Source organism: Oryctolagus cuniculus, chromosome 5 (genome assembly GCF_964237555.1).
Source record: "Oryctolagus cuniculus chromosome 5, mOryCun1.1, whole genome shotgun sequence".
Classification (NCBI taxonomy): Eukaryota; Metazoa; Chordata; class Mammalia; order Lagomorpha; family Leporidae; genus Oryctolagus; species Oryctolagus cuniculus.
Genome location: NC_091436.1, coordinates 72,795,101 through 72,939,279, shown reverse-complemented (window position 1 = coordinate 72,939,279; position 144,179 = coordinate 72,795,101). Strand labels below are relative to the sequence as shown.

General features: G+C 39.8%; 1 protein-coding gene, 1 long non-coding RNA gene and 1 pseudogene across 3 annotated transcripts; 1 reads left to right on the top strand and 2 right to left on the bottom strand.

Annotated features, from left to right (window-relative positions):
* Positions 1 to 20,964: 20,964 nt before the first annotated feature.
* On the bottom strand, positions 20,965 to 31,594 carry LOC138849630 (uncharacterized). Its single transcript, XR_011388607.1, has 2 exons — positions 31,482 to 31,594; positions 20,965 to 21,364 (listed from the first exon to the last, which is right to left on the bottom strand). It is a non-coding gene; the product is annotated as an uncharacterized lncRNA (long non-coding RNA).
* A 6,169-nt stretch (positions 31,595 to 37,763) lies between these two features.
* Positions 37,764 to 123,387, bottom strand: FBXL4 (F-box and leucine rich repeat protein 4). 2 transcript variants are annotated; one of them, XM_051854472.2, is made up of 9 exons: positions 123,218 to 123,387; positions 106,075 to 106,192; positions 104,853 to 105,437; positions 97,711 to 98,056; positions 90,288 to 90,532; positions 79,815 to 80,028; positions 50,295 to 50,366; positions 42,996 to 43,308; positions 37,764 to 38,310 (listed from the first exon to the last, which is right to left on the bottom strand). In XM_051854472.2, exons 3-9 carry the CDS (start codon positions 105,362 to 105,364, stop codon positions 38,147 to 38,149), a joined length of 1,866 nt encoding a protein of 621 aa, XP_051710432.1. In that variant the 5' UTR covers positions 105,365 to 105,437; positions 106,075 to 106,192; positions 123,218 to 123,387; the 3' UTR covers positions 37,764 to 38,146. The 2 variants fall into 2 exon arrangements, with proteins under 2 accessions (XP_051710432.1, XP_069929859.1); XM_070073758.1 differs by lacking the exon at positions 123,218 to 123,387 and adding an exon at positions 113,641 to 113,707.
* On the top strand, positions 80,848 to 81,010 carry LOC127493389 (U2 spliceosomal RNA; annotated as a pseudogene).
* Positions 123,388 to 144,179: the final 20,792 nt, after the last annotated feature.

Genomic DNA, 144,179 nt, shown 5'->3' with positions numbered 1-144,179 from the left:
CATCTTTTAAAAAAACAAAAAGCAAAAATAGACAAATGGGATTGCATCAAGCAATTCACAGGAAAGAAAACAATTCTGAGAGTGAAGAGACAACATACAGAGTAGAAGAAAATACAAGGTGACTTCAGGAAGTTTGTGAAAAATGTATATCACAGAAAATCTTGTATGGATTTCAAAAATTTTTACATCAAAATCAACTTATTTTTAAGTAGTTTTTCCATGATCTTTTTAAAGAATTGTCATGTTTTCAAAAAACCATATATTTGATAAGGGATTAACATTGAAAATATAAATAGCAAGAAAAACATCCAATTAAAATTTGGAAAATTTCTCAAAAAGACATGCAAACTATCATGAAAACACTCAACATCATTAATCACCAGGGAAATACTATATCATCCAGCAAACCATTTTGGGGTATTTATGAAAAGGAAATGAAATTGGTAAGTCAAAGATACTTCCTTGCACTCCCATGTTCATTGCAGCATTATCCAGAATAGCCAACATGGGCAACCAACTTAATTGTCAATCAATGAATAGTTGGATAAGGATAAATATGGATACGCACAATGGAATACAATTCAGCTTTCAAAAAAGAAGGAAATCCTGTCATATGTGCCAATGTGAATGAATCTGGAGGACTTTATGCTAAGTAAAATAAGCCAGGCACAAAAAGACAAATACTGCACGGTCTCAGTTACATGTGGAAGCTAAAAACATATGAAGTCACAGAACAGAGAGCAGAATGCTGCTTGCCAGGGGTTGGAATGTGACATAAGATTGAGAAGTGATAGTTGAAGAGTACACAACTTTAGTTGGACAGGGTGAATACATTCTGGAATCCATCTACTGTACAGTACGATGACCAGTTAGTAACAAGGTTTTGCATATTTAAAATTTGCTAAGAGATTGTGTCTGAAATATTGTCACCACAAAAAAGTATGTGAAGTGATGGATATATTAACAAGATTTAGTCACATGCACAACACTACATGTATGTATTTTACACACACACACACACACTATATATATATATATAAGCATCATTTCTGTACACCATAAATACATACAATTTTTATTTCCCAATTATATCTTAATAAAATTGAGGAGGAAATGAAGGCAGAGCATGAACTGACTTCCATATAATTCCTCCTTCTCTTATCTGTTCACCAGATAGTTAACCTAAATTGGTTCTATTATCCACTTCTTATCTTTAAAAAAAAATAATCAGGCCGGTGCCATGGCTCACTAGGATAATCCTCTGCCTGCGGTGCCGGCACCCAGGTTCTAGTCCCGGTTGGGGCGCTGGTTCTGTCCCAGTTGCTCCTCTTCCAGTCCAGCTCTCTGCTGTGGCCCGGGAAGGCAGTGGAGGATGGCCCAAGTGCTTGAAAGTCAGAGATACACAGAGAAAGGAGAGGTAGAGAGAGAGAGAGAGAGATCTTTCATCTGCTGGTTCACTCCCCAACTGGCCACAATGACTGGAGCTGCGCAGATCAGAAGCCAGGAGCCAGGAGCTTCTTCCAGGTCTCCCACATGGGTGTGGGTGCCCAAGAACTTGAACCATCTTCTACTGCTATCCCAGGCCATAGCAGAGAGCTGTATCAGAAGTAAAGCAGCTGGGACTGAAACCAGCGCCCATATGGGACGACAGCACTGCAGGCGTTGGCTTTACCTGCTATGCCACAGTGCCGGCCTCTGGAGTCATTTTGCAAGCATTTTTTTAAACCGTATTAAAACTACTCCCACACATACTCCTGCAAGTTTCACAAACTGTGCCATATTTAAAAAGGCCTCTCAGGTGCAACTAAATGAACTGGAGAGGCCATGGCTGTGAGCCAGGAGGTGTATGGGCACGGTGGAGGAACTGCTGCTGCCCACCTCTGTGCCGTTAACATACTCTCCCATTTTGTTTCTTTTTCTTTTTTTTTTTTAACTTTTATTTAATGAATATAGATTTCCAAAGTACAGCTTATGGATTACAATGGCTTCCCCCCACCCCATGACTTCCCTCCCACCCGCAACCCTCCCCTTTCCCGCTCCCTCTCCCCTTCCATTCACATAAAGATTCATTTTCAATTTTCTATATATACAGAAGATCAGTTTAGTATACATTAAGTAAAGATTTCAACAGTTTGCACCCACATAGAAACACAAAGTGAAAAATACTGTTTGAGTACTCGTTATAGCATTAAATCTCCATGTACAGCACATTAAGGACAGAGATCCTACATGAGGAGTAAGTGCACAGTGACTCCTGTTGTTAACTTTACAAATTGACACTCCTGTTTATGGCATCAGTAATCTCTGTATGCTCCAGTCATGAGTTTCCAAGGCTATGGAAGCCCTTTGAGTTCTCCGACTCTTATCTTATTTAGAGAAGGTCATAGTCAAAGTGGAAGTTCTCTTCTCCCTTCAGAGAAAGGTACCTCCTTCTTTGAAGACCTGTTCTTTCCACTGGGATCTCACTCACAGAGATCTTTCATTTAGGTTGTTGGTTTTTTTGTTTGTTTGTTTGTTTGTTTGTTTGTTTTTTGCCAGAGTGTCTTGGCTTTCCATGCCTGAAATACTCTCATGGGCTTTTCAGCCAGATTGGAATGCCTTTAGGGCTGATTCTGAGGCCAGAGTGCTGTTTAGGACATCTGCCATTCTATGATACTCTCCCATTTTGAACAACAAGAAAACAATGAGTGGCACTGCACTGAGGGCTGAACTATCAGAATTACCTGCATAATGAGGACACATTTCAGAAATCAATAAACAAGTTTGTTTCTGAAAGAGTTTCAAGTATCATAGATATGAATAATATCTTAATCAGATAGCAAATATAAAATATAACATTCTCTTTATGGTTTGGACACTTTGGACTTGGGAAGAGAAGGACAAAGAAAACAATCGTCTGCACCCTTCCCACACAGTTTAGGAAGGAAAATGTTGCCCACCTGGTATTGCCCTGCACTGCAGCTCCCTGACCACCATCTTCCTTTCTTCCCACCATCTTGAATGTGATATTTAACATTTTTGTGAATTGCTTATACTTTAGCCACTTACTTGTACTCTTTTTTGAAAATTTTTCATTTACTGAGGCCAACATTGTGGTGTAGGAGGTAAAGGCACTGCCTGTGATGCTGGCATCCCTTATGGGTGCCAGTACACATCCTGTCTGCTCTACTTCTGGTACAGCTGCCTGCTAATGGCCTAGAAAAAGCAGTGTAAGATGGGCCAAGTGCTTGGGCCCCTGCACATATGTGGGAGACCCATATGAAACTCCTGGTTCCTGGCTTTGGCTAGGCCATGCCCCCAGCTGTTGTGGCCATTTGCAGAATGAATCAGTGGATGGAAGAACTCTTTCTCTCTGTCTCTCCCTCTCTGTAATTCTGTAATAATTAAGTAGATCTTAAAAAAATAATTTATTTATGCCATTGAAAGGTAGAGTGACAGAGAGGGACACAAAGACAGAGATCTTCCATCCACTGGTGACCTCAGATGCTCTCAACAGCAGAAGCTGGGCCATGCCAAAGCCAGGAGTAAGTAACTCCATGAAGGCCTCCTATGTAGGTGGTGAAGACTCCAGTACTTGATTCATCATCTGCTGCCTTCCCAGGTACAGTAGCTGGAGTGAACACAAAGGAACTGAGACTCAGACAGGCGCTCCAACATGGGATGCTGCTGCACCAGAATGCCTGCACCACACATATTTGTAGTTTTAAAAAGAGATTAATTTATTTACTTACTTGAAATGTAGAGGGAGAGATAGAGGGCTTTGGATCTGTTGGTTCATTCCCTAAATGACCACAACAGCCAGGGCTGGGCCAAGAGGGAGCCAGGACCCAGTAACTTCATCTGAGTCTCCCACATGGGTGCCAGGTACTCAAGTACTTGACTGTCATTTGCTGTTTCCCAAGTGCATTAGCAGGGAACCGAACTGGACACAGAGCTGCCCAACCAGTACTCAAAATGGCAGTCTGTTATTGGAGCTGGACGCTCCAAGGGCTGATCTGATTCACTGCACCACAATACCTGCCCTCATATTTGTATTCTTAAGGCATATTTTTCCCCCACAGGGCAAGCATCGTGGAACAATGGGGTAAGCTTTTGCATGGGATGCCTGCATCCCATATTGGAGTACCTGGTTTAAGTCCTGGCCATTCCCATCCTGCTCCCTGCTAATGTACCTGGAGGCAGCCCATGATGGCCCAAGTACTTGAGTTCCTGCCACCCATGTAGGAGACCCAGATGGAGTTCTTGGATCCTGGCTTCAGCCTGACTGAGCCTGGGGTGTTGTAGACATTGAAGAATCTGACTCTTCCTCTTGGTCTATCATTCTGCCTTTCAATAAAATAAATATTTTTTATTAAAAAAGTTTTTCACATTTTAAAACTTTAAATAAATGATACAAAACTATTGAATAAGTCACATTTCATAGAAATATTTAAAATTCTCAATGAAAAAGACAGGCATCTTGGGTATACTGTTTCACTCTTCAAACTTACATAATGCAATATTTTGGCTCAAGGCCTTCCAAACCAGTTATCAAAACATTGAAACTGTACAGAGTAGAGCTCAAGGCAAAATGGATAACAATATTTATGTTTTGACTTTTTCAATAAGAGCAAAGCCTATGTATTTTACAAATTATCAGCTTAGATTTAAATATATATTTGCCAAAGAAAACAGACTAGCATATGCGTGTACTTAGAAATAGCTTCATGTCCTAATAGTTGCCACTTCAGAAATACTTATTTCCCAAAGGAAAGTATTATTTTTTATTCTGAGTACTTTTATGAGTATCAAATGGTTTGGGAAGAATTCTACCGCATGCTCAAAGGAATTTGGAAATAAAAACATGAACTACTTTCTCCAATAATGAATAACAACAGGGTGCTAGGTTGTTCCAATGATGCTTACATAAAATTCCCCATCCTGCTTGGTTTCTGCTATGAGACTTTGTTACCTCTCTCATCAAATGGTAAAATTATGCCCATCACCAACAACCTTATTTAACTTGGGCTGGTAGTTTTTATTTGTTTTGAGGGAGAGTTGTTTTGTATATTTTTCTTCCAACCTATGGCTTTTTTTTTTTTTTTTTTTTTTTGACAGGCAGAGTTAGACAGTGAGAGACAGAGAGAAAGGTCTTCCTTCCATTGGTTCACCCCTAGATGGCTGTTACGGCCGGCGCGCCACACTGATCTGAAGCCAGGAGCCAGGTGCTTCCTCCTGGTCTTCCATGCGGGTGCAGGACCCAAGCACTTGGGCCATCCTCCTCTGCTCTCCTGGGCCACGACAGAGAGCTGAACTGGAAGAGGAGCAACCGGGACAGAATTCAGTGCCCCAACCAGGACTAGAACCTGGGGTACCGGCGCCGCAGGCAGATGATTAGCCTAGTGAGCCACGGCGCCAGCCAACCTATGGCTTTTCTTCTCATTCTTCTGAATATTCCCTTGTTTTTTTTTTTTTTTAAATTTGTTTATTTTTACTTATTTGAAAGAGAGAGAGATAGAGGGAAAATCTTCCAATACTGGTTCACTATCCAGTTGCCAGCAACAGAAACTAAGGCTGGGCTAAGCCAAAGTCAGGAGCCTGCGAGTCAAGCCAGGTAGGTCTGCCATTTGGATAGCAGGGGCCCAACCACTTGGGTTGCTGCTTCCCAGGGTGCATATTAGCAGGAAGCTAGAATCAGAGGTAGAGCCAGGACTGAACCAGGCACCCTGATTTGGCTGCAGTAATCTCAAGTACTATCTTATCTGCTTCGCCAAATGGCTGACCCTGGTTTTTTATTTTATTAAAAAAAAAGCAGTCATTAAATTGATTTCATGTTGTTCAAAGGGCTAAGATTCAAAAGATCATTTAACTCTTATTTTTTAATTCTTGGAAGCCCTAAGAGGAGAAAGAAATGGCGTGCCCACCAATAGTCTAGCTGAACCCAAGATTAGTCAATCACTTAGCTAATGCAGTCATAAATAAGCTTAGGCAAGAACAGAATTACCTATGGAGGGCAGAGCTGTGGTGTAGAGGGTAAAGCTGCTGCCTGCAGTGCCTGCATCCTGTATGGGTGCCAGGTCGAGTCCTGGCTGCTCCACTTCTGATACAGCTCTCTTCTAGGGCCTGGGAAAGCAGTACCCACATGGGAGATATGAAAGAAACTCCTGGCTCCTGGCTTCAGATCAGTGTGGCTCCAGCCGTTGCAGCCAATTAGGAAGTGAACCAGCAGATGGAAGACCTCTTTCTCTCTCTCTCTCTCTCCCCCTCCCTCCCTCCCTCCCTCCCTCTCTGTCTGTCCTTCTCTCTGTGTAACTCTTTCAAATAAATAAATAAAAATGTTTAAAAAAAGAATTACCTATGGAACCCATAGAATGATTAAAGACAACAAATTATTACAGGCCGGTGCCGCGGCTCACTAGGCTAATCCTCCGCCTAGTGGCACTGGCACACCAGGTTCTAGTCCTGGTCAGGGCGCCAGATTCTGTCCCGGTTGCCCCTCTTCCAGGCCAGCTCTCTGCTGTGGCCCGGGAAGGCAGTGGAGGATGGCCCAAGTACTTGGGCCCTGCACCCCATGAGAGACCAGGATAAGTACCTGGCTCCTGCCATCGGATCAGCGCGGTGCGCTGGCCACAGCGCGCCGGCCGCGGTGGCCATTGGAGGGAGGGTGAACCAACAGCAAAGGAAGACCTTTCTCTCTGTCTCTCTCACTGTCCACTCTGCCTGTCAAAAAAAAAAAAAAAAAAAGACAACAAATTATTACTACTTTAAGTTCCACATTTTGAGGTGGTTATCATGCAGTAATAAATAACTAGAAGAAAGAGTAAGAATGGGTTTGTGCTATAGGTTTGTCATATTTATATTAGTGATACTAAAATTGACAAAAGGACATCTTATCAGTTCTGTATCGTAGTAAAACTCAACATTTAAATGGAAAGCAGTAGAAGATGGCCCAAGCCATTGGGTCCCTGCACCCATGTGGGAGACCCAAAAAAGCTCCTGGCTCCTGGCTTAGGAATGGCCCAGCTCCAGCCATTGTGGCCATTTGGGGAGTGAACCAGTGGACAGAAGACCTCTCTCTCTCTCTCTCTCTCTCTCTGTTACTCCACCTTTCAAATAAACAAAATAAAGCAAAAAGAAAAAAGCTGATGTTCAGAAGATGTTAAAAAAAAAATGTTCTAGGGCAGGTGCTGTGGCGCAGCAGGTTAAAGTGCTAGCCTGAAGCACCGGCATCCTATATGGGTGCCAGTTCTAGTCTCTGCTGCTCCTATTCCGATCCAGCTCTCTGCTGTGGCCTGGGAAAGCAGTGCAGGATGGCCCAAGTCCTTGGGCCCCTGCACCCATGTGAGAGACCCAGAAGAAGCTCCTGGCTCCTGGCTTCGGATTGGCGCAACTCCGACCGTTGCAGCCATCTGGGGAGTGAACCAGCAGATGGAAGACCTCTCTCTCAGTCTCTATTTATCTCTGTAACTCTGTCTTTCAAATAAATAAAATAAAGCTTAAAAAATAAAAGTTTTTTAGGGTGCTATTCCTAGCCAACTCATAGTCCTCTGAGATATGTTAAAAGAGAATGAAATGGGTTAAGCTACCACTTGCGTCACTGGCATCCCATATACAGGTGTTGGTTCAAGCTCTGGTTGCACTGCTGTGGATCCAGCTTCCTGACAATGCACCCGGTAAGGCAGGGGAAGATGGCGCAAGTCCTTGGGCCCCTGCCACCAATGTGGGAGGCCCAGGTGAGGTTCCTAACTCCTGGCTCTTGGCTTTGGTTTGGCCCAGCCCCAAATGTTGAGTCCATTGGAGAGCGAAGCAGCAGGTAGATGATCTCTCTGTCTCTCTCCCTCTGTAACTCTGCTTTTCAAATAAATAAATAATTTTTTTTTAACAGGCAGAATTAGACAGTGTGAGAGAGAGAGAGAGACAGAGAGAATGGTCTTCCTTTCCGTTGGTTCACCCCCCCCCCCCCAAATGGCCACTACGGCTGGCGCGCTGCGCCAATCCGAAGCCAGAAGCCAGGTGCTTCCTCCTAGTCTCCCATGCAGGTGCAGGGCCCAAGCACTTGGGCCATCCTCCACTGCCTTCCCGGGCCACAGCAGTGGACTGGAAGAGGAGCAACCGGGACAGCATCTCATGCCCCAACCAGGACTAGAACCTGGGGTGCCGACACCGCAGGCAGAGGATTAGCCAAGTGAGTCATGGTGCCGGCCAATAAATACATTTTTAAAAAAGAATTAAAATCAATGTAGTCTTTACATGAGATGAAAAATTTCAAACACCCAGTCTAAATGACATTGTTTGACACTTACTGCTTGGTGTGTGGGAAAATCTTAATTACTCTGATATTGATAGCATTAGTCATCACCACAAGGAGTTTTTAATCCAAAAACACAAATTCATACCAATTTCCAGAACAGAAGCATATGAAAGTTATGTGTAAGCTGATTCAGTTACAATTCTTTTTTGGAGGAGAATTCAAAGCTAGGACTAATATAAGAACATGATTTAGTAGTGTTTAATAAAATGAAAAGGTGTGATCTGGCAAGAAGTGGAATGGTACTTTGTGTAGGGAAAAGCAGGAAAGTACAGTGGAAGCTTGTCCTTTATAGAAAATGCATGGAAGCAAGAGATTCTTTTGTTTCCTTTTCTTTTTTTTTTTTTTTAGTATGTGCAATTTTATTTTTTTGAAGGTTTTTAAAAATTTTGTTATAAAAGTTTCATGTATTTCATATATACAGATTTAGGAACATAGTGATATGTCCCTCCCTCCTGCCCACACTCCACCCCTTCTTTCTCCTCCCTCTCCCATTTCCACTCAACACAGATTTCTTTCCAGTTTACTTAATGATAGTAAAGTTAAGCCAACACTAAGTAAAAGAGTTCAACAAATAGTATGAAGAAAAAAACACACTGTTCCTCAACAGAAGAGACAAGGGCTGTAAACAATCATTAAACCTCAAAATGTCAATTTCACTCCAATACGTTACATTTTAAGTATGCAAGAGTTTATTAAAATGTATTTTCATCAAAATAGTAATGAATGACAATTAGGGCCCTTACCATTTGCAAGTAGCTGAAACTAAATCAACCAGGCTCGCTCGCTCGCGCTCTCTCTCTCTCTCTCTCTCTCACACACACACACACACACACACACACACACACACGGTAGGGAGAGAGAGAGAGAGAATTTATTGGCTCATGCAGTATAGAACTCCTGAAGTGACTTGAGCCATGGGGACTAATGGGACCACCAGAACTGAGACTGCCCTCATCATCTCCTGGTAAGTGAGCTCATTCTCATGACTAGAATGCTTGATGATATGATAGGCTGATATTCTGGACACTCAAGGTAGTTTATTAACTAGCCTCAAAAGATTTTATGTGTACTAATGTCCATGACATACAGTCACTAAAAGCTAACCGAGGTTGCATTCCGTATAGTTTATCTGAAAGATCTACTCATTACTTGAGCTGTAAATGTGTAGATTTTTTATATCATCATTCTCTTTTCTATCATCCAGAAACTCCACATTGAAGAGCTCCACCTGAGGCCTATAATGATCTTACTCACTGCTCATCCCTTTAAATAATTACTGAGAGTGCATGTGTCTATTTGTGTGTGGCATGCACATGCTAAGACTCTAGGTGGTCAGTTCACACTGCCACCCTCTAAAACCAAGGAATCAGCCTTGTTCCAAAGGGCTGAGGGGTGTATTTTGCCAAAGAAAATAAAAGTGTTTCAAGCAGAATTAAAAGGTGCTGAACAGGGAATTTAAAAGGGGGAAAAACTATACTATAGTGACTGTACTTTCAATTTGAACCTCTAGGCTAAGATTTAAAAGTAAAGGAATTTGGAGATTTCTTTTCTGTCTTAACCTAGCAACTTAAAGAAATTGATTGTACCAATATGTAACTGAGTTACAAAGCTACAGCTCCCTCTGTTTTACTGTAGAGGTAATAGACCATTCTAGGAAACTCTCTTATAGACAATTAAAAGATCCTGTCTTAAAATGTACTTATTTGAAATTCCACAACATTCTTAATGAAAAAAATATTATCTGCATAATTACATTAAATGGGTTCTGGAATACATTACCACTAATGATGCCAATAGCATTAGTCCAGATGCAAACTATAAAACATCCATTATCTTTTGTCCTTGAAGTAACTTCAAAAATTGCTTTTTTTCTTGTAGAAAGCCTATTAATATTATAATATATTATATTTTTTGTTTTGTAAACTGCTCCACAATATCTTACAAAGTTTCTCAAATGATTCTAAAAATATATCCTGTAATTTTGTAATTTTTCCTATGGCCCAATTTCATATATGATTGATCAACGAATATGGTAGTCAAGACATTTAAATTTGATTTTTATTTTTTCCTACTTTATTCAGTCCCCAGATATTAGGTAATACCATATGCAACAACAATATTTTCTTTAAAAAATTGTTACTTATTGGAAATACATAAAAATGAAAACAGATTTAATTGTTCATCCATGTTATGTTACCTTATAGTATTTTCAATAATCTAAAAAAAAGAATTTTAAAAAATCTGCAGCAATAAAGTATTTAGTTGAAATAGTCTGGGTCTCAACTTAAGGAAATAGTCCTACAAAAGTGATACTTATAAAGCAGCTATTTGTAAGGTAGGAGAGAGCAGGATGTTAGAAAAATCCACACATTCACAACTCAAGTAATGAGTATATCTCTCAGAAAAAAGTACATATATTATATATTTATACAAACATACATATATATAATGCAAACTGCTGTTAGATTTGAGTTACTGTATGTTTTGAATCCAGTTAATAAAATACCTTTATTATCCTGTGTATAATTTGTATATCCCAAGCTGTTCTGTATATAATTTGTATATATAAGCTGTTTTGAAGAGCGTATTGGGTGAGGTTCTCCAGAGAAACAGAACCAATAGGATGTGTATATGTAAAGAAAGAGGTTTGTTATAAGGAACTGGCTCATGGTTATGGAGGTGGACACGTCCAAAACCTGCAAGGTAGACTGACAGACTGGAGATCCAAGAGAGCTGACATAGCAATTCAGCTTGGAGATCTGGAGTTCTGAGTCCTAAGGCCATCTGCTTACCATGAGTCCATGTTGACATGAAGCCCCAACGCTGCATGATGGAGTTCTGTTTTGTGCTGGGGAGGCCAGTATATTTATTCCCTATAGGTCCACAAATAATTGTATGAGGCTCACCCACAATATGGAGGGCAATTGCTTTTACTCAATGTCCACAAATTTAGATGTTAATCTCATCACCATCCTTGGAAATAGGCATCCAGAAAAATGGTTAACCAAATATCTGAGCATCATGTGATCCAGCCAACATGACACATGAAATTCACCATCACAAGTCTACTTCTTGTCAAGCTGGCATCCATCCTCATCTTTTTAAACCTTGCTTTTTTAAAAAAGAAGATTCGTTTTATTAGAAAGGCAGAATTACAGAGAAGGAGGGAGCCAGAGAGAGGGAGAGATATCTTCCATCTTCTTGTTCACTCTCCAAATGATCCTCCTGACCGGGGCTGATCCAGGCCAAACCCAGGAGCATGGAATTCCATTCAGGTCTCCCAGATGGGTGTCAGGGGCCCAAGCATTTGTGCCATCTTCTTTTTTTAAAAAAAATCTTTTATTAAATGAATACAAATTTCATGGATACAACTTTAGGAATACAATGGTTTTTCCCCTCATACCCACCCTCCCACCTGCACTTCTATCCCACCTCCTCCTCCCTCTCCCATCCCATTCTTCATTAAGATTCATTTTTTTGTTTTATTTTTTGACAGGCAGAGTTAGACAGTTTGAGAGAGAGACAGAGAGAAAGGTCTTCCTTTTTCCGTTGGTTCACCCCCCAAGTGGCCGCTACGGCCGGCGTGCTGTGCGAATCCAAAGCCAGGAGCCAGGTGTTTCCTCCTGGTCTCCCATGCGGGTGTGGGCCCAAGGACCTGGGCCATCCTCCACTGCACTCCCGGGCCACAGCAGGGAGCTGGACTGGAAGAGGAGCAACCAGGACAGAATCTGGCACCCCGAACGGGACTAGAAAGTGGGGTGTCAGTGCTGCAGGCGGAGGATTAGCCTAGTGAGCCACGGCTCCGGCCAAGATTCATTTTTAATTTAACTTTATATACAGAAGACCAACTGTACACTAAGTAAAGATTTCAACAGTTTTCACCCACATACACATGCACACTGTATAAAGTAATGCTTGAGAACAAAAATTGCAGTCATTTCTTGTAATACAACTCAATAAGGACTGAGGTCCTACATTGGGAGTAACTGCATAGTGGCTTCTGTTGTTAATTTAATGGTTAACACTCTTATTTATGACATCAGTGATCAACCGAGGCTCTTGTCATGAGCTGCCAAGACTATGGAAGCATTTTGTGACCACAAAGTCTGTCAGTATTTGGAAAAGGCCATAATCAAAGTGGAAGTTCTCTCCTCCCTTTAAAAAAAGATTACATCCTTTTTTGATGGCCACTTCTTTCTGCTGGGGTGTCACTCACAGAGATCCTTCATGTAGAATATTTTTTTTGCTGCAGTGTCTTGGCTTTCCATGCCTGAAATGCTCTCATGGGCTTTTTAGTCACATTCGAATGCCTTAAGAGCTGATTCTGAGGTCAGAGTGTTACTTAAAGTGATTGTCATTCTATAAGTCTGCTGTGTGGACTGATTCTATTGTTGGACATTCCCTCCTTTTTAATTCTGTCTATTATTATTACCAGTGGGCCATCTTCTTCTGGCTTCCCAGGCACATTAGCAGGATGCTGGATTGGAAGTGGAGCAGCCAGGACATCAACCAGTGCTCATATGGGATGTTGTCATCACAGTCAAGCTGCTTAACCTGATGCAACACAATGCTGGCCCCTAAAACCATACTTAAGTGCCATATAAAGATAATAGCAAGGTTATACGTCCATTTAACCTGATACAACCAAAAACTCTCTTTCCTCATAAAAGGGTGTAAAGCCCTTGCATGGTATCCTTTCCTTGATATTGCATAACTTAAGTATTAGGATGTAAAGTTGATATTTAAATACTATGATGTAAAGTTAAAATATCTCATGTTACATGATAAGGGAATGAGAGAGGGAAGGAAACAAACATATTTGCTACACACACACACACACACACACACAATCATAACAAAATAAGGAGGAATTATTGATGACAATCACAGTCTTCATTTGTGTAACTTGTCACCTGGGTAGAGGTGGTCTTCACGACTGCCTTCCTCCACAAGCCAGTCTGTATTCCTGTTGCCTTCACCAAGCACCTCAGGTGGTCATAGTTCTTTTCTTACTAAGTGCTCCAAACCTTCCCTCTTGAAAGGTTTGGGCTACTAGCAGAACTTCCAACATTGAGTTATATCCATTGACTTAATTACAAGTGTGGTAATAACAAGAGATGTCCACTCTAAGATATCTTTCATATTCCAGATATTCCCTTCCTTTCCTCCACTGCAAAGTAAGAGTCTAATTTCCTCTTGTAGTCAGGATCAATCATTGTAGCCAGCACAATAAATTCCTTTCTTTGCTTGTTCATTCAGAATCATGAGAAGCACAAAGTTCCTGGGTGGCAGGCAGTCTAAAGTTCTTTTTCAATGTAATTAGTTTTGTGTATCCTGGTGAAAGCCTCTTTACAGGCCTAAGGCCTTTAGGCCAGCAGAACACAAAGTTGCAGGAATAAGAAGCAAAAATTTTGTCAGTGGATTACCAGGGATAATGGCTAGTGGTTCCACTCTTGTGCCCACCCTTTGATTCTTAGATCTGTGAGTCCTGGCTATGGGAGAAATAATACCATACATTGGATGGGGACTCAGAGCATATATTTACCTTGGAGATCCTTGTCCCAAGTCCTTCAATGTACTTTCACCAAGTTGGCACTGGAATTTAGTCTTCAAAAAGCTACATCATCATTCTATGAAGCCAGCAGCTTCGGAACAGCGGGGAACATGGTAAGATGAGGGAGTTTCATGAACCTGGCTTCATTTTCTATGAAGTGAGTTTCTTGATGAGGAGCAATGCCAAGAAAAAAACTAAGATGGTGAGTAAAAAGGCCCTTCTGTAAGTCCACAGATGGTGGTTTTGGTAGATGCATTCCATGCAGGGAAGGCAAATCAGTGTCCACAGTAAATGCTATTTCAGAAGGAACAAAATGCTGTCTCTTCCATGGTGGAAGTAGCCTGATGCAAGCAACCTCCAGCAACTACGGTTGCATACCAACTGGGATGTATGATAATTTAGGATATGTCTACTGTAAAAGAACCAATCAGATTTTGGGGGTAATTGACTTTTCTATTTTCTAAATACAGGATATTCCAATTTTTGGCTTCATTTGATTCTAAAGTTACATATCATTCGGAGAAACTTTTAAGTCCACTACCCAAGTGTTTGGTGGTTAGCTTAAGGTTTTAGGACAGGTATAACTTGAGTGTACCAGTCTCCTCACCACTCCAGCTCTTACTTCTTCATGTCTCTGCTCAAATATGCCTATGCTGGTAATATCTGTAGGTCATCAAACAATTACTGGTACATGGGGCCCTTTCAGGCAGTAGAGCAGGCTATAAGAAATAAGCAGGGAAGTCTAACTCGGGTCAGTGGGGAGGCAGGATGTCCAAAGGATTGAACTGTTTTAATGTGACTCAATCTTATTTTTAAAAAAATATTTTATACATTGCAATACCTGTTTTTTTGTCTACAACTTTCAAAGTGTTTTGGACTGATTGCCTAAATAACCTCAGTTGTATTTCATGCAGGCATATTTTTGTGGCATGAAAACCTGTACCAGTACATAGTACATGTGTTGGTTTTAAAGAACATGTATCAGAGAACACAGAGGAATAAATTATCCTCTTAGTTTAAAATAATTACTTGTTTACTTATTTATTTATTAAAAAGTCAGGGAGACAAACACACACACACACACACACACACACACACACGGCTCCCATCCACTGGTTCATTTCCCAAATGCCCACCAACAGCTGGGAAGAGGCCACCACCAAAACTGGGAGCTGGGAACACAACCAGGATCTGCCTTGTGAATGGCTGGAACATAGTTAATTAAGGCATCACCACGGTCTCCCAGGGACTACATGGACAGGAAGGTTAAGTCAGGTGCTGGAGCTAGGGCATCAAATCCAGGTACTCTGATGTGGCACACAGGTGTCTTAACCAGAGGCTAAGCTGCTAGGTCAAACACCTGCCACCAGCTTGTTTTAATCACAAATATTTCTAGATTTCAGAGGAAATTTGGAATATGTGTGTATGTATGTGAAAATCTGGTGCCTTTCACTAACATTGAATTCATAGTAGAAATTTCCTGCTTCATTAAATAATTAAAACATGTTGAAATAAAGTATCGACTTTAAATTGCCATAACTCCAAATAAAGTATCAAACACAACTGAAAAGCAAAGACAGAACAGATTTTGCAAAATGGATGATAAATCTGAAAGCAATAAATCAAAATGACTTTAAAAACAGATGAGACATAAAGAAGAAACCACCTTTAAAAACATTGCCTTCCTAGGGCAGGCATTTGGCCAGAGGTTAAACTGCCAGTTTCCCATATCGGAGTACCTGGGTTTGATTCTTAGCTCCATTTCTTGATTCCTACTTCCTGAGAATGTGGACCCTGGGAGACAGTGGTGATGGCTCAAGTAGTTGACTTCCTGTCACCCGTGTGGAGACTTGGTTAAGTTCGTGCCGTGGCCTGGCATTTGGGGAATGAACTAGCAGATGGGAGCCCTCTGTGTCTCCGCCTCTCAAAAAAGAAAGGTGGGGGGGAGGAGGGATGAAAGAAATGAAAAAAGACCATATCATCTACATTATAAAAAAAGGACCTTAATAGGTTTACCTGATGCAGGAGACAGACCAATATATAAATACTCTCAACAAATATTGATTGAGAATCTTATATATGCTAGGTACTATTCTAGGCCCTGGTAATGTAACAGTGAACAAACAAAAACCTTTGTGCTTAACATTATAGAGGAGTAGATAGAAAAGAATACATATCTAATAGTCGTAAGTGACATAAATAAAAATATAGCAGCTTATGAGTGATCGGTAGAATGGAATATGCTATTTTATTTTGGATGGCCAATGAAGGTCTCTCTGCATAGGCAGTCTTTGAGCAGAGACGTGAAGAAAGTGAGAGCTTGGCGAGGACGGTAGTACATGGGGAAGAGCAGCCTCAGCAGAACATTTCAGCGAGGAACATGGTGCAGAGAGCTGGCAGAGGAGTTGAGAAGATCAGATCCTACAGGTAGCCAGCATAAGGGCTTTGGTTTTTAACATGAACTGTTTTAGAAAGGCATGGAAATGATATGATCTTCTGATATTTCTAAAAGAGTACTATAGCTGTAGAGATTAGATTGTAAGGAAGGGGAAGAAACACAGAGATTGGATAATAATTTAGTTCAAATTTTGTAGTATTTCATTCTGAGGTTGACCTACCCTGTATGCATCTGGAGAATGCTAAAGTAATCAAAGCACTTTCGTTCGAAGGAATAATGAGATATTTCAGTTTCCACATTTCTGAAGTTTATATATGAACCTAATTCTATCACTTACAGAGGTCTAATACACTAAATGTGGTAATAAAAATAAATATATTAAAACAAAATACAAAGACACAAAATGAGCATAGTTGGGAAGCACTTTTTTTTTTTAAGAATTATTTGTTTTCTTTGAAAGTCAGAGTTACAGAAAAACAGGGAGAGACAGAGAGATCTTCCATTCCCTGATTCACTCTGCAGATGGCTGCAATGGCCAAGGCTGAGCCAGGCTGAAGCCAGGAGTATGAAGCCAGGAGTAATGAGCTTCATTTGGATCTCCCACGTGGGTGGCAGGGGCCCAAGCACTTGAGCCATCGTCTACTGCTTTCCCAGCCATATTAGCAAGAAGCTGAATTGGAAGTAGAGCAGCTGGGACATGAACCAGTGCCCATATGAGATGTCTCCATGGTGGGCAGCAGAGTTACCCACTGTTCCACAATGCCAGCTCTAGGAACACAGTATTTTTTTTTTTTTTTGACAGGCAGAGTTAGACAGTGAGAGAGAGAGAGACAGAGAGAAAGGTCTTCCTGTTCCGTTGGTTCACCCCCCAAATGGCCACTATGGCCGGCGCGCTGTGCGAATCCGAAGCCAGGAGCCAGGTGCTTCTTCCTGGTCTCCCATGCAGGTGCAGGGGCCCAAGCACTTGGGCCATCCTCAACTGCCTTCCTGGGCCACAGCAGAGAGCTGGACTGGAAGAGGAGCAACCGAGGGAGGATCCGGCACCCCAACCGGCACTAGAACCAGGGGTGCCTGTGCTGCAGGCAGAGGATTAGCCTAGTGAGCCAAGGCGCCAGCCTCAGGAGCACAGTATTAACAACAATTTTAATTATTATCCTAAATATGTAGGATCCCAGTATCTAAGCTTTTAAAAATATTAGTATCAAAATTACTTTGCACACCTGGGGTTAGTTCTCTAGTTTGCATCTGGTATCAGATGCTCCAAGAGTTTGGGGACCTCTTTACATTTTAAACACTCTTCCAGGTGATTCTTTTTAAGTTTGTTTTTTAAGATTTATGTCTTTATTTGATAGGTAGAGTTACAGAGAGGCAGAGGCACGGAGAGAGAGAGAGAGAGAGATCTTCATCTGCTAGTTCACTTCCCAAATGGCCGCAATGGCTGAAACTGGGCTGACCGGAAGCCAGGAGCCAGGAGCTTCTTCCAGGTCTCCCATGCTGGTGCAGTGAAGAATAGTGGAAATAGGTGGAAAATAGGTGTAATTGTCTCCAAGCACTTGGACCGTCTTCTACTACTTTCCCAGACCATAGTAGAGAGCTGGATCAGAAGTGGAGCAACCATGTCTTGAACCAACGCCCATATGGGGTGTGCCGGCCCCTCCAAGTGATTCTTACATATGATGACATATGAGGTGTGGGGAACGTCTGGACCCAGGCTGTTTGAGGCCTGTGCAATCATTTTGTCTGGTTCTGTCAAGGCAACTGCAGGGAGGAATTGAAATTCAGTAAATGTATATAGCAGGCCAATTTTTAAGTTGATAATTTTGTATGGTCTGAAAATGAGGTTATAAATATCCAAATGGCCCTTGGTAGAAAAAAAGAATCCATACCCCTGATAAACAAATCTCAGAGTAACAGAAGAATATTTTAGTGGTTTCAATGTTTCAAAGCCTGGTTAATTTGACTATTAAATTAAAAACAAGGAGGATCATATTCTATTACTTTATCTCAAAACCATTTTTGAATAAGGTGTGATATGAATAAACAAAAATTAAATTCAATTGCCCTGTCATAATTCTTAGAAAAACAATGAGTTAAGCTGCAATAAAAACTGGAGAAGGATATACATTGTTGATTAGATGACAACGAAACAGTATTAGCATAACAGCTTTGTAGTCAGAATGACCTCGAAAAGCTTGTGGAACTTGCGTATTTTACAGATGAGGGAGTTGAGACTAAAAGTTCCCCCTCTATTTTTTTCCATTGCTACATCATCATTGATCTAGGAATAGTTCTGTTATAGAATTTTTATTTCATACATAATTATTTGATAGTGATATTTGGGAAAATCTCTATTTTTCCAAGTAATAAGATAGAGAAACAATGAGAATCCTTAACATTTTTAACCTTAGTCAATGTAATCAATCGTAATTTCTTTTTAAAAAATTAATGTTATTTTCTTTCATATTACTTTGATGTATTTTGACTTCTTATAGTAAGCTCAAATATTTATGGTACATCGTGATACATGGAGTCTTGTTCAAAATTATTGGTTCCCAAAACCTTTGGATGTAACATAACAACTCCCTTAGGCAGAGTAGCCTTGCTGTCCAGGGCCTGCCTGGGTTTGGCTACATGACTTTCTTTGACCAACAGAGTGTGAGCAGACCCAGTTAACACTGTTGGCACTTACAGGTTTTTGAAGCATTTCACATTGCTGCTAGCTCCCTCTGTTACTGGAAGAGCATATCCCAGGTAGGGCTTTCTCAGCTCAGACCCAGGAAGGAGTAAACCTGAGCCTGAACCACATCTTCCCACAGCCATGGAAACCAACCCACCATGGCCAACATGCGACATGAGTGAGAAATATATGTTATTGGGAGTCATCAAAATATTTGGGTTTGTTACTTACTGTAGTCTAATAAAAGCTATTCCATATGGTGGGCCTTTGGGGTAACAGTAAAAGTATTGCTTTGGATCCCCGCATTACATATCAGAGTATCTGGGAGTGGTCTCTCCTCAACTTCCAATCCAGCTTCCTACTAATGCATTTGTGGGAGGCAGCAATGAAGGCTCAAGTAGTTGAGACCCTGCCACCCACATGGGAGGCCTGAATTTTGTTCCTGGCCCCTGGCTTCAGGTTGACCCAGGCCTGGCTGTTATGGGCATTTGGGAGTGAACCAGCAGACAAGATCTCTCCCCGACCCCTTCTGCCTTTCGGGAAAAAAAAAAAAAAAGACAATACATGAATATGTCCATATCTGACAAAAAATCCAGTATCCAAAGCAGGAAGATATCAAAACTAAAACTTCTGAGGTTCCTATACCAAAATCTTTCTTATAAAAATATCTTATCATTGTGCCTACAAATACGTTAGTGATAGAATACTTTTACATGGTTTAGAGCTTGGTATGTGATAGGGACATATTTGAATTATGGTCATTTGTGCTTGGAAAATAGGTGTAATGAATCTATATGACAATTTCATAATGTAAAATTGCACAAACATGCAGGAAGGAAATGTCACAATTTATCTGGGGATATGATTTTCAAATTCCATGGAAATATAAAGGAATTTTTGAAAAATCATAAGCCCGCAAACAGAATGATCTGTCAATTTACGTAACTTTGTCAGATTCACATTAGCAAAAATAATTTGCCTCTCATAAACTTTTTAAAAAGCTTTTAATTGGATATTTGTTTAGAAGTTTTAATTTATTCTTGCACTGTATCTAATGGCATAGAAAAAAATTCATATATTTTGAAGGAGCACTTTACAGATAATACCATTTCTGAAAGGAAGCTAGCTATATCTTATTATGCCTGATAGTCAGAAATTTTAAGATCCGTGTTGAATAATCTGGCAATGGTGACTTGGAAGCCAGTCATATGTGCAACTCATCCCAATCCAGCTTTTTTTTTTTTTTTAATTTACAGCTTTTTTTTTAAGATTTATTTATTTATTTTAAAGTCAGAATTACAGATAGGGTGAGGCAGAGACAGAGAGAGAGATATCTTCCATTCAGTGGTTCATTCCCTAAGTGGCTGCAATGGCCAAGGTTGGGCCAGGATGAAGCCAGGAGCTAGAAGCTTCATCCGGGTCTCCCACATGGGTACAGGGGCCCAAGTCCCTGGACCATCCTCCAGCTTTCGCAGGTGCACCAGCAGGGAGCTAGATCAGAAGTGGAGTAGCCAGGACTCGAACTAGCACCCATGTGGGATGAGAGTGCTATAGGCAGTGGCTTTACCTGTTACACCACAGCACCATCCCCTCAATCCAGCTTTAACTGAGCTTATGCTGACAATCTGAAATCAGTCCTGGTGGGAATATTTATATGACAAAAACTGGAAAATTTATAGGATGAAAATAAAAATTATTGCTTTCCCTCTCACCAGTTAATTGATGGTTAAGCATTTATCACTGCATCCCTAGGCTGCACGTTTGGTACTATAATGTTTGGAGTATTTTTAAAAAAACAATGTTTTGTTTTTTGAAGGCAGATACAAGGCTACCAAGTTATCACTAAAGCTAGAGACTTACTAGAGGTTTAGAAGTTCTGACGGCATGAAGGAATGCAGACAGGGGACGCTCCAGAATCACTGTCTATTCATGCTCTAAGTCCTGTGACACTATGGCGCGGGCAGCAGGAAACGAGACCCTGGATTCTGGTGAAGAGTGGGTGTAGACTGGAAAATAGAAGACACTGTGAGAGAGGCAGAACCGTCTTCTTTTTTCAAGATTTATTTTATTTATTTGAAAGACAGAGTTACAGACAGACGTAGAGGCAGAGAGGTCTTCCCTCCACTGGTTCACTCCCCACATAGCTGCAACGGCCAGAGCTGAGCTGATCCGAAGCCAGGAGCCAGCAGTCTCTTCTGGGTCTCCCATGCGGGTGCAGGAGTCCAAGGACTTGGGCCATCTTCTACTGCTTTCCCAGGCCATAGCAGAGAGTTGGATGGGAAGTGGAGCAGCCAGGACCAGAACCGGCGCCCACGTAGGATGACAGTGCCTCAGGCCAGGGCCTTAACCCACTGTGCCACAGCGCAGGCCTCAGAACCGTCTTCTAACAATTCAGTAGTGTTTCTTCTCTCTTCTGTGCATATGCGCATGGTCAGACATACACTACTGAAAGTGAGAATAACATGTTAGGTACACATTTTACAAGGTTTTTTAATTTTACAAATATTTCTGATTATAAAGATTTAGGAACATTTATTTTAGGTTTTGCTTTTAGGACTTTTAAGAGAAGTTATCAGAATTTCAATATCAATTCGTTGTTTGGAGTAAACCTCTCAAGTAAGAAAAATGGTGTGCCAGAACTTGCATTAGTGTTAACAATCTTTTTGGCCTCTGTTAATGTAATCGTAGGCAGCAATTTAAAAATATTCTTTAGAAAGCACTGCAGGAATTTAACTTACCACTGAAAAAGTTTAACAAAATAAACACATATTTCCTGAAGAGGCTGAATATATATGCGTATGTGACTGCACAAATAATAGGGTTTACATGACAGTATCCACTGGGGAGGAAATAATTCTCTTAATTATCATATTCCTTTATTCTTAGACTTTAGTAAAATAGACACTAGTAGTAGTGAACTGTTATTATTATACTTTAAAAAACATATTATGGGGGGCTGGCGTCGTGGCTCACTTGGTCAATCTTCTGCCTGCAGCGCCGGCATCCCATATAGGTGCGAGGTTCTAGTCCCGGCTGCTCCTCTTCCAGTCCAGCTCTCTGCTGTGGCCAGGGAAGGCAGTGGAGGGTGGCCCAAGTGCTTGGGCCCCTGCACCCGCATGGGAGACCAGAAGGAAACACCTGGCTCCTGGCTTTGGATTGGCACAGTTCTGGCCATAGTGGCCATTTGGGGGGTGAACCAACGGAAGGAAAACTCTCTCTGTCTCTCTCTCTCACTGTCTATATCTCTGTCAAATAGAAAGAAAACCATATTATGAATTAAACATTTTTAAATAGTCACTGATCAGAAATTAGTCTAAATTTTATTTTTATTACAATACATTTGATGATTAAAATATTTTATGGACTAGCACAACTTACAAATATTAATTAAAGCACAATGAAGTCCTACATACAAATGTTAAAAAAAAAAACCAGCACTTCCTTTAGGTATTCAGTTACTAAACTAGAATTCATATTTCACAGAATTTTAGAATACCAAAAAGAAACATCCTAAAAATTGAATAAATGAATAAAAATTGAATTTAGAAATTATGCATCAAAAAAAGAATTAATCATTCTCAAAATATTTTTAATCATATCACCAAACTATTAGTCAAATTCCAAATCTTCTTATATAAAATGTTATTATTTGTTTAAAGATTTCTTTATTTATTTGAAAGGCAGAGTTACACACACACACACGTGTGCAAACAACATACACACAGAATTTCCATCTATTGGTTCATTCCCTATGGCTACAACAGCGGGGGATGGGCCAGATGAAAGTCAGGAGCCTACAGCTCCATCCAGGTCTCCCAGGTGGGAGGCAGGGGCCCAAGCACTTGGGCCATCTTCTGCTGACTTCTCAGGCTCATTAGCAGGTTGCTGGTTCAGAGGGGAGCCAAACTGGCCCTCATATGGGATGCTGGCATTATGGAACAGCTCAATCCACTGTGCCCCCAAAATATATTTTTGAACAAGTTCCAAGGTATTATCTATAGCAAATGTGCTAAAAGTTACTGTACTCCATACCTTTGCAAATACACCACAGAATGCTGCTGGTGGCATTTTTCCAAACTGTGCTCTGAGAAACTGAAATTCCCACGACATGCCGAAGGTGTTCCACAGAAAACTGAGAATCTACAAGCCTTAACTCATGCCTCATTCACAGAGTCCATTGCATCTTCAGCCGTAAAGGAACCTATGTGACCAACCTACAGCCCACACTTAGTCACCACAGTTTATTTTCTTGGTATGTAACAGTTCTTAAAAACTTCAGTGTGACTATTTTTTTTTTTTTTTTTGACAGGCAGAGTGGACAGTGAGAGAGAGAGACAGAGAGAAAGGTCTTCCTTTGCCGTTGGTTCACCCTCCAATGGCCGCCGCGGCCAGCGCGATGTGGCCGGCGCACCGCGCTGATCCGATGGCAGGAGCCAGGAGCCAGGTGCTTTTCCTGGTCTCCCATGGGGTGCAGGGCCCAAGCACCTGGGCCATCCTCCACTGCACTCCCGGGCCACAGCAGAGGGCTGGCCTGGAAGAGGGGCAACCGGGACAGAATCCGGCACCCCAACCGGGACTAGAACCCGGTGTGCCGGCGCCGCTAGGCGGAGGATTAGCCTAGTGAGCCGCGGCGCCGGCCCAGTGTGACTATTTTTATGCATTCTGTATATTTGACTCTCCTACCTCCCGATCTGTGGCTAGCACAGAGGTGTTGCTATATCTCTGTTGTCAATATATAGGAGAGACTTCAAAAAGTTCAAGGAAAAGTGGAATTAAAAGATGTTTTGGTGTAAAAAATTTTGAAATGCATGCAGTTTCTCCATAGTACGCATTTTTCGTGTACTTTTTTTGAAGACCACTTGAATACTGGATACGTATGACTGTCATTCATCCTGGCTCACCAGAGTACTTTTGGCATGATCAACTGAAAAGCTAATTAGAGGCCAGTGCTTTGGCACAGAAGGCTAAGCCTCCTATTGTGGCGCCAGTATCCCATATGGGTGCCAGTTCTTGTCCCAGCTACTCTTCCAATCCAGTTCTCTGCTGATGGCCTGGGAAAGCAGTAGAGGTTGGTCCAAGTGCTTAGGCCCTCGCACCCACATGAGATCCAGAAGAAGCTCCTGGCTCCTGGCTTTGTTTTGGCTCAGCTCTGGCTGTTGTGGCCATTTTGGGGAGTAAACTAGCAGATGGAAGACCTTTCTCTCTCTCTCTCAGTCTCTCACTCTCTCTCTGTAACTGTATCTCTCAAATAAATAAATAAAATGCTTTTTTAAGAACGAGCTAATTAGACATGAATGGACTGACATTTATCTAAAGAAATATATGATACCTTAGAAGGAAAGGAGGAAAACACTGCAACACACATTGGATTAAGTAACAAACTTTTCAGTAATCACATCATAATTGGGAAAATGACTGAGATGGTAGAAAGAAATAAAGAACAGTGTGAAGTTGTATTTTATAGCATATTTAATTGCAGACTCATTTTCGATTCAATATGCACCCAAGCTAATGTCATTTCACAGAATGAGGACACTGTTGGTGTTCTCACACAGGTGATGGCTCATTTTGCAGGCTTATCCTTGTCTCATTTCATGGGAACAGCAACAAAAACCCCATTATTCAAACCTTCCATTATATCCAGCAGTGTCCTCAAATAATCAATTTTGAAAGTCAGCTAATGAGATACTCAAGCTTACCTTATTATTCTAGAGTACAAACTAACACAAACAACAGAAATCATCAGACATGGAGAAGCATAATGTAAATAAAATTTAAACCATCTCAGCCATTTCTCTATATGGGTCTTAATTTGTAACAGAGTTGCTTCACTTTTGGTATATTCTACTCAATTTATCTGCTCACATGATTACTTTGCTTTCAAACTTTTCCTTAAAATTGCTATGATTGTGGTGTAGTGGGCTAAGCCTCCACCTGCAGCATTGGCATCCCATATGAATGCTGGTTCATGTACTCCCTGCTCCTCTTTCGATCCAGATCTCTGCTGTGGCCTGGGAAAGCAGTAGAAGATGGCCCGAGTGCTTGGGCCCCTGCATCCATGTGGGAGACCAGGAAGAAGCACCTGGCTCCTGGCTTCAGATCGGCACAGTTCTGGCTATTGTGGTAATTTGGGGAGTGAACCAGTGGAATGGAAGGCCTCTCTCTCTCTCTCTCTCTCTGGCTCTACCTCTCTCTGTAACTCTGTCTTTCAAATAAATAAAATAAATCTTTTTTTTAAAGAAACTGTATATTCTTGAAGAATATTGTTGAACGTTGAAGTGACTGAAAAGTTACATATTATTATTATTATTTTTTTTTTGACAGGCAGAGTGGACAGTGAGAGAGAGAGACAGAGAGAAAGGTCTTCCTTTGCCATTGGTTCACCCTCCAATGGCCGCCGCGGCAGGCGCACTGCGCTGATCCGATGGCAGGAGCCAGGTGCTTTTCCTGATCTCCCATGGGGTGCAGGGCCCAAGCACTTGGGCCATCCTCCACTGCACTCCCTGGCCACAGCAGAGAGCTGGCCTGGAAGAGGGGCAACCGGGACAGAATCCGGCGCCCCGACCGGGACTAGAACCCGGTGTGCCGGCACCGCAAGGCGGAGGATTAGCCTAGTGAGCCACGGCGCCGGCAAGTTACATATTATTAAGAACTTATTTCAGAGAGATGCACACTGAAAAGATAATCTAATTACACTTTCTTTTTTAACTTTTATTTAACAAATATAAATTTCCAAAGTACAGCTTTTGGATTACAGTGGCTTTTTCCCCCCCTCATGACTTCCCTCCCACCTGCAATCCTCCTATTTCCTGCTCCCTCTCCCATTCCATTCACATCAAGATTCATTTTCAATTATCTTTATATACAGAAGATCAATTTAGTATATATTAAGTAAAGATTTCAACAGTTTGCACCCACACAGAAACACAAAGTGTAAAGTACTTTTTGAGTACTAGTTATAGTTATAGCATTAATTCACATTGCACAATACATTAAGGACAGAGATTCTACATGGGGAGTAAGTGCACAGTGACTCCTGTTGTTGACTTAACAAATTGACACTCTTGTTTGTGGCGTTAGTAATCTCCCTAGGGTCTTATCATGAGTTGCCAAGGCTACGGAAGCCTTTTGTGTTCGCCGACTCCGATCTTATTTAGACAAGGTCATAGTCAAATTGGAAGTTCTCTCTTCCCTTCAGAGAAAGGTACCTCCTTCTTTGATGGCCCATTCTTTCCACTGGGATCTCTCTAAAGAGGGTCAATGATGTATCTAATCTACTGCTAGCCTCTGGGAAAATCATATGTACCTTAGTAAAATACTAAATAATTACACAAAAATTTAAGTCAGTTTTCAAAGCTACCAATGAGTCATTTGGGTTTGCATTTCAATAAACACAGAGTTGACATAAATTCTCTCTATTGTAGTAAACATTTTTGTCTTCTCTAAGACAATAAAATACTGTTTTTTCATTCTTAAATCTAAATGGTAAAATAAGAAAGGTAACAGCTGAGAGCAGATTCCAGTGTGGTTTACAAAATCAGGAATAGGCAAGCCTGGATTTATTAACTGACATGAGAAAGCCCTGGAATACGGGTTGAAAATTTGTTTGACTAGCCAAATCCAGCCTGCTCCTTAGGAATCGCTTTTGTGTTTCCTAATTGCTAGAAAAAAATTAAAAGAATAGTACCACATGAAAACAACGTGGAATTTGCTGTCCATAAATAAAATTTTCTTGGAAAATGGCCTCATCCACTCATCCATATATTGTCTGCGATTATTTTCACACCACAGTGGCACAGCCAGGTGGTGGCAACTGAGACTGTCGGGCTACTCTCCTCCTTTGCTCTGCAGCAGGACACCCTACAAAGTAGTCATGCAGTTGTAATTACCAGTGCATTGAGTGCCGCATTGATTGTCATACCACAATAATTTTATATTCTCAGTAGTGAAAGCAAGTTGGTCATTAGAAGAAAAAACCAGAAATATGGACCTCAAGTGATGTTTTTAAGGCACAATAGAATACGGATGATTCTGTTATCAAATGAGGTGGCAAGGTATGGTATTTAACATGCAACAGATATTACAGTTACTCTAAAAGAATATTATATGTGTTGGGATTGCCAGATTAATTACTCATCACAATATTCTCAATTCACAGGAATAAGTGATGGGAAAATTTTAAAATTTATTAATATTTATTTATTTACTTATTTGAAAGGCAGAGCAACACACACACACACACACACACACACACACACATAGTCCATCAGCTGGTTCACCTTCCAGATGGCCACAACAGCTGGGTCTGACCCAGGTTGAAGCCAGGAAACTCAACCCAGTGTCCCACATGAGTGGCAGGGCCCATATGCTTGGGGCATCATTTGCTGCCTTCCCAGGCACATCAACGGGAAGCTGGATCAGAAATGAAGCAGCTGGGACTTGAATCAGCACTCTGAGATGGATGCTGGCATTGCAATGTGGGCCCCACTGAATATTTAGCACACAGTATTTTATCACAGAATTAATTAATTAACTAATTAACGGTTTAGTCAATTGAAAGGTAGAGTTACAGAGAGAGGAGGAGAGACAGAGAGATGTTCCATTCACTGGTTTACTTCCCAAATGGCCACAATGGCCAGGGGTAGGCCAGGCCAAAGCCAGGAGCTAGAAGACTCATTTCAGGTCTCTTATGTGGGTTCAGGGGACCAAGCCCTTGTGCCATCCTCTGCTGATTTTCCAGGTCATTAGCAGGGAGTTGGATCAGAAGCGGAGAAGCCAGGACTCAAACCGGAGCCCATATAGGATGCAGGCAGCAGCTTTACCTGCTACACCAAAACCCCAGTCTCAGAATTAATTTATAAAAATAATGTAATGACATTGAATAGCCCTTGTCTAGACTGTTGAGGAAGAATTTCTTAGCTTTTTTTCTTCCCCCTCCCCCTCCTCCCCTTCCTCTCCCTTCCCCTCCCCCTCTCCCTCCTCCTTCACCTCCTCCTCCTTCCTTGGACTAAACAAGAGAGGCAGGAGGAAGAGCGGTGGGAAAGTGGGTAGGAGGGTGGTACAGAGGGAATTACCATGTTTCTAATGTTGTATTTATGAGATACATACAAATAAAAAAAAGTAATGTAATGGTAATGGCTCAGTTGGGTCCTGTCACTCACGTGGGAGACCTGGATTGCATTCATGGCTCCTGGCTCTGGCTGTGGCCTCACCCTAGCCTGGCCCAATCCAGCCATTATCCAGCGAACTAGCAGATAGGGTTCTGTCTCTATTCTGTCTTTCTGAATGTCTCAAATAAATAAAAGTGAAAACAGTTAAGCTGTAGCCAAAATAAATGACTCCATAACAAAGGGAGGAAAACCTTTTACTAGTGGTGATTTAAATTGTTTGCAAATGCTGAAAAATGTGTCTAAAGTTCCCTTTTTTACAAAAATATTTATTTATTTATTGAAAGGCAGAGTCAAATAGAGGGAGGAAGTGACAGGGCTGGGGGATGGGGGAGAGAAAGAGAGAGAGAGAAAGAGAGAAAATCTTCCATCTGCTTGTTCAATCCCCAAATGTATACAGTGGTTGGGGCTGGGCCAAGCCAAAGCCAGAAGTCTGGAACCCCATCCAGGTCTCCAAGGTGGGAGGCAGAGACCAAGCACTTTGCATGTCTTCAGAAACTTCTCCCAGGAGCATTAGCAGGGAGCTGTATCAGAAGTGCTGGGACTCGAACCAGCATTCATGGGATGCCGGCATCACAAATGGCAGCTTAACCTGGTGTGTCACAGTGTCAGTCCCAAGAGTAAATTTTGTTAAATTATCTTTCAGCAAGAATAGTTGCTCGGGGCTGGCACTATGGTGTAGTGGGTAAAGCCACAACCTGCAGTTCCAGCTTCCCATATGGGCACTGGTTCAAGTCTTGGCTGCTACACTTCCGATCCAGGTCTCTGCTATGGCCTGGGAAAGCAATAAGTCCTTGGGCCCCTGCACCTATGTGGGAGACCCGGAAGAAGCCCCCCGGCTTCTGGCTTCAGATCAGTGCAGCTCCGGCCATTGCAGTCATCTGGGGAGTGAACCAGGGGATGAAAGACACCTCTTCCTCCCTCTCCCTCTCTCTCTGCTCTGCCTTTCAAATAAATAATCTTAAAATATAGTTGCTCAAAGAATCAAGAACATTGGGAAAAACATCCGTAGTAAGGACTAATAATAATAATAATAATAAAGGTAAATGATCCTGAGCTGTTTTTCTTCACTCCTTTCAGTCAATAGCTGTTATTGATACTGTCCACTTACTGTTTATTTAATGAGTCAATGCCAGGTTGAAGTGACTGAAGCATTAGTCTCTATGAATTATCCACATGGAACAATTACAGGCAAAAATAATTCTAAGAATAAAACATGAATATTGTGCCACCTAAAACAACAACCTTAAGAGGAATCTAAGATGAGCTACAACTGGTAAAAATATGTTTCCAGCAAAGATTTAGTTGGTTAACTTTACAAAAATTTTGAAAATGAGAGATGTTAAAAACCTATGTTTATTTACTAAATTATTCACCATCAGTTACTATGTAGAATATATCTGATTTAATCTTATTTTATTGCACTAGTAGAGTTAATGGTGAACTTCATTTGCTCTTATTGATTTAACCATCAACAGTCTGTTATCTTTCATCAGATATAGAAGCTGAAAAGCCTGATTTTCCCTGCCACATGGAAGTTCATCGGCTCAGCAGTGGTAGTTTCATTGTGGGTTTTTTTTTTTTTTTTTTTTTAAGATTTATTTCTTTGAAAGGCAGAGTTAGAGAAAGAGGCAGAAGCAGAGAGAGAGATCCACCTTTCATCTGCTGATTCATTCCCCAAATGGCCTCAACAGTCAGGACTAGACCAGGCTGAAGCTGGGAGCCAGGAGCCCAAGTACTTGGCCATCTTCTGCTGCTTTTCTAGGCACATTGGCAGGGAGCCAGATTGGAAGAGAAGCATCTGAGACTCAAACTGGTGCCCATATGGGATGCCAGTGCTCAGGTGGTAGCTTATCCTGCAATGCCACAACCACAGCCCCTATTGTGAGGTTTTCTAAAATTTTACTTAAGGTATACAAATTCCATGTATTTCATATATACAGCTTCAGGAACATAGTGATACTTCCCACCCTACCCTTCCTCTATTGTGAGTTTTTGAATTCAGATTTTACATTGAAATTTCTCTGAAATAAAGTAATTTATAACATTTATATTTTAAAAGTTGACATTATGAATGAATATGAGAATATATTCTTATTCATTCAACAGATATTTACTGAGTGCCTACTATTTGCTATATGTATAAATGTACTAGCTTAAGAACTTTGGGCAGAGCAGTGCTTCTCATATATGTACTATTCAGAGTACCTGCAAAATTTGCCTACACACACACACACACACATACACAAACTGTGCTGCTTTTTTGAAATAAATGTGCTTTTCTTAAATGAATAAATCTTACAATATGAGAAAAACTTTTAAAGATTTATTTTGTAAGTTAGAATTAGAGAGAGGGAAAGAGAGAGAGAGAGAGAGAGAGGGAGAGAGAGAGAGAGAGAGAGAGATCTTCCAATCACTGGTTTACCTTCCAAATGGCCACAATGGCTGAGACTGGGTCAGGCCAAAGCCAGGAGCCAGGAGCTTCATCCAGGTCTCCCAATGGGTGCAGGGGCACAAGCACTTGGGCCATCATCCACTGCTTTCCCAGCTGCATTAGCAGGGAGCTGGATTGAAGTGGAAAAGCAGGGACTGTAACTGATGAGATGTTGGCACTGCAAGTGCAGCTTAGGCTGCAATACCACAGCAGCAGCCCCACAACATGAGAAACTTTAGAGTACTGCTCTCTAATAAAACTTTCTGTGATGATGGAAATGTTTTCCGTTCCTACTGTTCAACATAACTACTAGATTCATGTGACTACTGAACAACTGAAGCATGGCTGGTACGAAATGAGAGAATGAATTTTTAATTAAATTTAAGTTCAGCAAACAGTTTGTAAGGAAGATGGTGGAGCAGTGGGGGAACTTAATGCTCTAGTCTGGGAAAAGATAGTTAAAGACACTCTCAGGAAAGAGGGAGAAAATGGCAGAAGAAACTCCATGCAAATTAGAGGGACACAGCAGACGTACGTGGAGGGTCTGGACACACAAATCTCAGCAGCTGAGAGCCTCCGTACCAGTTTTGGAGAGTGAGGTGAGACCAGACTGCAACAGCCCAAGCCACTGGTGATAAAGCTGCAGAAAAAGCATGGAGGACTCCAGCTTGGAGCCCTGTGGGGGATAGTGTACTTGCCAAACTAGAGGAGAAAAAAAATGGGGACACGTTTCTCTCTCCCCAATCACCCTGCAGTGGTTTCCTGTAACAAGCTGATAGCCAAAGCAAAAAATAGGAATATTTATGGAAAAATGGCAGGGCAAAGTCATTACTTATCAATAGTCACCTTGAATGTAAATGGCCTCAACTCTCCAGTTAAAAGACACAGACTGGCTGATTGAATTTTAAAAAACTCATTTATGCAAAGCCATAAAGCAAATTCAAAAAAATAAAAATCATACCATGCATATTCTCGAACCACAATGGAATGAAGCTGGACATCAGCAACCCAGGATTCTCTATAAAACATATGCAAACATGTGGAGAATGAACAACATGCTCCTGAATGAACAGCAGATCATAGGAGAAATCAAAACATTTCTGGAAATAAATAGAGGTGACAATATAACATATCAAAACTTAGGGGACAGGGCCAGTGCTGTGGCATAGCAAGTAAAGCTGCTACCTGCAGTGCCAGCATCCCATATGGGCGCTGGTTTGAGTCCCAGCTGCTCCACTTCTGATCCAGTTCTCTGCTATGGCCTGGGAAAGCAGAAGATGGCCCAAGTCCTTGGGCCCCTGCACCTGTGTAGGAAGACCAGAGGAAGCTCCTGGCTCCTGGCTTTGGATCAGTGCAGCTTCGGCCATTGCAGCCAATTGGGGAGTGAACCAGCAGATGGAAAACCTCTCTCTCTCTCTGTTTCTGCCTCTACCTCTCTGTAACTATACCTTTCAAATAAATAAATAAATCTTTAAAAATAACTTATGGGATACAATAAAAGCAGTGTTAAGAGGAAAGTTCATAGCAATTGGTGCCTACATTAAGAAATTGGAAAGGCACCAAATAAACAAGCTATCAATGCATAATTATAGGACTAAGAGTCAAAGGGATCACATAAACAAGACTAGTGTCTGCTAATATTAACTGATAGAGTTAAAAAGGAGAGAACAATCCAACATGGGAAGTGGGATACACAGAAGACTCATAGAATGGCAGATGTCCTAAACAGCACTCTGGCCTCAGAATCAGCCCTTAAGGCATTCTGATCTGGCTGAAGAACACATGAGAGTATCTTAGGCATGGAAAGCCAAGACACTCTGGCAAAAAAAAAAAAAAAAAAAAAAAAAAAAAAAAAAAAAAAAAAAAAAAAACCACACACAACAACCACCTAAATGGAAGATCTCTGCAAGTGAGATCCCAATAGAAAGAATGGGCCATCAAAGAAGGAGGTACCTTTCTCTGAAGGGAGGAGAGAACTTCCACTTTGACTATGACCTTGTCTAAATAAGATCGGAGTTGGCGAACACAAAAGGCTTCCATAGCCTTGGCAACTCATGACAAGATCCTAGGGTGATTACTGATGTCATAAATAAAAGTGTCAATTTATTAAGTCAACAAAAGGAGTCACGGTGCACTTACTCCTCATGTAGGATCTCTGTCCTTAATGTATTGTACAATGTGAATTAATGCTATAACTAGTAATCAAAAAGTACTTTACACTTTGTGTTTCTGTGTGGGTGCAAACTGTTGAAATCTTTATACTAAATTGATCTTCTGTATATAAAGATAATTGAAAATGAATCTTGACGTGAATGGAATGGGAGAGGGAGCAGGAGATGGGAGGGTTGCAGGTGGGAGGGAAGCTATAGGGGGGAAAAAGCCACTGTAATCCAGAAGCTGTACTTTGGAAATTTGTATTTATTAAGTAAAAGTTTAAAAAAAGGATCTAGAAAAACAGCAAACCAAACCCAAAACTAGTAGGAGAAAAAAATTAAAATTAAACAAAATTGAAACAAAAAAATACAAAAGATCAGCAAAACAAAGAGCTGGTTTTTTTTTTTTTTAATTTTTTTTTTTTTTTTTTTGACAGGCAGAGTGGACAGTGAGAGAGAGAGACAGAGAGAAAGGTCTTCCTTTGCCGTTGGTTCACCCTCCAATGGCCGCCGCTGCAGCCGGCGCACCGCGCTGATCCGATGGCAGGAGCCAGGATCCAGGTGCTTCTCCTGGTCTCCCATGGGGTGCAGGGCCCAAGCACCTGGGCCATCCTCCACTGCACTCCCTGGCCATAGCAGAGAGCTGGCCTGGAAGAGGGGCAACCGGGACAGAATCCGGCGCCCCGACCGGGACTAGAACCCGGTGTGCCGGCGCCGCAAGGTGGAGGATTAGCCTATTGAGCCATGGCGCCGGCAGAGCTGGTTTTTTGAAAAAATCAACAAAATTAACACACCATTGGCCCAACTAACCAAAAAAAAAAAAAAAAAAAAAAAAAAAAAGGAGAAAGACAACCCAAGCTAATAAATTCAGCAAAGTCAAACGGCCACACATGGCTAGGGGCTCTTGTCAACAGCACTGCCCTACAGGACCAGTCTATGGCAGGTGAATGTTGGAATATAATTTGGCCTTGAATGAAAAAGTGAATTTTGTTATACTACATAGTTAATATTAGTGTATTTCCTTAATAGCAGAACTAAATCAATTCATTACTTAAGAAAACAAAGTTTGCCTCTTGTTTTTTGTCCCATATCTCACTCCTCCCACCCACACTATGGCTGAATTCTAACTACTTAAGGTGCTAGAACACAGTGGAAAATCACATATGTATATATATATATATATAAACAAAACCGATAATATTTTCTATACATAAAAATTACATATAATTCAGAAGCCTTAAACCTTTTCTTTTGCAACACTGTAAGGCATCCACTTATCAGAAAGCAAATTCATTCAACTTCTACTTGTTCTTAATTAGATACATATTTTTATGTTGGAATTATCTAGAAGTAAAATAGATAACCAAAAGAGAAGTGGACAAACTGCAAATTTTCCAGTTGAACAGTTAATATATCATCTTAAAGAGTTCCTCATAGATAGAAAACAAGTCCTTTTCTCCAACTGTCGCTCCCCGTCTTCGTGGAGGAACGACACAGGACCCTGCGCTGTTCTTTCTGTCTGCTCGGCCCTCCCCGGGTTTGCTGCTGGTTCTTCCCGGGTTGGCTACTATCCCTTCCACCTCCGTGGAAGGGCAGTTCCCCCTGGCCGCATTCCCCACTTCCGCAGGGGAGCGGCACACCGCCGGCCGGTTCTCTCGGGGGCTGCACGGGTTCCCTTTAGATGTTCCCCATAGATGTTCCTGGTGCATGCCGTCTCTCTCCTCCTTTATAGTCCTCCTCTGCCAATCCCAACTCGGCTGCCCACACACCGAGTACGCTGCTCTCCAATCAGGAGCAAGTCCTACAGTTTATTGGTTGAACTGGAGGCACCTGTGTAGAAGCTGTTTACTTCTCTCCCAGCGCCATATTGTGGGAGAGCAGATGCATAGAATAAGTCTTAATTCCAGTAACTCAGTCTAGTCCGGATTGCTCCCCACAGATCCCCCTTTCTTTTTATTTTTGGCGTTGATATGCGCCTGTCTTCGGTGCCCCGTGGCACACACTCTGCTCTACTTGCTAGAGTTGCCACAGGTTCTTACAAGTCCTATCAATCAGGAAAACCGAATCCGGGTTCTCTCTTCGCCATGTTGTGAGGAGGTTTTTAGGCGCTGATGCGTGCCTGTGTTCGGTGCCCTGCAGCGCATGCTCTGCTCTGCCTGCAGGGGCTTACAAGCTCTATCAGGCAAACCGAATCCAAGCCTTCTCATTGCCTTTTTGTGGGGAGGCCTTACTGATGTTAATTCGTGCCTGTCTTCGATGAGCACCTGCGGCGGCTAGCAGCCTATGCGCCGCAGGTCACCGAAGACAGGCACGAATTAACATCAGTAAGGCCTCCCCACAAAAAGGCAATGAGAAGGCTTGGATTCGGTTTGCCTGATAGAGCTTGTAAGCCCCTGCAGGCAGAGCAGAGCATGCGCTGCAGGGCACCGAACACAGGCACGCATCAGCGCCTAAAAACCTCCTCACAACATGGCGAAGAGAGAACCCGGATTCGGTTTTCCTGATTGATAGGACTTGTAAGAACCTGTGGCAACTCTAGCAAGTAGAGCAGAGTGTGTGCCACGGGGCACCGAAGACAGGCGCATATCAACGCCAAAAATAAAAAGAAAGGGGGATCTGTGGGGAGCAATCCGGACTAGACTGAGTTACTGGAATTAAGACTTATTCTATGCATCTGCTCTCCCACAATATGGCGCTGGGAGAGAAGTAAACAGCTTCTACACAGGTGCCTCCAGTTCAACCAATAAACTGTAGGACTTGCTCCTGATTGGAGAGCAGCGTACTCGGTGTGTGGGCAGCCGAGTTGGGATTGGCAGAGGAGGACTATAAAGGAGGAGAGAGACGGCATGCACCAGGAACATCTATGGGGAACATCTAAAGGGAACCCGTGCAGCCCCCGAGAGAACCGGCCGGCGGTGTGCCGCTCCCCTGCGGAAGTGGGGAATGCGGCCAGGGGGAACTGCCCTTCCACGGAGGTGGAAGGGATAGTAGCCAACCCGGGAAGAACCAGCAGCAAACCCGGGGAGGGCCGAGCAGACAGAAAGAACAGCGCAGGGTCCTGTGTCGTTCCTCCACGAAGACGGGGAGCGACATAATGGTGCCGTGACTCGGATAGGAAACCTGACTCGGATAGGAAACTTAGGACGGATAGGAAACCTAGGAGGGAAGAAACGGGAAGAAGTGGAAAATACCGGAGAGAGAGACTAGCAAAGAGCCTAGGTGCCGGAAGAAGCTATTGAAAGCCTAGGCAGAGACTCGGATATGGACTGTGGGAAAGAAGTTAGGATTTAAAGTGAAAGCAAGAAGAAACTTAGATACGGACTGCAGGTTGAAAGTGAAAGTGAAACCTAGAGGAAACTTGGACTCGGATATGGACTGTGGGGAGAAGCCAGGAGAAATGAGAGGAATATTGTTGGAAGAAAACTTAAGGAAACATACCGGGTAGAGAGAAATGTTAGGGAGGATGAAGCCGCGAGTGCAGGCCGAGGCGAAGACTTAAGCCACCTTGGAATTCTTCAAGTCACCCCAGGGAGCAAGAGGCGAAGATCTGGAACCAGAGGCAGAGACGTGGGCCGCCAGGTTGGAATTCGCCAGGTTAGTCCGGGGAACTTGGACTGAATGCCGGTGGTGGCGGAAACATTCGCGGAAGCCACCGCGTGCAGAGAGAGCACGGGGCGTGAACAGATAGGAAACGCGGGGCGGGCGCCGGCGGGGCGAGGCGCCGGGAAGCCGCGCAGAGCCGTGAAGCTGCCGCGGGGAGAGGTGCCGAGAAGCAGCCTCGGGGCGAGCGCCGCCGGAAAGCCGCAGGGATAAGAGAAACCGCGGGAAGTTTAGAAGTAAAGTGAGAGAAATAGGAATGCTGGAAGATAGAAGTAAAATAGGAGAGATAGGAATGCCTGGAGATAGAGAAATGGAGAGAGGTGAGGCCTCCCCTCAACATGGCAATGAGAAAGCTTGGATTCGGTCTGCCTGATTAAGTGAGGCGATGAGCACCTGGGCGACTAGCAGCTTATGCGCCGCAGGTCACCGAAGACAGGCACGAATTAACATCAGTAAGGCCTCCCCACAAAAAGGCAATGAGAAGGCTTGGATTCGGTCTGCCTAATTAAGGCGGTAAGCGCCAGCAAGCAGCTCGACCAGAGTATGAGCTGCAGGTCACCGAAGATAGGCACGAACCAACACTAATAAGTCTCCCCCACAATAAGGCAATGAGAAGGCTTGGATTCGGTTTGCCTGATAGGTCTTGTAAGTCCCCTGCAGGCAGAGCAGAGCATGCGCTGCAGGGCACCGAATACAGGCACGCATCAGCGCCTAAAAACCTCCTCACAATGGCGAAGAGAGGACCCGGATTCGGTTTTCCTGATTGATAGGACTTGTAAGAGCCTGTGGCAACTCTAGCAAGTAGAGCAGAGTGTGTTCCGCGGGACACCGAAGACAGGCACGTATCAACGCTAAAAAATAAAAAGAAAGGGGGATCTGTGGGGAGCAATCCGGACTGGACTAAGTTACTCGAATTAAGACTTATTCTGTGCATCTGCTCTCCCACAATATGGAGCTGGGAGAGAAGTGAACGGCTTCCGCACAGCTGCCTCCAGTTCAACCAATTAACTGTAGGACTTGCTCCTGATTGGAGAGCAGCGTACTCAGCCGAGTGGGGATTGGCGGAGGAGGACTATGAAGGAGGAGAGAGACGGCATGCACCAGGAACATCTATGGGGAACATCTAAGGGAACCCGTGCAGCCCCCGAGAAAGCTGGCCGGCGGTGTGCCGCTCCCCTGCGGAAGTGGGGAATGCGGCCAGGGGGAACTGCCCTTCCACGGAGGTGGAAGGGATAGTAGCCAACCCGGGAAGAACCAGCAGCAAACCCGGGGAGGGCCGAGCAGACAAAAGAACAGCGCAGGGTCCTGTGTCGTTCCTCCACGAAGAGGGGGAGCGACATAATGGTGCCGTGACTCGGATATGAAGCTTAGGCAGGGCTTAGTGTTGTTCCTCCACGAAGAGGGGGAGCGACACCAACTAGCTCTGACAATTTTGTGCATACCAAATAAAAAACTTGCCAGGTCATAAGGCTTAATAAGGCATCTTCACATGGAGGTGTGAAAAATTAACTTTATTTTTGCATATTATCATGATACTTTTCTGTTCAAAGTATTCCTTTAAAAATAAGTTAAATTTTTCCATATTATTCATTAATCATACAATCATTGACTAAAGCATACAGTCACTGATTAACATAAGGTAAAAATAATATCAGCCATTTACATTTTCTTGAAGAAAAGTGCTTGTAACATTAGCGAAAACATCTGAACATTTGTTTACATTTTTATTTGATTTAATGTGCAACTTGGTATTTTTCTTTAGAATCTACAAATGTCTTAATTCTTACCATTATAAAAATTAAACAAAAAATAAAGCCCCCCCAAATAAAGCCCTACAAAAGCACATTAATTTTATTACAGAACCTAGATTCAATCACTGAGTAAAGCTCTTTTTTATGAACACTTTCGGAAAGCTAGCATTCAGTTCCAGCACAGCTCTGTTGTCAATCTGCGAACAGAAGGACACATCAAGTAGCACGAGTTCTCTACAAGATTCCAGGAGTTTTCTTAGGGATGCTGGACTCACCATTCTTGTTCCTGTTTGAACAAACAACACAAAACATGTTAAATACATCATTTATAAAGTCTCCTAATAATAAGTCTCTTTATTATTTACTGTTTGAAATAAAATTACGATAAATGACCACTGTAAAGTATTTTATTATGCATAATATTTTATTTTTTAATTAAAAAGTTAAGATAAAAATTATGTACATGTATGGGATACTATGTAATATTTATTATATGTATACATTATACAATATACAATTATGGTGAAATTGTTTACCCTTTCAAGCATTTAACATTTCTTTGAAATGAAAGCATACAAAATCCTATCTTCCAGGTTTTATTTTAATAGATAAGCCTATACTTTATTATTTATAGTAACCCTAGCATTATGCAATAGGACCCCAGAAAGATGTATTTTTTTTTTAAAGAAAAGACTTCATAGTAAATCAATCTGGTTAAAAGCAAAACACTGAATTTTTCCAGCCAATCTGGCATCTAGGTCCCAAATGCTATCAATACTGTAGTCACCACCTTCAATTCCTACCTCCTGGCCCCTTCATATCAGCTCCTCCATTCTTATTTTTGTCACCCCAGTCAAAAGTGTTTTCCATATCTCATTTTTCTTAATACATAGGTCAAATCAGGCAACAGCACTCATAATAATTAAACCTTTAGTTCCACACAACACTATAACTAAGCAACTAACTACTCTGCTAACAGTGCTGAGCATCCCTTTAGCTACTGGAGGTACAAAGATGAATGTGACATGTATTTTCATTAAAAGACATGTTGATCCGAGTTGAAGCAAAGAAACAGCACAATTTGGTTGGCTTTATAGTCAGTGGTGAGAATAAAATGGTTCTTCTGGAAGATGATGCATGATAAATTCTATTTAGCACATGTTAAATTTCAGTGATTATGGGATAGTTAACTGTTCACTAAATTATATAAAGCACCTACCTGCACATGGCAGGCAACTTAATAAGTATCAAGTACCAGCTGACTATGAGATTGTTTGTGTAATACACAATACTTTGCTTTAATGCAGCATTTCTGGGGAGAAACAATCACAATCACATGACACACCACACATCTAATGGGAGGGGCTTTACAATTTCTGAAATGTTAACCTAGCCTTATTCTCTGGGACCTCCTTTCTACTCTTCTTGCTGTCATGGACTACATAAATTTTAAGTGTACTGCCACCTGGCCTGGTTGGCTCTAAGACAAATCAATGTAGATTCTCCTGGGACTTTTAAATTGGAAAAGTTTCAATGTCAATATGTAAAGCTGGCTTGGGGCTGTTACACTGGCCATGTGTATACAGAAAAGCAAAAATAGCTTGCAAGATGAGGAAAGAACAATGCAAAACCAAAGGGAGAAGCAGAAAGAAAAGTCTTGGTGTGTATGCAGCGGGAAAGCGTGTGAGTGAGGAAAGGTACCTAAGCATGCAAGATAGGAAAAGGAAGGAAAAGGGGAGAGTGGTTTCCAGTCCCTTCTGAGGGATGACTGTAGTTCCTATACATGGAATCTGACACACACGTATCTTTATAATAATTTTCTTTCTTTCTTATGCTTAAATTATCTCAAGTGGGTTTCTGCAAAGTAAGATCAGAGAACTTCAACCCAGGAACAGCCACCTATGTGGGATTTTCTACCTACTGTTGTAATCATTTCTCGTTTTGCTAGTCTTGCCCATTAGAATCAGAACTAGAAGTTCCTTAAAGCCAAGAGAATGCCTAGGAAGGAAGTCAGATTTAAAACTTAACTAGGCTAGGGTCCTCTGTACTCTGTTTCCAAAGTACTTTGCATTTCTTCTGTCTTGTTGCCTATTTATAACATGGTTATGTGTTCAATCAGCTTGCTCTGTCAGGGCAGGGGCCATATCCATGCTGTGCATTGTCATATCTCCAGTGCTTAAGACAATGCTTGACATACTACGTGCTCAATAAATTTGTAATGAATCAAAGAATGATGGGATGGTGGTTAATTTTCCAATATAATCTCCCTGGACCCTCACATTAAATGCATTACTGTAGCAAATCTGATTTTGATCTCTTCTTTCTCCAATCCAACTCTTACTAGATTCTATATAAATATTACTAAAACACAGTGATGCAAATATCATTCTTTCCTCTAATTAAAGCCCTGAAGTAGCTCTTCCTTGTTTAATTGTGTGCAGATTCTTTATCCCAGTGTTCAAAACTCTGCATGAGAGCCTCCAGCACACTGCCATTCAAATGACACTGTTCTCTGAAGGTATTCTGTATTTCTGGCTTCTGTAGAGATGCTTCTCAATGTACTGTGGGGTGATATCCCAATAAACCCATTTTGAATTTAAAGTACTGCAAGCTGAAAATGTATTTAAGTCGCCTAACCTATTGAACACCATAGCTTAGTGAGACACTACATAGTAGAGTATCAGCTGTTTCCCCTCATGATTGCTGACAGGGCTGCAGCTGTGGCTACTGGTGCTGTCCAGCACTGAAAGCGAGGCTCATACCATGTGTCACTAGCTAGGAAAAGATAAAAATTCAAAGTGCAGTTTTTATTGAATGTGTGTAGCTGCTGCACCATTGTAAAGTAATAAATAAATAAATAAATAAATAACTCAAACCATCACAAAGTAAAATATAAATAAATGAAACTGTCACGCATAAGGGATTGTCTGCAACCTTGTTTCATGTGATGCCCTCTGCCTAGCATGCCTTCCCTTTCCCTTGTTTCCTAGTCACTTTTCAAGAATATCTTTAATGACACTCTCCCCTAATTCTCCCAGTAATACATGCTTTCTCTTTTCTGAGTCCCATCAAATGGACTCGTCTCTGGCTTGCATAATATTTATTTATATATTTGTCTTACTTCTTGCTAGGTTATGAACTCTGTGAAGGTAGCAACTGTGTGTCTCACTCCGCTTTGTACTGAGGATCAGTATTTTCAGTCTGATGAAGTTAATCCTCTTAACACCCGTATGTTCTGGTCACAAAATGACAAAATAACTTTTATCAACTTGATCTAATTAACAATCCTTTTTAAAAAAGGTTTCTAATATTTATAAATCAAAGAAAACTAAAAAGCAACAACAAAAAAGAATATATAGCATCATGGCTAGGATCTATAATATTTAGCAGGATCTATATTAATTTATCAGGATCTATTAGGATCTATAATAATTAGCACTATACTCTGAAGTGAAGTTTATATTCATTTTATTTTTTACAAATTTTAAAAATTTATTTATTTGAAAGGCATAGTGACAGAGAGAGAGAGAGAGAGAGAGAGAGAGAGAGAGAGAAATATTGACTTTCCATCCACTGGTTAATTCCCCAAATGGTCCAGGTCAAAGCCAAAAGCCTGAAAACTCTATCCAAGTCTCACACATGCCTTCCCAGGTGCATTAGCAGGAAGCTGGGTCTGAAACAGAGCAGCAAGGACTCAAAACAATACTCTGATAGGAGATCCAGGTATTCTAAATGGTGGCTTAACCCACTGTGTCACAACATCTGCCTTCATATTCATTTTAAAAGCCACTGGCCACGTTTCCTTGTTCTCATTGTGAAGTCATGACTTTCTCTAAAATTTCTTAACACTATTTCTTTTATAAAAGGTCTACAATAATTCAAGAGGGAAGGTGGGTAGGAAGTAAAGGATGTAAATAAGGCAAGTAGGTGTAATGTTGCAAAAAAAAAAAAAGTACTTAGAGTCTGGCCACCAAAAAACATGGGTTTGACCTGCTGCCCCTCTACTTATTAACTGCTGAGCACTGGTACCCTCAAGTATGAAAAGACAATGATATGCAATTCCTTGAGCTGTGAAGATCCAGTAAAACACACTGATGAAGTATTCTGTCCAAAGTGTGCATGTAAAGGCAAGAGTTTCAGTGTACATTTTTAGGTCAGAATTTCTTTGTAAAAGTAGTTTGAATAAGTTAATATCCAACTATATAAGCAACATCTACAAATGTATTGTAAACCTGGACTGTGGGAGAGTTTAACTGAAACCACAAATTCAGGTGTTGAAAAGCTTCAGGTTTTCTGTTTTGCTGAAAGTTAAATAAACAAGGAAAAATAAATACAAATAGATTACTAGAAAATTCAATTCAAGTGCTATTGAGAGTTCCAAGCATATCAATTTTGTGGGAAATTATAACTAAATGGCACAACTAGTACCTCTGGCTAATAGAAGAGGCGTGTAACGAAACCTCACAGGCTTCCTTGCTGATGAATACAGTAAGGACACACAACAGATCTATCCTGGGGTCAAACTGCTCCAAAAAACTAGAATTATCAGAGATGGAGACTTCATAGTATTCCTCAATCAGGAGTTTAACATTAAGAATCTTTCCCCCCAAAAAAAATCTAACATGAATTCATTATACAAATGGATTCATTTTTTTTCTTTTCTAGCCTTAAAAAAATAAGAGATCAGGACGCATTTAGATCCAAATTCTTCTAACTAGATCAAGAATTTGTGGTTATTGAGTGGTTTTGACAGGTTCAGTTACAAAATTACGTTATTATCCTTCTATTTTACTTTACACCATTTGATACCAGTTAGTCTTACGCTTCCCATCAAGCAAACTAGTCATATCAGGACAAAATTTTCATTGTACCAATAAGTTGTGCAAAAAGACCAAGACTGGCCTTTATGTCAAGGAATGGGACTTTAATGGGGCTTTAAAATAAATGTATATAGGAGCATTGTATCCTTACCTAATATGTCCAGTTGCCGTAATCTGGTACAATTACCTGCCAGTTCTTCAATGTCTGTGTCACACACAGACCTGTTGGCTGTAAGAAAGAGTTTTTGCAAGTTTGGGAGCTGACGTGCCAGTCTGGCGAAGCAGCCGGTGCTGCTCTGCAGAGTGGGGCACCAGCCCAGGTCGAGTTCCTCCAGAAGCAGACACCCAGAAGCCAGTTCTGCTATTCCATTCTCGGTGATATTTTTACATCTCCAGAGATCCAGGGTCCGGAGCTTCTTACACTTAGCTCCAATCATACTAGCTACCACATCATAGTCTTCAATCTGGAAATCAAACAATTCCAGTCTTGTACATGTAGTGCTCAGAAATGCAGACTGTTTAGAACAAGTTAAAACATTCTTAACCACCTCCTCCACATAAACACACCCACTTAATACAGATCTGCCCACTCATCTCACGGATCTCTGTGCATCCTAGAACAGCACGGGTAGCAATCACTTACTCAACAATCCATTTAACAGAACCCCAGTTAGATGGTAAAGAATTGAGTCCCAAGGCAGTCTGAAGTTCTGTCTCCCATGAAGAATTTGAAGATTATGTGTTATCTTTTTTGACCTTGCAACTACTTGTTGACAAGGCTCAGTCTCTTGTATTTTTTCTAAGATTTTATTTATTTAGTTGAAATAATTTAGTTGAAAGCGAGCGAGAGAGAGAGAGAGATCATTCTTCCATTTTCTGTTCATTCCCCAAATGCATGCAACAGCCAGGAATGGGCCAGTCCAATGCCAGGAACTCCATCTGCGTCTTCCACATAAGTGGCAGGGACCCAAGTACTTGGACCATCATTCACTGCCTTCCCAGGTGCAGTAGTAGAAGCAGAATAGCCAGGGCTTGAATCTGCACTGATATGGGATGCTGGCATTGAGAGCAGTGACTTACCCTGCAGCAGCACAATTCTGGCCCCAGTCTCTTCTATATATATGATTAATATACTTTGGTAGGTACAAATAATCTGCCTGATACAGATGTGCACTTGCTAAGTTCTAAATCATGTGGAAATGATGACAGTACTAATAAGGATACTAGTTTGGGGTGAACATGAGGCATTTGGGGGTTGACATACAACATGAAAATAATTTAGATTACGAGATGTTAATCACTGCCAAGTTATTGGAGGTGTTCAAATCTTATCTCATGATTACAGGATAAATCCTTACAAATCAAGGGTTAAACATTTCAGTTCTTGGGCTTTAAAAGCTTTAACAATGTGTCTTTATATAGGTTCATTCAGTAGGTTCATTTGATTTATAGCATGTATCAAAATTATCATGAGAAACCAAAAGGAAATAAAATAGTAAATGACTACAATGGTCATTCGCTTTTGTTCATATATATATTCTTATTTTCTTTTTAAAAAAATTTATTTATTTTAGAGTTACACAGAGAGAGGAGAAGCAGAGAGAGAGAGAGAGAAAGAAAGAGAGAAGTCTTCCATCCAATGGTTTACTCCCCAATTGGCCGTAACAGCCGGAGCTGCGCCGATCCGAAGCCAGGAGCTAGGAGCTTCCTCCGGGCCTCCCACTCGGGTGCAGGGGCCCAAGGACTTAGGCCATCTTCTTACTGCTTTCCCAGGCCACAGCAGAGAGCTGGATTGGAAGTGAAGCAGCCGGGACTCGAACTGGCGCCCATATGGGATGCCGGTGCTTTAGGCCAGGGTGTTAACCAGTTGCGCCAGAGCGCCGGCCCCTGTCTATTCTTACTTTCAACAAATATTTATATCCCTACTATGGGCCACCACCACTCTAGATGTTAATATAGCAATAAACAAGAAAACAAAGATTTTGTTTACATATTGGGGAAACACACACAAATGAGCAAAAGAAATTCAGAGAGTGATAAAAGGTGTAAAACAACAAAAAAAGGTCAGAGTAGTCGAGTCTCAGGAGTTGAGTGGGAAGACAGTGGTTGTTTGGCTTCCGACAACATAGCTTGTTGCATTCAAGAGTCAGAAATGAGATGGGGTGGCCCATGAGAGGTGAGGGAGTAGACAGACTCATGGAGCAAAGTTAGGCAGAGACCAGGGCATTTTATTTTAAGGACTATGGAAGTCAATGATAAGTTCTAAGCAAAGGAATGGCACAGTGAATTGCCAGTGAAGAGGCCAGTAATGCTATTGTGGAGAGACAACAAGGACTTGAATTTTAAGGTGGTAAATGGTACTGGGAGAAATTGGGCAGAAGCGGGGCTATGCTTGAGAGAGGATGCAGGGCTGACAGATTAGATGTAATGGTGATGCTTTCTTTCTAAGGCTCTGCTCTGCAGCATCTGTGTCTGGTAGAATCATGCAAAAGTCTATCAGAAACAGGTTGGGAACACAATTCTTTCCCTAAATGTACATGCACAAATTAACTATAGCTTTGCTAATTAGTGCAGCCAATTAGCATTGTTTGAGAACAGAAATTGAAAAACTTTCCGAAACCCATGATTCTGATTGTGCTGGACTTGTACCACGGCAATCTCCATGGCGTACAGACTAAATTCTCTACCAGCATACTATTCCGTGTGAAATTCTTTCAAGAGTTTTCATGTGTGTGTGAAAATTTCACAACATTCTTAAAAATACAAATCACAAAGAGATTCAACTGGAAAAATAAGAATCAAATACTTCTTATTAGACTAGAAGTGACCTATCCTTTCCTTAATAATTATAACTCACTGTGAATTACAGAAATTACATAGAACAGTTGTTTCTAAAAGACCAGACACATTGATATTCTCATTATATAATTTTTAAAAATTTGACATATGCCACAGAACAATCATTAAAAAGTTAGGTGACTTGGCCAGTATCATACAATTAGATGGAAGTCTGAGAAAACGTGAGCTAGGTCTTAAAATTGTTAATTTGGCCAACTTTAAATTACTTCAACCACATGTGGAATTTTAACTTTCCTTCATCACATTTTATAAAATGAAAAAGAAACAGATAAAATTACTTTTAACAATATATTTTTTTATCTATAACACTAGCATTTGAACATGAATATAACAAATTGAGATGGTTAACATTTGTTGGTACTACGCTTTCAAAATCTGGTATATTTTACATTTATATCACTTCTCAGTTTGGACTGGCTACATTTCAAGTGCTCACTATCTACATGTGGGTATCATCACCAGATGGAATAGCACAAGCTAAAAACTAAGTATCAAGTAAGGCTATCTGGCATATTATATACATTCTTTATTGACTTCTCTTTCTCACCATCCACCAGTGGGTCATTTCATTGTTTCTTACCTCTTCCTGAGATGAATTTAGTAGAAAACAAATATAAAACTAAACACATTATTAATGTTAACTTCTATTCTGAATTTTCCTTGAGCATGACTCCCCAGAATGAAAACTGTACTTTGAAGCTTTCTGTGCTACAAAGTATGTCACATAGTGAAGTTCTAGATAACAGGAAGTTAGCTTTGAAAGCTATGCAACATCTAGAAAGTATACTTCGGGAGAGGTGTAGGCCCCTTTCTCTTCCAGGCTGTGTGTCATGGGGATGTTACAGCTGGAGCGCCACTGTGAGTCATGAGGTCAGACGAGGCCATGGGGACTGCAGAGCAGTGAGCTAGAAGTCTGGCCTCTCAGAAGTCTGAGGAGTAGCTTTACCATACCAGCCTGTACCACCCACCTCCAAGACTTTATCTGCATGAAAGAGAAATACACCATCTTGTTTAAGCAGAGTCAGCTGGAGGTTTTCTCACTGGCAGTTGAACCTAACTCTAACTCATATACTTGCTCAAAGATTTCATAGAAGGGAGGGCTGGAGCTAATAGATAAAACAAACTTACGACTGTTTTGAGATTTTTTTTATTTTTATTATTTTTTTTTTATTTTTTTTAATTTTTTTTTTTGACAGGCAGAGTGGACAGTGAGAGAGAGAGACAGAGAGAAAGGTCTTCCTTTGCCGTTGGTTCACCCTCCAATGGCCGCCGCGGCCGCTGCGCTGCGACTGGCGCACCGCGCTGATCCGATGGCAGGAGTCAGGAGCCAGGTGCTTTTCCTGGTCTCCCATGGGGTGCAGGGCCCAAGCACTTGGGCCATCCTCCACTGCACTGCCTGGCCACAGCAGAGGGCTGGCCTGGAAGAGGGGCAACCGGGACAGAATCCGGCGCCCCGACCGGGACTAGAACCCGGTGTGCCGGCGCCGCTAGGTGGAGGATTAGCCTAGTGAGCCGCGGCGCCGGCTTGTTTTGAGATTTTTAAAAATCAGTTTTTTCACTGCTTTTCACTAAAGCAGTCCTAGATGACAAAACTTTAAAACAGAGATGATCATTTATTAATTTTTTTAGAAAATTCTTTCCAATTACAGGAATAATAAAAATGTGCAAAGAGTCCTACCAAAAATGTTTATGGTACTGACTTGACTATTACTGGTGAGATACTACTCTTCATAAGTTCTCACCACTGAAAATGTATGAAACTGGCAACTGTGGCACAAAGATTATTTTCAGAGAAAAAAGAGCTATACAACTAATTTGATGTTAAGTTAAATATAAAAAAAAATGGCATTAGAAGAAGACTCAGAGAAGACATATAATAGACCATGATCACTGTGCAAAGTTAACAGTGCTATATTTATGTGGACAAAATGCCACAAATAATACAAAACTGAAAATTGCTACCTTTTTGATAGTCAAAGATAAATGATCAAGTATACCATCCTGACATCTGGTCAACTGATAGAAAAGAAACCAAGACAATCAAACATGAACTGTTTGTGTCACTTTCCTGGTTGTAAAATAAGAACAGATTTTCTAAGACAATTACAGAATATCCCAATTACAATACTAGCAGTAGTATCTGCAATATTAGAATTATTTCTGAACTTCTCTGTCAAGTACTGAAAACTTTATTTCTGAGCAAACAATATCTTACTGATAACTACATACTTTAAAATAGCCTGTTTATCTAAAGCAGCATGTCCTTTACTGTTTTACGTACTAATAAATGTGGCATGGACAAACAGGTTCATGGCCAGGTAAGACTGGAAAGTACAGTGCTTTAAAGAAGGATAAAAACAGTTTCTTTGTTGTAGGACATATCATAGCAAAACTCTGGGTGAGGGACGGGTGCCGTGGCACAGTAGGTTAATCCTCTGCCTGCGGCACCAGCATGCCATATGGGCACCAGTTCTAGTCCTGGCTGCTCCTCTTCCAATCCAGCTCTCTGCTCTGGCCTGGGAAAGCAGTAGAAGATGGCCCAAGTGCTTGGGCCCCTGCATTCGCATGGGAGACCAAGAAGAAGCACCAGGCTCCTGGCTTCGGATTGGCATAGCTCTGGCCATTGCGGCCATTTGGGGAGTGAACCAACAAAAGGAAGACATTTTTCTCTGTCTCTCCCTCTCACTGTCTGTATCTCTACCTCTCAAATAAATAAATAAAATCTTAAAAAAAAAAAACCTCTGGGTGAGGGGGAGGGAATGGAACTGCAACATCACTTCTTAATTAGGAATCCCCAATCTACTTGTTACACTCCTATATAAACACCTTTAAAAACTGTTTATAAGTTGTTATATCCTTCAGGACCAATTTTCCATGGATCAATTTAGAAAATGCTGACTTAAAATGTATATAACTAGGGACAGACATTGTTCCAGTATAAGAGGAGGTAAATAACGTGCCAAACTCAAGCAGCAGCCTTACCAATCTAATGAGGGCAGGCCAGCAATAAAGCATAGATCTAAGCGGAAGTAACTGCCTAATTTGTTGTTATAGAAATTGCCATTAAATGTTACTGGGCCCACCCAGAAAAACCACTAGGGGGATCCATAGAAGCTGATCAAATGGCTCATTAAGGTGAGAATTTGACCAGAAGTAAGGAGAACGTAATGAGTACCCAAGACGTTTTCTAGAAAATGGGATGGCCTGAGCCCAGATATCGGGATAGATCTATGAGCATTCTTGGGGTTTAATAAGACCTAATTAGTAAGATTAAAGACTATGGGGACTGGAGATAGAAATACGTCATTCTAAGAGTTCCAGCTGGCCTACATGACCCATCTTGGGGCATCTCTGAAGCCACTGAGATCTACTTTAGCTCAGGGATACCGACTGTTGATTCCAAGGCTAGGATACCAGAACTTTCCTGGAATATTGCAGCCATTCTGCTTATTCAAGCCTTCCTACTAAGTGGAAGCAAAACTGGAATGGTTTGGGAGGACCTCCTAAATCTGCCTTGGTAGATAATGTTAGCATATGGGCAAGGAAAGAAGTGAACAAGAATGGAGTGCTTCACAGATAGGAAGACTCACTTCTTCCTCTTCTTCTTTAAAGGCAGAAGGAGAGGGAGAGAGAGAGAGAGAGAGAGAGAGAGAGAGAGAGAGAGAGACTGACTCTCCCATCCATTGGTTTACTCCCCAAATGGCCACAACCGGCAGAAGCCAGAAGCCTCCTCTGCATCTCCCACATGCATGCAGGGGACCAAGGATTTGGGCCATCAGCTCATGCTTTCCCAGACTCATTAGCAGGGAGCTGGATCAGAAGTGCAGCAGCCAGGACACGGGATGCAGGTATTGAAGGTGGTGGTGACCTAACCTGCTGTACCACATTTACCCCAGAAGACTCATTTCTAATGAGCATGCATGTATAAATGCAAACACACCCCTCTCATATGAATTGCCCCTTCAGCGTTAGTTTTATTTATAAGCTATATAGAATGATGTAGCTTACATAAAAAAGATTCAACTATTCCCTTGAGCTCTTTCTGTGGAATATAAAAATCATAATTTTAAATCTGTAAGGAGTTTAGAGATTGTCTAGTCCTAGGTCTTTGGATTTCAGAAATCAGTAAAATTTCAGAAAAATCTGAATTCCTACACAGGGTGTCCAATTTTTATTTTTTTCCAGTAAGGAAAGTAAAATAAAATACAGCCATTTACCATCAGCAACATTTCTGGAAAACAATCTCAGAATTTAAAGACTAAAGTTAGCTACATGGAAAATTTATTTACCTTATTTTGCAAAGAAACCCAGAGAGGTACATAGCTCATCTTGAGATAACATCTGGCTTGGGGCAGAACTGAACTCTTTCTACCATACTAACTTTCTTCCCTTGCTCTCATAGGTAAATATTGGTGTTGTTTCAATGACATACTCCAATCTAAGAAAACTATTTGAAAGTGGGGCATAAAATAGCTCATCATAAATCTGAGAAATTGTGGGTGAGTGTGAGGTGGATGACTCAGAATAAAAGTCACCCATGGAAAGAAAGAGAGAGCAAGCAACTGAGCAAAAAGAATGTTTAAATACTTACCATTATACAACTGCCCAAACTGAGGTGCTGAAGCTCTGAACAGAAGTTCAAAATGCTGAGCAGTGCCGTTTGCTGCCATCAGGGACCACATCAGAGGCAAATATGGAAAGTGAAACAAAGAGAAGAGGTCAAGTAGACATTAAAGGCTGTCACTGCTTTTCCTGAAATACAGCTCGAAATCCCAGTTACAGATACCACAAATGCCATTTAATGAGTCCCCAGGTGGTACGCCATGGATTGGCTTGGAGTCAAGGTAATCATTACTAGTCTTCATGTAAGTCATCACTTGTATATGGTTTTGTATGGCCTAAAGACACATATATTCCTTCTGAACTCTCAGTTCATTTCCCAGAGGTAAGCAATTTGGAAGTTCAGTTAAGAATAAACAACAAGACAAGTTAAACAGCCCCTCCTTAAAAAAAAAAAAAAAAAAAACCCACAGGAGGCTGGTGACACTAGCAGCAGCTGTGACATTCACTGATCAGCTGCAGCTTGATGGAACTGCCAATAGAGTCACCCAAATCAGACTTCGCTGGTGACTTTAATGTCAAAGGATTCTCTTTGCTGACAACGATACCAACAACCACTGAGCACCTGTCAGCAGCAACATGCTGACTGAAACATATATAAAGTGCACTTTCTGGTCATGTTCCTGCCATTTAAGCCCATCTATCCAACACAATGGAAATGGCCTCACCACCAAAGAAATCCAAAAGTATGCTAGACTGCTACATAACAACAGCATCTAAAATATCTTTAAAAGTTGTCATTTCACTTTTTCATGTCTGCTGTGAAAAACTATAAATAATGAAACAGTACAAAATATTCATACTTCTACCTTTTCTTTTATAAATCAAGGAAAAAACTACTCAATTCCTGTGGTTAAGTTTCTTTGTAAATATTTGAAATAAACCAAATCTAACAAAATTAAGATATATTACAATTTCTGTTAAATCTGATCCAAGTATTAAGCAACCTAAAATTATCATTTGAGGGCAGGTAAAGAATGTGCCAGTGATAATACAAACCATTTGCTCAAATCCCAGATAACACTCTTACTGAGGAAATGAAGAATAAAATATTTACAGAAAATCACTTAAAGCAAAAATCAAAATAATATTTTTAAGAGACTTTAGAGCAATATTAGAATTAACTCTCTTTCACTTTTGGGCATTTCTTTAAATTCAAGCCAAAAAAAGTTCACATGGATCTTACACTTAAGTTTCAAAATAGCATTTATGAGACATGTAAATGTAGCTCTCAGAATGTTAACTTTAGAAAGCATGTGTGAAGATAAATCAATTTAAGGTTCTCCACAATAGTCATGTTAACTTACTAACAGAGAGGAATATGACATATTTTTTATTAAAGTATCAGATCTTTATAACAAGATCATTTTATAAGATTTTTCCATTAACAAGATCCAGAGCATATCAGAATTTTTGAGAGGTTCTCACATATTCTTATTATTAAATCTGTTTTTGTCCTTTTAAATTAAAAAAAATTGTATTAATATAAAGAGGACAGATTTAATGTATTGCATAGGTACAGTTCTAAGAAGATAACCATACTTCCCTTCTTCCCCAATCCTCCTCCTTCCTTTCCTTCTTTTCATTAATTTTTGCAAAGACATAATTTTAATATACCCTATAATTAGAGGCTTAACTGACCACTAACCATAAAATTCAACAAGTTAAAAGCAGGAAGACCACAGTTCCACAGGAGTATAAACAAGGGCTAAAAACAACAATCATCTCACAAGATGTCTATTTCATTCCTATACATTTTTTTGTTCTTAAATTAAAAAATACATACATATATAATTATGGAATTTCTTTCATAATTTAAATTATTTACTACAAACAATCTCAAGTATATAAAAATTATAAGATCCAAAATAAACCATGTAGCCACCACTCAGACTTATCAACTCTTAATATTTTGCCTTCTTTATTTGTATATCTCTCATCCATTCACATGCTTCCTTAGAAGTAATGCTTATCATAACAGGTATTTAGAAACATGCTTAATATTATACAATTTTACTATAGATCCATAAGTAGCATAAAAGACTGATTGTTCAATGTGGTTTTTATATAAATAACATTACGACACATATATCTTATGCATCTTCCTCATCAGTATTAGTGATGGATTTGTCTATGTTTTATGTACAATTCTAGTTCACTGATTTTTAACTGTTGTATAGTATTCTGTTACGCAAATACACTACAACATGCCAGCTCATTAAAGGGATAGTTGTTTAAAATTTCACTATTACAAATGGTGTCAGAAGGACTGTTCTGCATGCTTCCTTATGCATTTACAGGAGTGTATTTCTCTTAAGCCCATACTAGAGGAAGAATTTCCAGGTGTTTGGGTGTGCTTCAACTTTATTAGATTTTAAAAAATAGCTCTCCTGAGTTCTTGAATCAATTTATTCTTCCACCAGGAATGTAAGAGGGTCACAGTCTGACATCTTTGACATCATATAGTCATTTCATTATTTATTTATTAACATAAAGAGAACAGATTTTATGCATTCCATAGGTACAGTTTCAAGAAGACAACCACAATTCCCTATCTTCCCCTGTCCCCCAATCTCCCTCGCTCTCCCTTCTTCTTTCACCAGTTTTTGCAAAGACATAATTTTTTAAGGATTTATTTATTTATTTGAAAGGCAAGGTTACAGAGAGGCAGAGGCAGAGGAAGAGAAAAATAGGTCTTCCATCCACTGGCTCACTCTCCAAATGGCCACAACAGCTGGAGCCGGGCCAATCCGAAGCCAGGAGCCAGGAGCTTCTTCCAGGTCTCCCACATGGATGCAGGGGCTCAAGGACTTGGGCCATCTTCTACTGCTTTCCCAGGCCATAGCAGAGAGCTGGACTGGAAGTAGAGCAGCAGGGACTAGAACCAGCATCCATATGGGATGCTGGCACTGCAGGTTTACCTGGATTTACCTGCTATGCTTCAGCGCTGACCCCCATAAAGACAAAATTTTAATCCACTCTACAATCACATGTTTAATCCACCACTAACCATAATATTCAACAAGTAAAAAGTAGAAAGTGCTTGGGCACCTGCACCCACGTGGGCACCTGCACCCACGTGGGCTCCTGGCTTCACAAGGGCCCAGCTCCGGCCTTTGCAGCTATTTGGGGAGTGGACGAGCAGATGGAGGATCTCTCTCTCTCTCTCTCTCTCTCTTCCTCTGCCTCTCTGTAACTGTGCCTTTCAAATAATAAACAAACAAATCTTTAAAAAAAATTAGGGAGACTACAGTTCCACAGGAGTATAAACAAGGCTAAAAATGACAATTGTATCACAAAATGTCCATTTCATTCCTATACATTTTTTGTATTCTATATTAACTGCTCAATATCAGAGAAATCATGTATTTGTTTTTCTGAGACGTCTTGTTTCACTGTTGTGAAACAACACTGCTTGTTTCCAGTTGTATCCATTTTGTTGCCAAGCCAGGATTTCATTCTTTTTATGGCTGAGTAGTATTCCACACTGTATATATACACCACATTTTCTTTACATGCTTACCTATTTTATGAGTATGTGATGGTATAATTTGCATTACCACAATTACTTGTGAGGCTGAAGAACTTTTCATGTTTCTTAGCCATTTGTAATATTCTGCTCTGTAAATGGCTTAACATATTTTGTTGATTTTTCCTGTGGTTATGTTTCTTCCTTCATGACTTGTAGGGAATATTTTATGTTGCAAACCAAAATGTTTTCAGTTACATTCATTACAAATATCTTCTCTAAATCTGAGATTTGTCTTTTCACTTTATTTATAGGGTCTTTTGAGATGTGAACATTTTAAATTTTAATAAAGTCACCACTAATATTTTTTATGTTTGTATTCTGTTTTCTTTCCTGAAAAGTCCTTTTTTAACCAAGAAAGAATATTCTTCTTTATTCTAAATGGCAGCTTTAAAGTCTTTAGTTAGCTTTTTTTTTTTTTTTTTTTTGACAGGCAGAGTGGATAGTGAGAAAGACAGAGAGAAAGGTCTTCCTTTTTGCCATTGGTTCACCCTCCAATGGCCGCCACGGCTGGTGCGCTGCGGCCTGCGCACCGCGCTGATCCAAAAGCAGGAGCCAGGTACTTATCCTGGTCTCCCATGGGGTGCAGGGCCCAAGTACTTGGGCCATCCTCCACTGCACTCCCTGGCCACAGCAGAGAGCTGGCCTGGAAGAGGGGCAACCGGGACAGAATCCGGTGCCCCAACCGGGACTAGAATCCGGTGTGCCAGTGCCGCTAGGTGGAGGATTAGCCTATTGAGCCGCGGCACTGGCCTAGTTAGATTTTTAATACAACTAGAATTTTTACATGATGATAATCCAAAACATCCACAGGAAAATGGAATTAAAAGGTAAGGCTGTTTTGGTGCAACAAAAAAATTGATATCCATGCATATGAGGGGGTCTTCAAAAAGTTCATGGAAAGTATGTACTATGAAAAATATGTATGGATTTCAAAACTTTTGCACCAAAATAAACTTCTGCTTTAATTCCATTGCTCCATGAACTTTCTGAAATATCCAGAGGATGTCAAAATTGTATTCTCCTCCCTTGCTCCCTTGTTCCAATTCAATTTATTGTTGACTCTACTTGATCCATTGATTTGTGGTGCTTCCTGTCATTTATCAAGTTCTCATATATTGTGAATCCATTTCTCCAACATTTGGTTTTGCTATTTGCTTGCCTTTCTCTACCTGTATAACACTTACTACAGTTTACAGTAAGCCTTACAATCCAGTAGGGCAAGTACCTCTCCCTCCTTCCTGAAACTCTCTTAGCTGTTGTTGGTCTTTTGCTCTTTTTTGTTGTTGAGTTTTTTTCTTTTTATTTTTTTTTAATTTTAACTTTTTAAAATTTTTTTTGACAGGCAGAGTGGATAGTGAGAGAGAGAGAGACAGAGAGAAAGGTCTTCCTTTGCCATTGGTTCACCCTCCAATGGCCGCCGCGGCCGGCGCGCTGCGGCCGGCGTACCGTGCTGATCCGATGGCAGGAGCCAGGTACTTATCCTGGTCTCCCATGGGGTGCAGGGCCCAAGTACTTGGGCCATCCTCCACTGCCTTCCCTGGCCACAGCAGAGAGCTGGCCTGGAAGAGGGGCAACCGGGACAGAATCCGGTGTCCCGACTGAGTTTTTTTCTTTACAGATTTATTTAAGCAAAGTTTTTCTTTTTCTTTTTCTCCCTCCTACCCCCATCATCCTCTCTCCCATGTGAAGGACTGGAAATGTTTATTACGCAAGAGGAGCTCACTCCTTCTTGGCTGCCCTTTTCCTCATAGCAGCCAGGATTCTGCTCGGCTTCTCCCACTTGTTCTTGGCTCCTATTTTCTTGATGAACTTGAGGGCCTGTTTGCCCTTAAAGAACTTCCGCAGTTCTCCCGCAGGGCACTAATATGTGGCAAAACCACACACCTCCTAAATCATGTCTGCCAGGAACTCGGTATCTCTTGGTGAGGTGCCTGCAGTGTGACTGTGGCTCACTTGAGGCCTGTGTTGAGGCCCACAGACATACAGTAGCACAGAGCTATGGTTGTGGCTTCCCATCACCGTCTAAACTGTGCACAGGGCCTAGTACTCCAGATGACAATTATTTTTTTTTTGGAAAGGTAGAGTGATGGGGAGAAAGGGAGAGAGATGGACAGAGGGAGGGAGAGAAGGAGAAAGGGAGAAAGAGAGAGAGAGAGAGAAGGAGAGGGAGACAAGACAGAGATATCTTACATTTGTTTACTCCACAAATGGCCACAACAACCAGGCTGGGCCAGACTGAAGCCAGGATCCTGGAACTCCATCTGGGTCTCCCACATGGTTGGCAAGGGCTCAAGCTCTTGTGCCATCATCTGCTAACTTTAGTAGGTGCAATAGCAGGGAACTGGAACGGCAGCAGCTGAAACTTGAACCAGTTCTCCAATATGGATGGGATACGACCACGTATATGTATCAGTGAATGGAACAGATAATAACCTACAGAGTAAATATCATTACTACCATTTATAGAGGAGGAATTGGAGTCAGAGAAAGTTAAATAATGTCTTAGGTATTTACCTCAATCTTGAATGAATTAGCCAGGTTTAAAATTTTATGATGGCAATCATCTTCTTTCAGCACTTTGAAAGTAGAACTGCACAGCTTATAAGCCTCTATTATTTGATAAGACATCTATTGTCAGTCTAGTTGTACTCCTTTGTGGGCAGTATGTCTCTTCTCTCTCACAGCTCTTACTCCTTTATTTTTGATGTTCTGTAATGTCACCACAATGTGTCTAGATAAAGATTTATTTTGTCTGACACTCTGAGTACATATGTGATTTAAAGGCAGATTATGGAGAAACCCACGTGAAAAGAAGCAGAGGCCTCCAAACAGCTGAAAAAAAAAAAAAAAAAACTGCCAATAGCTACACCGGTGTGTTTAGTGGCTGATCACCCATCACAGTCAAGCCTGGTGGTGACTGGAGCCCCAGATAACCACCTGGCTGCAAATTCCCTTAAAGCTTCCTTCAGGCTCTTTAAAGTCAAAACTCCTCTGATAAACCTGATCCCCAGAAAGTATGTGAGGGGGCCAGTGCTGTGGTATAGTGGGCTAAGCCTCCGCCTGCAGCACTGGCAACTCATACGGCCGCTGGTTTGTATCCCAGCTGCTCCACTTCCAGTCTAGCTCTGCTGTGGCCTGGAAAAGCTGTAGAAGATGGCCCAAGTGCTTGGAAACATGGAAGACCAAATGGGAAGACCCAGTGGGAGATTCTGGCTCCTGGTTTTGGATCAGCCTAGCTTCAGCTGTTGTGGCCATTTGGGGAATAAACCAGCAGATGGAAGACCTTTCTCTATGTCTCTCCCTCTCTCTGTAACTCTACTTCTCAAATAAACAAATAATTTTTTTTTTTAAAAAGAAAGCATGTGAGGGAACAGATGTAGGTTGTTTTGCTACTAAGTTTTGGGGTGATTGACATACAGAAAATTGGTAAATAATACAGAGACTAGCACATATTTTGTACAATTTATATAGTTATTAAAGAAATAGGGTTGCTTGTAGGATTAAACAAGTATGTTTATAAATATACATATAAAACACATGTATGTATATATATGATATAAATATATATTATTTCCATTTATAGATGAGGAATCTGACTCACATAAAATTAAATACCTTGCTTGATTTTTTTTTTTTTTTTTTTTTTTGACAGGCAGAGTGGACAGTGAGAGAGAGAGACAGAGAGAGAAAGGTCTTCCTTTGCCGTTGGTTCACCCTCCAATGGCCGCCGCTGCAGCCGGCGCACCGCGCTGATCCTGGCAGGAGCCAGGAGCCAGGTGCTTTTTCCTGGTCTCCCATGGGGTGCAGGGCCCAAGCACCTAGGCCATCCTCCACTGCACTCCCTGGCCATAGCAGAGAGCTGGCCTGGAAGAGGGGCAACCGGGACAGAATCCGGCGCCCCAACCGGGACTAGAACCCGGTGTGCCGGCGCCGCAAGGTGGAGGATTAGCCTATTGAGCCACGGCGCCGGCCCACCTTGCTTGATTTTTAAAATTACTTCAATCATCAGTGATTGAGGCTTAAAATACTAAGATGACAGGCATGAACCAGCAGACAGGAGCCTTCTTTGTCTCTCTCTCACTGCCTCTTAAGTTAGGGCCTCGTTTTGCAGAAATGAGTTCAGAGCAGGAGTTGACAAACTACTGCCCATGGTTTTCACCTAGGTCACTGTTGTTTTTTGTTTTTGTTTTTTTTTAATGAAGTTTTCCTGGTACACAAGCACACTCATTCACTAATGTATTACTCTACAGGACTGTTTTGCACTACAGAAGCTGAGAGGAGTAGTTGTGACAAAGACTGCATAGCTTATGTGCTTAAGATGTTTACTATTTGGGGAGTGCATTGTGGAAGTCCCACAACCTGTGATGCTGACATCCCACATGAGCACTGGTTGGAGTCCTGGCTGCTTTACTTCCAAACCAGTTTCCTGCTAATTCACCTGGGAAAGCAGCAGAAGATAGAGCAAGTGCCCTTGCCACACACTCCAACCTGGTTGGAGTTCCAGGCTCCTGGCTTTGCCTTGACCTGGCCTTGGCCATTCAGACAGTGAACAAATAGATGAATGATCTCTCTCTCTCTCTCTCTCTCTCTCTCTCTCTCTCTCTCTCTTTCTCTTCTCCCACCGGTAACTCTGCTTTTCAAATAAACAAATAAATCTTTAAGACAAATAAATATATTTACTATCATCTGGTCCCTCACAGGAAGTTTGCAGACTCCTACCCACAAGGACAAAAACAGTAATACCACAATGAGTACTTGTAGTAATTCTACACATCAAGAACACACAAATGGATGGACCAAGGCTACATTATTAAGTGTACCATGAAAAGACATTCAGAAATAAAAAGTAAAAGACTTTATGAATGTCCCATTTAAGACTTAAGGTATTTCCCAACCCACAAATTCACAAATTTTTTTTTTTTTTTTTTTTTGACAGGCAGAGTGGACAGTGAGAGAGAGAGAGAGACAGAGAGAAAGGTCTTCCTTTGCCGTTGGTTCACCCTCCAATGGCCGCCGCTGCCAGCGCGATGTGGCCGGCGCACCGCGCTGATCCGATGGCAGGAGCCAGGAGCCAGGTGCTTCTCCTGGTCTCCCATGGGGTGCAGGGCCCAAGCACCTGGGCCATCCTCCACTGCACTCCCTGGCCACAGCAGAGGGCTGGCCTGGAAGAGGGGCAACCGGGACAGAATCCGGCGCCCCGACCGGGACTAGAACCCAGTGTGCCGGCGCCGCTAGGCGGAGGATTAGCCTAGTGAGCCGCGGCGCCGGCCTAAATTCACAAATTTTACTCGTTAGTTCTGTAAAAGTCAACTTAATAGAGGCACGACTGGTTCTATTAAAATTAAACATAATTAAATAGCAGTTTTAATGCAAAACAGCAGATTCATTTTCAAATGAGTTTATAATTTTCAAACAAAGGCAAACCTTATGTAAATCATTTTGGAAAGGAATTCACTATGGAATGACTGGATCCATCATCATTTCTTCTACAGAAATTTCAAAACATTTTCTAGGTGAACGCAATCATCTGGCAGAATATACATTCACAAAGAAAGAATTCTGTTACATCCCACCTACAGTTTCCCTAATAATACTGTTCAGCAGCTTCAAAGCCCAGTAGATAACTATGAGCAATAAATTCAATAACTCCCCACACTAAAATAAAGTATTTTTTTTTTTATTTTTTGACAGGTAGAGTTAGAGAGAGAGAGAGAGAGAGAGAGAGAGAGAGAAAGGTCTTCCTGTTCCGTTGGTTCACCCCCCAAATGGCGGCTATGGCCGGCGCGCTACACCAATCCGAAGCCAGGAGCCAGGAGCCTCCTCCTGTTCTCCCATACGGGAGCAGGGCCCAAGCACTTGGGCCATCCTCCACTGCCTTCCTGGGCCACAGCAGAGAGCTGGACTGGAAGAGGAGCAACCGGGACAGAATCCGGCGTCCCGACTGGGACTAGAATCCAGGGTGCCAGTGCCGCAGGTGGAAGATTAGCCTGGTGAGCCGTGGCGCCGGCCAGAATAAAGTATTAATAACTTAGCAACCTAAGACCAAACTGGAAGGATAAACAGATAAATATTCAGGTTGAACACAGGATATTCAGCCATTTCAGATAGTGAAACCTCAAAGTACAGAAGAAAACTACCAAATATTATAACTTCATTAATGAAGAGAAAAGCAAGACACAAGCTCAGTAGGAACCATTCACAAATGCAATTAGTCAAAAACAATTGAAGGGCATTCTTATAAAGGATCAAGGTCCTTAACCATTCACTACAAATCAGGACAGGATTTTAAAGAACAGGAGAAAGGCTGTCTGTCCCTCCTGTCACAACTGCTTTCCTGTTGCTTTAGCAGTTGTATTCCTCACTGTGTCCTTCGTGAAGCCTCCCAATATTCAGATGCAACAATGTTTACTTCTAAAAACAAGACTTCAACTTCAGAAACCTTTTCATTAGGGAAATGACTGATAATAGATGTGAAAGTCTAGTGTAAACAGACACAAAGTGTCATGTACCTGTAACTGTTATTAAGATCTTCATTTGTTACAAGGAAAGTATTAATAGGTAAAAGGCATGACAGCTTTTTAAGAAATGCTACCCATAAATTTTATAACTTCCCATCTCCTAGACTTCTAATGTACTAAGAAAAATACTTCATAAAAGGATAACTGAGGTATATTATATTCACATGTAACTTCTTGACAGTCTAAATTTATGATTAAGTAGGGTTATATTTCTGCATCCATGCACATTTTACAATATATCGAGACTATGTAATCAATGAATGAAGCACTATGTCTCTATTTTACACTAATAGAGATTTATGGTTATTATTATTAGTTTATGACTTACATTCGATGTTAAAAATTAACTATTTCTTATTTTTAATAAAGAGTGTAGCCCTTATTTACAAACTCTAACTATAGAAGGTAGGACTAAAACTTCATATTCTCTACTTAAAAACATGATTTCTAGAAAGCATATTGAAAAAGGGACAAATGGTAAGTTTACAAGTTACAGACAGAACAGCTAAAATACAGACCAGATATCATGTGATCACAAACAAAAACACATCCATTGGGCAAAATACACTTCAAAACACAGCAGAGCAATTTCCCAAGGAGTAATATGGGATTTTTAAAAGTATAGCCATTAAAAGAAAACTCATACATTTGTATAATACTTATCTTGAAAGAAATCCTAAAAACATAATCATTCAATTACTAGAACGATATATATTATTATAATATATATTTATATTATATTTTATACATTATATATAAAATATATGTATATATATATTTGTGTGTGTATGTGTGTGTCTTTCTCTAATTTTAGCTTTGGAGTGTTTTTTCCCCCACTATTCCAATTCAATAAATTTGTGGAAGGGGAAGCTGAAATATTCTGAGAATTATTAAAGTATTAAAACCAATCATACATAGGAATAAATAATCATTCCAGAATATTTAAATTCAATTACTTTATGGAGATTTTTTTATGAATCATCTATTACTAATTGTTCTCTTTTATATAGTTTAAATATACAGTATGGGAAGACTATACACTGATATATAATCACAACTTGAAAATAATATTCCGCATGTTAAACTTTAAAATCAACACTGTGGGGGCCAGCATTGTGGCACACAGGGTTAAGCTGCTGCCTAAGATTCTATATGAGCTGCCTAGTATCCTATATGAGCTGCTCTACTTCTGATCCAACTACCTGCTAATGTGCCTGCAAAAGCAGAGGAAGATGACTCAAGTACTTGAGATCCTACCACCTACATGGGAGACCTGGAGTTCCAGGCTCCTGGCTTCAGGTTGGCCCACTCCCATTGTGGCCCTTTGGGGAGTGAACCAGAGCATGGAAGATCTTTCTTTCTCTTTTTTATGTCACTCTGCCTAAAGGATCAAAATTATGGTATAAAAGTTAGAATTCAGATTCATCTCTAAAAAGAAAAGGTGACATAAATTAATAAAGCTTCTTATACAGGCTTTTAAGAAAAGAAAAGTTCCTTAAATCTGACTGTAGATATTTTATAGTTAGCCTAGACCACAGACAGAATCTTAGTTATCAAATTCCAATAATACATGTGTGCTTGGAACAAAATCTAAGAGTAAATATTCATGCCCCTTTGCCTCACCCTGTAGTCTCATTTCACAGCCTCTTTCTCTGACTGCAAGTGGATCTCTCCTACCACAATATAAGTGAATACATCTTTCCTCACAGATGAATAAACTGATCAAGTTCCATAGTGACCATAATGGATGATAGGGATTTGCAGAGCTGAACTTGGCAGTAACTTTGTTGAATATTCCCATCAAAACAATGTCCTCATCAAAGGGGGTAACATTTGGACCTGCATGGAAGCATGTAAGAGGAACTGAAGGCATATAATGCTTGACACTGATCATCTCAATGATGTCCAGTTAAGGGACTGCTTTGGTCTAAAGTCTTTATCTGTCTTCTCAAAGCACTTCTCTTTCTGTTAAGATTAAGGTATCAACCTTTTCTGTGTTGATATCTGTAAGCACGTAATTTTCGATGTTCTTCTAAGCTCAACAGATAAGTCTTCATAACTCTGGCTTCTTTTGGGACATGCCAACATTAAGAGAAGGGGCTAACCATCCATCTCTAATGAATGGTGTCCCTTCTAGGTAGATTTCTTTACTGGTTACTGTCATGATTGCCTGCACCTTATGAGATGTGTCTACCTGCCAAGAGATTACCTCCCCTCAGACAGCAGTGACAAGTCAGAGTTCAGAATGACTGACACTGTCAACTTCAGAGACCAAAACAGATCCTTCTTATTTCAATTTCTCCTCTAGGTCTACTAACAATGATGCTCCAACAAATGAGGGGCCTACCTCACTTGCCATACTGTTTGGTCTTAGAGTCTGAGTTTGCTAGTTGCACTGGCTCCATTAAAGGAGAGGTCATCACTGCTTCTACTTACTAACGTATAATAACGATTTCTTAAATGAAAGCAGTAAGAAGACCACCATATTTACATGTTAGAAAGCCAATTCATGGCACTAAATCAAATCAAATTCTTTTCAAGAGACAAGTTTATATGTTCTTTTGTGGGAAAACCCAGGCACTTTCATTGACAGGGTGAATTTTTACTTTCAAATAAACAGGCACAGAAAAAAGAAAATAGGAGTCTTCATATACAAACAAAGTTCAACTACTTTTGTTGTCTTCTAGTTCATGAAGATGAAGGCACAGGGGGTCCTTGAAACTGTCGACACAGCCTAGTAGGCCAAGTAAACAGTTGCTGAACCATACTTATGGATTACTGTCATATACTACTTCCCCACAATACCTATAATCAGTTTTTTCACTTCTTCAGATTCTTTCAATTTATGCTCTATCATTCTTGAAGTGAGGCAATCAAAACTGGATGCAGGTGTTCCATTTATAACTCCAACTTTTAAAAAACACTCTTGGTTTTCTTGTCTGCTGCTAAGCAACAGAATAACATTCTTACTGAGCTACCCATCAAGCCCCACTCTCATTCCCCACTCTGGATTTTTTTTCCCCAACAAAGGAAAGGTAAACAAGCTCAAACTTCTAACACTGACCTGGATTGTTTTCTGTAATACACAAGACTTACCTTAAAGACCTCTTGTCTTTTATATTAAAAAGTTATTCTTATAAAATCCATTCAAACCGTATTGGTTTGTTAGGGTTCCCATAAAAAAGTACCAGCCAAGGCAGCTTAACTAACATGAACTTATCTTACAATTCAGAGGCTGGAAGCCCAAGATCAAGATGTTGGTACAGTTTGATTTCTTTCTTCTTGGCTAGCAGAAGGTCAAGTTCTGATGTCTTTCCATGGTCTTCCCTATGTACTTGTGTTGTAATCTCCTCATCTACACTCATTTGGACACCAGTCAGATAGCAATAGGGCCCATGCTAATGGCTTTATTTAACCTTAATTGCCTCTTTAAAAACTCTTATCTCCACATAAAGTCACATTCTGAGATACTAGAGGTGAGAGACATCAATGTAAGAAATTTGGGGGGGGGGGGGCGGCGTTACGGCGCAGCAGGTTAATGCCCCGGTCTGAAGCGCTGGCATCCCATATAGGTGCTGGTTCTAGTTTCGGCTGCTCCTCTTCGAATCCAGCTCTCTGCTATGGCCTGGGAAAGCAGTAGAAGATGGCCCAAGTCCTTAGGCCCCTGCACCCATGTGGGAGACCCGGAAGAAGCTCCTGGCTCCTGGCTTCAGATTGCGCAGCTCTGGCCATTGCAGCTAATTGGGGAGTGAACCATCAGATGGAAGACCTCTCTCTCTCTCTCTGCCTCTCTTCTCTCTGTGTAACTCTCTGACTTTCGAATAAATAAATAAAATCTTTTTTTAAGAAAAAAGGAAATTTTGGGCCAGCGCTGCGGCTCACTAGGCTAATCCTCCACCTGTGGTGTCAGTACCCCGGGTTCTAGTCCTGGTTGGGGTGCCGGATTCTGTCCCAGTTGCCCCTCTTCCAGTCCAGCTCTCTGCTGTGGCCTGGGAGTACAGTGGAGGATGGCCAAAGTCCTTGGGCCCTGCACCTGCATGGGAGACTAGGAGGAAGCACCTGGTTCCTGGCTTCGGATTCGCACAGCGCGCCAGCTGTGGCGGCCATCTGGGGGGTGAACCAACGGAAGGAAGACCTTTTTCTCTCTCTCTCTCACTAACTCTGCCTGTCAAAAAAAAAAAAAAAGGAATTTTTGGGGAGATATAATGCAGTCCATAACACAGCATCTAAAAACTCCAGGCCTATGCCCCTCCAGGGGTAAACTACGCTTTCTACTTTTTTTTTCTTTTTTCTTTTTTTTTTATTTAGTAAATATAAATTTCCAAAGTACAGTTTATGGATTACATTGGCTTCCCCCACACATAATTTCCCTCCCACTCGCACGCCTCCCATATCCCGCTCCTTTTCCCATTCCATTCACATCAAGATTCTTTTTCAATTATCTTTATATACAGAAGATCGATTCAGTATATATTAAGTAAAGATTTCATCAGTTGGCACCCACACAGAAACACAAAGTGTAAAATACTGTTTCAGTACTAGTTATAGCATTACTTCACATTGGACAACACATTAAGGACAGATCCCACATGAGGAGTAAGTACACAGTGACTCCTGTTGTTGACTTAACAATTTGACACTCTTGTTTATGGCGTCAGTAATCTCCCTAGGCTCTAGTCATGAGTTGCCAAGGCTATGGAAGTCTTTTTTGAGTTCACCGACTTCGATGTTATTCCGACAGGGTCATAGTCAAAGTGGAAGTACTCTCCTCCCTTCAGAGAAAAGTACCTCCTTCTTTGATGGCCCTGTTCTTTCCACTGGGATCTCACTAGCAGAGATCTTTCATTTGGGTCGTCGTCTTCTTCTTCTTCTTTTTTTTTTTTTTTTCCAGAGTGTCTTGGCTTTCCATGCCTAAAATACTCTCATGGGCTCTTCAGCCATATCCGAATGCCTTAAGGGCTGATTCTGAGGCCAGAGTGCTATTTAGGACATCTGCCATTCTATGAGTCTGCTGTGTATCCCACTTCCCATGATGGATCGTTCTCTCCCTTTTTGATTCTATCAGTTAGTATTAGCAGATGCTAGTCATGTTTGTGTGATCCCAGTCAAAAAACAATGAAACCCGGTCATTTGCAACAAGATGGAGGAATCTGGAAAACATTATTTTGAGTTAATTAAGCCAGTCCCAAAGGGAAAAATATCATATGTTCTCCCTGATCGGCAACAACTAACTGAGCACCAAAGGGGAAACCTGTTGAAGTGAAATGGACACTATGAGAAACAGTGACTTGATCAGCCCTTGTCCTGACTGCTGAAGTACAATGTAATACTTTATCCCTTTTAGTATTTTTTTTTGTTCTAGTACTATTGGTTGAACTCTGTAATTAACACACAATTATTCTTAGGTGTTTAAATTTTAACTGAAAAGTGATCCCTGTTAAATATAAGAGTGGGAATAAAAGAGGGATGAGATGTACAATTTGGGACATGCTCAATTGGACTTGCCCCAAATGGTGGAGTTAGAAACGTGCCAGGGGATTCCAATACAATCCCATCATGGTGGCATGTACCAATGCCATCTCACTAGTCCAAGTGATCAACTTCAGTTCACAATTGATCACACTGATAGGTCTAAGAATCAAAGGGATCACACAAAGAAGACTAGTGTCTGCTTTCTACTTTAATATTCTAATAGAGGTAAAGGGTCATTAGATTTCCACTTTCTTTCAAAGGGATCAGAAAAACAATTATGCAGATAGTAGCGGGAATACTGGTGAAAGTATATGGGAAATCATTTCTTCAATGTCCAAATTAAATTTTCCTGAAAGTCTGAATTTATTTAAAAGTTTACTATTCTCATGAAGATAAATCATCATTTACCTGTATAGCTAAAGACATGCTTGCAGTGAATGTTTATCATACAAAATAAGAATAGGGAAAAAAGGACAAAGGAATTGAAACAAAATCCTTGGTTATTATTATAGCTGAATCTACAATAATTACCTCCTTGCCACACATAGTAGAACTAAGCACAACTAAAATTTCTTGTTCATTTTATATGCCCATATTTTTTTGCCTAAAGTATCAAAATAACTCTAAAAGATCTGCTAAATTCAGTTTTTTAAAAAAATTACCCTTTCTACAAACCCATATTACTAGCTATTTTGGGATCACACAATCAACACGGCCTAATAAATCTCAGCTCAAAGATCACTTACCCTAAAAAGTGTTCCTAACACACAGCATCCTTCAGTCCAGCACAGACCTGTAACATTGTTAGCACTCATTTGGGATCACCTTGTACCAATGCACTCTGTCTCATTAATGTAACAGCTTCTGCCTCTTTACTATGTATTTACTTCTCTACACCTACTGAAATCCAACAAATAAACACTACCAATTCTACAAATGGCTTACATAGTGGGGTTTTTCTTTTTCTTTTTTTTTTTTTTTTTTTTTGGCTGATTAAAAGACATTAGTTATTTCTCTGTTGATGTGACTTTTCATTGAAATTCAAAACACATCTAAAAAAAGAAAAAAAAAAAAGGTCTCATGAAGTAAACCAAGTAAACAAACTGAACTGTATTTTAGTACCCTATGAGGCTAAGCATTATGTCTGAACAACTATTTTTGCAGGGAGGGGTAAATCAGCATCCCGGGATCTACCTGCCAGCATATAGGGCCATTCTGATCATCCTGAGATCTGGTTCTTACTGAGTCATCAAGACTGTAGCATGCCAGGCTATGGCTAATCACTAAGAACAGACCATAAGAACATGTCACTCAGACATAAACAACACATCGTTTTATGAGCCAAAATCTTTGAGGATTTTCTGTTCCAATGCAGCAAAATTGAGGTTAGGCCTTTATAATATAATTGCTTGACTTAGTACACTATTTATTCTTAGTACACTTATACTATTTATACTTAGCACACTATTTATTCTACAAAGTTTCACTTACATGTTTCTAAATATAATTTGAATAATGAATTGTGATTTATTAATTCAAAACAACTAAGATTTCAAAATACTTGTTCATAATAGAAACGAAAGATAATAATTCCATTTCCTGAAGATATCTGAAACTAAAAGGTACTTTGAAAAGATAGTTTAGTTGGAATTGGCACTGTGGTATAGGGGGTAAAGCCGCTGCCTACAGTGCCAACATCCTTTATGGGTACTGGTTCAAGTTACAGCTGATCCACTTCCAGTCCAGCTCTCTGCTATGGCCTGGGAAAGCAGTAGAAGATGGCCCAAGTCCTTGGGCCTCAGTACCCACGTGGGAGATCTGGAAAAAGCACCTGGCTCCTGGCTCCGGACCGGTGCAGCTCCAGCCATTTCAGCCAAGTGGGGAGTGAACCATGGGATGGAAGGCCTTTGTCTTTCTCTCTCCCTCTCTGTCTGCCTCTCCTTCTCTCTGTGTGTAACTCTGACTTTCAAATAAATACATAAATTTTTTTAAAAAAATATGGTTTAGTTTATTTTTACACTAGACTATAATGTTGTGTATATGAGTGGCAATATTGTATTGCCTTTTCAACTGCAAATTAGAAAAGGAGTAACAAATCAAGAAAATCCCGCTTTAGATAAAGGCAGCCAAGCTATTAAGATAACCATTATTTGATGCTTTTACCTGATGCTTTTTACCTATTTTGCTACTTTATCTACAACATTGAGACGACTAGATCTGGGTTCAAATCCTGATTCAAATTTTGCTCTGGGCCCAGGACAATTTATTAATATTTGGAGATCTTAATGTCATCATCTATAAGAAGGGAATACCACCATTCAGTAAGGCAAAATATCTAGGACACTGAAAGAATATGGTAGTCAATAAGTTTTCCCAAAATCTCCTAGAACTTTGTATTATATATACATAGATTTAAATAAGTCTTATAAAATGGCATAAATGTATTACTTATTAATAAATTTTAGACAGACTCATAAATTGTATGCTTACTTCATAAATCTGACCACTCTGTAGTTAATATGCCATAATAGTTACATTTTTAAATACAAAGTCTGTATTTATTTTAATTTTTCTTTCTTTATTTTCATCTTATTTGAAAAGCAGAGAGAGACAGAGACAGATCTTCAATCCACTGGGTCACTCCTCAAATACTAGCAACACCTGGGTCTAAGCCAGGCTCAAGCGAGGGACTGAAACTCCAGGTCTCCCATGTGGTTGTCAGGGACCCAAGTGCTTGAGCCAACACTGCTGCTTTCCAAGGTTCATACATAGGTGTAAATATCTTTTACACCTGAGAAATGAACTCTCAATCTTCATAAATTGCAGATATATATATACATATATTTATATATTTATACACACATATATAAACATATAAGATAAAAACATATAAGATATATAATATATATGTGTGCATGTGTGTGTGTGTGTGTATTCTACCAGTCTCTTGAGGCAAATTTAGGAAAACTACACTATTTAATGAGTCTCTGAAACTTGGACCATGTTGACATAGACATTTCAAAGCCTCTCATGGAATATATTTTCACAAATCATCACAGATCTAAGATCCCTATCAAGTTTTTATCCTAATATTCTCTTCCTAGGCTTATTTAATAATTAAGTATGCATATTTTGTCTCAAATAATAGAATACTTTAAAATGAGATACTATCTTGCCCAGAGATCTCAGAACCCACAGTGTACAGGCCAAAAAACAATAAATATAACACTAAAAACCAGAAATTATATAACACCAGAATGGACATTCCTCCCCAAGAAAAGATAGCTGACAATTTTACACCCACACAATGGTGAGCCACTTCACCAAGTTACCAGTGAAAACATAGACTAACACCATCTTTAAATTGGCATTCAAGGACAGCAGTCTTTTCATTTTACAAACTAAAAATCTAAAATTTAAGTCCAGTCTTAACCTAGATCACTAAGTTTCATAGGCAGCAGAATTAGAATCACATTCCTCTCCCTTCATACCAGGCCATCCATCAAATTGTAGCTAAATATTTTGCCTCAAATTGACACTATTGCATTAAATATAATCCTTCATGTTTTCAGGTTTCCATAAATTGGGAAAAAACTATGTGCTAGAGAAAAATTATTTATTCCAATCTACCACCCAAAAGCCTTATTCCAGAAGCTTTAATAGGTAAATTCTATCTATATTATTGCCATTTATTCAAATTATTACAGATCAATAAAAAGATTGGAAGTTTCTCAATTCATTTTGCTAAGCTGTCATAATCCTAGACCCAAACATGATAAAATAGAGTAAAAAGAAAAATATATCTCTGTCTCAAAAATTAAGGAAGCAGATATAAAAATAATTGTAAGTGTAAACATTTACTATGAGCCAGGTGCTGTTGTAGCCCCTTTACAAAAATTTCACAGCAACCCTCTGAGATGGGCGCTACTAAATCTCTCCACTAAATAGAAGAGAAAACACATGGACTTGAGAAACTTCCTTAAGATAATAACTAGTAAGACAAAGTATCCAAACTCAATTAATCTGACTCCAAAATTTCAGAAACTCAACCCAGTTATATATTAGGTTGAAAACTATATTTACCCAGCAATGCAAGCAGTATTCAATATATGTCATCACAGTAATAAAAGAAAAAAGATGAGTGTGTTAATGCAGTCTTAAACACTTAATATAGATTTTTATAAAATAGCCTTTATCTAGTAAGAATGATAAATGACTTATTTATCAGAAAGTGACATCAAATAATACATAAAAATAGTAAAATATGCATGAAGAGTTGTCCATCTAGTTTGCTACTAAAGCCCTCATGCCTAGAACAGTACCTACCACCTGACTGGGTAGCTAATAGGTACTCAAATTTTTGTTATTTTCTAAGTAATAGAAGAAATTAAAATCTTTCCCATTATATTAGGAATGACACTGGCAAACCTGCTGTAATTCTAATATTCCACATCGTTTACAGAATTCCACCTAATGCAGTTAACACTTCAAATGTTAAAAAATAAATAAGTATATTAACTTCTAGAATATATACTAAAATGATTAGAAAATTCAAAAAGAGACAAGTAAAAAACTATTAGAACAATTTTAAGCATTCAGTAAGGTCAGCAAACATAATATACACCCCCTCTTTCCTTTATAGTAACAATAGCCGGTTAAAATTCAATGGAACGGAAAACAGCACCAGAAAATATAACATGCAATCGACAAATTGAACCAAAAAAGATATAGGACCTAAGAAAACTATAACATATTCTTAAATATAAAACAAGACCCACATAAACAGATGGGAAGCCTTTTATAAGAAAGCAAAATGAAATATAATGAATGCACTTCTAATAAAATCTTTGCTGAAAGATATGGTTAGAAGAATAAATATATAAGTATTCACCCAAAAAAGTGCTTAAAAGGAATTCTGAGGACAGTCCTCCCCTACCAGACAGTAAAGCATACTATAAAATGGCCAGGATATTACTACTACTACTACTACTACTACTGCTGCTGCTGCTGCTGCTGCTACTGCTAAGTATGAAGTGTTTACTATGTGCCAGGTACTGTCCTAGTGTTTTATATGTAATTTAATCCTCACAATGACCCTATGAGATCCATATTTTTTATTAGTCCCATTCTAAATGTGAAGAAACTGAAATATTAACAGGTTGAATATCTTGACCAAGGTAACAGTCAAGACAGGCACAGGTCTATCAGTGGGAAAATCACCAGTATAATATTATATAAAAGTAATCTGGTTGCTTTTTTTTCACTCTTTTTTTAAAAAAAGATTTATTTATTTATTTTTAACATCAGAGTGATAGAGAGGGAGAGACAAGGAGGGAGACAGGGAGAGAGAGAGAAAGAGAGAAAGAGAGAGAGAGAAAGAGAGAGAAAGAGAGAGAGAGAGAGAAAGAAAGAGAAAGAGAGAGAAAAAGAAAGAGAGAAAAAGAGAGAGAGAAAAGAGAGAAAAAGAGAGAGAGAGAAAAAGAGAGAGAGAAAGAGAGAGAGAAAAAGAGAGAGAGAGAAAAAGAGAGAGAGAAAAAGAGAGAGAGAAAAAAAGAGAGAAAGAGAGAGAGAAAAAGAGAAAGAGAGAGAGAAAGAGAGAGAGAGAGAAAGAGAGAGAGAGAGAGAGAGAGAGATCTTTCACCCACAATTTCATTCCGCAGATGATCACAACAGTCAGCCCTGACCCATGCTGAAACCAGAAGCCAGGAACTTCATCTAGGTCTCCCACATCGGTGGCAGAGGCCCAAACACTCGGACCATCTTCATGTGCTTTTCTCAGGTGCATTTAGCAAGGAGCTGGATAGAAGTGGAGCAGCCAGATATGAACTGGTGCCCATACGGGATGCTGGCATTGCAGGCAGTAGTTTTACCTGCTAAACCACAGTGCTGGCTCCTCTTTATTCATTCTTAAGAAGTATCTACTAACTGGCCAGTATTTTAATGTAATATTCTAGATGCTGCAAACATGGCAATAAAAAAGACACAGCTGCTAACATTATATCCTACATGTGAGGAGAGAGAATATGAGCAAGAAAACAAATAACCTTTCAGAGAGTGATACAGATACTAAAAAGGAAAGAAAACAGGTTCTGTGACAGAAACAAACTAGAAAGGGGGTTATTTTTCCAAGAAGTAACTTCTAAAGATATATTTAATAATAAAAAAATAAAACATTAAAAACATTTGAGACAGGCAGAAGAGCAAACCATCCAGGCTGAGGCCAGGTCAGAATGTTCAAGGAAAAGAAAAAAAAATCCAAAATGCTGGAATAGGGAGGGAAACATGTAAAAGAGAAACGTGGGTGCTTACTACAGGGGCCCAGGCACATACTCTCCAACCCAGACTCCACCCTACAGCACTGATGGCACACTGATGGTTCCTGGCTTCAGTCTGGCTCAGCCCTGGCTGTTACAGTCATTTGGGGAGTGAACTAGCAGATAGATTTCTCTCTCCCTGTACTCTACCTTTCAAATAAATCAATCTTTAAAAAATTTATTTAAATTAAGGAAAAAATTTCATGTATTTCATATATACCGTTTTAAGAACACATAAGTAAAGCCATGTGCAGAAACATGTTAATGCTACACAGTTTGTAAAAGGAAAATGGCTGGAAAAACTAAATGCTCATCATGTGCAGTTTAACTTAGACTACCCAGTTAAATTAGATCAACTGCATACTGACTTGGAAAGATATCTTATAGACATCCCAGGGAAGGGATGTTTAAAAGTGAGTTGGCCAAGATTTAACTTACATTTTAATGTTTGTGGGAGGTGCTTTGACATTTACAAACTGCTAAATTCAATGGCCTCTCAGTACTTGTATCATTTAATTTATTTGTGACACTTGACACAGCTGCCCACTCTGTCTTTAAAACGGATGCTCCTCATCATGGAATTACATGAAAAAAAGTAGACTAATATATACGACATGGTTCTGAATTTTTTGTATTTATTGCTATTATTATTATTACTTTAAAATGAGATTTATGACCTATGTTAAAGTAATTTTAGCCCTTAAGCCTGGTCCTCAGTAAATTCTACTCTGCTCCCTTCTCCTGCTAGGAAATACCCTCCTGCTTCTTTCTAGTTCATTCCTCCCAATGTTTCAATTCACTTTGTTTCTTTACCTGGGAACATGAACAGTAGAGCATTACGAAAGTTTTAAGAGCTCAGAGAAAAATAAGTCTTTAAAATATAAAAAATTATATACTCCAAATAACTTTGAAATGATTGCAACAGCTCTAATAATTTTTAAAAAATTTTATTTGTTGAAAGACAAAGAGAAAAAGAGCACACTCCCTTCTGTTGGTTCACTCTCTGAATGCTTGTGACTGGCAGGATAAGGCTGGAGCTGAAGCCAGGAGCTAGGAACATCATCTACGTCTCCCATGTTATGGTAGGAACTCAAGAACTTGAGCCATCATCTACTGCCTCCCACCTGCATTGGCTGTTTTGGAAAAGGAATAGCCGGGACTAGTAGCAGTACTCTAGATATGGGATGTGGGTGTCCCACACTACAGCTTAACCCACTGTGCAACGATGCCTACTCTTTCATTTAAAAAAAAATCTTTTTTAGGGGCCAGCACTGTAGTGTAGCAGGTAAAAGCTGCTGCCTCTGACTCTGCATCCCATATGGGCGCCAGTTCGACATCCGCTGCTCCACTTCCAATCTAGCTCCCTGCTAATGCACCTGGAAATGCAGCAGGGGATGGCCTAAGTCTTGAACCCCTGCACACTTCTGGGAGACCCAGAAGTTCTTGGTTCCTGGCTTCAGTCTGGCTCAGCCCTGGCTGTTACAGTCATTTGGGGAGTGAACTAGCAGATGGATTTCTCTCTCCCTGTACTCTGCCTTTCAAATAAATCAATCTTTAAAAAATTTATTTATATTAAGGGAAAAATTTCATGTATTTCATATATACAGTTTTAAGAACATAATGATTCTCTCCCTCCTCCTTTCTTTTTTTTTTTTTTGGTCCGGATGTGGGCCAGCCTGGGCTGTGTTCCAGGTATCACTGCTTTGTTTTTATTTTTTTAAATTTATTTTTAAGGAATACAAATTTCATGAGTACTACTTTAGGAATATAGTTATTCTTCCCAGAATACCCACCCTCCCACCCACACACTCACCCCACCTCCTCCTCCCTCTCCTCTTGCCAGTCCCATTTTCCATTAAGATTCATTTTCAATTAACATTGTACACAAAAGACCAACTCTATACTAAGTCAAGAATTCAACAATTTGTGTACACACACACACACATACACACAAACTGAGAACTAGTTTTACAGTAAACTCTCATAATAAAACTCATGGAGGACAAAGATCTTGCATGGGGAGTTCATGCAAGTGACTCCTGTTGTTAATTTAACAATTAACATTCTTATGTCAGTGACCACCTGGGGTTCTTTTTTGTTTGTTTTTGACAGGCAGAGTGAACAGTGAGAGAGAGAGAGACAGAGAGAAAGGTCTTCCTTTGCCATTGGTTCACCCTCCAATGGCCGCCGCGGCCAAGTGCGCTGCGGCCGGCGCACCGAGCTGATCCAATGGCAGGAGCCAGGTACTTATCCTTGTCTCCCATGAGGTGCAGGGCCCAAGCACTTGGGCCATCCTCCACTGCACTCCCTGGCCACAGCAGAGAGCTGGCCTGGAAGAGGGGCAACCGGGACGGAATCCGGTGCCCTGACCGGGACTAGAACCTGGTGTGCCAGCGCCGCAAGGCAGAGGATTAGCCTAGTGAGCTGCGGCGCTGGCAACCTGGGGTTCTTGACATGAGCTGCCTAGGCTATGGAAGCCTTTTGAGTCCACAAACTTAACTTTATATACAGAAGACCAACTCTATACTAAGAAAAGATTTCAACAGTTTGCACCTACCCACACATACACACACACACATACACACACACAATGTATACAGTATTGCTTGAGAACAAGTATTGCAGTTAATTCTCATAATACAATTCAATAAGAACCAAGGTCCTACATGGGGAGTAAGTGCACAGTGACTTCTGTTGTTAATTTAACAATTAACACTATTATTTATTGTCGCTCCCCCTCTTCGTGGAGGAACGACACAGGACCCTGTGCTGTTCTTTCGTCTGCTCGGCCCTCCCCGGGTTTGCTGCTGGTTCTTCCCGGGTTGGCTACTATCCCTTCCACCTCCGTGGAAGGGCAGTTCCCCCTGGCCACATTCCCCACTTCCGCAGGGGAGCGGCACACCGCCGGCCGGCTCTTCTCGGGGGCTGCACAGGTGTTCCTTCAGCTAGATGTTCCCCTTAGATGTTCCTGGTGCATGCCGTCTCTCTCCTCCTTTATAGTCCTCCTCCGCCAATCCTAACTCGGCTGCCCACACGCCGAGTACGCTGCTCTCCAATCAGGAGCAAGTCCTACAGTTTATTGGCTGAACTGGAGGCAGCTGCGTAGAAGCTGTTTTCTCCTCTCCCAGCGCCATATTGTGGGAGAGCAGATGCATAGAATAAGTCTTAATTCCAGTAACTCAGTCTAGTCCGGATTGTTCCCCACAGATCCCCCTTTCTTTTTATTTATTTTTTTTTTTGGCGTTGATACGCGCCTGTCTTCGGTGTCCCGCGGCACACACTCTGCTCTGCTTGCTAGAGTTGCCACAGGTTCTTACAAGTCCTATCAATCAGGCAAACCGAATCCGGGTCCTCTCTTCGCCATGTTGTGAGGAGGTTTTTAGGCGCTGATGCGTGCCTGTGTTTGGTGCCCTGCAGCGCATGCTCTGCTCTGCCTGCAGGGGCTTACAAGCCCTAACAATCAGGCAAACCGAATCCAAGCCTTCTCATTGCCGTATTGTGGGGGAGACTTATTAGTGTTGGTTCGTGCCTATCTTCAGTGACCTGCAGCTCATACTCTGGTCGAGCTGCTTGCTGGTGCTTACCACCTTAATCAGGCAGACCGAATCCAAGCCTCCTAATTGCTGTATTGTGGGGAGGCCTTACTGATGTTAATTCGTGCCTGTCTTCGGTGACCTGCGGCGCATAAGCTGCTAGCCGCCCGCAGGTGCTCATCGCCTCACTTAATCAGGCAGACCGAATCCAAGCTCTCACATTGCAGTGTTGTAGGGAGGCCTTTCTATTTCTCTATTTCTCTATCTCCGGGCATTCCTATTTCTCCCATTTTACTTCTATCTTCCAGCATTCCTATTTCTCTCATTTTACTTCTAAACTTCTGTTTCTCTTATCCCCGCGGCTTCCCGGCGGCGCTCGCCCCGAGGCTGCTTCTCGGCACCTTGCCCCGCGGCAGCTTCACGGCTCTGCGCGGCTTCCCGGCGCCTCGCCCCGCCGACAGGTTCCCAGCTCTGCGCGCATGCTCCGCGGTCTCCACGCACTTCGCGCCCGCACCACGGCCTCACGCCAGCCCCGCGTTCCTTATCTATTCACGCCCCGTGCTCTCTGCACGCGGCGGCTTCCGCGAGTCACACAGCGTAGCTTACGACTCCACCACTAGTATTCAATCCAAGTTCCCCGGACTAACCTGGCGAATTCCAACCTGGCGGCTCACGTCTCTGGTTCCAGATCTTCGCCTCTTGCTCCCCGGGGTGACTTGAATTCCAAGCTGGCTTACGTCTCCGCCTCGGCCTGCACTCGCGGCTTCATCCTCCCTAACATTTTTCTCTACCCGGTATGTTTCCCTAAGTTTTCTTCCTACAATATTCTTCTCATTTCTCCTGGCTACTCCCCACAGTCCGTATCCGAGTCCAAGCCTCCTCCAGGTTTCACTTTCGCTTTCAATCTCCTAGCTTCCCCGCCATAGTCCGCATCCGAGTCTATGAAAGCTTTCACTTTCGCTTTCAATCCTAACTTCTTTCCCACAGTCCATATCCGAGTCTATGCCTAGGCTTTCAATAGCTTCTTCCGGCACCTTTTCCGTCCAGCTTTTCCCTAGGCTGTTTGCTAGTCTCTCTCTCCGGTATTTTCCCATTTCTTTCCTCCTAAGTTTCCTATCCGTCCTAGGTTTCCTATCCGAGCTAGGTTTCCTATCCGAGTCACTTCTTCCCTCCTAAGTTTCCTATCCGAGTCACGGCACCATTATGTCGCTCCCCCTCTTCATGGAGGAACGACACAGGACCCTGCGCTGTTCTTTCGTCTGCTCGGCCCTCCCCGGGTTTGCTGCTGGTTCTTCCCGGGTTGGCTACTATCCCTTCCACCTCCGTGGAAGGGCAGTTCCCCCGGCCACATTCCCCACTTCCGCAGGGGAGCGGCACACCGCCGGCCGGCTCTTCTCGGGGGCTGCACAGGTGTTCCTTCAGCTAGATGTTCCCCTTAGATGTTCCTGGTGCATGCCGTCTCTCTCCTCCTTTATAGTCCTCCTCCGCCAATCCTAACTCGGCTGCCCACACGCCGAGTACGCTGCTCTCCAATCAGGAGCAAGTCCTACAGTTTATTGGCTGAACTGGAGGCAGCTGCGTAGAAGCTGTTTTCTCCTCTCCCAGCGCCATATTGTGGGAGAGCAGATGCATAGAATAAGTCTTAATTCCAGTAACTCAGTCTAGTCCGGATTGTTCCCCACATTTATGATGTCAGTGATCACCCGAGGTTCTTGTCATGAGCTGTCAAAAGCTATGGAAGTCTTTTGTGACCACGAACTCCATCAATATTTGGACAATATTGCAAAGTGGAAGTTCTCTCCTCCCTTTAAAAAAAAGAATACATCCTTTTTTTGATGGCCACTTCTTTCTGCTGGGGTCTTACTCAGAGAGAACCTTCATATAAAACATTTTTTTGCCACAGTGTCTTGGCTTTCCATGCCTGAAATGCTCTCATGGGTTTTCAGCCAGACCAGGAAAACTTGAGGGCTGATTCTGAGGTCAGAGTGTTATTTAAAATGATTATCATTTTATAAGTCTGCTGTGTGGACTGTTTCCCATATTGGAACATTCTCTCCTTTTTAATTCTATCTATTATTATTACCAGGCACTTGATTCTATTTACATGATCACTTTAACATTTAAATCAGTAAGCAAAAGAGTTACCTGCATGTCCATGTTTATTGCAACTCAAATCACAGTAGCTAAGAAACAGAATCAACCTAAATGCCCATCAACTGGGAAAGCCAAGACCCTGTGGCAAAAAATATCCTATACAAAGAAGCTCTGTGAGATCTCAGTGGAAAGCAGGGGCCATCACAGAAGGATGTACTTTTCTCTGAAGGGAGGAGAGAATTTCTACTTTGCTTATGGCTGTATCCAAATACTGATGAAATCTATGGTCACAAAAGGCTTCCATAGCCTTGGCAGCCCATGGCAAGAACCTCGGGTGATCATTGACATCATAAATAAGAGTGTTAATTGTTAAAGGAACAACAGAAGTCACTGTGCACTTACTCCCCATGTAGAACCTCTGTCCTTATTGAGTTGTACTATGAGAATTAACTGCAAAACTTGTTCTCAAACTGTACTCTATATGTTGTGTGTGTGTGTGTGGGTGCAAACCATTTAAATCTGTACTTAACATAGATTTGGTCCTCTTTATATAAAACTAAACTAAAAATGAACCATAATTAAGAAGGGAATGAGAGAGGGAGTAGGAAGTGGGATGGGAGTTGGGGTGAGAGGGTAGGTAGGGGGAAAGAGCCACTATATTCCTAAAGTTGTACCTAAATTTGCATTCATTAAATAAAAGCTTAAAAATGCCTATAAATTTAGGACTGGATAAAGAAATTATTGGATATGTACACTATGGAATACTACACAGCAGTTAAAAAAAAGAAATCCAGGCTTTTGCAACAAAATGGATGAATCTGGAAAACACAACACTTAGTGAAATAAGCCAGTCCCAAAGGGACAAATACCATATGTTCTCCCTGATCAATGAGAACTTACAGAACACCTAAAATGAAATCTGTAGAAATGAAATTGTCACTTTGAGAAGGGATGACTTGAGCTGCCCTTGTATTGACTCTCAAGGAACAGTTTCTTTTTTTTTGTTTTGTTTTTTTTTCTTGATACTATTTTTGAACTCTTTACTTAACATAGAGTTAATAGTATGTGTATAAAGTCAATGGAAAATAGATCTTAGTTAAAAAATAAGAGTGAGAATAAGAGAGGGAGGAGGAATTTTGTAACTGTAAAGCTGTAACTTTGTAACTGTATAGTTCTGCATACATTCCTATGGACTTCCTTCTTAGAGTACAGTTTAAAAACTTACCATGGAACTCCAAATTCCATTAAGTTTGATGGTAAAAATGCCACCTTAATTGTTAAAGTGATCATATTAGAACTTACAGATAGGATTAAGTGTTAAAGTGATCATATTTTTCTTTTAATATATGCAATGACAAATTTTTGCTTTATTTTATAATCCCAAGCTTAACCCTCCACTAAATAAATAATTCAACAAATAGTAAGTAGAGCCTAGGGTGATTACTGATGCCATAAACAAGAGTGTCAATTTGTTAAGTCAACAACAGGAGTCACTGTGCACTTACTCCTCATGTAGGATCTCTGTCCTTAGTGTGCTGTACATTGAGATTTAATGCTATAACAGGTACTCAAACAGTATTTTTCACTTTATGTTTCTGTGTGGGAGCAAACTGTTGAAATCTTTACTTAATGTATGCTAAACTGATCTTCTGTATATAAAGAGAATCGAAAATGAATCTTGATGTGAATGGAAGGGGAGAGGGAGTGGGAAAGGGGAGGGTTGCGGGTGGGAAGGACGTTATGGGGGGAAGCCATTGTAATCAATATTCTGTACTTTGGAAATTTATATTCATTAAATAAAAGTTAAAAAAAAAAAAAAGAGAAACCACTGCTCCTCAAGAGAATAGACAGGGTTATAAACAAGAACCAAATCTCAAAATGTCAATTTCACTCATATACATTACATAATCAGATGGCATCATAGACTTTGTTTAAAAGTTAGAAATCACATTATATTGAGTAATTAATAGGCAACTAAATATTCCATTGGCTACTACAGTAGCAGATATGCAAATGAGTTATTCTTACCTCCACCTTTGTTCGATAAAGAATGAGTCGTTTAAGGCTGCATAATTTGGCAATGTGGTTGAAAGCTTGAGGTGGTAGTTTATCACAGGATGAGAGGTTTAATTCCTGCAGATTTGGACACATCTCAGAAATAACCTCCAAGCAAGTTTCATTCAGGAAGTGACTACAAGATAATTCAAGGCGTACTAATTCAGATCCACAAACCTTCAGAAACCTGTAAAAACAAAAAAAAATTCAATGTGAATTTTATAAAATTATAGGATATTTTCCATTAGAACTTTGGAATTATATCAACTCTAAGTAAACACACTCAGAAGAATAGATTTCTATTACAGAATATACAAAATTTGTTTTGCTTAAATTCTCATCTACTGCATACTGAAATATGCACAGTTTGGGTAAAATAAATTAACCTAATAGAATAGATTGACATCATATAAAATATCAGCTAATCGAAGTGAAAAACAAACAAAGCAGAGAGTACTTTTCTCCTTACCTGTTAATTCACATATGAGTTGATAAAATCAATAAACAAAACATAGCAAAGCTCTAAACTCTTTGTGCAAGTAGCTGAATAATATATTATGCTCCCAAGTAGCTGGATAATATATCTTGAACACTACACACAAAAGGACAGCTTTTATTAAGTGACCTCAGAAATTAGACAAGATTCCTCTAAGAAAAAATGTTAGGTTGGTTTAACTGCATTTTTGTGATATAGTCCTTGTAGCTGTTACTATTTAGAAGGCTGACTGCTTGATACGGAAATTATTAGAAAATATTCACCACAGCCTAATATAAAAACATGAAGATAATCCAAGGGGAAAGATACAAAATGCTTTATGAGAGTAGAAATCATTGTGTTTATCTTAGTCACAAAATAATCTACAAGGAAATGTGCATCTAGGAGTGTTTCAATCTGGAATTTTAACAACTAAGCAAATGGAATCCTTAAATATTACATCAATTAATTTTGTCCAAGTCTCTTTTCAAAATTTTGACCATCAGGGTCCCATTAGTAATATAGTTAGTTACCGCTTCTCGGCCTTTTGGCTAAGATCAAGTGTAGTATCTGTTCTTATCAGTAATATAGTTAGTTAATTTATGCCAGTTTTTTTTTTCCAAAATGATTTTACAAGCTTACAAATCAATATACAAAACAAAATTGAACCACATGTGTAAATGAAGGAAGTAACACTGTAGTACCAGTCAAAAGATGAATTTTTACCCTGTTCTGATGCTTCCTAGCAGTGACCTAGGAAGAGGCATTCACTCAAATCGCAGCATTTCCTCAGCAATAGCAGGCGGACTTGAATACATAACAGTACTTACCACACTGCCTTGCCGTTCTGAACACCAAATAATACATGAAGGCAGTTTGTAAAGCTCAGAGCATCCCCACCAATATTAACATGTGAATTGAATATTGGCCAATTCACACTTAAACAACAGAATTTGGTTGCTGCAAATTTACTTTAAATACATAGATATCTCAAAAAGTTTGTGGAAAGTGGAATTAAAAGATGTTTATTTTAGTGCAACATTTTTGAAATCCATGCATAAAAGGGGTCTTCACAAAGTTATGGGAAATTCCATATTATAAAAAAACTATGTATGGATTTCAAAAAATTTTTGCATCCAAACCTATCTCTCAATTCCATTTTGTACAAAGTTTCTGAAGTATCTTCTTGTTGCAAATAACCCAGTAACCTACACATCTGATTTATAGCTGAACATCCATTTGTCCCTAGTCCATTGCAGCAGGTGTTCCGCTTTCTAACAGCATCCTTCCTTTTCAAGTGCTAGATTCAATGCCCTCTCAGTACTTGTATCATGTCACTTATTTGTGACATTTCACACAACCGTCCACTCTTCCTTTAAAAGGGAAGCTCCTCATGTGAATCCCTCTTTGGGATGTCTTCCAGCCCATCTCATTAGTTTCCTTTGCTAGTTGAGTTAGCTGATTTTATTTTTCATTTTATTTGAAAGGCGGGGGGGGGGGGGAGCAGAGAGGGAGGGAGGGAAGGAGGGAGAGAAGGGAGGTCTTCCGCGTGCTGGTTCCCCTCCCAAATGCTCTCAAAAGTCAAGGTTAGGTCAGGCTGAAGCCAGGAGCTAGGAATCCAACTCAAATCTCCCACTGCCCACCGAGGCACATTAGCAGGAAGTTGGATCATAAGTTAAGCATTCAACCAGGCCCTCTGGTGGGGGATGCAGGCATTCCAGACAGGGTCTTAAGTGCTATACCAAATGCCTACCCCATATTAGCTATTTTTTTAAAAAAATATTTATTTAAGTGTCAGACACACACACACACACACACAGAGAGAGAGAGAGAGAGAGGGAGACAATCTCCTATCCACAGGTTCACTCTCCACATGTCCTCAATGGCCAGTGATGGGCCAGGGATGAACCTCAACAACATAACTTTCAATTCTCCTTTTCCATGACATTTTAAAATTACCCTTACAAAGCAGGAAAGGGCAATAGGAGGTGTCAAGGATGGAGAGAGTGGTCAGAGAAGGCCTAATGAGGTGGTAAGAACGAACTAAAGGAAGGGAGAGGGTGAGCAAACACTCATCTGGAGGAAAAGTGTTCCAGGCAAAGGGAAGGGCATGTACAATGGCTCTAAGGCAGGATAACAGGCAGAGCAGGGCACAGTTTGGAAGCTAATTCAGGAGGCACAAAGTCAGGGAGGGAGAAGAAGGCAGTGCAGTGAGAGAACAGTTCATACCGTGTGCTATGACAAAGACCTTGGCTTTTGAGGGAGATGGAATTCCCCACAACCTACTCGTATTTTGCTTGGATCACTCTGGTTTTTGTGTGGAGGAACAGACTGAAGATGAATGGACCACAAACAGGGGGACCACTCCCACATCTTGTAGCATTCAGAGAATACCTGGCTCCAGGTAATAGTGTTGATGTTGTGATACACCCTCAGATTCTGCATCTACTCCAAAGGTAGACAACATATACTAAATTATGATACCTCCTATATATAGAATCAAACTCTGCTATCATCTATGTCCCACTCATCATGTCTGTTAATCACAATTTCCTTCCTCACTAATTTTTATACTGATTTTCATAACCCGTTTCAAATTCTTTGGCAATCAAAACAGATCCTTGGTGAACCCAGCACTTAGCACATGTCAGGTACATAAAAAAACCTGTGATGTGAATTAGTTGCGTGAATCTCTTGGGTTTGAAAACTCACCTGATAAGTTTAATACTCCTCTAGTCATGAACAAACTAATTTCTAGTGACTAAAGATATTTTTCTCTTAATAGGGTCAGACTATTCCCAAGAAATATAATGAAATTAAATTTTACTTTAAGTATATACCATAGTTATGGGAAATTTTTTCATTATTCATAAACTAACAATCTAGAAATATATGTGAAATATAAGAGAAGTAAAGAATACCCTATTTTGGCTGGCGCTGCGGCTCAATAGGCTAATCCTCTGCCTGCGGTGCCGGCACACCGGGTTCTAGTCTCTGTCGGGGCGCTGGATTCTGTCCTGGTTGCCCCTCTTCCAGGCCAGCTCTCTGCTGTGGCCCAGGAAGGCAGTGAAGGATGGCCCAAGTGCTTGGGCCCTGCACCCCATGGGAGACCAGGAAAAGCACCTGGCTCCTGCCTTTGGATCAGCGCAGTGCACAGGCCACAGCGCAGTGCTGGCTGCGGTGGCCATTGGAGGGTGAACCAACGGCAAAGGAAGACCTTTCTCTCTGTTTCTCTCTCTCACTGTCCACTCTGCCTGTCAAAAAAAAAAAAAAAAAAAAGAAAAAGAAAGAAAAAAAAGAATACCCTATTTTGATTGTATAAGTCTAAAATTATTTGCAGATTACAAAACGTAGTGGGCATATTAAATCAGAATTAAGTTTTAGGCATCTTATTTCTTAAAGTTCATCATTTGACAAAGTCCTTAGTTCTACACTTCTTTTACTTATTTGATTTAGAATGGTTTGATTTCCTTGTTCTTTTCACTCCCATGACTCAACACTTCCCCTCCAAAGAATCTACAGAATGCTATCAAGCAGATTAGGAATCCAACTGTTCATAAACAGCAGACGAACTTTCCAAGTTGACTTAATGAATGAAATAATTTAAAAGCAAAATAAAGAAAATGACTCTCTCTCTCTCTCTCTCTCTCTCTCTCTCTATATATATATATATATACATACACACATATATATACTTTCTTCCTTATTCTCTAAGATTCCAATACTGCATATTTTTACTTGGGCCGAATATTTGGACAATACTGCCATATTCTCTTTTTCCAGTTGACAAGGTCTGTACCATCTACCATTTCATAATATCTCCTTCCCAAGAGGTGAAAATAGCAACAGACTTAATTAGCTGAACACAACTTACTTCTTTCCCTGATGCTCCTCATGTAAATTTTTTTAACACATAATTACATACATGTTTTTATCTTGATCAACTATTTATTCCTCATAACTATGACACTGGTCCCCTGAAAGAAGAACTACAGTTCATTTGCTTCCTGTAGCCTATTCATGCTTTATACTGAGAGTTTTCTGAAAAAACCTAAGTTCATATAAACAATCCTGAACTAGGTCCCCTGCTATGAGGAAAGCCATCTCTGGAGAGAGAAATAAATTGCTTATCCTTATGAGGTGAATTAATTTGTCCAAAGTAATACTAATACATAAGAAGTAATTTACTAAGTGGTAACTAGTACCCTAAATAATTAAAATCACACGAATGAACAATTTATTCTAAGTTTACTCATCACAAAATAACAGGCAATAATCCTCACAACCTCCCTGAAGTATAAAGGTATGGGGAGCATTAGATATAATATCAATAGCATATGATCCCTAATCTTACATTTTGTTAGCTGATCCTCAAGTTTTACAAAGCAGTATATTAATATAAGATATTTTTAACCTCAAGTAACTTGGAACATTACTTAATGTATGTGATCCAAAATAAAACAATAAAAACAAACTTTCCACTAAGCTGTGTATGGTACTATCCACCAACAGTACAAAGAGGGAAAAGGAAAGTCTTAAAGCTGTCTCTGCTCTCTAGGATTTGACAGTCTAAAATAGACAGCTATATAAAATCTATCCCAGCAACTGGATAAATATCTGAATGGGCAATAAGCTTTTTATTTCATAAATTTGTAGCTCTGTGTCACAATATCTAATAAAGTTTTCGAATCTAGAAACTATGCAGTAACACTCCCTGAAGGAATGACTATACACTACTTAAAACAAGTAGAAGGGATGGGGTAAAAACCCACCCTTATATGAGGGAGAGGTCAGGGTGAGTCACTAAATAATTGAAGAAAAATGGGTGTAGAAAAATGAACTTAAGGCTGTTTGAAAGGAGAGATCTGATTAAGCTCTGAAGCACAAATAGGAAAAGGGAGGCCAAAGAATATCCAAGACTTTAGGGAACTGTGTCATAAAAGCATAATTGTATTAGATGTGATTTTAATGAGTAATGATATGCATGAACAGTACTCAAAGTTGCAAATCACAAATCTGTAGCTAGAGTGGGATTTTTAATAACTGATTAAAAGTTTTAAGTTCTCTTTATTCCCATCTAACCTATTTCTCATCCTCTCTAAGTAATACAAATTCAAAAAAGTTATTTAAAATCCAGTTAAACAGTTCTTACTTGGAAGAATAAGGATTTTAAGGGAAAAAAATTAAGCTACATCAAACTTCCCCATGAACTTGCTCAAAAAGCAGCTCATATCATTGGTGTCTAGTTTTAAAATAAACTTTTCTTCTTTAAAGTATTATAAATAAGTCTTCTTCACAGTAATGAGCATAAATAGACCCTAGTTATTCATAGATTATTCATTAATAATCAAGCCATGAATATTTATTGTTTATTCTGGGAAGGCTGCCTACAAGCCATAATGACTATCAATTCAGCAGTCAAGTCAAGGGGGCCAACAGCAATCAGCAGGCAAAACTCCAACATGCTCCTGCTCAAAGAGATTCTCTCTCCCTGTGACTTAAAACTTTTTATTTTCTCAACAGGAACAGTGACTATGCTTAAAGGTATGCTATCAAGATTTATGGTTTCACTGGCTCAAATACTGAAGTAGAATATGGAGAATTGAAAATTATGTATGCACGTCTGTGATTATTCAAACATCCCCACAGCAACTAACCTGGGTAAACTGAAAATAGAAGAGAAACTGCTGGTGAGAAAGTAGATTAGAGTTTTGCAAAAGCAGATCCTTATTCGTTACCAGTCTAAAATTTAAAATTATCATTGCTAAGTTCTTTCCTCATGTACCAGAATAAGTCATAGAGTTTTTAAACACTGATTTAGAGGCCAGTGCTGAGTATTAGCACATTAAGCCACTGCCTGAAAAGCCAGCATCTCATATGGTTGCCAGTTCGTGTCTTGGTTGCTCTACTTCTGATCCAGCTCCCTGATAATGGCCTTGGAAAAGCACCAGAAGATGGCCCAAGTGTTTGGGCCTGTGCACCTACATGGGAGACTTGGAGGAAGCTCCTGGCTCCTGTCTTTGGTCTGACCCAGTGGTTGCTGTTGCAGCCACTTGGGGAGTGAACCAGAGGATGGAAGATCTCTTTCTGTTCTCTCCCTCTTTCTCTGTAACTCTGACTTTCAAATAAAAAACAATTTTATAGAAAGCTTTTATTTAATAAATATAAATTTCATAAGCACAACTTTTGGATTAGAGCAGTTCTTCCCCCCACACTCATCCTATCATCCCCAAACCATCCCACCTCCTACTCCCTCTCCCATCCCATTCTTCACTAAGATTCACTTTTAATTATCTTTATATACAGAAGATCAACTCTATACTAAGTAATGATTTCAACAGTTTGCACCTACACAGACACACAAAGTATAAAGTACTGTTTGGAGACTAGTTTTTACCATTAATTCTCATAGTATAACATAGTATAACACAATTGACACTCTTATTTATGATGTCAGTGATCAGCCATGGCTCTTGCCATGAGCTGCCAAGGCTATGGAAGCCTTTTGAGTCCACAAACTCTGACATTATTTAGACAAGGCCATAATCAAAGTAGAAGTTCTTTTCTCCCTTTCTGAGAAAGTTACCTCCTTCTTTGATGGCCCCTTCTTTCCACCAGATCTCACTCACAGAGATCTTTCACGTAGGCCATTTTTTGCCACAATGTCTTGGCTTTCTATGCCTGAAAAACTCTCATGGGCTTTTTAGCCAGATCCGAATGCCTTAAGGGTTGATTCTGAGGTCGGAGTGCTGTTTAGGGCATTTGTCATTCTATGAGTCTGCTATGTGGCCTGCTTCCCATGTTGGATCATTGTCTCTTTTTTAATTCTACTACTATTGGCAGACACTTGGTCTTTCAAATAAAAAATCTTTTAAAATACTCATCATTACCATAGTCGTTTGAAGGACTAAGAAGAAATTAGATTTCCGCTGTTTATTTCCAATGTTTTCTTCAATGTATAAAAGTATTGCTATTCAGTTATTTTATTTATAAAAATACATAAAAGATAGGACTGGTATTGTGGCATAGTGGCTAAACCAGCCACCTGTGACAATGGCATCCCATATCAGCACTGGTTCATGTCCTGGATGCTCTACTTCTGATCCAGCTCCCTGCTAATGGCCTGGGAAGAGCAGTAGAAGATGGCCTTTTGGGCCCCTTCCACCCATGTGGGAGACCTGGATAAGGCTCCTGGCTCCTGACTTTGATTTGGCCCCAGCCCTGGCCATTTTGGCCACTTGGGAAATGAAACAGTGAATAGAAGATCTCTCTCTCTCTCTCTCTCTCATACACACACACACACACATACTCTCTTTCTCCCTCTCCCTCTTAACGCTGACTTTCAAATAAATGTCTTAAAATATATAAAAATATATAAAAAGGATATGTTAATATATACCCTTATATCATTATCTTCTCTCTATATAGCTGAAAGTAGGAACTTTATTATTTGAAGTTGTCAACAACACTCACTATGATTTCTTGCATACAAAAGGTGAAAACAATGCATTCCTAATAGTGGAAAACATTAGGGAAATAGCTATGAGGGTAACTAAAACATCCTAAAGGTCCTTGCAATGTAAAATAATGCTTATCGACACCACTCATTCAATCTGCTCTCAAATTCAGTTAGCTTTGTTCCTGATTGATAGTATATGCTCTAAATAGTGATCATTAGCTTCTGTTCTTGATCCTATCAGCAGAGAATAAAATTTGCAGATGAAATGGGTATGTCTGGGGCAAGGAGCAATAGGGAGGACTAAGTTGTGGTTGGGGCTCAGAAAACAATACCCAGGTGCCAGCTTGGTGTGCAGCAAGTTAAACCACCACTTGAGGTATCAGCATCCCATGTCAAAGTGCCAGTTCGAGTCCCAGATACTCCGCTTCCAATCAAACTCCCTGCAATTGCTCCTGGAAAAGCCGTAGAGGATAGCCAAGTCCTTGGATTCCTGCCACCCACATAGAAGAACCAGATGTAGTTTCAGGCTCCCAGCATCAGCCTGACCCAGTCCTGGCTGTTGCAGCCATTAGGGGAATGAACCAGCAGATGGAAGATGTCTTTCTCTTTTGTCTCTCCTCCTCTCTGTTACTCTTTCAAATAAACAAAATAATATGTTGAAAAAAAAATAAACAAGGCCCCACATAAGGCACTTTGGCATGCTGAGGACACTGAACTAGATGGTGGAAGCAGAAGCAGAACCAATGTCTCTCAGACAATCTTCTGCCTTCCTGGCTCTTGGCCCTCATTCTTCTCTGAAGTGAGCTACAGAAGCCAGAATTCTGCTTCTCCAAGTCAGGTAAGGGGTACTAGAACCCCTTTACCTCCAAACAAGTCATACAGCATTTACTCTAACTTTCCTTTATCTATCTGTCTAGGAGCTGCCCAAAAAGAAGTTCCTTGACCAACCCTTGTCCAAAAGGACATCATAAGATCTTCCTAAGACTTTCATTCCAGAAGTGTCTTGAACCATACCCAGGAGCAAAATATGCTACTACAGAGACAAGAGTCTCAACAAGGAGGTCTTGTTTTCCCACTTTGCCTATTACTAATAGAGCACACTCTTTTTTATCCAATTGCATTTCTGAACTGCTGTCCCTGCTTCACTGAACTACAGTATAAACTCCAACAGTTTTCCAGTATCTTTGAACCTTCGTTCTTAGGTCTGCTGTGTCATATAAAACTGTGATTAAATAAATTTCTTACACTCATCTCTTGTTAATTTGTCTTTAATTATAGGGGTATCAGCCATGACCTTTATGATGGGAAGAAAGGAATCATGCCCTTTGTGCTCCTACACTGTGTTCCACTGGACAGCTGTCAAATGTCTAGCAGTGAACCCCTTCCCCTGACTCAATTTCTGGCAGAAAAAAAACTCAGTGCATATACAATTTCAACATGTGCTGTGGGCCATTAATGCTTGTTTATTTTTTACCTTGACGCATAAACTACCAGTGTTGGCATTCTGAATACACTGTTACTGTTTCAAACATGACTTCATCCAAATCTAATACCAAATATCAAACACTTACTTCTGGAATTGCATATTTTTATAACAAGGGAACAAGGCTCCATATACACATCTCTAATTCATAAACTACTTTCAAAAATATATCCACTGCGGATATGTATAAAGGTAGCCAGCATTTATTTTTGGTCTTTAAAAGCAAGAAAATCAAAAAGAATAGGTAATTTCACCAAAGTTTCTACTCCTTCATTATTTAACTTCGTGGAAATAATGGGATTATATGTAACATATAATGAAAACAATCATCATCAAAGTTAAGATAAAACACCTGTTTGTATCATAAGAAAAAATTACTTTGGCATTACTAAATAAACATGCACTTGTGCAAGCTTTCAAATGTTTAACAGGTGACATTTAATAGCAAGAAAACTAAATGCTGAAATAGAAAGGAGCAGAAACACCTGGGCAGGTCTGCAAGTGTGGTCGTCTATTTAGCTTGCAATTGCATTTTCAACATAATTAGTTTAAATGAGCTTCTAAATCCGGGTGATGTATTGCACATGTAATTAAGATTTAATTAAAAATGTTCTATAATAAATTGTTTTCCATTTATGACAAATCACATTAAAGAGGTAGATTTTGATTTGGAAATAGTTTTCAAAATGTGTTAATCATCTGTGCTGAAAGTATGAGAAAATATGAGAAAGAAAAAAAGGAGCACTGTTGAAAGTCACTTGGGATTTTAAAAATATAAAATAAAGGTATAGTTCACTTCCATATTAATAGGAACTTTAGCTGAAGAGAATAGTAAAACTCAAATATTTTTATAAGCAGCAGCATTCTGAACATATGATGATATAATATACTAAATGTATCTCTTTTATATTTCTGTGAGATTCATGATACGTAATTTCGAACTTTTATTATAAAAACTACTGAAGAGTAAGTACAGCATGCTGATAAAAAAAAAAAAAAAAAAAAACCTCAACAAGGCTTTGCACTAACCTGCTAAATCCTGCAACAGAAATGAAGCCTCTATTGCCAGTCCAAGATAAATTAAGCCACTGGACGAGAGTGCAACGAGCCTGTAGAAATTCTAAAGAGGTGTCATTTACTTTTGCCCAGTATGGTTGCAGATTGAGGTGGATGTACTGCAGAGGATCACAGCAATGCTGGTTCAGTAGTTTGCAAGTTTGTGCTAATCTACACAGGTCTGGTAGGGTAAGATGATTCAGAATCAGTTGAATGAGCTACATAAAACAGAGAAACCAAGATCATTAAAAGTGAAAACCAGTATCACTTTATTAAGCATGTGGCCTAGTAAAGAACAATAGTGTTACATATTTTATAACAGTATTTTCATATAGCAAATAAACCAACAGAATTATCCAAATTGGGGAGAAAACCTATTTGAGGCTACATTATATTTCAAAACTGTTCAAAAGTATACTCAGCTCATGTTGACTACTCACTTTCTTAGGATACATTGGTATACTTTGATAATCTGTTAATAAAACCATTTTTCATAGACTCAACACTTACTGAATACCTATTACCTGCCAAACTCTAGAAACAGTTCCTCCTCACAGAGTGCTTACAGTGCAGTGGGGATAATCAATAAGTACAGAGATATATTTTAAAAGCCTGAACAGAAGCAGCATAGGATGACACTAGAGTCTAACACAACATACAAGTCTAACTCCAAGGCCAAAATGTGCTCATGCCAGGAAGACATCTTTAAAAGATAAAGGGTAAAGTAAGTGAACAGAGTCTAATGGTGAGGACTGGGTAACAAAGACCCTCACAAGGAATTTGGATTCATCCTGAAAGCAATGAGGAATATCAAAGGGATTTAAACTGCCCAGAGACATGGTCTGGATTTGTGTTTTAGGAAGATCACTGCAGGTGGTGCTACTGAAGGGGGCAAGAATGGAAACTAGACAGGGGTTAGTGCAGAATTCCAGAAGAGAGAAGGGGCCTGCTTAAGGCAGCTGGCCGTGATGACAGAGTAGTTAACAGATTCAAAAATTAAGAAGGTGACATCAAAAAGATGCTTACCTCTATTTAAAGCTGTCTCCCTAGTCCACTTTTTCTTCCTTCTTTTTAAACATTTATTTATTTATTTATTTATTTATTTATTTATTTATTTAAGAGTCATGGTTATACAGAGGGAGAGACAGAAAAAGATCTTTCATCCACTGGTTCACTCCCTTAACAGCCAAAGCCGGGAGCCAGGGGCATCATCCAGGTCTCCCCTGTGTATGCAGGGGCCCAACCACTTGGGCCATCTTCAGCTGCTTTCCCAGGTGCATTAGCAGGAAGCTGGATTAAACTTGCAGCAGTTAGGACTCTAATCTGTGCCAATATGAGATGCTGGCATTGCAGGGGGCGGCTTGATTCTTTATGCCACAATGCTGGCTCCTTATTTTTCTTACTGGTAAACATTGTGAGGCTGGCATTGCACCTCTTCTGATCCAGCTCCCTGTGAATGGACCTTGAAAGAAGAAGAACATGTCCCAAGTATTTGGGCCCCCCGGGCACACATGTGGGAGACCTAGAGGGAGTTCCTTGCTCCTGGCTTTGGCCTGGCCCAGATCTGGTTGTTGCAGCCATTTGGGGAGGGAGCAAACCAGCAAATGGAAGACATCTCTCTTGACTCTCCCTCTCTCTGTCACTCTGCCTTTCAAATAAATAAATCTTTAAAAAAAACTAACATCAGGTATGTGTTTTGAAAACAAGGAAATTAAAAGTCTCAAATCTGACAAAGGTTTTCTGCTTGACCAAAACAGTCAACCTGAACTTTCTTCGTCTAGGCTCATCTATGCATCTTCTTGTAAAAGTCAGTTTAGCAAATCCTCTACAAACCCTCCAGTGGGGGCCACCCATGTGATGTCCAATCATGTAAGTAAGAATCCTGTTGGTTAGATTTCACCAGAATCTTACTTACTCTCGATGCTTCCTTTCAGTAATTTTCCACCCACTTAACCTCAGTGTTCTCCTTGGCTACAAATTTCTACTTGCCCACACTATGTTCAGAGTCAAGCCCAATATCTCTCCCCTACTGCAAAATCTCATTGCAGGGGCCGACGCTGTGGCACAGCAGGTTAAAGACCTGGCCTGATGCGCCAGCATCCCATATGAGCGCCGGTTCTAGTCCTGGTTATTCCTCTTCCAATCCAGCTCTCTGCTATGGCCTGGGAGAACAGCGGAAGATGGCCCAAATCCTTGGGCCCCTGTACCCACGTGGGAGACCCAGAGGAAGCTCCTGGCTCGTGCCTTTGGATCGGCGCAGTTCCTGCCGTTGCAGCCATCTGGGGAGTGAGCCAGCAGATGGAAGACCTCTCTCTCTCTGTCTCTACCTACCTCTGTAACTCTGTATTTCAAATACATAAAATGAATCTTTAAAAAAAATCTCATTGCAGCAGTCCTGATACATACTGCAATTTAATAATTTTTAAAACAAGTTCCATCATCCAGACAAATCTGTTGGCATATAAAATATACAAACAAAAAAAATTAGATAAAAATTTAGAAAACCCAAACACTAAATAAAGGTAGAAAAAAGAGAATTTTCTTACTCTCTACCCTCAATTCTAATAATCCTTCTCCATGGAGATAAGCACTCTTAACAGGTTTTCTTACCTCTACTAAATAAATGTTTATGAAATACTTTTCTTTTAATATTCTTAAAATATTACTACTATATACACTATTCAGCAACTTGCTGTTCTTACTGATAGTATACTGTAGGTCTCTCTATATCTGTTAATATAAATCCATCTCATTGCATTTCAAAGACATAGCATAATAATCCAACTAGTTTCCCACTGATGTATCTCCATTTTATTTCCTACTAGAAATAATACCGCAGTATCATGTGGATGTAATATATATGTACGTTCATTCTGGCAAACTTTGCAAATATATCCTTGGAGTTAATTATATGCATTTAAAAGTTTTGATATAGTGCTGAATTGCCCTGAAGAATATTCATGTCAAATTATATATCCATAGTGTATAAAAGCACCAATTCACCTGTATCCTAATCAGAACTGGCATCAAAGTTTTAAATTTTGTCATTCAGAAGGGGAAAAAATTAAAAAGAAAAAAGTATGGGACTGCTTTTATTTGCAGTTCTCTATGTCTTTTAATTACAGAAATTTAACCCTTTGCTAATAAAGCTGCCAATGTTTTCTTCCCATTTGCTCTGCTCCTGAATTCTTTTTGTTACATCTTACCATAATTTCTCTGATATTAATAGCCCGCTAGGTAAAATAAGTTTTTTAAAAATTTTTAAGGTATATGTGTTGGAATGCACTGGTTTGGTTACAAATGAGAATAAAGCTAAATGCCCACCCATCACTCTTCCAAAATTTTCCTGGTATTTTCATTTCTTCTTAAGGTGAACTTTTCAGTAAAAAAATTCTGGTTGCATTTTAATTGGGACTTCATTGAATGCATGGGTACCAGAAAGTTTTCATGGAAAACTGGAATTAAATAATGCTTATTCTGGTTCAAAAATATTTTAAATCTATGCATAGATTTTTTTTCATAACACATTTTCCATGAACTTTTTGAAGTTAATAGATTGGGGAAAACTGACACTATATTCTGTGCTCCTTCTCAAAGGTATGGTAGGATTTATCATTTAATGATCTTTTACGTTTCTAAAACTATGATTTTGTCTATTAACTTTGTAACCTGCCAATTTACTTATTGTTTTTGGTTTATGTTCCTAAGAATTCTCAGCTATAATGATATTGTCTGCAAATGATAACTTTTACAGCCTCCTATCCAAAAATTATGCATTCTCCTTCTTTCTTGTGTTTACTAGCATTGGTTTACACATCCAGAACAATTCAAAATAACATTGTTGTCTTATTCTTGCTTTTAATTCCAATGTGTCCCATAAACAGGAGAAAACATATATATGTAATTTCAAAATTTTTAGTAACTACATTTCTAAAAGCAAAAAGAAACAGATGGAGTTAGTTTTTAGCATATGCAATTAAAAGTGATCATTTCAACATGTAATCAGTATAAAATTACTGAGATATTTTACATTTTTTGAAATGTCTTTGAAATCTTGTGTATATTTTGCTTTTTCAGCATATCTCAGTTCAGACTAGCCATGTTTCAGGTGCTTAACAATATATATGACTTGTGATTATCATATCCAACAATGTACTCCTAGTGTTTGATAATTAAATATGATAACTTGGCTATTATATCTGAAAACAGCCAATTAGTAGATAGATTAATAAAGTATTTCCTTTTTAAAAGAAATGAATACAATTTGATATCTATATAGCTATCACTTGTTAAGCAGTTTTGCCACCTGCTGAGATGATCACAGGATTTTCTTCTTGTTGGCCTGTACCGTTATTATTGTGTACATTCTCTGATATGCAAACACCCTTGAATTCCAGAAATGCTGAATGATTTCTTATAATACCCTTTTAAAATCATCCAATATGCTATATTTAAATTGTTTACATATATAAAACTGTTCTGTAGTTTTTGGCATACTATCTTAATCAGCATAACACTAGTTTCACAAGAAATTAAAAACTTTTTTATTCTATGAAAGTTTAGATACTACTATGTTTTTTTTTCTTAAATCTTAGCAAGAATCCATGAATCATCTGAACTTGGCAATAGTTGGGGCACTTCTCCAACTATTTTCAGAATTAAAATTTTGTTTAATATTCAGTTATTTCAGTATAATTTCTAAGCAGTTAGTACAAAGAGATACCCTGATCTATCTATCCTCAAAATTAATTCTATTCAATACAATTATTTAAACTATGAGAACACGGTATCATTGGACATATTTAAATATGGTTTAATTTCCCCTTGAAATAATGTGTTACTTTCAAAATAACACTTTTTAAGTATTTCTCTTTTTACTCACTGTGAGATCATTCAATGTTTCACAGTATTACTCCTTACATGGTACACTTCTTTCACCAAGGCCAACGAACGTCCCTCCAGAACTGATCCCAACTCCTGGTTTCTTCTACAGGACTTTGTTGTACTGACTAAACTGCTTGCATGTACTTGAAGGTTTTTGTCTCGACAGGTTTCTCCCCTTCAGCATATAAACATGCTGAAATCTCTCCCAACCTTCATCACAAACAGAAACTTTTCCACTCTGTGGCATCCTCTAGCACTACCCTTATCTTTTTATCCTTTAGAAGGTAAGTTATAAGACATCATACCTGTAATAATTTTATACTCTACCTTGAATGGATAAAAGAGTAAGTTGATTTTTTTTAACTTTTGCGGTGAAATGGGATTAAAAGATAACTTTATTATTTCAGCCATACTGAAATACTAGAGGCAGACACGGTTTCATTTACTTTTGCCTCTGTACACTCTCCTTCCTTTGCCTAGATTCCCCTCAGTTATTCACTTGAATTTTATGTGTCAAGCATTTTTAATAGGTATGGTTAAAATTCTATAAATTGTTTAAAATATGTTCACTGAAGTTAAATTTCTAGTTGTGAGAAGGGGTATGAATCCAAGAAGTGACCCACTGTCCTAAGGCAATGCCCCCACTCACGACTGTGAGAACATACCCTCCTTAAAGCACCAAGGAGCCACTGTGTCACTGTCTCCTGCTCGTCTCTCACCAACTTATCCCTCATCCCATTAAGAACAGACGATTTGTCCATTCTGTCAATGATGCTTCCTCTTCATACCTCAGGAACTGATTCAGAAGGCCTGGATGGGGTCCTGGTCCCATGCCTTTCTGAGTAAACCACCTACCATATATTCCTTCAATTCATCTTTATGTGGCAACTTTAGCTATTCACAGGATAAACCACAGCATTTTAGCTGTAAAATGATGACCAGGTATTATAGTCACTATCAGGCATTTAAGAGGCTGTCATATTGTTCCCTGTACGTTAAATTAGTTATTACAATGAAACTGGAAATAACCACCAGTTTGAAAGGAGGGTAATTTAAGTTTGTTTAAAGTTGAGCATTGGGGTCGACACTGTGGCATAACAGGTAAAACCGCCATCTTCTCATATGGGAACCTGCTTCTGTCTCAACTGCTCCACTTCCAATCCAGCTCCCTGCTAATGGCTTGGGGAAAACAGTGGAGGATGGCCCAAATGCTTGGACCCTTGCTCCCATGTGGGAGACCTAGAAGAAGCTCCTGGCTTCAGCCTGGCCCAGTCCCAGCCATGGTGGCATCTGAGTGAACCAGTAGATGGAAGATCCCTCTCTCTCTGTCTCTGTCTCTCCCTCTCTCTCTGTAACTCTGACTTTCAAAATAAATAAATAAATCTCTAAAGAAAGGTGTATCGGGGCCAGTGCCATGGCACAGTGGGTTAATCCTCTGTCTGCAGCATCGGCATCCCATATGGGTGCCAGTTCTAGTCCCGGCTGCTCCTCTTCTAGTCCAGCTTTCTGGTTTGGCCTGGGATAGCAGTGGAAGATGGCCCAAGTGCTTGGACCCCTGCAACCACATGGGAGACCAGGAAGAAGCACCTGGCGCCGGCCGTAGCGGCCAGTTGGGGAGTGAACCAATGGAAGGAAGACCTTTCTCTGTCTCTTTCACTGTCTGTAACTCTGTCAAATAAATAAATCAAACAAACAAACAAACAAACAAAAAAAAAAAAACAGAAAGAAAAGAAAGGAGTATAAATTTTTCTTAAAAAGAAAGCTGGTGCTATTTTTAACTGCGCACAGTAGTTTTCAGCAGGAGACAGAAACGTCTAGCACTGCTCCCACCCCACGTGATATCTGGAAATAAGTGAGGAGAGGTTTTGGTGTCACATGGCTTTAGAATGCTACTGGCACTTGATGCCTGATAGCCAAGAATGTGAAATATACTGCAGGGGTGTTCCTGTACAACCACACATCCTGAATACAGGATCAGTCTAGACACATAAAAAAGTATTTCCTGGTGGTCTCTCTGAACCTACCTAGGCCTAAAATTGTAGGTTGAAGAACACAGAATACAATTTGAAAAGAAGAAGAAATAACACTCAGAGAAACTGTGGACTTCTAAATGAAATAAGCATTCATCTCACAATCTTTTTACTCTTTTATAATTAACAGCAAATTATATTTGACATGACTTTATAATCACATATTGCCCATACTTACATAGTATAATTATGAATTAAAGTAGGCTGAAATTTATTATTAGCTTATGTATTTGGTTCCTGTTAAACAGTGATATAATTTATTTATCTAGAATCACTAAAGTTAATCTAAAACAAAAGCAATGAAATTACTTAACATAATTTTGTATACTTTTTCCAAAATCAAAATATACAACATATCAAATTATGTAAACCTTATCAATGCCTTTATTCCTCTGATATCTAGCAAAATAAACATAAATATCAAAACACTGAAAAGTCTACACTGATATATCCAATATTACTACTGTATATTTTTGGCTTACCTCATATGGTAGTTTATCAAAATATCCATTATTTGGCCCTTCCTTGAGGGCAACACTGCTAAATTTTTTGTTAAGATTGTCCATTCCACAACCAGCCTCTTCAGGATAGTCTTCATCCTCTAGATCATTCATGTCAATAAGTGAAGTCTTGAGAGACAGCATTGGCTTGTCCTTCAGACCATGTAGCACAACTGCATCTAATTCAGTGTAATAATCCAGAAGAGAACTATTTACTTCCAGTCGGATAAGATTTGTGGGAAAATTTATCTGCTTAATACAAGGTTTAAACTGGCGAGCCTGGGAAGCATTCACCTTCGTAGGTTTCTCTGACCAAAGAATCTCCCATCTGCCAAAGAAAGAAACTTCCCTATAATACAGTTTAGAATGAGATCTATTGGTTCCTTAAGGTTATGGCCCCATCCCCAATATGTTACAGTGTGAAACAAAGGCATCAAAAAAAGGGAATAGAATCAAATATACATACTGCTTACAGGACATAGGAAATTTTTATAAATAAAACCACGTAGGCCTAGTTACTGAATTTATTGTTATTTTTAACAAGCCCTCCCAAAACCCTGTTTTTTTGTTTGTTTGTTTGTGTGTTTATTTGGTGTGTTGGTTGGTTTTTGCAACTTCACAATGGTCAGTTTAAATACTAGAATAGCTGGTCAGAGAGATCTGAAAAACATCCAGTTTTATAGAATAAGTTAACCTTAAAAAGACAGAACACAAGACAAACGTCTTTTCTGTGTGTGCATCCTAAACCAACTGTAGAACAAAACCCATCATCTTGCCTCATGAAGGTTTCCTTCTCAAGTTTTTCTATGACTGTTACTGGCTTCATACAAACTCAAAACTTCCATATATTCTTTTTAACTTTCTCTTTCATCATATCATTAAGTTTTGCCAGATTTTTCAGGAGACTGTCTCATATCTGACTTCTCCTGAATTTTCATTTTTGTCATCTTTTAGTCATCCTTATGTCCCCAGTACCTAGTAACAGGTGAATAGCACTCTCCCTGTCTCTCCAAATGAACCCCCACTCCCCAGCCAGATTAATCATCATTTTAATCATTAATCATACAATAAACTCAATTCCACTTTTGTGTCTTTGTTCATGTTGTCCTCTCACAATGAAATGGCCAACCTACTAAGACCTGCCCATCTAATTTTTCCAGTCCCAACTCTATGTAAGTGTTCTTATAAAACTGTTTCTCAAGATTAAAGATTCTTTACAATATGGTATCATTATATAGCTAACACTCTCATGTATGTCATAATTACTATTTTTCTAATATTATTTCCTAATAAACAAAAAATTAGAAACAGATAAAAATCCTTCAATAAACGTCTTTCTTCTATTTCTCATAATTTATTCTACTATTGGGATTTTTAAGTAAATATTTTATGTCAAAAGATAAATTTTTACAAACTGCTTTAAAAAATTTATGTCTATAGTATACAAAAAGAAGCACTGAAAACGTCATCTATTTTTCAAATTACCTCCTAATTTCACAGGCAGTCACATCTCCTTATGATGTAATTTATAATTCACTAGTTACTAATAACACTTAAGATGTTTCTGTATGTTCATTCATCATGAGGCTTCCCCTACTCCTTGTCAATAAACTATTGTTTCATTTCTTTGGCCCCTTGACCTACTGAGATCTAAGTAAAAACTGATTAACTATGCCAAGATGCATAGGAAGCTAAAATATGCAAGAGTGTGAAACATGAGGGAGAAATCTGAGCCAAAACTATAGAGGCCATCAATAAACAGACATCCTAATAGTCTGGGGGCCAAGAAGGTAGGTAGCGCTAATTTCAGAAGAATGGAGAAGGAAAGTATGAAACTTTCTACCTTTAGGAACAAAAGCATCAAGGCAAAAAACACAGAGGGGATTCCAGCCAACATATCATCAATGGAATCTGGAACCACAGAACAGGAAACTGTAACAGTAGGAACTTTTACAGTTTCTAGTACTTTTATAATCTCCACATAATTGATGTTTCTACTGATTCTCTCCTGAAAATTAGGAACAAAAGCCACCAAACATAAACAGTTTTTGAGTATTTGCATCCTTGACAGCACAAAAGTAGGAATGGATGGATTGATGTTGGTGGGCAAATGCATGCCTGATTTTGGAACACCTATTTCCAAGAATCATGGAGTAAACTGTAGAATGTATAAAAAAAAATTCAAACCTTGATTTTATTCCTCCTTTTGTTGCTATTGCAAAATGACATTACCAGATGATATTGGAGGAATTCCTCATGCCCAAGAAAAATGGACTACTCAGGATCCTGTGAAATAACTGCCTATGGAGTTCACAACACATGTGGAATAAACCAGCTTATTTTTATTGTTTGGCTTCAAGGAAGAGTTTTGTGATACTTAAGAGAAACCTTGAGAATGTAATACAGAAATCACCTCCACCAGAGACTTTGCAATAAATAAATATGCAGACAATACATGTTCCTCATGTATAATTTGAAATACATTATAATGTAAATTAAATTATAAAATTACAAATATAAGCTTAAAGAAAGGCACTGATTAGAGAATAAATATTCTATTTTAATAATGCATTAATCTACCAAAGACCTCTCCATTTCCTTTGCAGAATATGCAAAAGAGACAAGGTGAAGATGATGCTCTAAACTGACACCCTTAACATTTCTACACGCTTAAACATATCAGGATTAATGGTATTTTAACATCATTTTTGCTCAAGACTTCTATGAAGAATGAACATTACGTATCTAGTCAAACATACATCAGATGATATAAAAATGATAGCATACTTAAAGCAGAAAAAACAGGATCTTAATAGTTTTTAGAAAGATTTTTTGGGGCATTAATAAAAATATTTTCTGTGAATTCTGTAAAAAGTGTTATAAAAATAAAATTTAAGGGTGATTGTTCAAATAAATGAGATTACCAAAGAGATAAACATCATGTGATTGCTAAAATTTACACCACAAAAGGTTACTTTGGATTTATGATTTTTCTATTAATACAGAATTCCATATTAGTGTGTATACTTATAACACCTATCATTTTTACACCTGAAATTCTTTTTTAAATTTATTTTTAATTTTTTTTTAAATTAAGTATGGTTACCTTCTTAGAACTATACCTATGAAATACTGGAATCTCCTCTATTATATTAATCAAAAGGTTTTAAAATGTCTAAATATAAAATATTTTCCAAGGGAATCATTAGTTTATTCACATATTTTAAATTTTTTCTTAAGAAAAAGTACTAAAATATTACGGGTATATGAATACTTAACATTAACTAGGAGACTAACATAAATTGATTTTCTGGTACCTACTTTAAAGTGAATTTTTGTGTCAAATTCCTTTTTAAAATCAGAATGTATCATTTCAAAGTTAGAAAAGTACCTATTATACCCAAGAAGAGACTATACCAGTTTCTTTTATTCCATACAACTAAAGCCAGAATCTTAAAAACTGACCAGTGAAAACAAGCAACTAAATGGAAACATGTGTACCTGACCATGCATTCAGAAACACATCCACACACACTTCTGGAGACAGCCCCAACTCTTTCCATCCTCATCTGGACCCAGGCAGTGACGCTGTGATTGAACTGCTTTAAGTAACAGCCTCTGTATTCTGTACATTTACGCGTTTATTATCATTCTTATCTTCTGGACAAATCTATTTAAGGCTCTGAAGTCTAGGGTACCACGTGTGCCTGGAGTCCTTCTCAGACTATGTTTGAGTCCACCTGTGGAGCATTCAATTCTGGGATGGTAACCAACAGCACTCTCTTCCTAAACCTAACTTAATGATCTTTCAGTTGATGGTCCCGAGTGCTTACTATGTGTCCTGTGCCTGAAAATAATCAACAAATCACTCTCTTCCTCTTTCTGTGATTGTTGACTTGCTGTTCTACCACTGAGAAACTCTCTAGGCAACCAGGAAGCAACAGGAAGACAAGAGAGGAAGAGAAATGTTTCATTAATGGAAACCGGGGGAAACAAATATCTTAACTTGTATTCAGGTTTCAAGCCAGGTACCAAGGTGCAAAAAGCATTCCTGTAAACCAAATTTCTCCTGATTGATAATCAAATCTAGTAGCCAGCACAAAGAAAGTTCCCCTTCCAACCTGCTCAATCTCACTAGCTGAAATTGAAGGGATAGTACAGGAAAACAAATACGAGTACAAGAAACAAGTCTGCCGACAGATGTACCTGCTCCTCCTTATTTCCCAGCCCATCCGAAATCAGATACAAACTGGCAATCTGCTTTTTAAAAAATTAGCCTATGAAGGAGCTGTTCAATTCTGACTTAAAACTCCAAAACTATGTTTCTTGGCCACAACATCAATGACAAATTTGTGTAGTCACTGCCTACCCAACTCCCTTTGGCAGCAAATTTTCTGTGACAGCCTTTCTTATTCCCTGCTTCCTCAAGTTCAATATAGTTAAAGTGCTTTCAACAATCAAAATAAATAAATAAATAAAACCAAAAAAACCACAACAATCAGGTTTTTTTTTTTTTTTTACTATGATCTCAATTTGTCATTTTATCCTCTCTATTCCAAATTGTAACACTGAATTAGCCTATTTTCTAACGCCCACAGAGGCATCCATTAAGATCTTATTTTCAGGATCAGGACACTCCATTATTGCCTTTTTCTACTACACACAAAGCACCAGGCAAGAAGCCAAAAGACTTTGACATCTGGTAGAATTACCTGTATCTTTTCTACTTCATTTACTGAACAAAGAAATGCAAGCTAATGAAACAATAAAAAATAGCTTTTAAATTCTGAATATTGGGGCCAACGTTGTTGAGTAGTGGGTAAAGCCACAGCCTGCGATGCGGCATCAAGCCCTGGCTGCTACACTTCCAACCCAGTTACCTGCAAATGTGCCTGGGAAAGCAGCGGAAGATAGTCCAAGTCCTTGGGTCCCTGCACCCACATGGAAGACCCAGAAGAAGCTCCTGGCTCCTGGCTTTTGGGGAGTGTACCAGCGAAAGATGTATCTCTCTAACTCTGCCTTTCAAATAAATAAAATAAATCTTTAAAATAATTTTGAATACCCTCGTGCAATAGGAAGTTCATTTTCTGAAAACAAATTCTTGAGCTACTCCAACGTACTCTGTATTCCTAACTTCTAAGTGGACATAAACAATAGGCTGGGTAGCCCAGTGGTTCCCAAAGGTGCATGGTGGTCTTCCGTAATTAAACAGGAAAAGGAATGTGTACTGGTTCATAGAAACACATGCACACATATTATGTGTTCCTGCAAAATTCCCAACAGTTCTTTATTCAAGAATCTGATTTTATTAATTTCCTGATATAAACTGGGGTTCTTTTATGAAAAGATAGTGATAAATGATGTTGGTGTTACATTTTCGAAGTGTATGCTTATTTAGCAAAGTAAATAAACTGATAACTCCATTGGAGTTCCTCAGCGTTTATAATCATTATTTTGCTCACTAGTTAACACAGTTTACTCCTCCCACCTGTGTCACTTAGATCTGCAGACCAGTCCTCCAAATGGGCTTGCCTGGCTCCTAAAGGCTTATGTCTGCAACCTTCTATACAGAACTACCTTGGGCTCCCTGAGCCCTTCTACCCAAACACTGGCATGTGCCTGGAAGATATTTTCAGTCCCCTTTCTAACTCCTCCAGCCAACAGCCAAAGATGGGTTTAGGAGTAGAAGAGCCCAGCTCCCTAGCAACTGCTTCCCAGCAGACTGGGAATTTACAAGAAATTTCATCTCTGCATAGCTTCTTTACCTTCCCTACCATGCTTTCTCACTCCCTTACCGCTTTCTCCTAGAGCACTTCCGCTTATATGAACTCTGGGAAATTAGATCCCTGACATCTAGGAAATCTCAAAGTCTAAAAACACTAGTTAGTTTAGAACTCAGGAATGTCACTGACATGCTTGCAGCCCTCAAATAACTTGTTCTCTACCCTCTTGGACTTCTCCCATTCCTTCAGATAGCATTCTCTCACCTCAGCATCTCATCTCCACATATGCGGTCCTCACACCACCTGCCTTTCCACTCACTCAACTCTCGGGTCTTGGCTGGGTCACTTCCTCAGGTCTTATTCCACAGATACATGCGTGTACAGTGAAGCAACTTACGATAAGGTTACTCCATGCATTCATGTTTATAAAAGCAAAAGACTGGAAACAACGAAGTTCTCATTAATGGGGAACTGGCTAATAAGTTGGGGTACATACAAACCAGGTTGTAGGAAAGAAGGCAGATGCTCTCCTTGGGATTATAAGAAAAAATCCAATATATACTATGAAGTGAAATAAACCAGCAAGGTGCAGAAAAATGTGAAAGTTATGGTCACTTTTGAGTATGAAGTAAATAAAATGAATGCCTGTATTATATTTATTTGCATCTGCATAGACACTCTAAAACTCTACAAAGGAAGTTGATTAACAAAGGGGAAAGGATGAGATGTAGGCACATGGAGATTAGGGTACATGCAATACACCATTTTGATCTTTTTAGATTACTAACCTATGTGATTATATCACCTAATCAAATCATTATATGTTTAAAAGTCAGGAGGCCAAACTACAAAAGCAAGAGAGAGGAGTTTTTAAGCAAATTAATGATGTAAATCAGCCTATAGGGAGATGCAGGAACAACTTAAATCATCATTTACTTTTCAGTGAATATACTTTATACAAAAACACCCACCTAACATATCCCCTAAAGATGTCCCCTAAAGTTTTAGTCTGCAAGCCTATTTTGAGTTGTTCTAAGTATATACGAGCAATAACATAATGCCTCCATGAAAATATTTTAAAAGTCCTATTTCCTACTAACTTCTCAGTTTAGCCCATGTCCTTATTAGTTCAAATTGTGCTTTTAATTTATGCTAAATTATGTGACAAATACCACAATCTATGAATAATGATAGGATGAGGTGTCACAAATTTAAAGCATGCATTACATGTACACATGTGTGATTTCTCCTCAGAAAATGAAGGAATATTTTCAAATAAAATTTGTTTAAATTATCTGAAAGAATGCTTCCAATTAAAAAAGAAAAAAGAAAAACCTGCAGTAGTACAACAACCAAAACTTTATGGCCATTTAACTTAGTCCACTAAAAAATGAATCTTACCTTACTTCAGCTGGTGGACTTGGGGAATAGGGATTTGCAGAACAAGCCAGAATTCTAATGACTGCTCCAGGATGATAGGTTTCCAGAACATGAACAGCCGTAGGATACACCTGCTGTTCAAAAGTTAGTTCCACATAGTCCTGGCTCTGAAAATTAGGTGGTGTCCTCTTGAATGGCAAGGAAGCACTGGGACACTGGTCCCACCAAGTTCCGTATGTTCGAAACACAGCTGTCTGAGTAAAGTCACCAGAACTTGGGAATACATTTGGAACGCCTGCCAAATTCCACATGGTATAGGACATACTATTCTCACTTCCATAATGGGAACTGAAGTCCACTACTTCTTTGGCATATTGGACCACCTCTGCGTTGAGAGGTGAAGTCCGGCTGTTTGATGCTATAGTTCTATGGCTGTTCATCATTTCCCCTCTTGTAGCTGTCCTGGCTCGGCGCCGAAGGCATAGATAATAAAACATAGTCAGAACTGTTAACATGGGAAAGACTGGTGACATCAAAGATGTGAATTATGAAGCTTCAAAAGGTCAGGTGTCCTCTGTAAGACGCATGAACTCTTTGAAGGATGTTCTAAAAAATGAATGGCTTGGTGAAGTGAAATAATTTAAATAAGCAGAAAATGCTTGGATAAGATAACAAACAGCTTTACCCCAAATGTAATATTCCAGAAAGAAAAAAATACATTTTAAATTGTAAATGTAAACCTCTAGTATAAACAATCTGCTTAACATTATTTTAAATAATCTAAGTATTATAAATGTATAGAATTTTATGCTTTATGAAAAACAAAACTGATACAAGGCAATGAAAAATGTATGATCCAAAAAACCCATTTTTATACATTATAGCCATCACTCCAGAAACAATAAGTCCTTGAAATTTTTAAATTATTTAAAACGTATGTTGAATCATGGATTATCTAAGATAAATCCCAAAAAAACACAGGCATTGTTGTAATTTCATTTTTTAACATGATTCCCTATTGTCAATTACAACACTCTTCCAAACACGTTAAGTGCAGATTTCACATTATGGGAATATAGTTTTTTTGGAGCTGACAGATAATCCAGACCACGTAAATTAACTGCCTAACATATCACAGATCACCAGACAGTGTTTAATTTATAACCCTTAGCATTATTTGTCAGGGAAGTCCATGGATGCCTGGCGTCTGGTTTGTTGCCAGCTTCTCTTAGAAATCACTCACCCCAGAGAGAATGGTCACAGGACGCACTTGGGAAATGCAAAAGTTGGCAACCATCCATGTGGCCTGAAATCTACAGGCCGATTTCAGGTGAAAATGCTGAAGCATAACATCCTTTTACCTGTAACAGAACAGTTTTGGAAAAATACTTTTTATTTCTAATTCCAGAAGTTGAACTGCTCCCAAAAGATTATTATTATTATAGGCTAAAAGCCACTTATTAGACACAAAACTTTAAAATTAAGGTTAAATTTGTCTACATTTTGTGCATATTTGAAAAATATTCTAAAAATTTTATGAGTGCAATAAAAATATATTGAGTCTTATCTACAGAGAAATCACAAACCCCTAATTTTCATTTCAAACCATTCCTGTAGACACATTTTACTGTAGCTGAACAGTGTTGTTTTTAAAAAAATTGGTTTATTTTCTAACAATCGAGAGTCCAGCACTCTCTAGATGGCCACCTTTGTTGCCAGTCACTGACAACATAGGTCCAGCCCCTTGGTCTCAGGGATGTAAGCTCTTGGCTGTTCAAAGACAGGTTCTTGTCTGTACATTCAGAAGAAACTTCCTAAAGCCAAAACTTGGACGGGATCACCTAATCTACAAAAGCTTGAGTATTGGGCCGGCGCTATGGCTCAATAGGCTAATCCTCCACCTAGCGGCGCCGGCACACCGGGTTCTAGTCCCGGTCGGGGCGCCGGATTCTGTCCCGGTTGCCCCTCTTCCAGGCCAGCTCTCTGCTGTGGCCAGGGAGTGCAGTGGAGGATGGCCCAGGTGCTTGGGCCCTGCACCCCATGGGAGACCAGGAAAAGCACCTGGCTCCTGCCATCGGGTCAGCGCGGTGCACTGGCCGCAGCGCGCCAGCCATGGTGGCCACTGGAGGGTGAACCAACGGCAAAAAGGAAGACCTTCCTTTCTCTCTGTCTCTCTCTCTCACTATCCACTCTGCCTGTCAAAAAAAAAAAAAAAAAAAAAAAAAAAAAAAAAAAAAAAAAAAAAAACAAACAAACAAAAAAAAGCTTGAGTATTAAAACATAGAGCAGAGGCCAGGAAACCCAAGTAGGTATGACATTAACTGAGGCAATGTGGAAAAATCAGAAAAAATCTCAAAGAATATACCATGCATGGAGTATAGACCAACCTCCATAGATGAAATCCCACTCCATTCCCAGGCTAAAATAGAAAAACAAGAAAAAGCAGTCCCAAACTGGTCAGACTTCATCATCTGGCAGGTGTAAATCTGCAACCTCTTTGTGGGACATTTTCACACTGAAAAGACTAAACCCTCACTAAAGATGTATCGGCTCACAATAGAAAATGAACCGCAATGAAGGACAGTCAGCAGATTCAGCCAAGGGGGGAAACCCCAAGAGCAAGAAGGACTTTAACAACTGGAACAAGACTTTTTCTGGAGAAAGATAACAAGGCATTTATTAAAATAAATAGTTTCTGTGGCTCTCTTCTGTTCTATAGTATTTCTAGGATGTATCATGAGTCAATGAATCAGATTCACCTCAGGACAAAAACAGCAGATGATGAAATACAGGCCATACAATAAAACGTATGTGTGTGTGGGAAATAACCACCTAGCCATATTACTTCTTTATTAAAACATTTCATGCAGGACAAGTGTAAATCTGTCAAAAAGAATCTTACACCTACAGAAATCTGAAATCCTTAATATATACTATGAAATTCATGCATAGTTACTTTGTTAGTATACATTTTCTATGAATTTTTTAATATATTCACATGTATTCATATCCATTTTTTGGATCAAAATAAATTTGTCTTTTCACTCCACTTTCCATGAACTGCTTTAAAAAATACAAGTTTTTTTTTTAAAGTTTCTTTTATTTATTTGGAAAGTCACAGTTACAGAAAGAGATGGAGACACAGAGATCTTCCATCTGCTGGCTCACTCCTCAGATGGCCACAGTGGCCAGTGCTGGACCAGTCTCCCACATGATGGCAAGGGGTCCAAGCACTTGGGCCATCATCCGCGGCTTTTCCCAGGCCATTAGCAGGGAGCTGGACTGAAAGTAGAGCAGCTGGGACTTGAACTGGTGCCCATATGGGTTGCCAGCATCGCAGGCAGCAGCTTTACCCGCTAAGCCACAACACTGCCTTCTCACCTCCAACGAACTTTTTAAAAATATCCCCACACTATCTTTGGACATTACTTCTCACTACAGTCTATAAATTGCTTTAAATAAGCTCCTTCTACTTGCTTTACAAAACTGCTTATCAGAAGTTAAAACAGTTTTATAAAATCAAAGAAATATCTGCAAAATAAAATATCATCATTCACATGAACTTATGCAATAATTCTTAGCAAGATGAAGACGGAAAGTCAAATTTTGTTTGCCATATCAAGCCACAGATTTTACAACTGTTTCCCAGCTAGCTTTACCACTGCAGATCACATGACAATATCAAAACTAGTAAGAATGTCATATGGACAATATCATTTTTAAGCAACTTTGCACTCACACAACATATGTAAAAAGTGGGTTATAAACTGAAAATACATGTACTATATGCTCAAACTTTTTAGTATAGAAAAGTAAAATGAATGCTTTGTTTCCAACTATGGATAATCTTTAGAGATTTTTGGAAAATAAAGCTAAAAATGACAAAAGAAATTTCTGAAAGATGGAAAAATAATATATGGCACACTGAAAAGGAAAATACATTTTTTTTTCAGCAAAGTTATTCTGAAAATGTTACAGAAGTTAAAACTTGTTTTCAAAAATAAACAAAGAATGCAAATAAAAATACAATTTGCAAACCCATTGCTAACACTCTTCATTAATTTTGAACTCCATTCTAATCTAGTAAGACGACACATAACAGTGTTATAGGAGTAGGGAACAATAGATGAAGAAGAAAAGATATCTCCCACTACCTCTCCTTGAGAAATGAAGCTGCAAAAGGAAAGAAAACCATTGTCTGAGGACTCATGTGGGTAGCAAAGACCAGCACAGAAGTCCAGCTTTTCCATGTACTGTCTGGACTTTTGCCAAGGCATACAGACAATCTGCAATAACCGATGCATATCCCAATGGGCAATGACCAAGTATGAAAGATACAATAACTCTATTTTATGAGGAAAATGGGACGCAAAAACAGGTGATTTTTTTCCCAACTGGGGCAAATAAATAAATATTGGTCTGAAACACTAAATTTGTCCAAAAAAGTGATTACAAAATATACATGTTGAAGACATTTTCTTTTCTAGTTCATCCAAAAAGTGACTTTAATTGTAAAGGCTCACAACATATAACACATTATTTTTCATTTATCGAGAAGTTTAACAAGGAGACAGAATTACAAATAGGGTCAGCTTCATTTGTTGTTTAATCAAATCACTTATCAACTATGATTATGAAGTGAGAAATTCTCTACAACGCACTGAATTTTTATACTAGTACAATCAAGAATACAAAACAGCAGCCACTTTAACTTGTATTTTGAGACTTCCATATTCCTTGGGAAACAACTTGCTTTATACAACATGATTTTATTATAATACAACTTTATTTTCAACAGCATTTTCCATATTATAAAATGCTTAACGAAGTTAAATAATACAATTACAGGGAAAGCATTAACAGTGGAAAGGAGAAATTAAGAGGTATAGACAAGAGAGAACATATGTTTACTACTGAGATTTGAAGTGAGATGGGGAGTCGATGAGGCGGAGAGAAACAGGATGGCAGGAACTGCAGAGAAAAGCCTGTGTTTCGGCAGAGAGAAAAAAAAGAAGGAAAAGGATTCTTCATAAGCAAACAAAAAAAGACAATTAGAATGAACTACAGCCAGGTAACACAACTAAGTTTACAGTGTGATGAAAGAACTTGGAAAAGAAGCTTAAAACTCAAAAGAGGATTCTCAACTTACATCAAAGTGGAAAGACATGGAAAAAGACAAACATGACAGGTAAGGCCTAGGCGCTTACTGAGGCAAGCCACAGCACAACACTTACTTGTGAAACAGCCCACAGGGACATGTCGATGAAGTGACAGAAAAAAATAAAAGAGCATTTAGACAGCTTTGTGGCATAGAACCAAAAATGCAACAGAATGCATCATGTGGTCATAAATCAAGGAAGCAGCCCAAACCTTAAATGTTTACCATTTCTGAACCCTGAGGAAACTGACCAAGAGATACTTTTTTGAGGAAATGACTTCTGGTTGGATCTACAAATCAAAAAATTAAAGATAAGAAAGAAAATATCAACCAAGAAAAGAATGGAACTATATTTTAATTTGATACACATCCAACACTCATCATCAGTCCTCTTTCTGGGACTGCCCCTCTAGGCTTCTGTGCCAACACTCGCTGCTTTATCCTCTTTGCCTCTCTGATAACTTCTCCCCCTCCTCATTCTTCTACAGATATATCCAGGTACCATAAAAGTAAGACTGCCTCTTTTACACCAAGTCATACAAGAACATTCCACCTGCCTTGAGACCTGTCTTCCCCTCCTCCCTTTCATGTCCACACATCCACCATCCTTGCTGTGGATCCACCAGAACACTCACCATGCCCTCAACAGCACATGTACTTTCACGCCTCAGCCTTCTCGAGTCTTCCACCAAGGCTGGGTAGTTTCGGAATGGCCTCTCTCTTCCTCTGCTTGGCACCTTTTTACATTCAGGGTCCAGTGCTGACTACCCACCACAAGTCTTTCCTTTCTTTTATACAGTATATATTATTTGTTATTTCTTATATCCTGAGATATTTCTCTCTCCCAACAGACCACAAATTTCTCAAGTTCAAAGAGCATGTCTTTTAAAAATAATACCCATAGGGTCTACCACAAGCCAATATATGCTCATAAATATTTGTTGTTTCATGGATGACAGCAGAGTAGATGGCATGAGAGAATTAAACAAGTTGAAAAATAAACAGAAAAGAAACCAGGAGCTCTTCAATCCAAGCATTATGTAAATAACAAAATGAAACAAAAAATTCCATATCTTGATATAGAGAAAAAGAGGAGGAAATGGATACTAAAAAATGAAACACAATAGGTAAGACTCAAAGGTATGAACTTCTTTGAAGCTATCCAAGAAGGAATATTATACATATTGAAATTTTACTGTTCAAAGAGAACATAAAAAGTGGTAACTTCTGTTAGTACAAAAGCAGCCCCTGAATACATAAAAAGAGATTTGACTCTGGCCACAAAGAAACTGATTGACATTAAAGAAAGATTCATGAAAGAGATGATTGGACAGGTAAAAGAAAGCTATTTTCTCAAATACAATGCCTTTTTGTAGCACTCCAAATCTATGTTAAAACCATAGGCTGATTATGGAGACCTGAGAAAGCTTTGGATAAAAAAATTCTTTAAAAACACACACACACACACACACAAACAAAAAACACATAACTGGAGATCCAAGATGGCTGAGTAGGGAAACCCTGCACTCACTTCCAACAAAAAGAACCAGAGCAAGGAAGGAAAGACTGTTTCCAGGAGCTCTACACAGCACAGTGACTATGAAACCCAACAGAAAGATCGGTACAAAGTACACTGAAGCTTCTAATCTGGCTCCCTGAGAAAGATAAGCAGAAAACTCTGCATCCTTCTCCATCACCACATCTCAGGAGCCCCAAGTACAGGATTAGTCTATAGTCTTCACTGGATTTAAATCCAGTTTAGAAAACTGGGGTCTGAGTGATGGCTTCTTTCCAAAAAAAGAACCCACATTGTCTGCTTGTCACCAAAGCCCCAGACCCAACCTGTTGCAGTGCAGTCCACTGCTGAATTCCATTCTGTCTTAGGGGACAGCAAGCAGCACTTTCGCTATCAGAAGCCCCCACAGTCAGAGCCATGGTATTTCAAGGGACTCTCTGCATTCTGCAGCTGTAGGCTATTTTTGAGCTGTGAGCCACACTTACTCACTCTGCACAATCCCGGGAAGTCTCCCTCTGCTTCTTGGGACCTGGTGCCTGTTGCAGCCACAGCCAGTATATGAGACAAAGGATCAGACCTCAGGAAGTCCACTTTGGCATCTCTTAGCACAGTGTGCTGGGTGGCCAGGGCACAAACCCCGACATCACCCTTGAATGCCCTGTGTGAACTAAAGACAGTCACTTCTGTATCCTGCAGCTCTGGAACTATGACTGTTTATCCTATAATCCCTGAATAACTTGCACTTGCTCTTATTTGGGGCCTATAAAGTGGGACCTGAAGGGTTCTATCTATCCCCCAAAAAACCAAAACTCAACTCTAGGTTACCTACAAAACACTCACTTCACAGGAAAAATGCACACAGACCGAAAGTAAAAGGTTGGAAAGAGATACCACACAAATGGCAATAACAACAAAAAGAAGCTAGAGTAGCTATACCCATATCTTACAAAACAGACCTTAAATACAAAACTATAAAAGCAGATAAAGAATACTGGGGTTTTTGTTAAAGATTTATTTATTTGAAAGACAGAGTCACAGAGCGAGAAAGGGAGAGATAGAGAGATCTTCCATCCACTGGTTTACTCCCCAAATGGCTGCAATGGCTGGAGCTGGACCAATCCAAAGGCAGGAGCCAGTAGCTTCTCTCAGGTCCCCCATGTGGGTGCAGGGGCCCAAGCACTCAGTCTATCCTCTGATGCTCTCCCAGGTGCACCAGCAGGGAGCTGGATTGGAAGTAGAGCAGCTGGGACTCGAATAGGCATCCACATAGGATGCGGACACCATGGGCAGTGGCTTCAACTGCTATACCACAGTGCTGGCCCCAGGACATTGTACATTAAGAGGATCAATTTAGCAGAAAGATATAATGATCATAAATATATATGCAAATAACATAAGACCACCCAAATATATAAATTTAATATTAGTAGACCTAAGGGGAGAGATAGACTACAATACAATAATAGTAGGGAGCCTCAACACCCACAGTCATTAATAGACCAATTATCCAGATAGAAAAGACAAAGATATATCAGAGTTAAAACACAGGAAACAGCAAATGGATCTGACAGACATTTATAAAACATTTATTTACTTATTTTAAATATTTTATTTGTTTATTTAAGAAGTAGAGTTACGGACAGTGAGAGGGAGAGACAGAGAAAAAGGTCTTCCATTCACTGGTTCCCTTCCCAAATGGTTGCAATGGCTGAAACTGTGCCAATTTGTAGCCAGGAGCAAGGAGCTTCTTCCAGGTCTCCCATTTGGGTGCAGGGGCCCAAGCACTTGGGCCAGCTTTTACTGCTTTCCCAGGACTTAGCAGAGAGCTAGATTGGAAGAGGAACAGCCAGGACTAGAACTAGTACCCCTATGGGATGCTGGCACTGCAGGCAGAGGATTAACCTACTGTGCCACAGCACTGGCCCCAGAAAATTGCATCCAATAGTTGAACAATACACATTCTTATCATCAGCACATGGAACATTTTCTAAGACAGAGCACATACCAGGCTACAAATCAAGACTCTGTTAAGTTAAAAAAAAAAAAAAAAAGGAAATCATATCACATGTCTTCTCAAACCACAAATGAATAAAACTAGAAATCAACAAGAACAACAACAGAAAATTGCCAAATACCTGAAAGTAAATACCATACTGCTGAGTGCCCAATGGATCACCGAAGAAATTAAAAAAGAAAAAATTTCTGAAACAAATGAAAAGGAAAACATAATATATCAAAATAAATGGGACACAGCAAAAGCCATATTAAGATGTAAGTTTATGGCAAATAATTGAATACTTTAAAAACGTAAAAAAGTTTCTAGTAAACAATCTAATGATGCACCTCATAGACTTAAATAAACAAGAACCTAACCCCAAATTAGGAGCCCAAAAATAATAAGGTTCAGCACAGAAATAAATAGAATAGAATCTAAAACCATACAAAAGATCAAAAAATTAAAAGCTGCTTTTTTGAAAAGATAAGCAAAACAAACTTTTCACCAAAGAAAAAGAAAAACTCAAAGAAAATTAGAGATGGAAAGGAAGACATTATAACTGATATCAGAGAAATACAAAGGACTATCTGAAACTGCCATAAACAGCTATATTCTAACAAATTGAAAAAACTCCAAGAAATGGGTAAATTCATGCACATACACAACTTGCCAATGTAAAATCAGAAGATACAGAAAATCTAAACAGACCGGTAACGAGTAACAAATTAAAGCGTAATTAAAAGTCTCCCAACAAACAAAAATTTAGGACTTAACAACTTCAAAACTGGATTCTACAAAACATTTAAAGGGGAACGCCAGTATTTTCAAAGTATTCCAAAATACTGAAAAGAATGGAACTCTGTCAAACTTTTTAAGAGGTTAGCATTACTCTTAGACCAAATTCAAAGATGCAACACAAAAAGAAAAGCAAGGAATAATATCCTTGATAAAAACAGATGTAAAATGTTTCAACAAAATATTAGCGAACTGAATCCAACATTACATCAAAAAGATCACGTATCACAACCAAATGTGATTTATCCCAAGGATGCAATGATGTTTCAACATTTGCAAATCAATAAATATAATAAATCACATGAACACAATGAAGAACAAAAAGCATATGATCATCTCAATAGATGCAAAAAATTTTATAAGATTCATGATAAAAATGCTCAACAAATTAGGTATACAAGGAATACATCTCAAATTATAAAGGTTACATATGACAAATCCACAGCCAATACCGTATCAACTGATAAGGAATATCAGAACAGAACAGGACCAATAAAAGGATTCTACCTTCACCACTTTCAGAAGTGTTAGCAAGAATAACTAGAAAATAGAAAAAAAAATAAAGGAAATTGGAACAGAGGAAGTACAAATATCCACGTTGGAAGATGACATGATTTTGTTCATGGAAAACATACACACACCTTCATAAAGCTGCTAGTATTGATAAACCAATTCAGTAAAGTTTCAAGATACAAAATTAACATACAAAAAGCAGTAGCACTTGTATACAACAATAATGATCATGTGGAAAGAGAAATCAAGAAATTCTATTCATAATAGCCATAAAAAATCAAATACTTAGCAATAAATTTAATAAAAAATGAAATATCTCCATAATGAAAATTATAAAACAGAGATGAAAGAAATCATCAATGACACACATAAAAGAATGGAAGATGTTCCTTGTTCATGGATTGGAAGAATATTATTAAAATGTCCATACTTCCGAACCAATCTACAGTTTTCAGTGCAATTCCTATGAAAATATCAAAGACATTCTTTATACAATGAGAAAAACCAAACTTAAAATTCATAGGGAACCACAAAAGACCCAGAATAGCCAAAGTAATCCAGAGGAGGGGGAAAAATCAAACTGGAGGCATAACAATACCAGATTTCAAAAAAGACTACAAAGCTATAGTAATTAAAACAGAATGGTACTGGCATAAATATCTACACATAGATCAATGGGACAGAATAGAGAATCCAGAAATTAATCCACATACATACAGCCAACTGATTTTTGACTAAAGTACCAAGAACATACATTGGAGAAAGGAACAGTTTTTTCAATAAATGGTGCTGACAAAACTGGATAGATGTTTGTAGAAGAATGAAATTAAATTGCTATCTCTCACTATATAGAAAAATCAACTGAAGATGGATCAAAGACCCAAATGTAAGACCTGAAACTATGAAATTGCCATCAGGGAAACACTACAAGACACTGGTATAGGGCAAAATTGGACAAATGGGATTCTATTAATCAGAAGCTTCCACACAGCAAAAGAAACAACACAGTGAAGTCACCCAACAGAATGATGAAAATATCTGTGAGCTATTTATCCAACATATTCAGAATATATCAGTACCTCAAACACTTAACAATACAAAACCAACTATTATTGGTTAACAAATGAGTAGAGGACCTGAACAGATAGTTCTCAAAAGAATACAATTGGCCAATTAATATGTGAAAAAAATTCTTAATATCACTAGATGTCTGGGAAATGCAAATGAAATCCACAGATATCACCTTATTGCTGAGTCAAGCACTGCAGGGTGTCAGGTTAACCTGAAAGAGGAACAGTTTAGCATAAGAAAAAGCAGCAGACTCTGATTAAAGATTTGGTGTGAGGAAACCAGAAGATACTCTGTCTACTGCCAAAAGTGGAGGCAGAGCAGAGGCCTCAATATCTGGTTACCCCAAGATTTTATTATCAATGCTGATGTGACTGATTAATCATAAAAAATGTGCAGTTTCATGAAAATAGGGTTTTATGATGAGAGAGTTCAAACATAGTAAAACAGGGAACAATGGAGAGTTTCAGTGTTTCCTTGAAAGACCCCTTTGCTTAGAAACTAGGATTAAGAGAACAATCACAATGTGGAAGAACCTTGAGGGGACCAAATTATTAATAGCAGCTAACGTTCCACTTGCTGTTTAGCAGAGGAGCCCACAACATTTCCTTAGCTGTTTTGGCATCAGGTCAACTGACCACTGCCAGTAACACAATTTGACCGGTCACCACTGCAACTCGGCCAAGCATGCTTTCAGCAGAATTCAGGCCATGCAGGTGGTTCCTGACAATCTCTGTTACAATGGCCACTGCCAAAAAGACAGTAACAAATGCTGACAATGATATGGAGAAAGCAGAACTCATATACACTGTTGGTAGGAGTATAAACTAGTGTAGCCCCTAGGGAAACAGTTCAGAAATTTCTTTAAAAACTAGATATAGAGCTGCCGTATGATTTAGCAACTCTACTACTGGGAATGTAACCAAAAGGTATTAACTCAGTTTATCAGACAACCATTCTATCATTTTTATAGCAGTACTGCTCATAACAGCAAAGATATGAAATTAACCAAGGTGTGCATCATCAGATGAATAGATAGAAAATGTATTATATATACACAATGGAATACTAGTCAGCCATGAAAATGAATGAAATCCTGTCATTTTCAACAAAATGCATGGAAGTGGAAGAGATCACGTAAAGTAACTCTGACACAGAAAAGACCTATGTCACATGTTCTTTCTCATATATGGAAGCTAAAACATAAAAAGCTGAACCCAGATCAGTCACTGCTAGAGGCTAAGAGTGGTAACTGAAGTTTGGATAATGTGTACCAAATCAACCTTAGATCGCAGCAGTCAATTCCTAATGTTATACAGCATAGTGGGGAGATTACAGGTCCTGATAACCTAATATATATCGTCTGAACCAATAGAAGGAAGAAGCTCCAAGCTTCCAAACATAAATTAATATCAAAGGGGAAATGTGCACTGTATACATGTATTGAAATATCACTCTATAGCCCACAAATGTATACAATTATTGTTAATTTTTTAAACAAGTTAATGAAACTGCTAAGAAACCAGAGAGACCACTGAGTCAATAACATAAGAGCAAGGATAAAAAGGTTAACATTACTTTGATATTAGATATGCTATGGAGAATAAAGTCCAGGTGCTAGCAAACACCCCTTTTTCTTCATCGTAGTAATTTCATTCAATCTTTCCTCTCTTTTGTGTTGCTATAACAAAGCAGCTGAGGCTGAGTACTTTATAAAGAGAAACAGTTGATTTAATTCACAATTGCAGTGGTTCAAAAGCATGGCATCAACACCTGCTCAGCTCTGGTGAGGCCTCATGGTGGATTGTTTCACATGGTGAGGCACATGCAAGAAGAGCGCCAAGACGGCCAACTTGCTGCCAGACAACCCATTTGCACAAGAACAAATCCAATCCATAAACCCAGCATTTATCCCCGCCAAGGGCAGCGCCCCATAACTTCACCCACCTCCCACAATGCCCTACCACCACAGCATTGCTACACTGATAACCAAGCCTCCAGCACACCCAAACCTTAGCACATTCCAATTTTACTATATATGCTTAAAACTAACATTCTTTTTAAATGTAAGAAGACTAGCAGGCATGTTATCTTAAGACTTCTCAGTAAATTCTTCTCCAGTTAAAACCTTTTAATTAGGAATTTAATTGTGGATTTAGAATAACCATAAACCTTCAGCAAATGCAGAATGAATATTATCTGGTTGAGGAAAATTTTAATGGAGAGAAAAAAATGGAATCTCTAATAAATGTATACTAATCATGTGAACTTACTTTTGTCAAACACTAGCTATAGATTAACCCAAAGAACATTGTATCTGATAAAAATATATCGTTGTCCCTTGGTATGTGTGCGGGATTGGTTCCAGGACCCTTTGTAGACACAAAAATCTAATGATGCAGAAGTCCCTTGTATAATATAGGGTAGTATTTACATATAATTCACATCTACTTGTTTATTTAAATCATCTGTGGATTATTTATGCTACCTAATACAATGTAAATGCTTTGTAAATAGTTTTTTTTTTTTTTTTTTTTTTTTTTTTTTGACAGGCAGAGTGGACAGTGAGAGAGAGAGACAGAGAGAAAGGTCTTCCTTTGCCGTTGGTTCACCCTCCAATGGCCGCCGCTGCAGCCGGCGCACCGCGCTGATCCGATGGCAGGAGCCAGGATCCAGGTGCTTTTCCTGGTCTCCCATGGGGTGCAGGGCCCAAGCACCTGGGCCATCCTCCACTGCACTCCCTGGCCATAGCAGAGAGCTGGCCTGGAAGAGGGGCAACCGGGACAGAATCCGGCGCCCTGACCGGGACTAGAACCCGGCGTGCCGGCGCCGCAAGGTGGAGGATTAGCCTAGTGAGCCACGGCGCCGGCCCTGTAAATAGTTTTTGCACCGTACTCTTCAGGGATAATGACAAGAAAAAAATCTGTGCATGTTCAGCACAGATGCAATTTTTTTTCAGATTACTTTGGATCTGTGGTTAGTTGAATCCACAAATGTGGAACCTACAGATATTCAGAGCCGAAATAGATTGTTATCCTGCCTAATAAAAATCCAAGAACAATATCATAAGCCTGCAACAACTAACCATTATAGCAGAAAAACAAGTAACTAAAATGATATAACATTGTTGAACTAACACTTGGTAAAATTTGCATTCACAAAAGGCACCCCAATTTATGTGTACAATCTGATGAGTTTTTAAAAGATTTTTTGTACAATTCTTCCACTTACATTTATTCTTTTAAAAATAATTCTATTATTTATAATTTTAGATTAACATGTAATGCCTGTACATTTCATGAAGATAGTGCTCCAAATACAAAGGTAATTGAAAAGCTAGTCATCTGACTTAACTGTGCATTTTCATAATTTTGGGGAGGAAACCCAAAGCCCATAAGGAGAAATAATGAAATGGCAACATTTAATAGTTCTGCATAATAAAAGTTTTCCAAAAAAAAAAATTAAAAGATTTAGACTGTGAGACAGTACTAGCAAATGGCAAACTAAGTCATTAATAGCCAAGGAAAATAAGCAAAGGATATGATCATGTAACAAAAGAAATTCAAATGACTGACAGACATATGCAGATAACCAACTCCATCAGTATGCAAAGAAATGCAGTATTAAAATAGCATTTTTTACCCATAAAATGACTAATCATATTAGCAATGATTATTTTTGAGACAATACTCAGATTCTGCATGTCTTTTAAGAAGCCTTCTTCATAATTATCTTTTCAATCGTGTTTATATAGCAAATGGCAAAGACAAAAACAAGATTCCCTCTAAGGCATAGGGCAGTTTTGTTTTCTACACAGGAAAATAAACACAATGTCTCCCTGTAAGGCAAAGATCAGGCAGGTTTACTTGAGGCCCACTATAAAAGATTTAGGTTCCCTGAACTCAGGATTCTTCTTCAGTAACATCCCCTATTACAAGTGCTGGTGTCCTATGGTCCTTGCCACATCACCCTATGGAACTGGGGCTCTGACAATCAACACAAGAAGATGATACTTTAGCTACAGTTATTGCTGTGCTCTGTCGCTGATCAGGAGTTTTCCATCTTCTGGCAATATCCATTCTTGCAATAGGGTATAATCTGACACTTGACAATCTTTGGCAATAATATGGCAAAAGCAGCACTCTTATCAATTGAATATATTTACTCCTACAAACAACCTTTTCTGAAGAGCAATATGGTAGATCTCCCAACTTAAAATATACATATAAATTTTAACCCACCAATTCCACATCTCAAGTATGTACCCTAAGGAAATAAGCTTGCAAATACATACTCATACAGTAGTCCCCCTTAGCTATGGGAGACACATTCCAAGACCCCCATTGGATACTTTTACTTCTGAGAGTATGAAATCACTTATATAAAGTGTGTGTGTGGGTATGTGTGTGTGTGTTTACTTACATATTTTTTTTCCTTTTTACTTAAAGGAAGTATTTTACAACTTCCTTTAGCAAACATGAATTGCCAGAATTTGCAACCTTGCACTTTGGGGCCATTAAGTAAAATAAAAGTTACCTAAATGCAAGCCTTGTAACAGCTGACCTGATAACCAAGTCAGCTACCAAGTGATTACCAAGCAAGTACCATACCAACATTCCGTCTGCTTACATTGAGCAATGAGATGATTTGTGTCCCGTGTGGGGACAGCACAAGATTTTATCACATTACTCTGAATTCTGTATAATTCAAATTTATGAATTGTTTACTTATGGACTTTTTGGTTTAATATTTTTAGACCAAGATTGATTGCAAGTAACAAACCACAAAAAGTGAACCCATGGATGGGGGCAGGGGATATGGCACATACAAAAATGGTCTTATAGATTTATTTGTAATAGAAATAAATTTGGGAATTGGTTAAATAAATCCTGGGCCATTCCTGCAATGAAATACTAAAAAGACTTTTAAAAAGATGCTACATGCACAGCTATAGAGAGACATTCATCAATGAGGACTAAGTGGCAGCAACAGAAAATTATAAATGATACATCACCATTTATGAAACTAACGTAGACTTACATGTTTTTATATCTGGAAGGAGAGAAACAAATCATGAAAGAGTGATGATCTTTGTGGAACAGGGTTACTGAGTGGGTGAGCATACAACACTTTCATTTTCTCCTTTGGCTATCTGTTGCTTTTTATTTTTTAAAAAAAGTATTCGTTTATTTTATGATCTAGTAAGTTTTAAAGTGTTTATTACACGAAACTCGAAAATGCACATTTGATAGATTCAGTAAATACAAGACTAAGGGATCACTTTCCTAGGAATTTGTATCTCAGGACTGCTGAAGTCAGATACAGAATGTCCTGATTCACAACTGAAGTGGAAAGATACCACACTTTGGAAGGCAAAATGCAAAGTCAAAAGACATGCAGATTTTGAGGCAGGCTGTTTCTCTATACACAACTCAAGAAAAATGAGTAACAGACGGAATTAATTTAACAGCTGATGATTCAACTAACCCTGGCAAAGCCAGCTAAAAATATTAATGTCAATAGGTAAGAAATTTAAAGGGTCAGGATGGGGAGAGGGGAGAGGCAAGGCATAAACAAAAGGAATCAACTCGTCCCTACTGTTTATTCCAAAGACATTTTAGTGATGTCTACATTATCCTCGCCATTATTTGAACCACTACACGTTAAAACACATTATAAAGCTACAGGAGTAAGAGCTGCAGGGCATTATCACAAGGAAGTCAGTGATCACTGCACAACAGTTCAGAAAGAGTTCTCAAGCATATACAGGAATTAGGGCCTGTGATATATGAGCACATAGCACTGGGGCTAGGGATAGACTTCAACAAATGATGACGGGCCACTGGCTAACAAAACAAAAAATAGAGCCATAATTCCTGTCTCACAGCAATACAATACAAGAGCATTATTATAGCACTGGAAGAACTAGAACAGAAGAGGATGTTTATACACAATTCATGTGTCAGGAGTCCTTTCTAAAAATTAACTCCATGAAGATGAAGAATGTTGGCCCCAACAAAATAAGAGGATGAGGCAGTAACAACAACACTGCATAGAAGGAGCAGCTTCTGTCAACTGACCCTACTCATCCGTGGAAGTAACAGATGACCAGTTGAGGGTACTTTAAGATAGCACTGTGCAAAGTACTACAATTGCATTACTGCATCACTGCATTTAGTTAAAAAAAAAAAAAAAAAAAAAAACAGCAACCTTATATAGAGGTGGCCTCTGATTTTGAAGTCAGCAACAGAGGGAAGGGTATTAAAATTCAAGACTCAGAAAAGCCCAAATGTGGAGCAATTCTTTCTGAAGCAGTGCTCTGAAAGGAGTTCTGGAAAGACGGTAATACAGCGAACACTTGGAGTGCGCACTATAAGGCGATGTATGTTCCTACTGGGAAGACAAGTACACTGGCCCTTTTCACCCAAGAACTTACAAGTATGTGCTATGACGACTGATGCCTTGATATGTCCAGCAAGCTCACTACCCAACCAACAGGTGCAACATGTAGGACACAACAGAGAAGCTTGAGGCGAGCTTGAGGGGGAAAAAAAAGAATCTATATGCTGAACGTAAGCAGCCAGTGAACACAGGAAGCAGAAAACGCAACTTATGTCTTCCAACAGCCCAGAACACGCAGAGATCCCTGTACTTGGTGGTAGTGAGCCCTCCGGGGCATCCATCCAGCCGCGGTATTCCACCAACGCAACGACCTGATACAGGTTTCCATCATCATAACTTTCTAAGTATTTGCATATTTCAACTTATGGATGCATACCAACGTTTTGTGGCAATGAGCACTGGGAAACCAAAACCCCAAACCACCCCCACTTGCAAACACGTTGACAAGGAGACCAAGTGCATGGTCACCATCACCTTCTAGAGAGGTACCCCTACACACAGAAGCAGGCTGCAGCTGGGAATCTAGTACAATGCTGAGCAAAGATGACATGGGCCCAGGAAAGCAAAACCCATCAGAGGTCAGAGGGAAATCAAGGCAGCAGGCACAGGAGGGCAAGTAGCCGACAGGCGGCGGCCAGGCCGCCACTGCGCAGGGCGCGGTGGCCACAGTCCCCGCAGCGTAAACAACCTGTGCTGCGCGCACGCCCGCGCGCCCTTTAGCTACACCGGCGCAGAGCAGCAGCGCCCAAGGCACCTATGCAGTTTGAGGGTCCCCAGCAAACTCTGCCAGCACGGCCGCCCGGGCAGGAGCGGATGGTCGGGGCCTCCGCCCGGCGCCCAGGCTCCCCAAAGCCCGGCGCGCCGCCCGGGCCCCGCCCCAGGGCCGAAAAGAGGAAGCCAAAGACCCGCAGGAGGGGGAAGTAAAGGAAGGGCCGTACCCTGTAGGGTCCGGGAGAGGCGCGCGCCGCGGGCCTCAGCAGCGACCAGGCGGCGCGGAAAGGCCCTGGCGCGGGGGCGACTCCCAGACTCTGGAGCTGCGGCAACACAGCGGCGAGCCCGGCCCAGCGCGACCCGGAAGGAAGACGCGCAGGCTACGAGGAGGGGCGGGGAGGAGGCGGGGCCTGGGGAGGCGGAGCCCAGGGGAGACCGAGAGGCGGGACGGGGAGGAGGCCCCGGGGCCCCGGGAGGCGGGGCGCCGCGCCTGCCTGAGGTGCTCGGCGAGTCCGGACCGCCCGTGGGAGGAGTTTCCCGGCCTGGGGGTACCCTATAAATGGCCCAGCTCCTATGCAGAAGACGAGGGTTGCAGGTCCTCTGCCACAACAGTCCCTTTCGGGGCATCAGCCAGCCGCCATGTGTACTGCAGTGGTGCTAAGGGTTCAATCCAGAGTTTGCGGGCCCGATGATGCCTAGGTATGACAGCAGGTGCTGTTCCGCAGAGGAAGTGGAATACTTGTTATGGGCGCTCTGGAAGCATAATTCATCAAGTCTACAAACCTCTTCTTCCCCTCATACAAGTCTTTCCTGCAGGTTGATTTCCAGTCCAATATTTGGAATCCGAGACCACACGTCTCATGAAGAAGATGCTCCCGTGGTCTCCCTTAGTCATTTTGATTTATTTTCAGTAGATATCATATGATATTTATCTTGTTGGGCCGATTTCTATGAAGGTGGAAAAACATTTAATAATGAAATGTTGAACACATTATTTGCTGCTGTCTGATTATTCCTCAAGAGGCAAAATACTAAGGATATTTATGTGTAAGTTCTATATGTGAAAGAAACCAATGTATGATTTGTTGTAAGAAATACATATAAAAGTGGCTGCTTAAAAAATAAATTGAAGCTTAAACCACACACCCCCAGCCATGAATGTCACCACCAATTTCTTTTTTTTAACTTTTATTTAATGAATATAAATTTCCAAAGTACAGAATATTGATTACAATGGCTTCCCCCCCATAACGTCCCTCCAACCCGCCACCCTCCCCTTATCCACTCCCTCTCCCCTTCCATTCACATCAGGATTCATTTTCGATTCTCTTTATATACAGAAGATCAGTTTAGCATACATTAAGTAAAGATTTCAACAGTTTGCTCCCACACAGAAACACAAAGTGAAAAATACTGTTTGAGTACTAGTTATAGCATTCAATCTCAATGTACAGCACACTAAGGACAAAGATCCTACATGAGGAGTAAGTGCACAGTGACTCCTGTTGTTGACTTAACAAATTGACACTCTTGTTTATGGCATCAGTAATCACCCTAGGCTCTTGTCATGAGCTGCCAAGACTATGGAAGCCCCCTGAGTTCACTGACTCTGATCATATTTAGACAAGGCCATGGTCAAAGTGGAAGTTCTCTCCTCCCTTCAGAGAAAGGTACCTCCTTCTTTGATGACCCGTTCTTTCCATTGGGATCTCACTCATGGAGATCTTTCATTTAGGTTTTTTTTTTTCCCCCAGAGTGTCTTGGCTTTCCATGCCTGAAATACTCTCATGGGCATTTCAGCCGGATCCGCATGCCTTAAGGGCTGATTATGAGGCCAGAGTGCTGTTAGGACATTTGCCATTCTATGGGTCTGCTGTGTATCTCACTTCCCATGTTGGACCATTCTCTCCCTTTTTTATTCTATCAGCTAGTATTTGCAGACACTATTCTTGTTTATGTCACCACCAATTTCTGACTTGCTTCTAAAGAATAGAGTATTGGAAAGGAGAGAAAAGTAAATTTTGGAAAAGCATTACTCTGGCCATATGTGATAAGTCCGCAGTGTGTACCCTGATGTGGTGTGGTGAGAGGAACACTTTGTCTCTGCAGTATTCTTCCTCAAAACCCATAAACCCTGTCTAACCTTAAGAAAGCACCAGAAAACGCAGGTGTTCCACAGAACACCTGAAAACTTTCAGGTTAACGAAACAAAAGAAAAGGAGGAAAAACAAATTGCTCCTAGAGACAAGATGACTGAATATAACATGGTATTTTGAATGAGATCCTGGAACAGAAAAAGGACTTTAGTGAAATCAGAGTAAGAATATTTTAATTAATAGTAATGTACCAATATTAGTTGTAATAAATGTGCTATTGTAATTTAAGATGTTAATTCTTTCTATGAAGCCCACATCACCTTAATTCCTAAGCCGGAAAAAAATGCAGCATTGAAAGAAAATTACAGACCAATATCCCTGATGAACATAGATGCAAAAATCCTCAATAAAATTCTCGCCAATAGAATGCAACAACACATCAGAAAGATCATCCACCCAGACCAAGTGGGATTTATCCCTGGTATGCAGGGATGGTTCAATGTGCGCAAAACAATCAATGTGATATACCACATTAACAGACTGCAGAAGAAAAACCATATGATTATCTCAATAGACACAGAGAAAGCATTTGATAAAATACAACACCCTTTCATGATGAAAACTCTAAGCAAACTGGGTATGGAAGGAACATTCCTCAATACAATCAAAGCAATTTATGAAAAACCCAAGGCCAGCATCCCATTGAATGGGGAAAAGTTGGAAGCATTTCCACTGAGATCTGGTACCAGACAGGGATGCCCACTCTCACCACTGCTATTCAATATAGTTCTGGAAGCTTTAGCCAGAGCTATTAGGCAAGAAAAAGAAATTAAAGGGATACAAAAAAAATATGTTAACAGCAAGGGGAAACAGTACTGTCATTGCAACACTTCTAAATATCTAAAAATCTGTAAATCTGAATCTATTAGAAAACTAAGTGGATTCAAATAATTATTATTTTAAGATTTATTTAGTTATTTGAGAGGCAGGGTTACAGACAGAGAGAGGGAGAAACAGAGAGAGAGAGAGAGAGCTTCCATTTGCTGGTTCACTCCCCAAATGGCCGCAATGGCCAGAGCTGGGCTGATCCAAAACCAAGAGCCAGGAGCTTCTTCCAGGTCTCCTGCATGGGTACAGGAGTCCAAGCACTTGAGCCATCTTCTACTGCTTTCTCAGGCTATTAGCAGAGAGCTGGATTGGAAGTGGAGCAGTTGGGACTAGAACTCGTGCCTATAGGAGATACCAGCACCACAACTGGAGGCTTAACCTACTACACCACAGCACCGGCTCCTCAAATAATAATTTTTTTGTTAAATATTTTATTTATTTAGAGAGGTAGAGCTACAGATATGGAGAGACAGAGAGGTCTTCCATCCACTGGTTCACTCCCCAAAGGGCCGCAGCTGCCAGAGCTGAGCTGATCCGAAGCCAGGAGCCAGGTGCTTTTTCTGGGTTTCCCATGTGTGTGCAGAGGCCCAAGCACTTGGGCCATCTTCCACTGCTCTCCTAGGCCATAGCAGAGAGCTGGATCTGAAGAGGAGCAGCCAGGACTTGAACTGGTGCCTATATGGGATGCTGGCACTGCAGGCAGAGGCTTTAGCCCACTACACCACTGTGCCACTCCAATAATTTATTAAAAGTAAATAAAACTTACACACAATAGCCAGGGCTGAGCCAGGCTGAAGCCAGGAGCTCAGAACTCAATGCAGGTTTCCTATATGAGTGGCAAGGACCCAAGCACTTGAGCCATCACCCACTGCGCCCCAAAGTGCACACTGGCATAAACTAGAAATAGTAGCACAGCCGGACTTGAACCCAGGCACCATGATATGGAATGTAGGCATCCCAAGCAGCATCTTAACTACTCTGCCCAACACCTACCCCAACATAATCTCTAGAGTAACCTTTTCATTGAAATAATAAATATATTCAGGAAAGGACACAAAATGTGAGTTAGAGTTTGACGAAAAGTGAACACAAACATGTATTCTCCAGAGATAAAAAAAAATTACTAGTACTCAGAAGCATCTCCTAAATTCTTCCCCTTACTGCTCCATAAAGGCATCCATTATCCTGACTTCTAACCCAGAGACTAGTTTTGCCATGTTTTAACCCTTAGGTGGATGGAATCATACATCATACCCTTGTTTGAGTCTGGCTTCTTTCTCTCAACATTAGGTTTGAGTTGTTCATGTGGGTGAGTATGGAGATAGTTTCTTGAGTTGCTATTGTAAAATAATACTTCAAAAATTCTATGGAAGGTAGATTTGAATAATAAGCTTATTTGGTGCAAAGATATTGAAATTCAATACATAGTTTTTTTTGTAGTATGCGGTTTCCATTAACTTTTTGAAATACCCTTGTATACATATACTGTAGTTTATTTTTTCAACTTTCTCTTAATGGATGCTGAGCTGTTTTTAGTTTTGATTGCTGCAAACAATGCTAATATTGACATTCTTGTTAATATTTTTATGGTGCATAATTTAAAAAAAAGATTTATTTTATTTATTTAAAAGGCAGAGTTACAGAGAGAGAGTGAGAGATATTGTCCATCTGCTGGGTCACTCCCCAAATGGTCACAATGGCCAGGGCTTGGCCAGGCCAAAGCCAAAAGCCAAGAACTATGTCCAGGTCTCTCACACGGATGCAGAGACTCCAGTGCTTGAACAATCTTCTGTTGCTTTCCCAGGTCCACTAGCAGGGAGCTAGATCAGAGGCAGAGTAGCTAGGATTCCCAACAGTTGCTGCAGTATGGGCTGCCAGCATCATAAGCCACTGCCTGACCCACTGAGCCACAAAGCCAGCCCAGTGCATAACTTCTGCAGTCTTCTCCATACATTTTCATATCCTCACTGAGAGATGTGGTAGTTGTTCTGTTACTGATTTTGTTTAGTTTTATTTTTTGTGGTACTTAGAGTACTGCTTGGAAAGGGTATAAATCTATTGTTGAAGGAAGGGAAAGGCTTAGGGAAAGTTCCCTCTGTGATTGAAGAGAATTTGGCTCATCATTGCTCAATCTACCCTTCTTCCATCCCTCTCCCCTCAAGGGCCAAGTTGTTGCCAAGCTTTGTTTGCTAGGCCAGAGAGCCAAGTGAGACCAAAGAAAAGGGCAATGCTTATCAGTTAGTGATGGCCCTCATTCAGAGGTTATTAAATGGAATGTTGTTTGGAGCTGAATAGCATCCCACGCTGTAACAGCACTATTACAAATAAAGTCCCAACAAGGCTTAATTGTGTATAAAGTCACTAGCTCAGCAAGCTTGGTTATGATCCCATCTCTGTTAGCTTCAAAAGTCACAATGTTCTACTCAAATGGGGAGGCTGGCAAAAAAGCAGCAGGTTCAGAACTCTTCTTTGTCCCAATCTCTTAAAATACCATCATACTCTCCACTATTTTCAAGGGATTTCTCTTTATTGTAAAATGAGATGTCTATGGATTATAAACTTTCAGGACCATGAGGAGGCATGACAATAAGGTACTGTACCAGAGAGGCAGAGATGTCATTCAAAACACTGCAGATAGAGCTGAAACTTTCTTCACAAAGAGCTCCCTTTGGTTTTTCTATCAGTGCTTCCCAAGTAAGTTCTCTAAAATCAAAACTTCTCAGAAAACACCACTCCACATATTTTCTGTATAACATTCAAAATAATTTACCCCTACTTGAAATTTTAACTGCTTTGTTTGAAAGTAGAGTTCAGTCAGTAATATTAGTGTAATATTTTTTATATGTCAATCTCCAAAGAGCATAAATAATAACTGATGAGAATAATCCTTAATCAACTTTTTTAACCTCATAGATCATAAAAATTTCATCTTAGTATTAATCTGTCACAATATTAATTTGGAACCAAAGTAATTAAGAAGAAAGTCAGAAATTTAAACTAGATTAAAGTCCAAAACTTTCTTTTCTTTATTTATTTTTAAAAGACTTTATTTATATGAGTGGTAGAGGTACAGACAGAAAGAGAGACAGATAGAAAGGTCTTCCATCTTCTGGTTCACTCCCCAAATGGTAGCAATGGGATCCAAAATCAGGAGCCAGGAGCTTCTTCTGGGTCTTCTACAAGGTTACAGGGACCTAAGCCCTTGGGCCATCTTCCACTGCTTTCCCAGGCCATTGGCAGAGAGCTGAATCAGAAGAGGAGTAGCCAGGACAGGAACCAGTGCCTATAAGGGATACTAGTGCCGCAGGAGGAGGTTTAGCCTACTACACCACAGCACTGACCTCTAAACTTCTTTTCTATAGATAAGGAAATTGACACTCACAGAGATTGAATGAATTTTCCAAATCACAGTGTCAGAGCAGTCAATGAAACCTAGTTCTCTGATTTTTAATCCAGCAGGTTTTTAAATGATGCTGTTACATAACTTTCCAATTTAATAAAATTTACCTAATCACATTCTCAAAGTACTATTACCTTGAAGTAGCTAAATACAGAGGAAATAAGACTTCAACTTGGGAGTTGGAAGACCTATCTGTCCACCTCTGCCATGTTAGTAGTACTGTGATCTTGGATAAGTTACAACTTCTCTGAAGTTATACTCACTTTTATGAAATGTGTCTTCTCATGGGACTGAGAAATTTAAAAGAAATAATATATGTGAAAGCATCTTGAGAGCTGTAAAGTAGTATTTGAAAGTGTGAATATTATTAATATTTGTTAAAATATGTTAAAGATCAGTAACTGAGCCTTTCCAGCACAAAATGTCAGAATAGAATTTTAAAGTTAATTCTAGTCGAACTCTTAATTGTCACCAGAGGAGAGAAAAGCCTAGAAAGACTGGATGATTTACCTAAAGATTTATGACAAGTTACTTGCAAAAACCAAGACTTGAATATAGATTTCCTAAATTGAAGCTTCCAGTGACCAATTTCTTGTGTCTTTAATAAGAGAACCTGATTATTAGTACAATGGGGTAAAAAAATTTGATACAACTTTAAACTGAATTTACTCAAGCCTACAGGAATATCTTGAAATATAGTTTAAAAATAAAAACCTATCTAATTTGTTCTTTTGATGTTGCTTTGACTTGTACCATTCCTTTTTCTCTATCTATGATGATAAACTTTAAAACTGTACATTAATAAATATTGCCCATAGTTTGGAATAATGTAGGAGAATACTATATTATTAATACTACATTTGTCTTCTGGAGGCAGAGGACAAAATAGAGCTCTTCTTCAGGTAACTTCACATTCTAATTCTGCAAGGGCTAGAACCCTATGGCCAGGAAAATGACGCTCATGACCACCACTTGGGTTTAGCCTAAATAAGGCTACGGTCCCTCTCTATACATTTTCCTTTTTAAAAATGGAGATGCTTTGAAAGTTTTTATGTATTTGCCTCAGGCGGGTCCCTGTGGTCCATTCAGAGTAACATGTTAATTGGTAGAAAGACAAAGATTTTCTGTCCACATAGGTAAAGAAAAAGTGGTAAGTGATTATCGAGAGTCTCAATATGAACGCACCATATAATTTAAGGTCTTCAGTTTCTTACAGTTGTTTTATCCCCAGTGGAAGACTTGAGGGGATTGGACTATCCAAACAAGATTCCAGTTTTCACCCACTTATCTATGCCCTTGTACAACTGCTAATGTCCCTTCCCCAGCTTAAAACCTGCCACTTTAAAACAAAAAAATTAAAGATAATGATTTTCTAAGTTATCCACCTCCATCAAAATGCAAAGAAGTAAATTTTCATTATAAATATTTCTACATATATATCACAAATACAAATGACTCAGAATAATTCACTAAGTATAATTTAAAATAAAACCTTCACATTAGTTGGTGAACCTTTATTATAAATTTTCCCTAAACACAGTACTCTTTGGCAATGCATTTTGTTCATTCATCAGCCTTGGCTGTCTCCTGAACAGTTGGTGAGTGGACAAAGGTAACCTGACAAGGGGCTCCCTAAAAGTGCATCATTAAAACATCATCCTTTGTGATGCAACTCTTTGGAGTTTCTAAGCTAGATTCTTCAGTGCCTCGGGGAAAATTCCTCTGTATCAAAGTCATTTAAAAAAGAGAAAAGAAAATGATTATTTAAAATAAGCTGCTGCTGCTGCTGCTTCTCTTCCTCCTCCTCCTCCTCCTCCTCCTCTTCCTCCTTCTTCTTCTGGTTGTTAATTAGTAGATTTCCAGAATTTTGAGGAGAAATTGACTTCACCTCTTTAATGGGTTTATCAACATAAAGATCCTTATTATACACTGATGTTTTGCTATTTTTTCTTGCTTATCATTTAAGCTTTTAATGGTGAGAGATTTGATTGCTTTAGAGTGTGCTTGTGTGTGTGTGTGTGTGTGTGTGTGTGTGTGTGTGGCAGGGGTGTCTTTTTCCTCCAAATAGAATGACTCATAAATCAGGTCACTAAGAGAAGAGGAGGATGAGAAGCCAGGGTGGCTGCTGGCAGAATTCCCCGTTAGCCTGCCTCCTGGCCTCTTGGTCTCCTGCCCCCTGAGAATGCCTGTGGCTGCCAGGACAGCACAAACAACTTGGAGATGAGCCAGACAAGATTTAACGATGGGCAGTGAGATCGATCTGTTATGGAACCAAGCACTTTATTTACTATTTGCTAAATAGATTGCTATTCATATAGTGTTGGATAATTTTATAGGATGAGAGGTCTTGAGCTAATTTCATTTGGTATGTTCTATTTCCCTAATAATGAATATTTGCCCAAAACCTTTAGTGCAGTTAGGAGGCAGCCTTAATGCAAACCTCTTTAGGCAACCACCACAAGAATTTGAAATTCAAGAGTACACTTTTGAACTACATTCTTTGGAGGTCACACTTTGATGATTAGAGGGACCATTTTTTGGTAATGACAAGTTCAGTGTTTTATTCTCCCACCAATAAGAATTTATGTTCAGTTAGAGTGAAAGTTACATTTCACATACTTTGTGTTTGGTAGTATATTCTATTCCAATTTTTCCTATTCCTTAAATAGGATCTAAGCAAAACTATTTTACATGAAATGCCTGACAAATACCATTTTCAGTAAAAATAGTTCTCAAACTTTCATGTGCTTATGAATTTTGGCAAGGATCATGTTAACATGTAGGTTCTGATTCTAGGTGGGGCATGAATTCTGAATTTTTTTTTATAACAAGCCTCTGAATGATAGGGGATGCTGCTGAACTGTGAACTACACCCTGAGTAGAAGGCTTTAAACCATTTCACGTGCGTAATATTCTATTTAAGCTATGAAAACTTACCATGAGCATATACTAATATTACAAAGCAATGCCTGGACTAACTGGAGACTTGAGCAAGGCAAATGCATAGACTCTTGTGAAACATTTCTAAAGTTTTTTTTTTTCAGTTTTAGATTTCCTTGGAAATGGAGAGAGGTAATCTATATTTTATTTTAATTTTGCTGTAAATGCAGTGCAGTCAAAGCCTATGAAGTGATGGAACAATGAGCATCCCTTTAGTCTCGGAAGACCATTGCTGGCCCATTTCCTGAGTAACTGAGCAATCCAGTCGCCAATAATAGCAGAACTGGGGAGATAGAATTTTGGTATGTGCCATAAATGCATGAGTTTGACTAGCTTAACTTTCTGTATGTCAAAGTTGTGAGCCAGTAATGTCACATCTGCACCTGCTGTTCCATCCTGGCCTGCCTTTGTTGTCAGGAAGTGTGAGTGCAGCATGATGCCATAGAAATGAGGGCATAAGAAAAACATCAGATTTGGTATTCACAGCAACAGCTCAAAGTCCAGACAGGTCCAAAGTAAATCTGAGCAAGGACTTGCTGTGACTTTGTGACCAAAGACTTAATGTTCTCATACCATTAGTGGGCTCTGGCACTTTATCAAATTTGTGATATTGACTAACTACCAGTAATTGCTGATTTATGGCAAAGTTTTTTTCAGCCATACGCTTTCATCTTATGGAAGCATGTTGAATCAGTCAGTTTATGTTGTCTGTGAGCTTGGCTGTTTACATATCTAAATAGAGGGCATCTTGCTCTTTCAAACCTGTTGCTGTTGATGTGACCTTGCAGTACTTCACTTGCCTTAAGTTACCTATTTTTCAAAAACCACACCATACTCCTGGGCATTTGGGGAGGGCAATTAATAAAGTTATAGCATCTGTGAGATACAATTTGCTGTCTACAGATTTTAAAAATTGTTTACTTAAGTGGAATAAAATAGGAATATAAATAGAAGGATTCCTTAAGGAGCATCTAGATCAGAATGAGGGACCGGTCTCATTTCCAGGGCCCTATGTCAGAAGAACACTGGAAGATGCACATTTTACTTTCCCTTCTAGATCTAATACAAACCTTAACTCCTAGTTGATGTATTTTTTTTCTTTTCTGTTTTTTGTACCCTCTACCTAGACACAAGTATCAATCTGGCACCAACCTTGCATCCAAGGAAGGATTAGGGTCATTCCAACAGGCTAGACAAACTTTAGTAATTTCACTTCCCCTTCAAAACAAATCCCTTGTTTTGCTATCAGTCAGCACCTGGGTCTTCCCAGAACCACACCCATGGGACATTTGCCCCTCAGCATTTCCAAAGGGACCTGTATTACTATTGTGTGTGTTATGACTGAGGCTGTGGTTATGAACCACCATGTTACAGCAGTTCTTAAACGTATTGTAGAATGCTGATGACCAAGTCACAGCTCACAATAGTTGGACCATGGATTTGTCTTAGGTTTCCATCTGTATCCATTTCCCGAATTGGGGCCTTCAGACTATCAGGTGCCTCCTTCATCACTTTCCACCATCCCTCATTCACTACATATGGAATTCAGAGGGAAGCAGAGTTTGGTAACAGCACCATTTAGGATCTTACAAGAACATGGAAGTGTCTAAATATAAAAATATATTTTTGTCCTGTGTACGTCTAGATTCAGGAGAGTGTTAACTGCAGTCAAATCATCTAGAAAGGATTTAGATCTCTCTCTGAGAATATGACGTTGGCTGTTATTTCACCCTTTTTGACATTTTGTCAAATATGGATGACATCTATTCTTAATTGTAACTAATAAAAGAAAATATGCAAAACCCCCCAAAACCTCCACAGGAAAGGTTTTAGTTTGTATCAACACCAGGAATTATTAATATACTGATATTTTCAGACTGAACTAAGTGATTGAATTTTGCACCATTAAACGTGCATGATTGGTGATTCTGTTGTGGGTGGCTGATTCTTCATATGTTAATGAGGACCTATGTATAGTTTTCTTGATTAACTCATGGTTCAGGACTTGTTACTTCAAGTACCAAACAAGATTTAGTTTTTGGAGGTATTGCATCTAATATCTCAATTATTCATCTTAGGAATTAGTATAAAATTAGTACAGATTCCTGTTCATATGGAAATAGGTGGTTATGTTAATTAGAACACTGTAGCTGGAAAAAATCTCACATAATGACAGGATTGATATTAATATCCTTGAATGGATGATGTACATCATATTGTTAGTAAGATATTACTCATTCATGCATACTTGTTCTAAATAATTATTTTATGTAGTTTACTTCACTTCCAAAGTAAAATCTATTCAGTATTGCTAGCAAATATTTTGAAATAGCAAAATGCTAACACATTTTAAACTTAAAGTATAAGTTATGTTAAAATATTTAAATGTATTTCCAACTATTTCTTATCATATTTTCTATCATTTTTTGATGTTCAAGTTTCCACACTTAGAAACTGTAATGGTTTATTCATTCTTAATCATGACTAAATAAGTAATGTAAATGTCTACCCACCATACAGATTAAATACTAAGTATGTGTTATAACTTACCATCAGTTAAATTCCTAGTTCTCCCAGGTAAGGTCCCTTGGAACCTTTCTGAATTTATATATAAAGCTAAGCCCCATATAAGAGGAAGAATCACTTATAGATGCTGAAGGAAACGAAATACCAATTTATTTCATATGTAAGTGTGCAGATAATCATACACATAGAGTCTCCTAGACGCAAGTTGAGGCCTCTAATCAGTTTAAAATTTCTAAAGTTTGTCATAACATATAAGATATACAATAAATAAATTTCATTATAATAGTATAACCTATAATATTTCTATCATGCCTTTTCATTTAGAAATTTAACTTACACATTTAACTCAACAAACTTGTATTGGGGGGTCTATGTAGTGAACGTGGTAGGGGGAATAATCACCAACAAGGACCTCCCTGGGTATGCAAGAACATAATCCATAAGTATAAATATTCACAAGAAGTGGGATTAAAAACATTATGAATAAAATTCTGTGGAAATATAAAATTGCATAAGATAGCCACTAGGCCCGGCTGTTTACATGAGTTGGTATGTTGAACTGAGCCAAAGACAGGTACAGGGATTTGGGAACAAAAGCAGCCACATGAATAGAAGCATCCAGGGGAAGAAAAGTGCAGAATGGTGATGTGATAGGGATTACAGAAAAAAGAGCTAAGTATCTCTTTCCCCATTTCTGCCCTTAGCACTTTGTGATAACTTCACCTTCTTTCCATCAATGCTGTGAAAATACTGTTTTCAAGTCAAGATTGATAGGTGAAGAAATTCTAAATCAGAAAGTAATTTCCTAGGGAGTGCATACACAATAATTTTACTTCTTCAAATTCCCCAAGACAACAGGATATCATTCACTACCATCATACCTGTTCCTTGGATGCCTCCAGGTACCCTAAGGGGACAAAGTATCACCCAGTAATTCTACACAGGCAAACACCTGATAGCCCAGGACATGCCAAAGATGACTGGGGAGGAATAAAAGGTTGCTGGGGTAGGGTCTGTCAGCTGAAACTGGAAGTCCCAGTCCTGGATATCTCTTCCTACTCCAGTCACAACCCCCAAATGACAAGGAGTGGGAGTTTCAAATGAAAATACTGAGCAAAGTATCCTAAAATGGAAAGGCTTCTCCAACCATTTCTAACTCAAAATTCTGAGAAGAGGCTCTCTATACATACTGCTTTTCTATCCACTTACCCAAGAGCTATTCCACTTTGTATGGTTACACAACAGATAACTCCAGAACCTCATGGAATAAAATTACCCATTAAACTCACAAACTGAGAGTCAGGAGTTTAGACGGAGCACAGTGGGGTCATTTTGCCTCTACCCTAAACTGTCTGAAGCCTCAGCTAGAAAACCTGAAAGCTTATGGCTAGAACATTTGAAGACTCATTCACTTGTGTGTCTTTCAGCTGGACAATGGCTGTTAGCTGGGATTCTCAGTTCCTCTCCACTTGGGTTTCTTCATGTGATCTCCCTGCAGAAAGGCTAGTTTGACTTCAATTCAACATAGTGGCTGAGTTCAAAGCACAAGCATCCTAAAAGAGAGAAACAAGCATAAGCTATTTCCTTTCCCTCACCTAACTTTGGAAGTCATAAAGCACTATCCATACTTTTGTCATATTCTTCTTTTGAAAGTGTTGATGAGCTCCAGATTTAATTGGTACCCCTGCATTCATGCTCAGATTGCTTCCAGAATTCACACAGTGAAATATGATCACACCACAAGAATCATTGAGATTTCAACAGTTTTTGATGCAGAGGTTAAGATAAGACTTCAGACACATGCATCCCATAGGCAAGTACCACAGTTTGAATCACAACCCTGTTTCCAATGCCAGGTTACTGCTAATATGAACTCTGGGAGGCAGCAAGAGATGGCTCAAGTACTTAGGTGCCTGACACCTACACGAGAGACTAAGTTTGAGTTTCAAGTTCTTGGCTTTGGCCTGGTCCAGCCCTGGCTGTTGTGGTCATTGGGGGAGTGGACTAGCAGATGGAAGCTCTCTTTCTTTCTCTGTGCTTTTCAAATAAATAAGTTAAAATAAGCAATTTCAAAAATCACTTAATTTTAAGAATAATAAAATTTTAAAAGACTCTTCAATAGCTTCCCAACATTTATAGGATCTGGGCCAAAGTTCTACAGTTGATAAAAAATACATGACATCTTGTGCTCTATTCTTTGCCTCTGAATCCCCCAGATTCACCTCTGCCCCTTGCATTATATGATCAGCCATACAGAATTAGTATGAAAATAACTCCAGTCTCTAGAATTTACTCTTCAATAAGTTTGCACAATAGAAACTTTCAAGGCAGAAGATGTGCACTGTATCAATGAAGAGTATCTCAGTTTGCCTCAAGAGGTTTTTCAATAAAGAAAAAAAGCCTTCAACCTAAACTTTTTGAATTCATTTTGAGAAAGTTTACAAAGTATAATTCCACAGAGAAAATGCTTTAAAAGGAGTGTTTGTAATCTATATTGCATTCTAAATATTTGGTTATGTATTTATAATTATTTGCTTTCTATACAGGTATATTTTGTGTTTTCTTTGTGTTTACTTCTATGACTAACATTTATATTTTTACAGTATAAAAAGAACAAGAATTTTAACATGTAACACTGTATCTATAGGATAGAAAAAATTTATCTAAGGATGACTTGACTTCTATCATACAAGAACCAATTATGCTGTTAGAAGTACCCTATACATAAAGTAAGAACTAAAATGGGAACAGAAAAGATATTTAAAGAACTCCAAGAAAATAATTTGCACAGCTCTATTAATAAAATCCAAAAGAAATGAACAGTAGTCTAAGAAAATATGTTCCAAAATTAGCCTCTGAAGTGGAAAACCTAAATAAATCAATTTTCAAGGAAAAAATAAAGTTGTCATAAACGACTCTGCAAAAATTTTCAGGACCCAGATGGCTTTACAGATGAATTGTTTCAAACTTTCAAGGAACAAATTGTTTCTATGCCATATAAACTGGTCTAGAGCAGGGATAAAGAAAGCAACTGTCTCCATTCCTTGTATGAAGTCAGCATCCATCTAACAAACTTCAAAACAACAACTGTTTTTCTTTAAAAGAAGTGACACAGAATTTCTAAATAAAGTAAAAGACAAGCTCAATTACTTTAAACATTTTAAGTGTTAAAGAATGACCCAGTAAATTAATTTCAGAAATTCAAGGATAGTTCAATAGAAAATGTATTAATAGATCAAAAGAGAAAACTATAATATTATCCTGTAATGCAGATAGACGTCACTTCTTTTTAAAGATTTTTCACATTAATTTATTTGAGAAGTAGAGTTACAGAGGAAGGGAGAAAGAGAAGTCTTCCATCTTCTGGTTCACTCCCCAAATGACTGCAACAGCCTGGAGCTGGGCTGAACCAAAGCAGGAGCCAGGAGCTTCCTCTGGGTCTCCCATCGGGGGCTGGGGCACTAGGACCTGCTTTTCGCAGGCCATAAGCAGAGAGCTGGATCAGAAGAGGAGCAGCCCAGACAGGATCCAGTGCTGATATGGGATGCCGGTGCCACAGGCGGAGACTTAGCTTACTGCTCCTCAGCACCAGCTCTAAGACCCTTATTTTTATAAACTAGAACTGGGAGGATATATGTGTACTGTGTGTTTGGCATATCTATCACTTACTTTTTTTAAGATTAATTTTTATTTATTTGAAAGACAGAGTTACAGAGAGAGGTGGACAGAGAAAGAGAGGTCTTCCATCCACCGGTTCACTCCCCAGATGGCCACAACGGCCAGAGCTGTGCCAACCCAAAGCCAGGAGCCAGGTCTCCCACATAGGTGCAGGGGCCCAAGGATTTGGCCCATATTCTACTACGATACCAGGCCATAGCAGAGAGCTGGATTGGAAGAGGAGCAGCCGGAACTAGAACTGGCACCCATATGGGATGCCAGTGCCTCAGTCCAGGGCTTTAACCTGCTGTGCCACAGCGCTGGCCCCTATCATTTACTTTAAAATGAGAATGAAAAGGTTAAATAATAAAAACCTGAAACCCAACACAGTATCATGAACTCCATACATTTGTACCATGGAGGAACCTATTTCAACCTAACTCTATCTACTACTTTCTCCCAGAAATGGAGAGTAAGATGCAAAGTATTTCCCACAGTGTGGCCCTGGAACAGAAAAGGAAAAGATAGAATGCATGGGGACAAAACAGGGAGTAGAGAGCAGTGCACAGGTACAGAACCCTGGTCTTAGGAAAAAGTCATTTACAGCAGGCATTTTGCTGAGCATGTCACTAGAGAGAAATACAACTGATGGAGAAGTAAATGCTGATGGAAAGGATGCCCGTGTTCTGGTGCTGACATGAACAGTTCTGGCGTAAAGAGATGCTCATGTAACACAGACCACAGGGAACCCGAACACTGTGGAACACAGGGCAAAAATAAATCACAGATCCTGTTCAATATAAGAAGAGCAACCAACTATAGCAGAACAGTGTTACCTTCACCACGGCTGGAACCACACCAGTTATCCGCTATCAGTTTGAATATTTATCTGGAGTCCAGTTCATTGTACAACATCTAGAGTACAGCAGGGGCCGGCGTCATGGCTCAATAGGCTAATCCTCCGCCTGCGGTGCCGGCACCCAGGTTCTAGTCCCGATCGGGGCACCAGATTCTGTCCTGGTTGCCCCTCTTCCAGGCCAGCTCTCTGCTGTGGCCCGGGAGGGCAGTGGAGGATGGCTGAAGTCCTTGGGCCCTGCACCCCATGGGAGACCAGGATAAGTACCTGGCTCCTGCCATCGGATCAGTGCAGTGCACAGGCCGCAGTGCGCCGACCGCAGCGGTCATGGGAGGGTGAACCAACGGCAAAGGGAAGACCTTTCTCTCTGTCTCTCTCTCTCTCTCACTGTCCACTCTGCCTGTCAAAAATAAATAAATAAATAAATAAATAAATAAAAATAGAGTACAGCAGGAGTGCACTCATCCTGCCACAAAAGGCTAGGAAGACCTCAGGGCCAGCCAGGTACAGAGCCATTTTTTAAGGAGAGTCTCCCAAATTGTGTGTTCCCTACCCTCTTCAAAAGCTGACAAGAGGTGTGTCTGCAGATTCAAGTGAAAACAAAACAACCACTTCAGCCACTGCCAACTGGGGAATAGAATAATACATAAAGTAAAGGCAACCTCATACTGGAACCAAGACTTGTTCATGTGGGGCATTCCTATAGACTGATGGCAAACCCACAATCATCTGTGTGTGTGTGTGTGTGTGAGAGAGAGAGAGAGAGAGAAAGAGAGAGAGTATATATAGATATAGAGATAGAGTTAGAGGGCCAAAAGTGATAGGAGAATATTACACACACACACACACATACACACATATACACACATACATTTCTTTTATTTACTTATTTATTTGAAAGGCAGAGTTACAGAGAGACAGAGACAGAGGCAGAGAGAGAGAGAGAGAGAGAGAGAGAGAGAGAGAGGTCTTCCATCTGCTGGTTCACTCCCCAAATGGCTGCAATGGCTAGAACTGAGCTGATCCAAAGCCAGGAGCCAGGAGCTTCTTCCAAGTCTCCCACATGGGTGCCTGGCCCAAGGAGTTGGGCCATCTTCTACTGCTTTCCCAGGCTATGGCAGAGAGCTGGATTGAAGTGGAACAGCCGAAACTTGAACCAGAGCCCATGTGGGATGCCAGCACTGCAAGCAGCGGCTTTACTTGCTGTGCCACAGTGCCAGCCCCCACACATGCATTTTTAATGAACTTTTTGAAGACCCTATTGAATATATGGGTTTTAAAACATTTTTGGACCAAAATAAAGTTATCTTTTAATTCCATTTCCAACCACCATTTTGAAATACTGTTATATAATAACCTTTCTGCAGTTTTCTTCTCACCTCTTAGACACACTTTAAGAATCCCTCATTGGATTTTCTTTCTCCAACCACAGCTTTAATTTAAGCATCCTCTAAGGTTTTCCCTCTAGTCCTATTCTTACTTTACTCTCTTGTGTTGAGTCCATCTTTTACTCAATTCAGTGCACATTCATTGTGTTTAAACTCTGCTAAGTGTGAAAGATTGAAGAAAAAGAAATACATAACATACAGTTCCCACCTTTGTAGAGCTGAGTGACAGCCATGTGGAGGAGAAAGGGAAGGACGCTCCAGACAGAGAGAATGGTATGTCGTTCAAACATCAACAGGTGTGAAGCAGTACAGGATGTGTGAGGAACCACAAGGAGATAAGAACCACTAGAGTGGAAGGCTGGATGAGAAATGACAGATTCCAGCTGACAAGTAGATCATGTTAGCCTCTTTTCATTACAGAGGGTACAGAAATTTGCCCTCATGGGAACAGACAATTATTCTTAATTTGGATTTGATTTTCCTGCCCTTTATGCCTTTGCCAACAACTCTTTCCATTGATTGACTGAATATCTTATAATCCTCATTGCCCATCATGCTGAAGAAGCTACCTATTTGAAATAGGAGAATAACCTACTAAGAATCTGGATATGTCCCAGATGTTGTACTGTTTAGAATAATGCACAGGGCAGATGTCACATCCTAATGATATTTTCATTCTTTGGTCTCGTAACTTCCCCCAATTAAATAAAGCCTATGGCAATAAACTAATTATAGACAATGAAATCGCTCATAAGGAAAAAATTTAAATGAAAGGATGATGTTTGAAATCCAAGTATATGATTAACTTTTTAAAAAAGATTTATTTGAAAGTCAGAATTATGGGGAAGAAGTAGAGATATCTTCTGTCTGTTGGTTCACTACCCAAGCAGCTGCCACAGCCAGGGTTGGGCCAGGCCAAAGCCAGGAGCCAGGAACCTCATTCGGGTCTCCCACATGGGTGCAGGGGCACAAGTACTTGTGCTGTCTTCTGCTGCTTCTCCAGGCACACCAGCAGGGAGATGCATCAGAAGTGGAGCAGCCAAAACTTGAACCAGCACCCACATGGTGCACTGCAGATGGCAGCCTGACCCATTATGCCCCAGCAGTGGCCCCCATTATTTCTTTTCTTTTTTTTTTTTTTTTTTTTTTTTTTTTTTTTTTTTTGACAGGCAGAGTGGACAGTGAGAGAGAGAGACAGAGAGAAAGGTCTTCCTTTTGCCGTTGGTTCACCCTCCAATGGCCGCCGCTGCAGCCGGCGCACCGCGCTGATCCTGGCAGGAGCCAGGAGCCAGGTGCTTTTCCTGGTCTCCCATGGGGTGCAGGGCCCAAGCACCTGGGCCATCCTCCACTGCACTCCCTGGCCATAGCAGAGAGCTGGCCTGGAAGAGGGGCGACCGGGACAGAATCCGGCGCCCCAACCGGGACTAGAACCCGGTGTGCCGGCGCCGCAAGGTGGAGGATTAGCCTATTGAGCCACGGCGCCGGCCTGGCCCCCATTATTAACTCTTAATAATTTGGTTTGGTGGTTTGTGTCCCTAGGCATCTGTGTCAGGAATCAACAAAACCGTTAACACTCATGGCTGTTGTATCTTACAGTGGGAAGACATTGATGATCAAGGAAGGGAAAAGGCATAATAAGTGAACTCCACAAAACACCAGGCACAGCTTCTAGGTGTATCCTCTCAGTGGAGTCACACAAGGACACACTTAATTTTCCCACCAACAATGTTTGACAGCATACACAAAGTGTTGCCGAAACAAGCAGCTCAACTGAGACTTGGGGTTCAAGGACCATATTGGAGGTCAGCCATTGTCTTAGTCCTTTTGGATTATTATTACAAAATGCCTGATAAACAACAGGTATTTAATTTTCTGGAGGTCAGGAGGTCCAAGATTAAGGCACCAGCAGACTCAATGTCTGGAGGAGGCTTATTTCCTAATTCACGTCTGGCACCTTTATACTCTAACCTTGAAGTGGAAGGGATAAGGGAACTCCAGATACTCTTTTACAAGGGTAATGATTCCACTCATGACCAAATCTGCTCCCAAAGAAATCACATTCAAATAATACCATATCAGGGATTTGGTTTCTACCTATGAGTGGGAAGTGGGGTGAAGGGTATCTGGTCTATAGCAGTCATGTAGGATGATCTCAATTATTCAGAGGCCTGCACCATAAATCACATGTTTAAAGGTATACTTATTTGGTCAAATGATACAATATAGCCCAAGAGCAATCATTTCACATATAACATTCCCAGGTCTCAAAAATCATCTCCCAGGAGCCAAAGACCAGCCCTGAAGACAGTTCTTTCTTTTGAACATGCAAGATTGAGCAATCTAGGCCTATTGAGTTTGCTTTTATCTGTGTCACAGCCCAGGCCCTAAGGACTCAGCAGGTTAAGAACCTGGTCTATGCCCAGCTAGTATCATAAGAGGGAGAGCAAAATTAAAACTCTGTCCCAGGCAGCCTGAAGGAACAAATGCATACTGGCTGAAATGTTGATCCTTCTTTGCTGACTGGATATTTTCTTTTCTTTTTTTTAAGATTTATTTAGTTATTTGAAAGTCAGAGTTACACAGAGAGAGGAGAGGCAGAGAAAGAGAGAAAGAGAGGGAGAGAGGGAGCAAGAGAGAGAGAGAGAAAGAGAGAAAGAAATCTTCCATCAGGTGGTTCACTCCCCAATTGGCCGCAACGGCTAGAGCTACACCAATCCAAAGCCAGGAGCCAGGAGCTTCTTCCAGGTCTTCCACGTGGGTGCAGGGGCCCAAGGACTTGGGCCATCTTCTACTGCTTTCCCAGGCCATTGCAGAGAGCTGGATCAGAAGTGGAATGGCCCAGACTCGAACCGACACCCATATGGGATGCCAGCACTACAGGCCTGGGTGTTAACCTACTGCGCCACATAGACTGGATATTTTCACCATTCCTGGAGTGACACTACTCCAGTCTTCAATTCTCTCCTCAACTCCACCACATATTACCTAGAGATTTGAGAATGAAAGCTTTTTACTGTCCTAGGGGTTAAAAATGCAACTCTATTCGCATGGTCCAATGGGGGCTAAGAGGATGCATGAGAGCTTGCCTTGGTTTGATCCAAAATTGGTGAGCCTGAGTTCTTGTGAAAAGATCCACTTGTGAAAAGATCCAGTTTCCAGTTCCTTCTATCTAACTTCACCTAGACTACTTTGGAGAGAATGCTTGGCAAGGCTGTGATGCAACTCTGCAGGATGAATCAGGTGCCCTGTATCAGCAATGCTCCATTTCTCTCATAGCCAGAATGCTTTTGTCTGGGCCACAGAGAATGGAGGTGAGAAGGATGTCATTCAGAATGACACTCAAGGACCACAGTCAATATTTCAGCTTAAGATAAGGCCAGACCAGGGAAGATAGTGTATTCCATGTTAAGGAAGTTGAACTGGATCCTGGAAGTAGTG

Excerpts from the sequence above, each read along its gene's own strand:
- FBXL4 (XM_051854472.2), bottom strand. The coding sequence starts at position 105,364 with ATGTCACCAGTCTTTCCCATGTTAACAGTTCTGACTATGTTTTATTAT. Across the intron at positions 80,029-90,287 it reads TCTGTTGCAGGATTTAGCAG|GTTTCTGAAGGTTTGTGGAT; the intron begins GTTAGTGCAAAG and ends TTGTTTTTACAG. Across the intron at positions 50,367-79,814 it reads TTTATCGAACAAAGGTGGAG|CAAACGGCACTGCTCAGCAT; the intron begins GTAAGAATAACT and ends CCCTGATGGCAG.